General features: G+C 42.0%; 2 protein-coding genes and 1 pseudogene across 6 annotated transcripts; 1 reads left to right on the plus strand and 2 right to left on the minus strand.

Annotated features, from left to right (window-relative positions):
- Positions 1 to 2,062: 2,062 nt before the first annotated feature.
- Positions 2,063 to 58,804, minus strand: LOC132884729 (endonuclease V-like). 5 transcript variants are annotated; one of them, XM_060918623.1, is made up of 9 exons: positions 58,719 to 58,804; positions 56,011 to 56,182; positions 55,491 to 55,625; positions 55,006 to 55,045; positions 54,812 to 54,924; positions 54,411 to 54,479; positions 54,171 to 54,299; positions 42,693 to 42,758; positions 2,063 to 4,715 (listed from the first exon to the last, which is right to left on the minus strand). In XM_060918623.1, the coding sequence occupies exons 1-8, from the start codon at positions 58,760 to 58,762 to the stop codon at positions 42,705 to 42,707; spliced, it is 756 nt and encodes a 251-aa protein (XP_060774606.1). In that variant the 5' UTR covers positions 58,763 to 58,804; the 3' UTR covers positions 2,063 to 4,715; positions 42,693 to 42,704. The 5 variants fall into 5 exon arrangements, with proteins under 5 accessions (XP_060774606.1, XP_060774603.1, XP_060774605.1 ...); XM_060918620.1 differs by having other exon boundaries at positions 54,994 to 55,045; XM_060918622.1 differs by having other exon boundaries at positions 54,994 to 55,045; positions 58,728 to 58,799.
- On the plus strand, positions 29,677 to 30,676 carry LOC132884209 (general transcription factor II-I repeat domain-containing protein 2-like; annotated as a pseudogene).
- A 3,074-nt stretch (positions 58,805 to 61,878) lies between the features above and the next one.
- Positions 61,879 to 116,753, minus strand: si:dkey-237i9.1 (SEC14-like protein 1). The gene is made up of 16 exons (XM_060918625.1): positions 116,552 to 116,753; positions 109,573 to 109,658; positions 89,130 to 89,279; positions 88,591 to 88,722; positions 85,127 to 85,255; positions 84,429 to 84,672; positions 79,897 to 80,006; positions 79,421 to 79,610; positions 78,563 to 78,651; positions 76,487 to 76,557; positions 75,863 to 76,039; positions 74,440 to 74,569; positions 70,480 to 70,614; positions 70,146 to 70,397; positions 69,516 to 69,694; positions 61,879 to 65,965 (listed from the first exon to the last, which is right to left on the minus strand). Exons 2-16 carry the CDS (start codon positions 109,633 to 109,635, stop codon positions 65,860 to 65,862), a joined length of 2,157 nt encoding a protein of 718 aa, XP_060774608.1. The 5' UTR covers positions 109,636 to 109,658; positions 116,552 to 116,753; the 3' UTR covers positions 61,879 to 65,859.
- Positions 116,754 to 124,470: the final 7,717 nt, after the last annotated feature.

Below are 124,470 nucleotides of genomic sequence, written 5' to 3' on the forward strand. Positions count from 1 at the left end.
TGATATATTTTTTACCATATTAACATGCCATTGTTGTGTGTTATGCCTGATGTAAAGACTCTCGTCTCTGCGAGCCTACCACACAGATTTAATACTTGTCATTTTTAGGGCATACCTAACAACATGTTTTCTTTCTCTCTCCCCCCCAATCTGTCCCTCTGAGTTACATGTTGATCCTGGGATTGAGATGCTGGCCTCTTCTGCCCCTCGGACCTGCTTGATCCATCCTGGTGCCCTGTGTCTGGTCGGAGTTTTATCGCACCGCTCCTGTGAAGGACGGCCCCATGAGGACAGTTGAGGGTTATACCTGTTAAAGCTGTTAATATTATAGTCAGGCTGTCTGTTGTTGCCCAAATGAGGATGGGTTCCCTTTTGAGTCTGGTTCCTCTCGAGGTTTCTTCCTCATGTCGTCTGAGAGAGTTTTTCCTTGCCACCATCGCCACAGGCTTGCTCATTGGGGATAGATTAGGGATAAAATTAGCTCATGTTTTAAGTCGCTCAAATTCTGTAAAGCTGCTTTGCGACAATGTTTATTGTTAAAAGCGCTATACAAATAAACTTGATTTGATTCAGTTACAGGTTGCCAGGTCTGTATAAGACACCCATAACCTACACACTAAACAATAATTTTAAGCTCAAACATTATCCTGTCTGTCATGACACAGCATGTTTTTTTTTTTAAACCTAGAGGTGGATGATATAACAAAAAAAAAAAAAAAAAAAAAAAAAAAAATATATATATATATATATATCTATATATATATCTCAATATTCTCAAAACACAGTACTGTTTTTGGCACCCTATTGTTTTCTTCACACAAACTTTGTTATAGATTTCTATTTTATGATTTCTACATTATAGAGTAATGAACCTACAGTCTGAGAGAGTTCTAGACAAACACACTGAACTTTACAACAGCTGCGTGCATGTGAAATGGAAATAAATAGACTAAAGCAGGAAAAACTATTTTGGATAAAACTGTTATTGTCCATTACAAGTAAAAAATAACCAATAATCAAACTTAATAATAAACTTACACTGCAAAAAAAATGATCTCTTGTTGAGAGAAAATATCTTTAATATGGGTGAATTTATCTATTATTTCTTATTAGAAGTTTACTAGAACTCAAATATAAGATTATTTAGCTTACTCTGAGACGCTTTTACTAATTTCAAGCCTTAAATTTTCTTATTCTATTGGCAGATAATTTTGCTCATTTTAAGCATTCAATTATAGAAAGAAGCAAAATTATCTGCCAATAGAATAAGAAAATTTAAGGCTTGAAATTAGTAAAAGCGTCTCAAAGTAAGCTAATCTTATATTTGAGTTCTAGTAAACTTCTAATAAGAAATAATAGATAAATTCACCCATATTAAAGATATTTTCTCTCAACAAGAGATCGTTTTTTGCAGTGTAATCAATAACCAAACTTCAACTCAATGTGTGATCTTCATTTTATGTTACAATTCACAACCATTCTATGGTTTTCCAAAAAGTAGTACTCGCAAAAGAGGGGGCAAGTGGAAATTTACCCCCACTTGCTCCTCAGGGCAAGTGGGTTTAAAAAAGTTACACTGCAAAAAAATGGCCTTTCAAAAATAAGAAATAAAAGATTAAAACAAAGCATATTTGCTTGAATCAGGTGAAAAAAATCTGCCAATGGAACTAGTCAAATTTGACTTGGTAAGATTTCTTAAAGTAAGATGAAAAATCTAACCTGTTTTTAGATGAAATAATTCCAAAATAAGATTGGGGAACTTATTATGCGAGATCTGATTAACTCAAAATAATCAAAATAGTTCTTATAACAAGATCGTACTTCTTACATTTAGCCATTCAAGTCATTTTTATTTATTTCATTTTAAGGGTATTTCACTTAAATTCATGACAAAGTCTTAGCATTAAAAACTGAATTTAAGACAAATATACTAATATTAGGATTGTTAAATTCTACAACTAAGCATTGCTAGCTTAAAAGATTCTCCTTTTGTGACCTGTAATTAGTAAAATACTCTAGATATGAGACCAGAGACTATCTTGAATCAAGTTGACGACACGTGTAGCATTGCAACAAGTTTATTTATTTTTTCCCATTTCAACATTCAAACATTAAAACATCTCTTAAGATTCCACTTCCCCAGGACCTCAGGCACCAAAAAAAAAAAAAGTCTATGCATTTTGACTTACAGTGCTTACACAACGCCAAAGCAACAGTGCATTTTGGGGGGCACTGACTATTCATGTGTACGAGGGGTTTACAAGATCAGGCACAAAAAAAAAACAACAACAAAAAAAACCCCACTGAACTTAACTCACAGCATTCCAAAAAGTCCTCACTAAAACGCCTCCACTCACTCAAAGCCTTTTTGAAGGCGCTTGTCTGGTCTAGAGTATATGTTTTGAAATGTATGAATTGTAATGAAAGATTCAAAGATTTCAGTAAAGTTCATTTATTCCCAAAACAAGCATACTTTGGGTTTTTTTCCTGAAACAAGATGAACTGCATTTGACAAATGTCCAAAATGTACTTACTTGTTTTAAATAAAACTTGTTTTATTTTCAAAGGTGCTCCAAATAAGACTTTTTCAAGACATTTTGTCGCTACAAGATTTTCAAGATGGACTGTCTAAAAACTAGCCTCTCGCTAAATGAGGTTTTGCTTGTTGGGCAATTATGTCTTATAATAAAGGTGGCTAGATGTTTTGACTTGAAAATAGACAAATAAACTTCCTAAGATTTTTATTTTTTGCAGTGTAATGTCGAGCCCTGCTTCAGCAACAAATACTTTGAAATTAGTCTTTCCTCGCTTGTCCATCCTCTCCTTGTTTGCGAGTGAGGTGAAGTTCGCGAGACATGTTGTAAAAATCCAAACCGGGCAAACAAACAAACAAACAAACAAACAAACAAAAAAAAGAGTTTGAATCCTGTTTGTGGCTGGAAGTCAAAACAGGGTGGGAGGGGCCTGCTGTCTCTCTCTCTCTCCTGTCGATCGTGTATGTGGAAGACGGTAGACAGCACTTTCCTCTGAGTGTGCTACAGGGCCCAGTGACGCAGTACAAGCAGACAGATGGTTGGCGTCACGTGTTTCAGCTTCCCTTGTAGCTGTTGTATGATTGGTGGAGAGCTGGCTGGTGGGTGGGACCAAGTTTGGCCAAGACCAAAACTATTCTCAATGATTCTTTTCAAAAAGGTTCTCAATTGGAAAAGTTCACAAGTAGAACCTTTAACATCCGAAGAACCCTGAGAGTGTACCAAATGAAACAAGCTTCAAGTCATGACGAAACAAAATCAAAAACCTGGATTGAATTTAAAGGAGGCAAAAATGACATTTCCTTCAGGAGAAGGAAAAAAAAAGTGAGTGTAAGGAAAAGCAGCAGACTAATGGAATCAACCGCGAGGGATCGCTTACGAGCGGATCAGATTACTCCGAGAGAATTAAAGATGAAAAAAAAATCAAAAAGCTGCAAAGAATCATGGGAAAACAGGACAATCAGATATATCTGGAAAAAAAAAATGCACTTGTGATCTGTGGTCCTTTCAGTTCTTGTGTTTTGTTTTTTTTTAATTCAGTGATTTCATCGTTTCCTGTGAAATAAACATTTTACAGACGGACGCAATCAGGATCAGAGCAAAACGATCGGTTCTTATCAAATTATCTGTAATTTCCTGTTATCGTCTCGGATCAAACGAAGGCCTCGGCTTTAAATCCATAGAGAGCCTTCGCTGGTTCCGTAGAGAACCTTATGGCAGTGTTTCCTCTCAGAATCGGCTCCAAAACCCTACAAGGATAAAAACCTTTCATTTTCAGAATGTTCTCTGAATAGTCTACAAAATAAAATGCAGTATAAAATATTCTTCAAATATTCTACAAAATCTTCTCGAAAGAACCCCCCCCAGAACATACTAAATACCAAGACGTTAAATGTTAAGCCCCTGACAGGTTCGAGGTTCTAGCTACAAAGAAAAAATAATGAGGAATAATTTACACTTTGTGCTGAATCCTGACCCGGTTAATACACACACACTGAGATCTGAGGGTTCTTTCATGGGTTTGTTGGATAAGTCGGGGTTCTTAGTTTCCAAAAAAATGGTTCTTTGATGGGTCTTTAATAATTAATGGTCCTTAGTTTCCAAAAACGTTTCATCGAGCTGCAGTGACAGAAATGATGCAGAGGCAACCCGTAATGGGTGTGTCTGTCTGTGTGTGTGTGTGTGTGTGTGTGTGTGTGTCATTGCAGCATACAAAGATTACATAACACACAACCAGGCAGCGAAGATGAGAGAAAAACCCCACACTGAGAGCTGAAATCTGCTTCATTTCACACACACACACACACACACACACACACACACACACACACACACACACACAGCTTTATCCGTCTTTTTACCAAATGAGTCATTTCTAAAGATCTCAGCTGTAATGTTCAATGATTTAAAATGAAAAATTTTTGGTTTGTTTTGTAGACACACTAATTATTGCTCTCTCTCACACACACACACACACACACACACACACACACACACACACACCTTTATCCGTCTTTTTACCAAATGAGTCATTTCTAAAGATCTCAGCTGTAATGTTCAATGATTTAAAATGAAAAATTTTTGGTTTGTTTTGTAGACACACTAATTATTGCTCTCTCTCTCTCTCTCTCTCTCACACACACACACACACATCTTCAAGGCTCTTCTTTCATCCTTCAGCACCTGTAAAGAGAGAAGCAGGGAGATGTAATGAAAGGTGAACAGCGTTAATGATCTTTATCTACAGTGTAAGCGTTGCATTAAACACTCGCTCGGATCAGAACATCACTCAGATGAGACGTGTTAATGAAGTGTGAGACACGTGTGCGTCTGTAGTTTAGCACTGACGTTACGAGGCTAATGTGGCTAACAGACGCAGTATAACGAATTCAGATACAGTAGATTCAGAGCTGCAGGTGCTTTGAAGGTGAAGAGGAAGAGTGTGTACAGGGTGTAAAGCGTGTGCAGTGTATAAATTGTGTAAATTGAATGAAAGGAATAAAGTGTTTACAATGTATACAGCACAGAAATGCAGTGTGTAAAGTCTCAAATGTGTAGTGTTTAGTGTACACAGTGTGTAGTGCAGTCACGTGACCCATCCGTGTTTACTCCGCCGTATTGGACGGCTTCAGGATTGTTTAGCTTGTGCGAGCGTAATGGATCCAGGGAGTAATCCCCAAGAAAATTCGGAAAATACCCCATCTACATCGCGCGATAACTTGTCTAAGTTTGTTCAGCATCTTGAAGGTGACGTGAGGCAGCGTTACGTGGAAAAGTGTTCCAGGTTGAGGATTGCAGATTCGTACAACTTGCCGCAATCCTTGTTCAGGGAAATTCGGAGCTGCGGTGCCGGCGATTTGCCCGATCTGGCCTACCACGACATTTACAATTTTCTCGTTAATCGTGAATCGTGTTACACTGGCAAAGCCCTCAAAGCTTACAAGAGCCTGGAAGCTTATAAATATTTTGTTGTGGGATGGATATCTCAACTATACCTCTGGAAGGTTCCGAAGAAGAATGTCTACTTGATAACCTCACGGGTAAGTGGCATTAAGATGTTTATCATAAAGCGACTATGCAGGACGTTTTATCGTAAGAATGTTCGAAATCTAAACTCAGTTCCAGATAATGACAGGGTTGTAAATATGTATGTTTTTGTCTGAAAAACAGTAAATCAGGAAGCTGCTCACGTTTGCGTGGAAGCTGCGCAAATGTGCGTAGCTTTCTGATTTACTGTTTTCTTCTCATACTTCCTGTTTCATGGACTGTAACGGCATTTGCTCATTTAGTAATTTTAATACAGAATTTACTTTGATGAAATTATTCAGACACTCCAACACCCCCCCAAAAAAAAAAATCGGATCTGCACGATTCAGCCGTGAAAAAGGCGGCATCCGCCAAAAGGCGTGTCGTTTGCATCCCTGATTAAGAACATTAATATTACACGTCCATGTGAAAACCAGTTATATTTCTCTGATCACAGCTTGGTGATAGGTGGTGCAGTAGACTACAATTATACAGCAAGTTCTAACTAATATTTTGAAAAGACCCCAATGGTCCAATAAAGTGTGCAGTGACTAAAAACAGCGTCTCTCCTCGTCTGCGGGGAATCTATAAAATGACACGCCCTCCTTTTGGCCCTGTCTATTGGTACAACCAAATGCTGAACAAGATATAACCATTCTCGAAAGATCTACTCCCACACACTTGATAATTAGAACGGGTTCGTCTAAGTTCTATGCGCGGCCATGCCGTCCAAGATGGCAGATAAACAAATATCACGTGACCTCGTGACGTCACGTACACGCTCTCTATAATTGGACGGTGTGTAAAGTTGTTAGTGTATAAAGTATGTAAGTTTAATTTATTTACCGAGCACTTTTCTCAGACAAAACTCAAACTGCTTCACAAGAGCCATTATAAAACAAAAATACACCAAACTAAAAATACACAATAAATACGTCAAACGCAGGCTGAGTGCGTCCAGCTGATCCAAACGGCCGTGTGAACAGATACGAGTTTAACTGCCTGAGTTTAAAGGAACCCACAGAATCAGCAGCGTGTAGGCAGAACACTTCACAGTGTAGGTGCTACAGCTTCAAAAGGTCGATCACGGCGGGTGTTCAGGCGGGTCGGGGGGGCAGACGGTAAGGTTGCGCCTGTCTGACCCGAGTGAGTGAGCTGATGAGTGAGAGGGTGAGAGAGATCAGCCACGAACGCAGGAGCCTGACTGCGCAATGCTCTGGAAGTCACAATGGGAATAAACAGTCCTAAACGCAGTGAGACAGCGAAGAGGGGCTGAGTAAAGGGGTCATGTGACTCCGTCTATCTGACCTCGCATGTTAACTTACAGCAGCAGCATTCTGACCTTCCTGTAGAGCATCGAGAGTAAACGTACTAAACAAAAACAGTGCATTACAATAAATCAACAGGAGAGGAGGTAAAGGCAGTGGCGGCTCCTGAATTTTTTTTCAGGGGGGGCAATTTTCCCCCCGTTATGTCTACACGGACCATAAATGTCCACAGGACTGAAGTAAATTGACCTGGGTAGCAAGTCAACTGTTCTACAGAATGTTCTGTAAATAGATTTTGTACTTCAAACTCCATGACCAGCAAGACAGACTGTGCAACTTAAGGACAAACAGGAAAGTGCACTTACTGTAACAAAACAGTGTAAATAGTTGGCTAACATAACAATAGCAGTTGAATAAATAGATGAGTGGATCTTTAGATCTTGCAATTACTGGTATTTACCAAGGATATTACCAAAGTGCTAACTCTCAGAGCAAAGTGTGGCAAATATAAAAATGCACATTGAAAACATTAAAAGTGAACGGATTCTGTGACGTGTGTGTGAGAGAGTGGGGGGGGGAGGATTGAAGAGTGGTAGGCTATTACATTGTCTTTGCCTCGTAGAGCTAACTCAAACACTCCACAACATTTCACGCGTTGGGTGAGCCGGTTTAATATGTGCCTGTTCTTGCTCACCTCATCGTTGTGGCGGTGAACTGCTAGCCTGTAGCCCTCATCCGGTTGTGTAGCGATGTTCACTCTCCCAAAAGCCGAAAATTTCCGGCAGCTGCCCATGTGAATCTTTGATGACTCATGTTTTTTTATTTTCTCCAACAAATGACGCATGTCCGAAACTCCAGTGACCGTCCAAGCAGTGTTGTCCGTGGAGCCCCTCCAGGGTGGGAAAGTAAGCAGGGGGAGCAGAAAACCGCTGAGGCGTCCTCGCAGCCAGCTCACCAGGATTTGCGCTGGGACCATGTTGAAGTAAAACCTCGAGTATATGATTCCCCCCCTTGTCGAAATTTATGTTTAGATTTGGTCGAGGGGGTCCAGCTTGTTTTGTTGCCAATTTAGCTCGATTTGATCGCTGACTAAATGGAACTTCTTTTAAGGACCGCACTGAATTGCTTTCCGCATCCATCTCACCTCAGAAACTGAGCGGATCGAACGCAACTTTGCCGCGCTTCGCAGTGACGTAAGCACGTTAGGGCACGCCCCCCCGGAACCCATAGAGACTGCATTGAAGTGTCAGTCAGGAGAAAAAAATATATTAACATGGGACTCTATCAGTGAACTCTTGGGCGATTTTCAGCGTGACTGAAATCGCCCCAAAAGGGGCGGTACTCTAGAAGCAAGACCACCCTGATTGGACAATGATACCCAGAGACAGATTAAAACGGCCTCAAGCAGCGCTGGTGAAAGTTTGTTTTAAAAAAAGAAAAAAAACTTTTTTTTTTTCGTTTTGGCAGTGCGTCGCCCAGTCGCCCTTATGCACCAGCCGCCCTTGGGTAAAGGTGTGTCTAAGCATCTCTAATGCCGCATTTCCAATCACAGAGCATGGCTTATACAGTGTGTACAAGTGTGTAAAGTTTCTAGTGTGTGTGAGGTATTGTAAAATTTGTAAACAGCGTGTAATGTGTAAAGTTTGTACAGTGTGAAAATTATGTACCTTTTGTATAGCGTGTAAAGTTTCTACTGTGTGTAAAGTAGGCAAAGTGAGTACAGTGGTGGGTAAGGTATGTAAAGTGTGTAACATACAGTGTGTAAAGTATGTAAACTTTGTACAGTGTGTAAGCTATATAAAGTCTGTAGTGTGTAAAGTTTGTACAGTGTGGAAGGTATGTACATTTTGTATAGTGTGTAAATTGTGTAAAGTCTGTACAATGTGTAGTGTGCGCAGTGTTTTTAAAGTGTGACTTCCTGTTAAACTATAATGAATTTCCTGGTGACACAATGATACTTTGTGACTCTATGGGACACAGTTATAAAAGCGAGTTATTTATAATCACGCTATCCGTTATCACCCAGATGAGGATGGGGTTCCTTTTTGAGTCTGGTTCCTCTTGAGGTTTCGTCCTCATGCCATCTGAGGAAGTTTTTCCTCACCACCGTCACCTCAGGCTTCATCATCAGGGATAAAATTAGTTTATATGTTTAAAGTCTTAATTTTTCTGTAAAGCTGCTTTGCAACAAGGTCTGACGTTAAACGTGTGATACAAATAAACTGACGTGACTTAAACTGAAGTGTGTAAAGTTTGTACAGTGTTTAAGGTGTGTAAAGTTTCTACAGTGTGTAAAGTTTCTACAGGAAATGGATGCTAAGGATCTGCTAAAAGCTGAAACCAAATCTGTCTCCAGCTTCAACATTTACTGTAATGGCTTTCAAACTTTCCTCTCTCTCTCTCTCTGATGCTCAAAAATGGTTTATTGCGGTTTTAGAAAATTAATCAGCACCTTCTCTTTTGACCAATCAGGATCCAGAATTTGAGAGGAGATAAACTGAAGGAGCTTTTCCTCTTCACTCAGAAAGTGCTAACTCAGCCTCCCTGAAGCCATTTCATCACTGCATTCACACACTCAGCCTCCAGTATGATATAATGGTGATGTATCGCTCCATTAAATAATTTCTTATCATTTCTCTTCTCTTATTTTCTTCTGCTTCATTGCTCCTCATCTTGCCCTTCTTTCGCTTTTCTTCCTGTTTACTTTCTTTTATTTTTGTTCTTCTCTTTTATTATACGTCTTCATTCTGTCTCGTTTCTTACCTTTTTATTCTCACCTACTCATCTCTCTTCTCCTGTTATCAGTTCTTATTACAGTGTCCCAGAACCTTCCTGGCCATCGGCTTCCCTACTCTGTAAATATCGACCCGTATCAGCAGAACGCGACGTGTAAATGCACGGTTCATGGGTGGGGTTTAGCGGCTGTACGTTTTCCTATAATGTGTACGAAATCCCAACATCATCCTCTTCTTGCGTTATAATCCTCCAGCGGTGGTTTTGAGCACATCCAGTTTCACACTCGCAGACGACATGAAGGTCACAGCTGTAAATCCAGACAGCACACGGTATAACGACAAACGGCTCACTCAGCTCGTCTGACTGGCAGTGTAACTGCATCTCAGGCAGCTCACCGTGTGTGTGTGTGTGTGTGTGTGGAGATAACAAGAGATCAGGGATTCATTTCACTGGGAAGCCGTTAAAATAATGTTCTCCAATAAGATTGTCCATTTTTTTTATTTTCATATCATGCAAGTGTGTTTGGAGAGTTAACTGTCTCTTTATGGATCCATGAGGCTCTGATCTAATATTAAAGTTTCACACTAAAGAGCGCACACACACACACTGGAGAACATCCTTCTGCATCCTGTAAAAACACTACTGTAATCTTCATGCTGTTTATGTGTCTGTCAGATAAGGTGTGTGAAATTCTCTGAACATGATGCTTTACGATGATGGTCTCAGGGAAGGAAGACGGATGCAAATGTGGATTACAGAAATTTAATGAACGCAGTGCAAACTAGGGCTGGGCGATTTTACGATTACGATGTTATTCACGAAATAAAATCTCTACGATTAGAAATTAGACACGTACGATATGCCTACGCCTTCAATAAAATTACTTCATCCGAAGTTTTGACAGACACGCGAATAGCCAATCATAACTAAACAGTACCGCACGTAACCAATCAGTTGGAAGAGAGCCACGTCAAGTTAGGTTGCGTGCACACACAAACACGTGTAGCAGCAACGCACAGCATGGCTGTGGTGAAGTTTGCAGGAGCGCGGCATTTCTCCAACAAAGCGTGAAACAAAGCGATTATAAAAATGAGCGAGAAGCCGACTGACCGGAGTTCTGAACAGGAAAGTCAGAGCACTGCCCTGGAGGACATCGTTGAAAAGAAGGGCCAGAGATCTTCGGTTGTGTGGAGGTATTTTGGATATTTAAAATCGGACATACAACAAAGTGTTACACAAAACCTTAAAAACACTGACGTACAGGATTGTACTTTTTTCTCCTTGCAGCATAAGGTTTACACGTCAATATGTCTTTTATGTTTATTTGAAAGCTGCTAGAATTTGCACAAATGATTAACAATGGTATATAGTTTTTATTTTTCAGTTTATTCATTTGAACAAAAAGAACAAAAGAATGTGCATCCAGTTTGTTTTGGTTCTGTGAAACTTGAAGGCTTGTTAAGCTATTTTTGTTAATTAGGAAGGAACTACTAATTTGTAATGTTCATATTTTGAGCAGAAAATTAAAGAAAAAACAAAAATGGTGATTTGATTTATATCGTGATATATATCGTTATCGAAAATTTTGAAAAAAATATATCGTGATATAATTTTTTCTCATATCGCCCAGCCCTAGTGCAAACAAATCCTAAACATGAACAAGAATTCTGATCAAAAGCAAGAAAGGGTCAGGCAATCTGGGACAGGACCTCGGGCCAAATACAGAAGGAGAACAAGATCAAAAAGAAGAACATGAATACATGAAACAAACTGGTGTGTTAAACAAATACCTTGCAAGTCTGGTGACTGTGAACGTGACAGATGCTGCGTTCAAAATAAAAGGTTGCTGGCTTCTTGCCTCACTGCTGTGACAGACAGGCGTCTCATAAGGCAAGACTTTTGACCCAAGGAAGACCGGTGGTTTGACATGCCCCTTTTCCACCAAAGCAGTTCCAGGGCTGGTTCGGGGCCAGTGCTTAGTTTGGAACCGGGTTTTCTGTTTCCACTGACAAAGAACTGGCTCTGGGGCCAGAAAAACCGGTTCCAGGCTAGCACCAACTCTCTGCTGGGCCAGAGGAAAGAACCGCTTACGTCAGCGGGGGGGCGGAGTTGTTAAGACCAACAACAATAACAAGACCGCGAAAGATCGCCATTTTTAAGCGACGAGAAGCAGCAGCTGTACAAACATGAAGTCATCCATTATTATTATTATTGTTGTTGCTGCTGCTTCTTCCGTGTTGTTTTTGCTTCGATATTCACGCCAAGGTTTATGCAAACGTAGCGACGTAACTGACGTATACAGCGACGTAATGACGTATACAGCGACGTAACTGACGTATACAACGATGTAATGATGTGGCTTCCCTTAGCACCGCGAGCTATGGAAAAGCAAACTGGTTCTCAGCTGGCTCGCAAGTTGAATGAGTTGTGAACCAGAACCAGCCCCGAACCAGCCCTGGAACTGATTTGGTGGAAAAGGGGTAACAGAGGAGTAAAAGAAGCCGTCTTCATCAACCTGGAACGACCATCACTTGACAGAGGAGGTGGTCTGAGACAAAACTTATCAGCCACCTACAATGCAGTCCTTGGCACGCTTCCCAGAAAACTGAATACACATCCACACCAAGACTCGGCTGACTTCAACGACCCGCAGATCACCCTAACGACCCTCTAGGCTGCTAACACCGTTCACACTTGGCCTCCAGTGACCCCAACACCTACAGGACAGCTGAGAGGGTCAACAACCCATGTGACCTCAACGACTCTCCTTAGGGTTGCTTTTGGTCCACTAGAGGATAAACACCTGGAACTCCGCACTCGTCAGACAGAACTAAAGAAGCGAAATGTAACATTTACATTAAATGCAAACAGGAGTTTCACGAGTCAGCTGTTCTGTTAGTCCTGAAGTAAAAACCGTTAAACTTTCAACAGAACGGTTTTATGATCGGAAAAGCTCCTGAGCGTACAGCTATCCAACCTGCTCAATCCATGAAAAAGTCCAAAGGTTCCACAGCCAGATGTTCAGCCAAGTTGTTGGTGAGGGCTGATTTGCTGTAGGAGGATTTATAAAATCTCTTTCCATCATCAAGTTCAGCACAAAGATGCCCAATTCTTACTCCTACGGCCTGCATTGCTTTTTCCCCCCTCAGGATGTAAAATAAGTTTCTTTCACTGCATCACCTCCATTTGAGGAAACAGTGGGAACTTTCAGTCGACAGATTCTGATTAGTTACCTTTCTTGGAGGTCATCCAGCTGTAAATCACAGGTTTATATTACGCTGCTCGTTGTAATACCATATATTATCGTTTCTATAGCGATGGCTCGTTCGGACAGCACGGATGGTCTTGTACTTGACGGCCTTGATGCTCCACATAACATTGATTTATTCACGTTGATGGAAGGAGTCTCCGGTGTCAGAGGTGGAGCTGTAATTTTATTTTTTCCGACGTCTTCAGGACAGACGAGTTTACGCTTCTTGGTAACACGACAAGCTGCGTTTCAGCAATAGAGAGAAATAAAGCGAGGCCGGTAAGGGAACGAGTGTTTACAGCTGCTATAACGTATGTGAGAACAGGAAATAACTTGTTTGGCGATCATTATCCGTAACTATAAAAAGGATAAAGAGTTATTAAAAATTGCTGGCAGGTTTGTTGCTGGAATGTAAAAGAATCAAACGCTTCATCAATCAGTACACAGTGCAGTGTTAAGCTGGGCAGACACTGTGCGATTTTTTCAGTCGCGGTATTCAGCTGCTGCTCACACTGTACGAGTGAATCGCGGGGTCAACAGCACGCAGCTTACGATTCCTGTTCTCACACTATACGATCCGATGCTCAGGATTTCAAACAGGTTTGATTTTCATCCGATCGATCGGGAGGAGGTCGTGAGGTGTTAATCACTTGTCGTTACCCCATGTATACTACACGATCCGAGACGCACGACTGAGCCAAAACTCGGCCCGATCTCCAAAATAGTCGCACGAGTGAAAATCGTGTCAAAATCGGGCCAAAAATCGCACAGTGTCTGCCCAGCATTAGGAATGGAGTAAGAGCAGCACAGCTAATGACCTAAACGCTGAACGCTCGCTGCTGCTGGAGAGATTTGTAGATGGCGGAGCTACACATAACGATAACGATGCCATTAGTGAGGAGGTTCTTATCTACGGTATGGATGTTCGCCAAACGACCACAAAACCACATGTGGAGAGAAAACAAGGTCGTCTGAGATGACTGCGAACACGACAGAATAGAGTTGGAAGATGATCTCCAAACACACACACACACACACACACACACTGACAGCTGGCTGACTCCACACACTCTGTATACCTGTACACCACACAGAGGAACCAAATCCGGATAAAACACGCACGTGACCCGAACGCACATGCCAAATCGAGATATCATTTCTTATCCGCATCACAACATGCAGGTTCAGCTCGCTAACAAGACGAGGATATCATTCATATAAACAGCTGCCTTCATGGACCGGTTCTGTCCCGTATCAGCTTTGAAAGTACTTTACATTTGCATGTCCAAGGAATTTATAGGATTAAGGGTACCGATCCATCTAAAAAGCTTCACTTTAGTATAATTTGTCTCTAAAGCTGCTTTTACACGGGTGTTTACACCAGAACAAGTTGCCTCGGCACAACTGCTCGTGTAAACATGATTTCTTCCCAGATAATTTTACACGAGTGCTCGCAACTTGCTCTGGAACATCTTGTTCTAGGTGAAATTTGTTCCCGCTTGCCATCTAAACACAATCGGAGGCAAGTCGGAGGGCTTACACATGCGCGATAACGCTCATCTGGGTCATTTATCATCTGGAAAAGACCGCTTCACGGCAAATTCCTGTTAGAGGAGAGCAGAGAGTAAAGGCCTCTGCATGCTCTTGCGACAAGGCTTTCGCAGATAGCTTTTCGCAGACAGTTGTAATTTATCGTTGAGCGGGGAGTAATAGGCGTGCGCGATGTTATTCACTGCCACAACACAAGGGGGCGTGAAGTCGTGAAATCGCTAGGAGTAGTTGGTGGGTGTGGTTAGTGGAGTGTTTATCCTCCGGTTACTTATAATGACTAGAACTGGAGTCGTATAGATGTACGTACTTCCTCACTTCCTCGATCAACCGCTCTTCGTGCTGCTCCATCTGCGCTCGTGTTTTTAAAAATGGCGGTCGTGAAAACAAACCAAACCGGGAAAGTAGGGAAGCGGAAGTGCGTGTACAGCGGATGCAGAGTGGACCAATCAGAGCACTCTTGTCTGCGAGGCTTCTGCGGTGGTCACAATTTTTGGGAGGTGCGTGCAGAGCGTCTGCGAAGGTGGGGGGGCTATGCAGACACTGTCTGCGACGCTATCTGCGAGGACTGCGTTATCAGCATAAATTGGCCTTGAGCGTGTAACCGTGACGGAAAGTGGGCGCAACTTGTTCCTGGTGCCCGTGTAAAATTAGCATAAGAGGATTAAAGTTGGAAATTTGACCAAACCGTAGCATAAACACAAACTCTGTCACACCTCACACTGTTTTTCAATACTTCGAAAATTTGTTCACCTTGCACCTGCAAGATCGTGACTTCGAATCCTGACGATGCAACGGCCATCACGAGTGTGTCAGGAGGCGTAACTGGCCGTGTCATGATGTCAGGGTGGGAGGGGCATACTCTATCTCTCCCCTGTCAATCACGGCATCACGAGCCAACTGCAGGTGTTTGTGAGTTCATGTATGCAGAAGAGGGCAGACAGCATGTTCCTCTGAGTGTGTCACATGCAGAGGTATTTCAAGTATTTCTCATGCATTCATACCAAAAAATATGATTGCTTTTGAAACAAACTTTATAAAAATGTCTCGATTCTCATGACATGAAACAATGCTTCAGGACTCGTGATGTCACTCAGCACGCTGAGCATTTTTTAGGAAAATAGTCAACTTCAAGATGGAACCAGGACGTTAGACACTGTTTACTACTTAACACAGTGAGGGATATACAGTATATACACAAAACACTCAACAAAGCTCATCTCATCTCATTATCTGTAGCCGCTTTATCCTGTTCTACAGGGTCGCAGGCAAGCTGGAGCCTATCCCAGCTGACTACGGGCGAGAGGCGGGGTTCACCCTGGACAAGTCGCCAGGTCATCACAGGGCTGACACATAGACACAGACAACCATTCACACTCACATTCACACCTACGCTCAATTTAGAGTCACCAGTTAACCTAACCTGCATGTCTTTGGACTGTGGGGGAAACCGGAGCACCCGGAGGAAACCCACGCGGACACGGGGAGAACATGCAAACTCCGCACAGAAAGGCCCTCGCCGGCCACGGGGCTCGAACCCAGACCTTCTTGCTGTGAGGCGACAGCGCTAACCACTACATCACCATGCTGCCCCTCAACAAAGCTAATAAATAATAAAAAATAGGAAATTGTAATCGGTGGCAGAGTGCTGAGGGAGAAGAAGAATAAAGTGCTTCGTGTTTTAGTTTCATGACTGAAAATAGTGTCGGTGGTGATGGATTTATCTCAAGTGGTAAAGCACAGCATGAATGATTTAATGATGTTGGATTTGATAATCACGGTATATCGTTACACTGATTTATCACCACGCCACTGAAGTCAGAAGTTCAGCTTTTGATGTACAGCAGAGGAGCTGAAACGGAAAGATGAGTGTATCGATCAGAGCGGGAAAAGCAGAACAGAGGAGTGTGTTCTCCTGCAGCACAGATCATTATACAGCCTGCCATGGCATTATAGACTATCACCTTAACTCCTCACACACAACATTTCTTTTTATATGTTTTCCCTGAAATAACAAAGAACCCATGTGTTATATATATATATTTCACACGCACCCAGTAACAACACCCATAAAGATACACTGAGGCAGGGAAACACACCCACACACACAAATCACAAACTCACATAAAACTTACCCACACACACACTCTCTCTCTCTCTCTCTCTGCTGTAGTCAGCATTTTGCAGCTCTGGGCTACTTGAGATGCAGGTGGGTTTATTAACACACACACACACACACACACACACACACACACACACACACACACACACACACACAGTCTCCATGGCAATCTCATACTGGAAAAAAACTCCATAAACATTAGAACTCTATTTCTGTTTTGTTTTTTTTACTGCAGCCATGACCTGCTATTCAGTTCTTCAGTCTTAATAACACACACACACACACACACACACACACACACACACACACACACACACACACCTGAATCTGCATAGAGGTGAACATAAAACTAGATGGATGCAAAAATCTGCATCCACAGGGTTTATGGATTAATAACTGATCTTGCTGTCTCTCTCTCTCTCTCTCTCTCTCTCTCTCTCACACACACACACACACACACACACACAAATGAATGTCAACATCATACACACGGATATGACACCAAAAACTAAAAATGCTCTCATACATTTAAAAGTGCTCTCACATTCATGCATTTAACTCTTGCATTCACAAAGATGCTCTCTCTCTCTCTCTCATTCATGTATTTATTCTTGCATTTCGCACAAATGCACTCACATTCACGAAACTACGTCTTGCACTAAGACTCATTCTTTTGCTATAAAATGCTCACAGATTTACCTCATGTCTGCAAAATATAGCCGGCTAAATATTTACTAATTTACCTTCCAGATTCACACAGAACACTCAGGTTTAAGAATTTACTTTTTGCAGTGACATAACATGCTCTCACATTCCCAAATTTCTCTTTCACCGCTTACGAAAAGGTAAAACTGTGAAAGCGAGAGCAATAAACTCTGAATAAGGGCCTAAACCTCTCTCACACACACACACACACCTCAAAGCTCATACAGCTGGAGATTTTAATAAGAGCTCATTGCCTCCAGGCCCCCAGGCTTATCGGAGTATGATGGCTTCCTTCAGCGCTCACCGCTGCACACGGCACTAATTACCATTCATTAACACCGCTAGCAGCAAAACAGGAGCCATTACATCGAGCTTTCACACAGCATGACTGGTCTAATATGAGCCCTCTAATGATTTCACACTGATTTACTATGCACGCACTTACTATGCGAGGGCTGTGAACACACTGTCATTCTCAAGCTCGCTCTCTCTCTCTCTCAATTCATCTCTGAATCCTTCCCTGATTCATTTAATGAAATCAGGGGAATCAATTCAAAAGCACAAACAAATCCAAACACAATGGGTCTGACCTGTAGGGAATCAAAAAGTGATTCAATAAAAGGAGTCATATGAAAGAATCAAATACTGATTCAATTAAAGGAGTAGGTGAGTCTTAAAGAATCAAACAAATTGACTCTTTGATTCATCAAACAACTTTTGTTTAATTTTCTTAATAACCAACAATAATTATTGACCCACATTTGTAAAGCTTGGAGTAAAATATAATCTCCTATTAACTAAAATATTCCCTTTATTAAAAATAAAAAAAATAAATATGACTTTTCTTAAAGGTCGACTGCCTTTCGGATTTCTCAAGTGTAGGTCATAAAAAGAATTTTCCCGACACACAATTATTTTTGTTCAGTGGACCAAAAGCTACTGAATTCGAATGACAGACTTCCAATTTTATTAAGATTTTTGAAATAGAACAATTAATGAATTTAAAGCCACATGGTCCTAAATTCTCCGCTATTTTTTCCTGCTTCACCATGACCCAATACAAGATACTACATCATGCATCCCGTGGTGGGCTTTCCCCGTTCACGCAAGGCATTGTGGGATACAAATTTGAAACAGGAGAGAAAAATGGAGGACGTGAGTGTGCGAATGAAACGTGAAAGAGCGACTACAGTAACGGAAAGAAAGTAAGAAGAAAATATATTATGTTCTATACGAAGGAAAGGAAATGCAGGACCAAACTAATAAATACTGGCGCTCAGCGAGCACCTCGGTGTGATCAGCTGTTCGTTTAGCGACAGAATGATGGAACTGTCAGTGCACGCTCAAAGGGAAACCTGTAGATGGCAGTAATGCAACACTGTGGATGCCAGCTGCTGTAAAACCCAAAAGAAGAAGGTAAACCTGCGCATGCAAGTTATTATTACAGAAATAAACATCTCACAATGACCACATTTCAGAGGGAACTAAATTTCAACGATTTTATGAAATTGAAAGGCCGTCTAGCTTTATTAAACTTTTATGAACGTTTGTACTTCCTCCATTGGCTTCTCTTTATCTTTCAGCCGTCTGTAAAGAGAGAAAGAGAGCTGTGATTTCTTGTTAAATCTATTTGTACACAATCACCCAACAGCTCTTTCACACTTTAGATCCATTTTTGTGTTTGTTTTTTTCCCCTGCAGCATTAGAGCTGCATTACTTCCGCCTATGGTGAAGTCACATGCATTCCAGCTATTTTACATTTATTTCTAAACAGTGCAATTACAGCTTGGAAAAACTAACAGATTTCACAGCCTGATAATAAGCACCAATCAGTTTGTATTTCATTGATTCGAATCTTCAGAAATTTGTATCACAATTTATCATCACATGATATATTGTTACATGCTTAATTAATCAACTTATCCAATAAATCAACTAAATATTACAAATCGACAGCTGTTTCCTAAAATCACATGAAATCGTGAGGAGTTTATGTCTTTCTGCAACTGATAAAACTTTCGCTTTTAATGCAGTAAAAACAATAAACGTGACGCATGCTTTGGGTTCGGTGAGATTTTTCCAAGCGTTATGGAAGCATCAGTTTCCCCAGAAGAACTTCAGGACATGTTTTCAGCATAAATATAAATATTTCAAGTTGAGATGTGCGAGTGGTGCTGCAGTGTTGGCAAACAGTGTGTGGACACATCCAAACTCCAGCCTCAAAAATAAGCCAAGTGTGGGTGGATGAACGTGTCCTGGCTTTCAGTGAGACAGGAGAAAGACACACGTGAACAAAAAGCGTTCCATGTGTGTGTGTGTGTGTGTGTGTGTGTGTGTGTGTGTGTGTGTGTGAGAGAGAGAGAGAGAGCTCATAAAACTCACACTGGCGAGTCCACGTGCTTCACACACTTCAGTAACCGTGAAAGGAAAAACAAGATTAAAAAAAAAAAATTCAGTAAACACAACAAACTGAAAGTGTTTCATCATGAGGATCTTTATTTATGGTATTCGATCGTGATTATATTTAGCTTCAGTATTTAACCATGATAGTGTTTATTATTTGTATTTGACATTGATGACAGTTTTTATATTCATCTTTGCAATTTGATCACGACGATGTTTAGTTTTTCCTATTTGATCTTGTTCATGCTCAGTTTTATTATTTGACTGCAACAGTGTTTATTTACTTTACTTGCTTGTGGTGTGAAATTTTGGTCTTTAGTTGTTGTGATGATTTTTTTTTTTTTGTAAAAATGACCTTGCTCCTTGAATGAAGTAAGACATTACTGCACTATGCTGCTTAAATGTCAAGCACTGAAATATTTATTGATTTATTTTTTGGACTTTCACTCTCTAGAACAACAAGGTCACTTTGATCTCACTGCCACTTCCTGGTGTTAAACCTGACATGCTCACAGTGCATTATGGGGAAAAACAAAAAACCACATAGTTACCAACTCCCAGGAAGTGTTTTGGTGTTTCTTTCTTTGGTGTCTCACATTCAAGCAAAAGATTTCACTAGATAATTAAATTTGTCGAGTTTGGAACCGATCCTGTTTAACGCTGCCGTAAAGCGCATGTCTCCTCAGACCTAACTCACAACCTGACATGACAGATTTGCCTGCAGATTTAACCCAGATGGTTGAGAAATAAATAAATATCCTGGCAACACTTTCCAGTTCCTCCTGGGGGGGATCCCAAGGCGTTCCCAGGCCAGGTGAGATCTATAATCTCTCTCCAGCGTACTCTGGGTCTACCCCGAGGTCTCCTCCCAGTTGGACATGCCCAGAAAACCTCCAAAGGAAGGCACCCAGGTGGCATCCTAATCAGATGCCTGAACCACCTCAGCTGACACCTTTTGACATGAAGGAGCAGCGGCTCGACTCCGAGATCCCTCCGGATGTCTGAGCTCCCCACCCTAAGGGTGAGCCCAGCGACGTTATGGAGAAAGCTCGTTTCAGCCGCCTGTATCTGTGATCTCATGCTTTCAGTCACTATCCAAAGCTCATGACCGTAGGTGAGGGTTGGAACGTAGATTGACTGGTAAAATCAAAAGCTTTGCCTTCCGGCTCAGCTCCCTCACGATGGACTGGTACAACGCCCACATTACCCATCAGCAGTAATAAAGGAATAATAATTAAACAAACACATCATCTCATGCTCTTTGTTATGAAGGAGGAAAAGGAAGATGGAGTCATGAAGGAAATTATGCTTCTGGGTTTACAGTAAGGCCTATTCGAAAAATAATATATTTACATATTTTTAGAAAAGCATATGAACAATGAGATTTTAAAATGATCTGGTTTGTGTAACAGATGGTTTGACAATATGACGACAGATGATAATCTCACACCTGATAATCTGCGTCAAATCTTAAAGGCATAACGGCGGCAAAAGTGCGTGCGTGTCTTTGGTGAGAGATCAAAACTCTCAACAAAAAATAGCCAGATTTCCACTGCAGGTTTATGGAAAATAGACACCTTGGATACGCTTCAAGCTTGACCGCTCAGGCCAAGTGTATCTCATGTCTCCACTGCCAGGGTTGCAGCTATTAACACTCACTACTGATCCACTCCAACAATGAGTTCCTATTTGTTCCAAGGTACCTGGATGTAGGTGGGGTGTCAGGGAATGATCTAAGCCACTCAAGTTCTGTCTTGAACCTCGTCAGGGTCAGGATCGACTTGATGTTTACTGGCACCACACTGTCAAGAGCTGGTGTGACTAATGAGAAGGAGTTGAATAGCATCGTGTTGACAATGCTGGACCATGAGTTACCAAGAGGTCTGATCCATGTCGCTCCTCTTCTAGCAGATTCTCACTGAACTCAATATCGATACAATTGGGTATAAGGTTGTTCTGGATCTTCCAGATCAAGATAATGGCGTATCGTTCACGGCACCTTTGTAAGTAATGGAGGTTGAGAGCCTTAAGTCTGTTCCAGCAATTTATAGTTCGAAGACCATTGAGTTTTGTTGTGAAAATCAACAAAAATTTGTATACTCTCAATCTTGATATCACATTGACGATGTGGCGATCAGACTGGACAGCAATACATGTGACTTGTCTAAGAGCATCATTGTGTCCTTGTCCCGACATGAGAAGGTTCTCAAGACCCAACTGGCTTATTTGCTGGCTTCAGCTACCTTAATATTAATATGGGCTCTCCATAGTCCTGCGTATGACATTAAACTGCAACCGGTGGTGAGTCTCAGGTCCAGGAGGATTTGCGTATTGGGGAAAGTGGAGTTACCCCTTAATCGCCATTGCTCCCAGGTCTGCTCTGACCCGGAGTGGTAGCACCTGCCTGGGTTCCAGCTATGGGTTAAATACTACATCAATAAGGCGCTGGCAGCAGGGCACTTTTCGGTGCAATGTAGCAGGCGAACCCAACAGGGTCAATGGCACACCACCAGATGGCCTGCAGAAGAGCCACTCAAATGACCAACGGATGGCATCACTCGGCAAGTCAGTTGTCACTGTGGGGCAACTTCCATACCCGTCAGATCTTTGGCACTTTTGTGCACCACTTGGCATCAGGTCTGGAGGTCCAGAGAGACAACATGATGAGGGCACGACATTGTTTGTCTTACCTTACTGTGCAAGGTGCTTCAGTAGGAAAGGAGAATAAGTCTGGTGTGCTCTAGTGTGGGCCTTGTGGCCCATCTGCGTTTCTGTGCATCCTAATGAAGCAGTCATCATCACTAGCGATGGACAACCGCCGATAACGATGGGCTCTCCAGCTGAAACTTTGATTAACGTAGACTCCAAGATCTTTAACACACTCCTCACCTGACAGTACCTCTCTCTCCAGATGGTAAAGTGTAAGGGAGTTTAAGATCTTCATTCTTGCCATGTTGGAGTAGTTGGAACTTGGATGGATTTAGCCCCAAGTTATTGAGGGACCACTTCACAACAGCTTCAATATCTTCCTGGAGAACAATGCGGTCAAGAAAGCTTCCAATGAGCTTGTGGAGTATGGAATCATCAGCGAAGACTTTGATGATACTGTGTTTGCCCACGTTGAAAATGCCATTGATGTACAATATAAACAGAAATGGACCTAACACAGTCCCTTGGGGCACACCACTTATGACCTCAATACTTGGTGATCTTACATCAATAACAACATGCTGCTCATGCCCTAAAAAAGATATCCAGTTATAAGCTTTGCCACAAATACCATAGTGATGGAGCTTTTTCAGCAGGATTCTGTGATTGACCTTATCAAAGAAGCAATATTATAAATATTTAGACAAAAACACAACTGCGAATGTTCTGTTTCTCCGTTAAGTGATGTTACGTGATTAAAGCTGGGTTTTCTTCTCTCGTAAAAGCTCTTACAGTTCGCTCTCTTTTCAGAAAACGTAGCATTTCCATTTGCTCTTCATATCATGTGATTTACACACGAAATTTGCATTTCCATTTTGCAAAATACTGCTTTATCAAATCATCTGAAAAACCATCTCATGCGAGCATAAAAATGTTTTCGATATTTGACTTTTTAAAAAATTTCAGTATTTCAAACTGTACATGAAGCAGGTTAACAGAAACACGCCGAGTTCTGTGTTTAATTGCATTACATTCCTGGCTTCAGATTGCAATGAAGACGCCCTTTGAATGACAAAGTCAAGGTAACTTTTCACACGTGTCATAATACTGAAGATGTTTCACCAGCCATCTGAGGTTCTTCCTTGAGTCTCCTGAAAGCTTGACACCTATAAAATCGTCAGACTCCGAATTCCGAATTCCCTTTACTGTCTATCTGCGCATCTCAGAATGACACAGGACAATGGGCGAACTAGATTTTTTTTTTCCCCCCAGCCACGGTACGCCGGAAATCCGGCGCGGCGCCGGAACGCTATCACCCCTGCCAAAGTCAGATGACCCATCCCATCAGCGGATAAGCAAAGGCTTAAACCTCAGACTTCCAGAGGATTCGTTATGATATTTAACGATACCACTGACTCTGATATGAATTTGATTCCAACGGAAATGATTCAATATTTGACGACATCACTTTCAGTCATTACATTTTAAAATCAGTGCCTCAACACATTCCCCTCCCCCCTTTATTCAGAGATGATTTAGTCCAGTTGGACAGGTCAGCACTCATAACAGTCCATCAATCATCAGCATCATCACAGACTTGCTGCAGATTTTAACCCACAAATCTACAGTGTATAAATGAATGATGCAGTGTGTGTGTGTGTGTGTGTGTGTGTGTGTGTACTGTAATTGTCAAACTATGAATCATTTATGATGCACCACAAAAACACTAGCATGTGAAACCAACACATACCAGAGTGTGCCAGGGGTTTATGCCAAGGGGGGGGGGGGGGGGGGGGTGTATAAGCAACCCCCCCCCCCCCCCACACACACACACACTTTTTATCTGCAAAATGTCTCACTGGAAATTGACATACTTCAATTTTAGCTTTCTCATCGAGACAGCAGCTGTGTACAGAATGGTAAACAGCTAATCCTGATCACCTGAGTGTGTGTGTGTGTGTACACTTTCTGTTTTGTATCTTGAGAAATATTCTTTATTCCAAAGCTATTCATCTTTCTCTATTTTAATGTATGCACGTCCAGAAGCTGTAATTAAGTCTTTTGATTTAAATAATCAGACTTTTGTGCATGTGCTCTCTAACCTGTGTAAATAAACGCCTGTACAGGGTAAGTGATGTTCCGGATGCTGGACTGTGACAGGGCACAGCAGATGATGATCAAATAGCAGCTGCAGGGAAATCAATTCCCTTTCTGTTTAACGTGCACGCACGCTCTCTCTCTCTCTCTCTCATGGCCACTGGTCGTATATTTGGCAGCCACTTCAAACAGAAATTGAACACGGCATCTCCTCATTCCAGCCCTGTCACTGTCCTCAATCATTTTATCATATTCATCACACTGATTTCTCTCTCTCTCTCTCTCTCTCTCACATACACACACTACTCTACTGAGAGACAGACAGATCTATCAATAAAGATAAATTTATTCAAGATTTCATTTTTATTTTGACAGACTTACATGCAGACAGACAGACAGGGGAACAGACAGAGGAGCAGACAGACAGACAGACAAGGAACAGACAGATAGATAGAATGTGACAACAGAGGGCCGGTGGTTCTTGCACACAAGCAAGCAAACTATGCTGCCACGGTGGTGCTGAACGGACAGCACCCCAGCCACACTTCAGCAATGGTGCTGAAAGGACAGCTCCACTGTGTGTAAACACCAGCGAGCACATGGCAGAAGAGCAGAGCAAACTAACTTTGCATGGCTGGAGCTCGATAACAGGTGCTCCCATTTGCCTGTGAGCTGATACTCCTCTCCAGCTGGGTCAGAATCCCAAAGGACCTGCTCACCAACCAAGGCACTCCTTTCATGTCCATGTTGATGGTGGACCTACGTCAGCTGGTACAGGTGAAACATCTCTGGACCTCCTTTTACCACCCACAAATGGATGGAATCATCAAGAGGTTTAACCAGGCCCTCAAGAGGATGCTCTGGTGAGTCGCAGACAAGGAGGGCCGAAACGGAGACCTGCTGCTGCTGTATGTGCTCTTCATCATTCAGGGGACTTTCTCAAGCCTCCATAGAATTCACTCCCTTCAAGCTCCTGTTTGGGCAGAGACCTAAGGGAATCCTCATCATAGCCAAGGAAGCTTGGGAGGAACAACCATCCCTCTTCTGGTCAGGTATCAAGTTTGCACAAGACATGCAACAGCAGATATGGTGGGTGGTCCCCATTGTGAATGAGCACATGCAGGCAGCCCAGTGAGAACAGTGGTGATCCTACAACCACCCTGCCTGGCCATGGGAGTTCCAGCCAGTTGACAGTGTGCTCCTGCTGCTCCCCAACACCAGTTACACATTCCTCACCTGCTGGCAAGGACCCTACACCATCAACAAGCGAATAGGCCCAATAAACTACCACCTGCAATAGCCAGGCAAGATATACCCAACCCAGTTATACCATGCCAACCTGTTAAAAACACTGGACTGAACCTGTGCCAGCCCTTTCAGCCTTCTCTGTCCCCTTAGCACACACATGGGCATCATACGACCCGCGGGCCGGATCCGGCCCCATAGTGCTTCAATTCGGCCCCCGCGATGCCCTCAGAATTTGGAGGGAAAAAACAACAACAAAAACGCCCTCTTTATCCAAACCGATCTTGCTATTAAAACCAATCCAACAGATGTCGCTGTGTGAAATTACAGTTTGGTTCATTCTCTTCTTCACTCCTCAAAGTAACAAACTCTAAATGGCCAGGCAGCTGCTAAACAATTTGTCAAGATGAGTAGAGCAAAAAAGAGAAAAGTTGACGCTGAACGTCGAGTATTTAACAAAGAATGGACACCAAAATATTTCGTTACAAACGTCGGCTCAAAGGTGATCTGTTTGATATGTCAGGAAAGTGTCTCGGTCTTCAAAGAATATAATATAGGCCGGCACTTCAATACAAGACATGCTAATTATGCCATAAATTTGTCTGCATGGGAGAGGGAAGAAAAAGCCATGAAATTGTCCTCCAACTTAACAGCCAGGCAGAATATTTTTACAAAGCAGTCTACTATACAGGAGTCATCAACAAAAGTGAGCTACAACCCCGATTCCAAAGAAGTTGGGACAAAGTACAAATTGTAAATAAAAACGGAATGCAAATGATGTGGAAGTTTCAAAATTCCATATTTTATTCAGAATAGAACATAGATGACATATCAAATGTTTAAACTGAGAAAATGTATCATTTAAAGAGAAAAATTAGGTGATTTTAAATTTCATGATAACAACACATCTCAAAAAAGTTGGGACAAGGCCATGTTTCCCACTGTGAGACATCCCCTTTTCTCTTTACAACAGTCTGTAAACGTCTGGGGACTGAGGAGACAAGTTGCTCAAGTTTAGGGAGAGGAATGTTAACCCATTCTTGTCTAATGTAGGATTCTAGTTGCTCAACTGTCAGGTCTTTTTTGTTGTATCTTCCGTTTTATGATGCGCCAAATGTTTTCTATGGGTGAAAGATCTGGACTGCAGGCTGGCCAGTTCAGTACCCGGACCCTTCTTCTACGCAGCCATGATGCTGTAATTGATGCAGTATGTGGTTTGGCATTGTCATGTTGGAAAATGCAAGGTCTTCCCTGAAAGAGACGTCGTCTGGATGGGAGCATATGTTGCTCTAGAACCTGGATATACCTTTCAGCATTGATGGTGTCTTTCCAGATGTGTAAACTGCCCATGCCACACGCACTAATGCAACCCCATACCATCAGAGATGCAGGCTTCTGAACTGAGCGCTGATAACAACTTGGGTCGTCCTTCTCCTCTTTAGTCCGAATGACACGGCGTCCCTGATTTCCATAAAGAACTTCACATTTTGATTCGTCTGACCACAGAACAGTTTTCCACTTTGCCACAGTCCATTTTAAATGAGCCTTGGCCCAGAGAAGACGTCTGCGCTTCTGGATCATGCTTAGATACGGCTTCTTCTTTGAACTATAGAGTTTTAGCTGGCAACGGCGGATGGCACGGTGAATTGTGTTCACAGATAATGTTCTCTGGAAATATTCCTGAGCCCATTTTGTGATTTCCAATACAGAAGCATGCCTGTATGTGATGCAGTGCCATCTAAGGGCCCGAAGATCACGGGCACCCAGTATGGTTTTCCGGCCTTGACCCTTACGCACAGAGATTCTTCCAGATTCTCTGAATCTTTTGATGATATTATGCACTGTAGATGATGATATATTCAAACTCTTTGCAATTTTACACTGTCGAACTCCTTTCTGATATTGCTCCACTATTTGTCGGCGCAGAATTAGGGGGATTGGTGATCCTCTTCCCATCTTTACTTCTGAGAGCCGCTGCCACTCCAAGATGCTCTTTTTATACCCAGTCATGTTAATGACCTATTGCCAATTGACCTAATGAGTTGCAATTTGGTCCTCCAGCTGTTCCTTTTTTGTACCTTTAACTTTTCCAGCCTCTTATTGCCCCTGTCCCAACTTTTTTGAGATGTGTTGCTGTCATGAAATTTCAAATGAGCCAATATTTGGCATGAAATTTCAAAATGTCTCACTTTCGACATTTGATATGTTGTCTATGTTCTATTGTGAATACAATATCAGTTTTTGAGATTTGTAAATTATTGCATTCCGTTTTTATTTACAATTTGTACTTTCAAATCAAATCAAGTTTATTTGTATAGCGCTTTTAACAATAAACATTGTCGCAAAGCAGCTTTACAGAATTTGAATGACTTAAAACATGAGTTAATTTTATCCCTAATCTATCCCCAATGAGCAAGCCTGTGGCTTGTCCCAACTTTTTTGGAATCGGGGTTGTATATGCCAGTGGTTTTCAAAGTGGGCGCCGCAGGCCCCTGGGGGGGCGCCAGGAGGCGCTAGAGGGGCCTCAGAAAGTTGGAGGGACGATAACAAAAAATTGTGAAAAAAAATATTTTTAAAATAATTATTAAATATATTGTAATTAGTTTTTTAATTATTATAAAATATAATTATTAATAATAAATCATATTGAAACGTTGTTTGCCATGCTCATCTCTCCGATTGCCTGTGACGTTGCGGTTTGCGCCATTTATCAAGCTGCTTTGCTCCTCAAGCTAGCGTATTGCTAGCGCAAAATGGACAGGTTTTTGAAGAAGAGACCGAAGGAACAAACCAACAGCCCTGCTGTGGAGGACACTGCTGCGAATAAAACTAAGAAGTCCTGGCCAACTAAAATCCGAAAATATGAGGCAGCATACATTTAGTATGGCTTTACAGCCATACAGAAAAATGGCCATGATTGCCTGAAATGCGTCCTCTGTCTGGAGACCCTGTCAAACGAGTGCTTAAAACCTTCGAAACTTCAGCGTCACTTGGTACAAAAACATCCGATAGATGCTGAAAAAACCGTAGATTTCTTCAGACGCAAAGAAGAACATTTGGTCAGGCAATCTGCTGCATTCACCCAGCAAGCTACTGTCCCCGAGCGGGCCCTGAAGGCATCATTTTTAGCCTCGTACCACATTGCTCGTGCTAAAAAACCTCACTCAATTGGAGAAGATTTGATTTTACCAGCCACCAAAGACGTCCGAGAATTGCTTGGTGAGGATGCTGCCAAAAAAAAAAAATCGCTGCTGTCCCACTCTCTGATAACACCGTGAGCCGACGGATTGGTGACGTGGCTCAAGACGTATCTGCTCAGCTGTTGGAGCAGGTGAGAGCCAGCGAATACTTCGCACTTCAGCTGGATGAGAGCACAGATTTATCCAATGAGGCCCAACTGCTTGTGTACATCAGATTTATTTCACAGGAAAGATTTGTGGAGGAAATACTATTTTGTAAAGCACTTGAAAGAAGAACTACTGGGAAAGACATTTTTCAAGTTTTGGACGATTACATCGAGTCTAACGGATTGGACTGGACCCGTTGTGTGGGGGTGTGTTCGGACGGAGCCGCGGCAATGACTGGGAAGATCAGTGGAGTGACCGCGCTCATTAAGCAGAAGGCCCCGCATGTAGCGGCCACACACTGCACGCTCCATTGTGAGGCACTGGTCGCAAAAAGGATGGATAACGAGTTGAATCAGGTACTACAGGAGGTTATACAAGTAGTGAATTTTATTAAAGCCCATCCCATGAAACACAGACTGTTTACTCTGCTTTGTAATGAGATGGGCGCTCGCTACCTGAAGAACAACTGCAAAACACACACACAATTAAGAGTGGTTTGATTTCTTTTGTGCTGCTCTTATCAACAGTTTGTTGACAAGTTTTTATTGTTCAGTGTGAAAATATTTGTGTTGAAAACATGTTAGTTAATAATATTCTTATGCTAAACAAATGTAACAATTATTGACTATTGAGTAAAAGTAAGAGAAAACATTCTAAAAGTTGTTTCTTTACATATTTTGTAGCATTGCCTGTGGGTTTGCAAAGGGGGTCCCCCGCCAGAAGCTAATGCTGTTTGGGGGGCCTTGGCATGGAAAAGTTTGGGAACCCCTGGTATATGCTGTCACACAAAATCGCCAAACACAGCAAACCATTTTCAGATGCTGAATTTATAAAAGACTGTATGGTTGAGGCAGCTAGCGTACTGTGCCCTGCCAGCAAAAGTCACTTCGAAAATGTGAGCCTGTCTCGCCGTACAGTTACATGTCACATTGAAGTAATTGATGATGAACTGGAACCTGCATTCTTAAAAAGGGCCTCCGATTTCACTTACTTTTCGATAGCGCTGGATGAAAGCACTGACATCAAAGACACTGCCCAGCTGCTTATATTCATCCGAGGAATTACTGACACATTTGAAATAGCGGAGGAGTTTCTTGCGATGGAATCAATGAAAGGCACGACAAGAGGTTCAGACCTCTACGACACGGTGTCAGGATGTACGCAGAGATTAAACCAGCCGTGGACAAAGTTACTGAACATGACTACTGATGACTCACCAAACCTCACTGGCAAGAATTCTGGGCTATTGCGTAGGATACAGGACAAGGTGAGAGAGGATGACCCCAACTCAACTCTGATTTTCTTGCACTGCATCATTCATCAGGAGGTCTTGTCTAAATCGGTGTTAAAAGCTTGACCACGTCACCAAAACTGTGACTAAACTTGTCAATTTCATCAGGGCCCGGGCGCTTAACCACCGCCAGTTTATTCAGTTGTTGGAGGAGTGTGAGACAGAACACACCGATGTGCCATACCACTCGAACGTTCGCTGGCTGAGCCTGAGCAAAGTGCTGCGCCGTGTGTGGGACCCGAGAGGTGAGATAGGGTTGTTTCTCGAGAATGTCGGGAAGGCTAGTGACTTTCTAGAACTTAAAGATCCTGATTGGATGCTTGACTTTGCCTTCGCTGTGGATTTAATGGGCCATTTGAATGACCTCAATCTGAAGCTGCAGGGGAAGGATGTATTCGTGCACGAACTGTATTCCTATGTGCGAGCATTCAGAGCAAAATTGACCCCGTTTTCCTGACAAACGTCAAACAAGAGCTTTACACATTTCCCAACTCTCGCCACAATGAAGGATGTGCCATCTCGACTCACTGTCAAATACACCAGGGGTTCCCAAACTTTTCCATGCCAAGGCCCCCCAAACAGCATTAGCTTCTGGCCGGGGACCCCCTTTGCAAACCCACAGGCAATGCTACAAAATATGTAAAGAAACAACTTTTAGAATGTTTTCTCTTACTTTTACTCAATAGTCAATAATTGTTATATTTGTTTAGCATAAGAATATTATTAACTAACATGTTTTCAACACAAATATTTTCACACTGAACAATAAACTTTTCAACAAACTGTTGATAAGAACAGCACAAAAGAAATCAAATCACTCTTAATTGTGTGCGTGTGTCTGGGAGTGACGGGCTTGGTGGCTCCTACATAGTTTTGTCAACCCTGGGCTTAATCTCTGTCAGTGTCATACGCATGTCATTGTCCACATGTAGACGTGCTCTATGTTTGGTTTTGAGTACCTCATCTCATTATCTCTAGCCGCTTTATCCTGTTCTACAGGGTCGCAAGCGAGCTGGAGCCTATCCCAGCTGACTACGGGTGAAAGGCGGGGTACACCCTGGACAAGTCGCCAGGTCATCACAGGGCTGACACATAGACACAGACAACCATTCACACTCACACCTACGGTCAATTTAGAGTCACCAGTTAACCTAACCTGCATATCTTTGGACTGTGGGGGAAACCGGAGCACCCAGAGGAAACCCACGCGGACACGGGGAGAACATGCAAACTCCGCACAGAAAGGCCCTCGCCGGCCCCGGGGCTCGAACCCGGACCTTCTTGCTGTGAGGCGACAGCGCTAACCACTACACCACCGTGCCGCCCGTTTTGAGTACCTTTAAAGTTGAAAAGCCAGACTCACACAAGTAGGTTGTTGCAAAAGGGAGAAGGCATTTCAATGCCCTGTCAGCCAAGCTGGGATCGTCCTTTCTTACATGTAGCCAGTAGTTAGACAGGGGAAGAGCCTCAAAGTCCATTTTTAAATCCCGAGTTTGTCATCTCAAATCAGCTCCTCCTGTGACTTTCAGTCCAGACTAGAACCGACACCGGGGGGCAAAGGGGTTCCTAACTAGTCTGGCTAACGCAACTTCAAAGCTCTGTGAGCATTTGGTCTGGCAAAGATATTAAGCCGAACCGTTTCCCAAAGTGCCTGGTTGACCCGCCTCCCTGAAATGCCTCAGTTTGCTACTGGTCGAAGCCAGAAAAGGCTGTGACGAAGCTTAAACCAATCACATCACTCTTTCCTCTGACGTATGTGACGCGACGGGGCTAACTGGTAGATTAAACTCTTACCGAAGCCGGTCGGGAGCAAGGCGAAAACGTCCTTCCTTTCAATAAATACCTCCAGGGCTGCTCTTTGCTCCGTTTTCAATGAGAACTTGCTCCATGTTCGTAATGTTTCTAGTGAATGAAGCGCTTCCGGCATAGATTCTGTAAACAATCTATGGCTTCCGGTCGCAGTTCTACTACGTCACTGCCTTGAACACGCCTCTACCCAGGGCCGTTGGAGATGCTCAAAGTTGATTGGCTCCTGATTTTTCGGGAGCTTGGAAGAGCTGTAGATAGCTTGCCTGGCCAGACTAAGCTCACAACAGGCCCTTGCGTTGCGTCACGCTTAGGATGGGCGGGCCCAGGCTAGTTCCTAACCCAGTTTAAATGTGTGTTTTCGAGGTCAGGGAAATAGTCTTTGAAATATCCTTGGAGGTGCTCCAGGTGGGACTGGATCAATGGAGAGACGGAGCCCAAATCATCACATGACAGCAGCTCCTGATGAAGTAGTGGGAACATTTCTGTAACTCCCTCCTGGAGCTTGTTTGACCACAGCACGATCTTTTTGGAAAAAGCACGCACTTTGTCTTGCACCTGGAGTATGTACGTGTCACATCCTTGCATGCTTTGCTTCAGTACATTTAGATACTGGAAAACGTCTGACATGTATGCAAGTTTGCGGATCCAGGTTGCATCGGTGAACCGATCTGCCAGCTGATGCTTTTCAGATGAGAGGAGCTCTGCAACCTCCCTCCGCAGCTCAGACACGGTTCAAAACTGCGCCCCGTGACAGCCAGCGCACGTTCGAGTGAAGCAGCAGCCCCTCAAAACGAGCGCCCATCTCATTACAAAGCAGAGTAAACAGTCTGTGTTTCATGGGACGGGCTTTAATCAAATTCACTACTTGTATAACCTCCTGTAGTACCTGATTCAACTCGTTATCCATCCTTTTTGCGACCAGTGCCTCGCGATGGAGCGTGCAGTGTGTGGCCGCTACATGCGGGGCCTTCTGCGTAATGAGCGCGGTCACTCCACTGATCTTCCCGGTCATTGCCGCGGCTCCGTCCAAACACACCCCCACACAACGGGTCCAGTCCAATCCGTTAGACTCGATGTAATCGTCCAAAACTTGAAAAATGTCTTTCCCAGTAGTTCTTCTTTCAAGTGCTTTACAAAATAGTATTTCCTCCACAAATCTTTCCTGTGAAATAAATCTGATGTACACAAGCAGTTGGGCCTCATTGGATACATCTGTGCTCTCATCCAGCTGAAGTGCGAAGTATTCGCTGGCTCTCACCTGCTCCAACAGCTGAGCAGATACGTCTTGAGCCACGTCACCGATCCGTCGGCTCACGGTGTTATCAGAGAGTGGGACAGCAGCGATTTTTTTGGCAGCATCCTCACCAAGCAATTCTCGGACAATGTCTTTGGTGGCTGGTAAAATCAAATCTTCTCCAATTGAGTGAGGTTTTTTAGCACGAGCAATGTGGTACGAGGCTAAAAATGAGGCCTTTAGGGCCGCTCGGGGACAGTACGGTAGCTTGCTGGGTGAATGCAGCAGATTGCCTGACCAAATGTTCTTCTTTGCGTCTGAAGAAATCTACGGTTTTTTCAGCATCTGTCGGATGTTTTTGTACCAAGTGACGCTGAAGTTTTGAAGGTTTTAAGCACTCGTTTGACAGGGTCTCCAGACAGAGGACGCATTTCGGGCAATCATGGCCATTTTTCTGTAAGGCTGTAAAGCCATACTTAAATGTATGCTGCCTCATATTTTCGAATTTTAGTTGGCCAGGACTTCTTAGTTTTTTTCGCAGCAGTGTCCTCCACAGCAGGGCTGTTGGTTTGTTCCTTCGGTCTCTTCTTCAAAAACCTGTCCATTTTGCGCTAACAATACGCTAGCTTGAGGAGCAAAGCAGCTTGATAAATGACGCAAACCGCAACGTCACAGGCAGTCGGAGAGATGAGCATGGCAAACAACGTTTCGATATGATTTATTATTAATAATTATTTTATAATAATGATTAAAAAACTACAGTGGTGCTTGAAAGTTTGTGAACCCTTTAGAATTTTCTATATTTCTGCATAAATATGACCTAAAACATGATCAGATTTTCACACAAGTCCTAAAAGTAGATAAAGAGAACCCAGTTAAACAAATGAGACAAAAATATTATACTTGGTCATTTATTTATTGAGGAAAATTATCTAATATTACATATCTGTGAGAGGCAAAAGTATGTGAACCTCTAGGATTAGCAGTTAATTTGAAGGTGAAATTAGAGTCAGGTGTTTTCAATCAATGGGATGACAATCAGGTGTGAGTGGGCACCCTGTTTTATTTAAAGAACAGGGATCTATCAAAGTCTGATCTTCACAACACATGTTTGTGGAAGTGTATCATGGCACGAACAAAGGAGATTTCTGAGGACCTTAGAGAAAGCATTGTTGATGCTCATCAGGCTGGAAAAGGTTACAAAACCATCTCTAAAGAGTTTGGACTCCACCAATCCACAGTCAGACAGATTGTGTACAAATGGAGGAAATTCAAGACCATTGTTACCCTCCCCAGGAGTGGTCGACCAACAAAGATCACTCCAAGAGCAAGGCGTGTAATAGTCGGCGAGGTCACAAAGGACCCCAGGGTAACTTCTAAGCAACCAAAGGCCTCTCTTACATTGGTTAATGCTAATGTTCATGAGTCCACCATCAGGAGAACACTGAACAACAATGGTGTGCATGGCAGGGTTGCAAGGAGAAAGCCACTGCTCTCCAAAAAGAACATTGATGCTCATCTGCAGTTTGCTAAAGATCATGTGGACAAGCCAGAAGGCTATTGGAAAAATGTTTTGTGGACGGATGAGACCAAAATAGAACTTTTTGGTTTAAATGAGAAGTGTCATGTTTGGAGAAAGGAAAACACTGCATTCCAGCATAAGAACCTTATCCCATCTGTGAAACATGGTGGTGGTAGTATCATGGTTTGGGCCTGTTTTGCTGCATCTGGGTCAGGATGGCTTGCTATCATTGATGGAACAATGACTTCTGAATTATACCAGTGAATTCTAAAGGAAAATGTCAGGACATCTGTCCATGAACTGAATCTCAAGAGAAGGTGGGTCATGCAGCAAGACAACGACCCTAAGCACACAAGTCGTTCTACCAAAGAATGGTTAAAGAAGAATAAAATTCATGTTTTGGAATGGCCAAGTCAAAGTCCTGACCTTAATCCAATGGAAATGTTGTGGAAGGACCTGAAGCGAGCAGCTCATGTGAGGAAACCCACCAACATCCCAGAGTTGAAGCTGTTCTGTACGGAGGAACGGGCTAAAATTCCTCCAAGCCGGTGTGCAGGACTGATCAACAGTTACCACAAACGTTGGGTTGCAGTTATTGCTGCACAAGGGGGTCACACCAGATACTGAAAGCAAAGGTTCACATACTTTTGCCACTCACAGATATGTAATATTGGATCATTTTCTTCCATAAATAAATGACCAAGTATCATATTTTTGTCTCATTTGTTTAACTGGGTTCTCTTTATCTACTTTTAGGACTTGTGTGAAAATCTGATGATGTTTTAGGTCATATTTATGCAGAAATATAGAAAATTCTAAAGGGTTCACAAACTTTCAAGCACCATTGTAATTACAATAGATTTAATAATAATTATTTTAAAAATATATTTTTTTTTCGCAATTTTTTGTTATCGTCCCTCCAACTTTGAGGCCCCCCTAGCGGCCCCCCAGGGGGCCACAGCCCCCACTTTGAAAACCAGTGAAATACACTGCTACACTCGAGGATCTGCACACTGAATTCAACAGCCGTTTTTCTGACTTCAGCAAGATTGAAAAAGAGATGGAGCTGGTATCCTCCCCCTTTACCTTTGATAGCAACCAAGCGCCTCTGGAGGCTCAGCTTGAGTTAATTGACTTGCAGTGTGATCCCACTCTCAAAGAGAAATTCACTTCATCATCATTGGACAAGTTCTACGGTGCACTGAACGAGGGCCAGTTTTCTAACATGCGGAAGCATGCACAAAGGATGCTAGTTTTATTCGGCTCCACGTATGTATGCGAACAGACTTTCTCTGTGATGAACTATAACAAGTCCCGCTACAGATCACGGCTAACCGACGCACACTTGTCGTCCGTTTTGCGCATCTCAACATCCAACATGACACCAGACTTCGATGGTCTGGTAAAGAGATCAGACCGCCTTAATTGTTCACATTAAGTTACATAACACTGATGAAAAGCTTTTCGTCTCATAGTTGTCTAGGCCGTAATACTGTGTTCTAAAGTAGCCTATCTACACAGATCAGTTCACCTGAATTGAGGATGTTATTTTCTCATCATTGTTCAGTTGTATGTTGGTGTTTTTGTCCCACGTAGAGACAGCTAAATCAAAGTTCCAAATTTTTGAGATGTAGCATATCCCATGTTGCCCTTTTACATCTGTCAAGCTAAGTGTAATGAAGTTGATCTGCACCTTATTTGTGTTCCATTTCATAAAAAGATTAAAATATGTGAAAGAAATGACAAAAACAAAATGAATAATGACAGAAATCAGCTGGATAGGCATGTATTTGTCATTCAGTGATGAAGGTCTCCCTCTGGTAACCTAAATTAAATTTGATAATTCCATGCCAGTCTGCCTGTTGTCTGTATGAATGACAGTTGAACAAGATGCATGATAGTGTAGTAAATGAGTCCTTGAATGTAAATCCAGTTATTGTAACCTTAGAGTAGCCAATGTCAGATAGGCCTCGCAAAAATAAGTGTCAGGCCTTGAAATAGGCTGGCAAAGTTGAGGCAACTGTAAAGTATTCCAATATATAATTTGCATCAAATTAATTTGTACCATTTAATAGTGTAACTATGTTTTATTAGCAATCGTCCAATGTGGCCCTCTTATTACTTTGCCAAAGAGAATGTGGCCCCCAGACTAAAACTGTTGCCCACCCCTGCCCTAGCAGGTGCTATGAGTGTAGAATGGGTCTAAAAAAGAGAGGAGCTCACAACAACCCAGTGACAGGAACTCACAGAACTGTAGGACCAGTTCAGGGACATGTTCTCAGTGAAGACCGGTGGACTCACCTCCTACAGCACAACATTAAAACACCCCTGGAAGTTGTAGTTCGACAGCAGCCTTGCTGGTCCCAGAGGCTTGTCATCAGGCTATTGAGGCAGAAGTAGCCCATATGCTCCAGGATGGCATTATTGAGGAGTCCATCAGCTCCTGGTCTAGCCCCATCATCATTGTACGCAAAGCCAATGGAGGCTTCCACCTACGGAATGACTTCAGGAGGCTGAACCAGGTGTCGGAGTTTGATAGCTACTCCATGCTCCGAGTGGATGACCTCATCGAGCACCAGGGGAGAGCCTGGTTCATCTCCACACTGAACCTCACAAAAGGCTACTGGAAGGTTGCCTTCACCATAGACGCCAGAACCAAAACTGCCTTCACCATCTCTACCACCATGCTGGACAAACTCCACAGAGCAGGCCTAACCCCTACAAGTGCCTCCTGGGGCTAACAGAGGCACAGTCCCTGGGTACTACTGCATCAGTTTGTGACTGCTAAAGCCACAGGAAAGAAGATAGAGGCTGTCACGAGCTATCCCCATCCCACGACCAAGAAGCAGGTACGTGCCTTCTTAGGGCTGGTGGTGTGCTTATTTTATCCTCTGTTGCCTACTCCTTTTTAAACTTAACCAGGAAAGAAGAATCTGACACTGCGTGAACATTCCAGGCTTTCAAAGCTGCCCTCCCCAGCTCCCCATTCTTGAGAAACTGAGACTTCCCTCACTCTTTTTTGGTGCACACGATGCCTCAGAGATAGGCTTGTGTGACACTTCACCCTCTACATGGTCCATAACCCACCTACAGTGGATGGCCAAGACTGAAAATTCAAACAATCGAATAAATCAATGGTTTCTCTCATTGCAGGACTTCTCGTTCCAGGTGCAACATCAGGAAGGGGTCCACCATGGAAATGTGGATGACCTCTCCAGGAGAGACGTGCTCTGGGCCCAATCTTCCCTGGTAGCTGGCTCTCTGTGGGGGGATTTGGGGGAGTACTGTGATAACGGCCAGCCTACAGCCTTTTCACACAAGCAGGCTAGCGCTCCTCACCATGCTGCCACAGTGGTGCCGGAAGGACAGCTCAAGTGCAGCACCACTGTTTGTTAGCACCAGTGAGCACATGGCAGAGGGTCAGGGTGGACTATCTCTGCACGGTTGGAGGCGATAACAGGCCAGAAGTCAAGTGAGCAAGGTGAAGAAGTGCACTCATGCTGCTCTGCTCTTTTGGTCACACCCCAGACTCCACTGCTGACAACTTTCTCACCCACAACAGAGTCCATTCTCCACACTGGAGAGCAGCAGCACCTTTGTGTATTCCAGCCTGCATGACCACACCCAGCCACAGACAGACAGAGAGACAGACCGGGTAGCGGACAGAGAGACAGACCGGGTAGCGGACAGAGAGACAGACCGGGTAGCGGACAGAGAGACAGACCGGGTAGCGGACAGAGAGACAGACCGGGTAGCGGACAGAGAGACAGACCGGGTAGCGGACAGAGAGACAGACCGGGTAGCGGACAGAGAGACAGACCGGGTAGCAGAGAGAGGAGCAGACAGAGAGATAGCTGGGGGAGCAGACAGACAGACAGATAGGTGCAGACAAAGCGATAGGGGAACAGATGGACAGGTAGGCAGAGGAACACACAGACAGATACACAGGGGAACTGACAGACAAGCAGGCAGACGGACAGACAGACACATTATTCTCACTTTGTGGGTGTTTTTATAAATACAATAAAGTCAGAGTTACATGATGAGAAAATTACAAACAGGATGCAGTAAACGGTGTGTGTGTGTGTGTGTGTGTGTGTGTGTGTGTGTGTGTGATTAGATTACTCCTGTCAGAACTGTTTGTGAATGCTGTTGTCTCAGCTGAAAAGTTTTTTGTGCATACTGGCTGCATTTCAGTTTAGATTTAGCAAAGGAGCTTAATTTATAACACACACACGAAAAGAAAAAAGAGAGAGGGACAGAGAGCAACACAGAGAGAGACAGAAAAAGACAGGTGGAGAGAAAGAGACAGACAGACAGACAGACAGACAGACAGAGAGAAAGAGATGAGTGTAGGATGTTGTGTCCCAGTAAGATGATGGTGTTATGATGCGACCCTGCTGTTCAGTTCTGACAGATGCGCGCACACACACACACACACACACACACACACACACACACCTGAAAAGACTTATCGGCTGGATGTGACACAAATCACACACTATGTAGTCATAGTGAATGGGGCGTGGCCTGTGTCAGTCCCAGTGAAGGAGGAGTGTGTGTGCCAGGACAGACAGTACAGAAATGAACAGAACGTGTAATAAAACTCCTCAGTGTTAACAGGTCAGATGAAGGACAAATGTGTAGTGAGAGAGGGAGAGTGTGTGAGTGAATGAGCAGAGACGGCACTACACTTTGATCCCTCAACAAAAGTTGAGTCCACTCACTCTCACACACATACACACACACACACACACACACACACACACACAGAGATGAAGGGAAACCCAAGTGATGGTAATGATCTGCTGTGTGATCTCAGCGTTAGTGCATTCTCATGGGACTGACAGAATCATCACCACACATCCTCTGTCTCTCCAGTAGAGCTACAAAAACTCATGACTGTGTCTGCTGATGGTGTGTGTGCGCACGTTATTCTGCTTCTGATTAATTAACTCTAAACTGTATTACAGTTACACATTTGTTTATAGACTACAGAGAGATGGACTCACACTTGAGATGTTTGTAGTATGTGTGTATATATATACACACACACACACACACACGTTTTATATATATCAGTTTTGTGTGCATGAGGGTAAGTGGTGTCTCACTCCACACAGCAGCGTGTGTGAGAGAGAGAGAGAGATGGATGAACATTGCTACACACTGAGCTGCTTTTCTACTACGGACATGAGCCTTGAGGCTGAGTTATACTTCTGAGTAAAATCTACACTGTAACCTGATGAGAACCTCCCCAGGAACGTAGCTCCACATCACCGTGATACAGACGATGACGACAACAACAACAACGATGTCATCATGGACATGAACATCATGGTAATACTGGGCTTTCAATCAGTGCGTTTACATGCACATCCAAATCGAGCTACTGTCGGTAATCGAGCTAAGGGTCCCAGCAGGGGTGCCAGAGAAATCCAATCCTACATGCACACAAGGAAATCGAGCTATTGTGTGAGGTACATTGTGCACCCGAGCCACAGGTGGCGCTACACGCCCCATCGTGTTGGTACACTTCCGGTTGTCATCATGAAGAAGAGCTATTCAAGAGTATAAACAAAGTTATCACCGCAGTGTTGCCAGATACTGCTGACGTTTTCCAGCCCAAAACATGTTCAAATCCGCCAAAATGAACTTAAAACCGCCCAATCTGGCAACACTGGCAGTTCCGTGTTCACAAGTTCCGTGCTGAAGCTGTTCGGCTTGCTCTAACAGACTGTATGGCTACAAACTGTCCTGCGCAGACCACTGTTTTGTAAGACAACTTATTTTGCACAATTGTATATTTTTCTAAAGTCCATTTTTTGCTTACAAAAAAAAATTTTTTTTTTTGCTTAAAATTTAACTTGTGTCTTAATAAACACACAAAAAAAGTTCAATTGTTTTGTTTTTATTGACATTCTTCAGATGTTGCACATATATATATATACACACACATACACAAATACAATGACTTGTTTATGTACACAATTCACAGCTATGCAACAGCTGTACAGATGTATTTGGTGATACAGTAAGTGAGCTAAATTTTAACAGTGCAAACAATGCCACAAAAAGAAAAGATTCATGCCGTTGTCATGATTCGTTGTCATGCCGACAGAGGCTGTTGTGTTTCCCGCTTGTGGTCTCGTCACTCGTCACTTCCGGAAGGGGCAGTGCTGAAGTAAGTAGCTGGACTACGTAGCTCGATAGGGTTTACATGCACTAAGTAGCTCGGCTACAATCGCATAATCTAGGTCGTGTAGCTCGATTACGAGAAATCAAGTTTCAGTTCGATTTCAGCCGAGCTAAGGTGTTTCCATGGCATTTAGAACTTCGATTTCAGTCGAGCAACGGCAGAAATTCGATTTTCTCTATGTGCATGTAAACGCACTGACTGTTAACTCTGAACTCTTCTTTTTCTGGAGTAGACTGATTGCCCAACAGACATCTTTAATATATTTAAAAAAAGAATTCATAGCACAGGCTTTAATTTATCTTGGATTTGCTGACACAACACAGTCTCAAAAATCTACACACAGCCACTTGGATTATTAATTCAGTGGAGCTGAAAGTCCAAAATGTCTAAAACTCTCCAAGGCCTCTTAACTTCCTGTTAGTGATGACCAGTGATGGGAATAACGGCGTTAGAATAAACGGCGTTACTAACGGCGTTACTTTTTTTAGTAACGAGTAATCTAACTAATTACTTTTTACATCGTTATAACGCCGTTCCCGTTACTTACAATAAAATACTATGCGTTACTTTATTAAAGCTGTTCTCATCTGGCACGCTGCTCGCTCAGCCTTTCTTTACTCTGCTTTAGTGTGGGGCGGGGAGACACGAGACAGCGGCACAGTAAGCCAATCAGAGTAGATTTGGACAACATATGTAGGTAGGCCACGCCTACTGCACTACTGCGCACGCTTTCAATCGGAAGACGCAGCTATGGCGAGCGGTCAGCCCAGCACTGCGCTTTCACACTGGAAATACAGCCATTACTTGAAATAAAAGGCGAGAGTGTTTACGTGCAATGCACATTATGTCGAGGAACAAAGCGTTTGTCCTCGTCAGTGGCCAGTAATTAGTAACATAATTTTAATAACTGCAAAAATATATTACATTTGATAGATGTCTTATCTCACATTGTCCCACAAAAATATTAATCTAGTGTAGATAATGTTACTAACTGGTTCTGTTAAGTGTCCATTTCAGTCATTAAACACATTTAACATTCACTTTTATTATGATTACACTAATTGAATTTGATTTTTTTTTTGGGGGGGGGGGGGGGGGGGAACAAAATGTAACGGAATAATTACTTTCTCTGGTAATTAGTTACTTTTATGACAAAGTAACTCCGTTACTAACTCAGTTACTTTTTGGGAAAAGTAACTAGTAACTATAACTAATTACTTTTTGAAAGTAACGTGCCCAACACTGGTGATGACTGACTGCAGCTGGAAGCTTCTCTGTTCACAACATAAAAAGGGTTTGATTGACACTCATTGCTTTGACCGACACACAGTACAGTGTGAAAGTCCCAGGAGCTCAGTGCAGATCTGAGAAAGAGGATCATAGATTTACACTCAGGAATGTGTCCTGGAGTCGTTTCTAAACAACTGCAGATTCCAACATAATCAGTTTAAACAACGGTTTGCATGTAGAGTAAGCTCAGGTTATTGGGAGGTGAAGCCACTTTACTGGACGAAGATCCAAACTGTCCTCCTTAGCTGAGAGGAACTCGGTTCAGATGGTCAGGAATAATAGTTTTTTGTGCCTCCTAAAGGACACACTCGCCTTACATGCACTTCACCCTGAGTGAGTGTCTACACCGGACCTACAGCGTAGATTCTACACAGAAATATAAACCAGCCTCCAGACAAAACAGATGGTATCACACTCACCTGTGTGTGTGTTTAGCTGGAAGAGGGAAAGTGTGTTCGCAGGTATTCTCTCGAGCGCAGATCCGCCTGGAACACAGAGGCCACACAGTGTAATCATTCTGCCTGATATTATATCCAAACATACACACACACACACACACACACACACACACACACACACACACACACCCTAATAACGGTGATAACATGTATATATTTATTCACGCTGCATATCGAACCTTTAAAGGCCAAACACAAAGTGTTAGTGCTTGATGAGTAAAGTTCACACTTTACAGAAGGGATGATGAAGCTTGTTGGTCTTACATAACACACACACACACACACACACAACTAAACATCACTGAGTGAGTGAGCAGGTTTGGAAAGACGCCTCACGAATCTGTTCAGAGCTTTTCAGCGGGCGTTCGGACAGCTTTTGTCCTGCGAGTTTGACTCAGAGAGAGTGTGTGTGTGTGTGTGTGTGTGTGTGTGTGTGTGTGTGTGTGTGTGTGTGTGTGTGTGTGTGAGAGAGAAAGTCAGAGAGAAGGGGGGAGGTTTGTGACTCAGCCCCATCACACGGTCAGGAAGTGAGCAGAAACATCTTTAATTCACACTTATGCTTCATATTAAATCTCCTCTATTCATGTTTATTTACTGATGTAATAATAATAATAATAATAATAATAATAATAATGCACCTCTATACGAAAGGACAGACAGACATAGACCAACAGATAGACAGATTTCTCTCTTTCTAACCAAGATGGAATTAAGTTAAACATATTGATGATAAGAAATAGAACAACAAGATGAAGTCAAACACATTTGAAAATCACTGTTACAAGAAAACAGAAGACAGAAAACATGAGGGACTGAAAGTATGGAGGACTGTCGCCTCATCTGAGAAATCTTATTTTGACAATTTAATTTAAAACAAAAACTTTATATTATGGTACACTGACTGTGTGTGTGTGTGTAGATGAGCACCATGAGTGTGTGAGTGTCTTTGTGCCAATAAGCATTTCTATGAGGGTTTGTGTCTTTGTGTAGATCGTGTGTGTGTGTGTGTGTGAGAGAGAGTGTGTGTGAGAGAGACAGCAGTGTCCACAGGAAACCGTCCCACAGCCAAACTATGACTAATAACACCAGCATGCTCTGAAAATTAGGCACCACCTGTCGCACTGTTCTCCTTTTAAACCTGTCCCCCACCACCCAATCTCTCTGTCTCACACACACACAGCAACTCAGGAAGGAAAAGAAAGGCAGTGTGGCGCTAAAGAAAGCTGAGCGCGTGGGTATAAAAGTTAAGGGATAAAAAATCTTAGAAAACAATCCGAGATGCACTTTGTGTGTGTGTGTTTGTCCATAGCCTGCCTCTCAGAGGTTGGTGTGGGAGGGAATGAGAGGAGAGGAAAGAGAAGATGAAGAAAATGAAGAGAGAGAGTGGGAGAGAGCGAGAGAAGAGACAGCAGAGAGGTAGTTGAGAAACGTGGTTTGTGTTAAAACGTGGCGTGATGTTTGTCGCTTGTTTCCATCACAGCGTGAACTCTTCATCACGAGGCTCGGTGAAAGCCTTTTAACGGAGACAAGCGTCCTAAAACAAAGCCAGACACAATTCCAAGTGCAAACTTTGTGAAACACAAGAAAAATACAAAGAGTTGCTTCAACTGTGTGCCTGAATTTCACATCTTACCCTATTAGAGGCACACAGTGTTGAGGGAGGGCTTTAGGGTGTTTTGAGAGCTTTATGGTGTGGGGAGGGTGTTTTATGGAGACATTAGGGTGGGTCTGATGGCTTTAGGATGTTTTATGGAGACATTAGGGTGGGCATGATGGCTTTAGGATGTTTTATGGAGATATTAGGGTGGGTCTGATGGCTTTAGGATGTTTTATGGAGATATTAGGGTGGGTCTGATGGCTATAGGATGTTTTATGGAGACATTAGGGTGGGCATGATGGCTTTAGGATGTTTTATGGAGACATTAGGGTGGGCATGATGGCTTTAGGATGTTTTATGGAGACATTAGGGTGGGCATGATGGCTTTAGGATGTTTTATGGAGACATTAGGGTGGGTCTGATGGCTTTAGGATGTTTTATGGAGACATTAGGGTGGGTCTGATGGCTTTAGGATGTTTTATGGAGACATTAGTGTGGGTCTGATGGCTATAGGATGTTTTATGGAGACATTAGGGTGGGTCTGATGGCTTTAGGATGTTTTATGGAGACATTAGGGTGGGTCTGATGGCTATAGGATGTTTTATGGAGACATTAGGGTGGGTCTGATGGCTTTAGGATGTTTTATGGAGACATTAGGGTGGGTATAATGGCTTTAGGATGTTTTATGGAGACATTAGGGTGGGCATGATGGCTTTAGGATGTTTTATGGAGACATTAGGGTGGGTATAATGGCTTTAGGATGTTTTATGGAGACATTAGGGTGGGCATGATGGCTTTAGGATGTTTTATGGAGACATTAGGGTGGGCATGATGGCTTTAGGATGTTTTATGGAGACATTAGGGTGGGCATGATGGCTTTAGGATGTTTATGGAGACATTAGGGTGGGCATGATGGCTTTAGGATGTTTTATGGAGACATTAGGGTGGGCATGATGGCTTTAGGATGTTTTATGGAGACATTAGGGTGGGCATGATGGCTTTAGGATGTTTTATGGAGACATTAGGGTGGGTATGATGGCTTTAGGATGTTTTATGGAGACATTAGGGTGGGTCTGATGGCTATAGGATGTTTTATGGAGACATTAGGGTGGGTCTGATGGCTTTAGGATGTTTTATGGAGACATTAGGGTGGGTATAATGGCTTTAGGATGTTTTATGGAGACATTAGGGTGGGCATGATGGCTTTAGGATGTTTTATGGAGACATTAGGGTGGGTATAATGGCTTTAGGATGTTTTATGGAGACATTAGGGTGGGCATGATGGCTTTAGGATGTTTTATGGAGACATTAGGGTGGGCATGATGGCTTTAGGATGTTTATGGAGACATTAGGGTGGGCATGATGGCTTTAGGATGTTTTATGGAGACATTAGGGTGGGCATGATGGCTTTAGGATGTTTTATGGAGACATTAGGGTGGGTATGATGGCTTTAGGATGTTTTATGGAGACATTAGGGTGGGCATGATGGCTTTAGGATGTTTTATGGAGACATTAGGGTGGGTATAATGGCTTTAGGATGTTTTATGGAGACATTAGGGTGGGCATGATGGCTTTAGGATGTTTTATGGAGACATTAGGGTGGGCATGATGGCTTTAGGATGTTTTATGGAGACATTAGGGTGGGTCTGATGGCTTTAGGATGTTTTATGGAGACATTAGGGTGGGTATGATGGCTTTAGAATGTTTTATGGAGACATTAGGGTGGGTATGATGGCTTTAGGATGTTTTATGGAAACATTAGGGTGGGCATGATGGCTTTAGGATGTTTTATGGAGACATTAGGGTGGGTCTGATGGCTTTAGGATGTTTTATGGAGACATTAGGGTGGGCATGATGGCTTTAGGATGTTTTATGGAGACATTAGGGTGGGCCTGATGGCTTTAGGATGTTTTATGGAGACATTAGGGTGGGCATGATGGCTTTAGGATGTTTTATGGAGACATTAGGGTGGGTCTGATGGCTTTAGGATGTTTTATGGAGACATTAGGGTGGGCATGATGGCTTTAGGATGTTTTATGGAGACATTAGGGTGGGCATGATGGCTTTAGGATGTTTTATGGAGATATTAGGGTGGGCATGATGGCTTTAGGATGTTTTATGGAGACATTAGGGTGGGTATGATGGCTTTAGGATGTTTCATGGAGACATTAGGGTGGGTATGTTGGCTTTAGGATGTTTTATGGAGACATTAGGGTGGGTATGATGGCTTTAGGATGTTTTATGGAGACATTAGGGTGGGTATGTTGGCTTTAGGATGTTTTATGGAGACATTAGGGTGGGTATGATGGCTTTAGGATGTTTTATGGAGACATTAGGGTGGGTATTATGGCTTTAGGATGTTTTATGGAGACATTAGGGTGGGTCTGATGGCTTTAGGATGTTTTATGGAGACATTAGGGTGGGCATGATGGCTTTAGGATGTTTTATGGAGACATTAGGGTGGGCATGATGGCTTTAGGATGTTTTATGGAGACATTAGGGTGGGTCTGATGGCTTTAGGATGTTTTATGGAGACATTAGGGTGGGTATGATGGCTTTAGAATGTTTTATGGAGACATTAGGGTGGGTATGATGGCTTTAGGATGTTTTATGGAAACATTAGGGTGGGCATGATGGCTTTAGGATGTTTTATGGAGACATTAGGGTGGGTCTGATGGCTTTAGGATGTTTTATGGAGACATTAGGGTGGGCATGATGGCTTTAGGATGTTTTATGGAGACATTAGGGTGGGTCTGATGGCTTTAGGATGTTTTATGGAGACATTAGGGTGGGTCTGATGGCTTTAGGATGTTTTATGGAGACATTAGGGTGGGCATGATGGCTTTAGGATGTTTTATGGAGACATTAGGGTGGGTTTTATGGCTTTAGGGTGTTTTATGAAGGCTTTAAGGTGGTTTAAAGAGGCTTTAGAGTGTTTTATGGACACATTAGGGAGATTTAGTGGGCTTTAGGGTGTTTTGAGAGCTTTATGGTGTGTGAGGGTGTTTTATGGAAACATAAGAGTGGGTATGACGACTTTAAGGTGTTTTATGGAGACATTAGGGTGAGTTTGATAGCTTAAGGGTGTTTTATGGACACAGCAAGCGAGAGGGCTTTAGGGTGTTGAGCAGATTTTTAGATTTCTTTTTGGGTGCTTTGTGGAGTTAGGGAAGGGCTTCAGAACATTTTATGGAGGAAAGTTTCGAGTGTTTTTGAAGGCTTTAGGATTTTTAAGCAAGTTTTGAGGTGTTTATGGAGGCATTAAGGTGTTTTATGGAGTGTTTTATGGTGTTTTTTGGGAGGCTTGAGGGGGTTTATATTGTTTAGGGCTTTAGATTATTTTTATAAGCTTTGGGGTGTTTGTGGGCTTTAGGATGTTGAGGAGGGCTTTATGGTGTTGAGGCGGATTGTAGGCTGTATTTTGGGTACTTTAGGGTGCTGATGAAAGGCTTTAGGATGTTTTTGCCGGTTTTATGGGGCTTTCAGGTGTTTAGAACACTTACTGAGCACAGGAGGAAGCTATAAGATCAGAGAGTGATGGTTTGAATACTCAGCTAACTCCATCTGCAGAATGAAATATACATTACGCTTCCTGTTATTTCCGGCACACACACTCTGGAAGAAGCTTTTAGGATAATAGTGTGCGTGTATGCAGATTAAAAGCAAAGGGTTCTCTCAATGTACCCACAATCCCACTGAGATTCCCACATAAGCACTCCCCTCCTTCTCTTGCTCACTTTGTCTTTCTTCCTCTCTTCTCTTTCCCTCCTACTGTCCCTCCATCTGTCCCCCATCGTCTCTCTCCATTTGTCTTTTTCTGCTTTCCTCATCCTCTATCCCACCATGTATAGTAACTCAGGTCAGATCCTCATCATTGGCATGAGCAGGTTCAGTTACATGGCTCTACATACAGGAAGGGGGAGGAGCCACATGATGGTGTTGTAGTTTATATTTTGTTAAAATCCTAACGCACCAAGTGAGACTTATGGTATATTGTGCATGCAAATTACACTATATTGCCAAGGTATGCGCTCACCTCTGAATGACTGAGTTCAGTTGGTGCTTGAACCACACCTACTGCTTAAAAGGTGCATAAAATCAAACACATAGCGATGCAGTCTCCACAGACAAACTCTGGCAGTAGAACCGATTGTACTGAAGAGCTCAGTGACTTTAAACATGGCATTGTCCCTGGATTCGACCTCAGCTGCACCACATTTGATGAAATGGAAGTATCCAGAAGCAACAACAGTTCAGCCTTGAAGCAGTAGACCCCCCCCACACACACAGAGCGGGGCCACTGAGTGCTGAAGCATGTAGAAATCACCCATTCTCTGTTGGATTCCTTGCTACAGTGCTCCAAACTGCCTCTGGAAGCAACATGAGCGCAGGAACTGTGCAGTAAATGGGTTTCCATGACTGAACATCTGCACACAGATGATCAAGATGACGATGCACAATGCCAAGTGTTGGGTGGAGTGGTGTAATGCACCACTCTGGGTTTGATGGATTCCAGGAGAACACTACCTTCTGGAATGCAGAGTGCCAAGAGTAAAGTATGGCGGAGGAGGGATAATGGTCTGCGGCCCATTGGTTCCAACGAAGGAGAATGGTGAAGCTACAGAAGTTGCATTTTTGGCAATTGTATGCCTCCAACTTCATAGCAACAGTCTGTGGAAGGCCATTTCCTGTTCCATCAAGTGAGGTCCAGAAAGATACAGATTGATAAGACTGGTTTTGAGGAACTCCACAGAGTTCCTGCACAGAGGAACCAGCCTCAACCCCACTGAACTGCTTTAGGATGAATTGGAACATTAGACATGACAGCGAGAGTATAACTCACAGAGTGTGTATAACACACAGACCGACATTATGGAGTTCTGAACCTGGACAAGGTGAATTCATTTAAAGGCAAGAATCAAAAATCAAAATTGATTGAGTGTTAATCCAAAAGCAGTCGTGAAATCGCTGCAGTGCCAGAGCTCTTGGCTGACCTTGACTTCTTGGCCTCAGTTACAGGAGCATCACGGTGCTTTTCTGCTGCAGTGTCCGGCACTCTGAAGTCACTTCTGTGATGAGTCATACCAGGTTGAACACTTTATTGGAGGTGATTTGTTTCCCCAAAGAAGTACGCAGGCAATAGACGTACACACACTACGCAAACACGCACACCTAATGGCTAAACATACAGGACGTGCCTGAAATGTAAAACATGCTGCAGGAAGATGGCACCAAACTAAGACCTTCTAAAGAAAATGTATCTTCCACTATCCTACACAGGACTCGAAATTCATATATTTTCTCACCAGCCAGCTGGACTAGTTCCCTTCCAAAGTAACTCGCCAAAAAGAAAATCAACTCGCCAAAATTTGTTCATGTATGAATTTTACTTCTGTCAAAAATAACACAAAAGAGAGTAGTTACCATGGTTCATGACTAATGTGCATTTATTTCAAGACCCGAGTATTTTGATACTGTTTTTTTTGCACACTTTACAAATTGGCATTTGCTGTTCCACGTCCTCCTCGCGATATCCAAAAAAATGCCAGATGACTGACCCCTTACTAGTTCTTTTAGGAACCAATTCGTCCGCTTCCATTTTTAATTTGTCGCTGAAATTGACAGAGCTTACACGGTAGCCTATGCAACACCAGCGACTGCACAAACTGAGCCAGCGCTGACTAGAAACCAGAAACAGAAACTAGAAAATCTTCCCACAAGCAGTGTTGCCAGATACTGCTGACGTTTTCCAGCCCAAAATATGTTCAAAACCTGCCAAAATGCACTTAAAACCGCCCAATCTGGCAACACTGCCTGCAAGTTCCTTTCAGCACCTCGATGTCGCCCGGGATTGGATGGCGAGTGCGTGATGTTATTGTTTTTTTTACCCTTAGGCAGCCTCTCACGTTACTGCCTGAGGGACAGGGAGAAAACCACCGGAAAAGTTTTAAACAAACACGAAACAAACGCAAGTCAGCAGATGACCATAAAATACTCGATAGTTACGATATAGTAATTATATGTATCTCACACAGAATTTTCGGAGATATATTGAATATATTCAATATATCGCACAGTCCTAGTCTGAATTTTCGATTCATATATTTTTATTTTCAACTAGCCAGCCGGGCTGCCTAGTGACAGGAATTACCAGCCAAATGACAAATTAAGTCACCTCGGGCGACCAGACCACCGCGAATTTCGAGCCCTGCTACACATCCCATAATACTCTGCCTCTTATTTGTAATTGTTTTTAAATTAAGATTGTAAAGTGGTGCTTGAAAGTTTGTGAACCCTTTAGAATTTTCTATATTTCTGCATAAATATGACCTAAAACATCATCAGATTTTCACACAAGTCCTAAAAGTAGATAAAGAGAACCCAGTTAAACAAATGAGACAAAAATATTATACTTGGTCATTTATTTATTGAGGAAAATGATCCAATATTACATATCTGTGAGTGGCAAAAGTATGTGAACCTCTAGGATTAGCAGTTAATTTGAAGGTGAAATTAGAGTCAGGTGTTTTCAATCAATGGGATGACAATCAGGTGTGAGTGGGCACCCTGTTTTATTTAAAGAACAGGGATCTATCAAAGTCTGATCTTCACAACACATGTTTGTGGAAGTGTATCATGGCACGGACAAAGGAGATTTCTGAGGACCTTAGAGAAAGCATTGTTGATGCTCATCAGACTGGAAAAGGTTACAAAACCATCTCTAAAGAGTTTGGACTCCACCAATCCACAGTCAGACAGTTTGTGTACAAATGGAGGAAATTAAAGACCATTGTTACCCTCCCCAGGAGTGGTCGACCAGCAAAGATCACTCCAAGAGCAAGGCATGTAATAGTCGGCGAGGTCACAAAGGACCCCAGGGTAACTTCTAAGCAACTGAAGGCCTCTCTCACATTGGGATGAACACTGTTAATGTTCATGAGTCCACCATCAGGAGAACACTGAACAACAATGGTGTGCATGGCAGGGTTGCAAGGAGAAAGCCACTGCTCTCCAAAAAGAAAATTTGCTGCTCGTCTGCAGTTTGCTAAAGATCACGTGGACAAGCCAGAAGGCTATTGGAAAAATGTTTTGTGGACGGATGAGACCAAAATAGAACTTTTTGGTTTCAATGAGAAGCGTTACGTTTGGAGAAAGGAAAACACTGCATTCCAGCATAAGAACCTTATCCCATCTGTGAAACATGGTGGTGGTAGTATCATGGTTTGGGCCTGTTTTGCTGCATCTGGGCCAGGACGGCTTGCCATCATTGATGGAACAATGAATTCTGAATTATACCAGCGAATTCTAAAGGAAAATGTCAGGACATCTGTCCATGAACTGAATCTCAAGAGAAGGTGGGTCATTCAGCAAGACAACGACCCTAAGCACACAAGTCGTTCTACCAAAGAATGGTTAAAGAAGAATAAAGTTAATGTTTTGGAATGGCCGAGTCAAAGTCCTGACCTTAATCCAATGGAAATGTTGTGGAAGGACCTGAAGCGAGCAGTTCATGTGAGGAAACCCACCAACATCCCAGAGTTGAAGCTGTTCTGTATGGAGGAACGGGCTAAAATTCCTCCAAGCCGGTGTGCAGGACTGATCAACAGTTACCGCAAACGTTTAGTTGCAGTTATTGCTGCACAAGGGGGTCACACCAGATACTGAAAACAAAGGTTCACATACTTTTGCCACTCACAGATATGTAATATTGAATCATTTTCCTCAATAAATAAATGACCAAGTATAATATTTTTGTCTCATTTGTTTAACTGGGTTCTCTTTATCTACTTTTAGGACTTGTGTGAAAATCTGATGATGTTTTAGGTCATATTTATGCAGAAATATAGAAAATTCTAAAGGGTTCACAAACTTTCAAGCACCACTGTAGTTTGATGGAAAATGGCTGCCGTAGTTCGAGAACATCATTCTCTACTCCTCAATGAAACTTATTCCATTTCGACTGTCAGTGTATCAGCTAATGTGAGGAAGCTTTAGGGTGTTGTTGGGAGGCTTTAAGATGGTGGAGAAGAGCTTTAGACTGTTTCTGGAGACTTTAGAGTGTTTTTGGGGGAGTTCTCATGTTGGGGAAGGACTTTAGGGCATAGTGTGAGGGGTTTTGGGTGTTAGAGAATGGCTTTAGGGTGTTTATAAAAGGCTGTAGGATTTTAGGTGTTTCTTGGGGTTTTAGATTGTTGAGAGTGATTTGAGAAGGACTCAAGGGTTCTGAGCAAGGGTTAATGAGTCGAGAGGAGTTAGGATATTGACAAAAGATTTTTGGAGGTGTTGGAGGTGATTTGTTTCCCCAAAGTAGTACACAAACAGGCAACAGACGTACACACACTACACAAACACACACAGTTTAGGGTATTGGAGAAAGGTTTTAGGGTGTTCGGGAAGGGCTTTAAAGTGTTAGAGAAGGGCTTTAGGGTACTGAGGAAGAGCCTTAGACTGTTGGGGAAGGGCCTTAGGGTACCGGGAAAGGGCTTTAGGGTGCTGAGGAAGGGCTTTTGGGCACTGGGGAAGGGCTTTAGAGTGCTAGGGAAGGGCTTCAGGGTACCGAGGAAGGGCTTTAGGGTGCTACGGAAGGGCTTTAGGGTGCTGGGGAAGGGCTTTTGGCACTGAGTAAGGGCTTTAGAGTGCTAGAGAAGGGCTTCAGGGTCCCGAGGAAGGGCTTTAGGGTAATGAAGAAAAGCTTTAGGGTGCCGGGAAAGGGCCTTAGGGTATTGAGGGAAGGATTTTAGGGTGGTGAAGGGGCTATAGAGTGGTGAGGAAGGAGTTTAGGGTGTTGAAGGGGCTTTCGGGTGTTGGGGAAGGAGTTTAAGATGTTGAGGAATGGCTTTAGGGTGTTGGGAAGGAGCTTTAGGGTGTTGGGAAGGAGCTTTAGGGTGTTGGGAAGGAGCTTTAGGGTGTTGGGAAGGGGCTTTAGGGTGTTGAAGGAGTTTAAGATGAGGAATGGCTTTAGGGTGTTGATGAAGGGCTTTAAGTAGTTATTTGGGTCCTTGTTTTCCTCACCTTTTTTTCCTTCCCCCACTCTCTCAATATCTCTCTTTTTTCCTTTTGGTTTTGTGTTCCTCCTACTCTCCGTCTGTTTTTCTTAGTCTTTGTGAATCCCCCCTTTTACCTTCACCTCCTCCTGTGTTTTCCTCTCTCTCTCTCTTTCCCTCATCAAACTCCTATAAATATCCCTCCCTGACCTGAAATATCAACCTGACCAATTTCTCATGCTCTCCCTCCAGCTCACTGTTTCTGTCTCACTTATTCTGTCTCTCCCACGACCTACCTATCCATTCATCTATCTATAACCCTTTCCCATTCTCTCTCTCTCTCTCTCTCTCATGTCCCAGTTGCAGAGGATTTTTATAGTCTTCTTATTAACACTCTGATTAAAGTGTGGTCTGATCTACAGTACAGCCTTTGGGGAGGAAATGGGGTTCAGGTGTGTCTGTGTGAGAGAGAGAGAGAGAGAATGAGAACATGTGTCTTGTGGTTTGAGGAATAAAGAGAGAGAGAGAGAGAGAGAGAGAGAGAGGGGTTCCAGATGAAATGTGCTGCTGCTTTGATACAATTACTGCACACAGGTTGAACACACTCTCCAAGCCTGTGTGTGTGTTAAAGAGAAATCACAACTGCAGTGGTGCAGTTTTATTGGAAGAAGTGTGTGTTTTTGGGAGAGAGAGAGAGAGAGAGAGAGAGAGAGAGAGAGAGAGCGAGCAAGCAAGAGATGTTCATAACAATGTTTCCTGTTCTACAGTAGATTAACAGCTCCCCCTAATGGCTGCACTGCAACTACTCTGTGTGTGTGTGTGTGTGTGTGTGTGTGTGTGTGTGTGTGAGAGAGAGACCTGTCTTGTGGGTTCAGGAACACGGTAGCAGCAGCAGGAACGTGTGAGACGGACGGCTGTGTCCAGGCTAATCCGATGACCTGCTGACACGTACACGGGTTTAGTGCTGCGGTCTGAACTGCGCAGAGCCTGAGAAAACACACACACACACACACACACACACACACACACACACACAGCACTGAAGTTATATTGTCATTATTGTAGTAACAAATAAATATATAAATAAATAAATCTCACTTGTCCAAGTATTTTTCCTGAATCAGTGACCAGTGGGAAAGTATCACCTGCTTTACTCAGAGCACTGATCTGCACTCACACACACAGAGAGAAGCCATCGGCGTAATATACGCTTCAATACTGACGCAACACACTGAAACACACTGAATTGCGTTACACGTGTGTATAATGCAGCAGTGTGTGAACAGATAGTTATAAATATGAAGTGTGAGGTGGAGGTGTGATGTGTCATCTCCCCCTCCCCCCCAAATTGGCTGGAGTGCAGGGGGGGTAATATTTTGTGCAGTGCAGCAGACAGGCTGCAGTCAGTGACCTGCATGAACCTGAGCAGCAGCACTGAACGGAACCAATCAGCTTTCAGTTACTGAACCATGCTCGAACAAAGGGGGCGGGACTCTTACCTGGGACAGGTGCTCATCATTCTTGACTACACCCTGCACTTGGAGCAGGTTCTTAGCCACGCCCACACAAGGCAGGTCCAACAGAACGCCGAGGTGACACGCCAAACCGAACTCTACACACACACACACACTATTAGCTGAGTGGTAATAAATGAAATGCAGTGTGTGTGTGTTGTGCTCACCTCCGCACTGACCTCTGTAGTGAAACAGACCGTTCCCATCCACAAACAGCACCTGCAGAGGGACAGGAACACTGACTGCTCACTACACACACACACCACTCCAAAACGATGATATTATTATTATTATTATTATTATTATTATAATACAGCAAACAGCTGTGATTGAGAGAGGAGCTGGGAGAAGAAAGATTAAGGGCTTTTTATTTTATTTTGTCATTTCAACCGTATACAGTTGGTAAAGTACACAGTGAAAATGAAACCGTGTTTCTCCAGGACCGTGGTGCTACTACAGTAAACATCAGAGAAAAACATTATGCAAATAAAATAATAGCATAAAGTACGGAAAGAGAAAAGAACCAAAACAACTAAGATAAACAGCATCATGAAAAAAGAAAGACAGAAAGAGACGCATCTGATATTTTATGCTACAGGTAGTGCAATTACACACCGTACACATTTTTTTTGTGTGTGTGTGTGTGTGCGTGTGTGTGTAAAACCTGTGGCATTAGCTCAGGCTGCTCTCTCTGCAGTGTGTGGAGAAGCTGCAGCAGTGGTGGAGCCTCTCTGAAGGCCAAAAACCCAGCAACATACGGAGAACTGAGACACACCATCTCACTGACATCATATACCACCTGCAGGGCGGAAGGGGAGAGAGAGAGAGAGAGAGAGAGAGAGAGAGAGAGAGAGAGAAAGGTTTGTTAAATGAGTCAACGCCTCAGATATGATGATTCTTGTGGAAGATATAATCAGTTGAAGGAGCCAACTGGAAGGAAGAAAAAAGAAAAAGAAACAGGGAAGAAAGGAATAAAAGGCAAACGGAAAAATTTAATCAATCAATGAATGGAAACAAGAAAGGAAGGCAGTATGAAGGGAAGGAAATAAGGATAAGAGGAAGGAAGAAATGAAGACAGATTGTTATTATTTACGTTAGGTTAACATAGCACGTTGTAAATTTCGTTGTACATTTTGTGCAGTGACAATAAAGGCATCCTATTCTATTCTATCTATTATTCTGACCTGGAGCTCGGGGTAGTTGAGGATGACAAGTTGAGCGCACGCATTGTGCTCGTCTCCTTTAATAAATGACAGGTCGACTCCCCCGACTCTCTCCAGCCCTCTGAAGTCTGGCTCCTTCTGCCACGCCTCAGTGTCCTCCAACACCAACCGCTGTTTCATACAGTCCTGCTCGCTACACACACACACACACACACACACACAGCCAACATTAACCATACATTACTGTCTATATCCAAGTGTGTCGGAAAAAGCGCTTAGCTCAAAAACCACTCGTACTTGAGCTAATTTGCTCGATCTAGCTAGCGACTGCTATTCAGCAACACTACATATATCCAGGCCATGACACAGTGGGGTGAAGATATGGAGTTCATCTTCGAGTGGTGAATGTGTACATCAGGAAAGAGTGAACCAGATGAGCGAATATTTTCAACACGAGAAGATAAACTTCATATCTTCGCACCACTGTGTAAGGTTCTTTATATTTCTGGACACATCCTCAAAACAAATACACAAGTTAATCAAAAGAATTTTAATTTTGAACCGGTTCACCATTTTGACAACACTGTAGGAAAACACTCGGAGTGACGTCATCTGAGCGAAATATCGGGAATTATCCTCCATACAGGACACTTTTTCCATGGAATAAAAATGTGTTCTATTCCCTTCCAGTGGGTTTACTGATAGCATGCAATATTGTCATCATATCACTTATCCTCCATGTATTATGCCACTCTTCCCAATGGAGAATGAGTGTGCAATATTGTTATAATATTGCGTGTTGTCAAGACAACACAATATCGCACATTGGAGCTCATGCAAGGATCCAATGACAAAACTTTTCTGCTGCGAACGCACACAATCATTTCTTTGTCGGCTGGGAAAGAGGGAAGACGAGGCTAATCCAGTGCTACTGCTAGGTTTAAGCACTAAATAAATAAACTGAAACTAGACACACGCTGAACACCCAAAAGGCTACCAAAACTTCATTAGATATTCTTCACGCATATTTATAAGAGAAAAACATACCAACGGACATCGAAAAACTGGAAAAGAGACACGTCGGAGATGTAAAACTTTCGCACTAGTGAGTGACTGTGACAGTTTGTACACAAACATGACCACCAGGTTTCCTTCATTAAAAGCGGAAGATTTAGAGAGAATTTTGGCTGCCAGGTCGCTTTAGTGTGTGTGGCTGTCAATTTTAAAAGTAACTCAGTAAATTACACAGGGAAAATAATAATAATAATAATAATAATAATAGGCTTGAATGTGCTAGCATTGGCCTTTGGTAACACTACACCAGCTGGAAGGCAACTGGACTGCTTCGCTAACAGCACCGAGTCGCAGGTAAGCTTGCGTTGGCCTTCGAGAATGCTGATATGAAGTGTGTGTATGTATAATAATAATAATAATAATAATAATATTATTATTATTTTTCCGTGGTCTGTCAGATATATTCCATTCAGCTCCTCATCTTCGACTTGTTGAGTATCATGCTCGCTGAACGGAATATATCTGATAGACCACGAAAAAAAAAGCCAGACAATATTATTTAAATCGGTCACTCAGATCTGCGACGAGTTTCATATGAAAAATGTGAGTTTTTCAACATGAGAAGATAAACTTCATATCTTCAAGCCAACGTGTGATTTTCTTTCTATTAAATCAACAAACAAAAAAGTCCCCAAAATTTATCATCGATTTCCTCACAAGTGACACAGAGATTTAGATCAAGGTTTTGGTTCTCCATGTCCCAGATGGAGCTTGGACGAAAAACACCAGTGGCGAATTTCACAGGAAAACACCCGTGTTTATGTAATAATTAGTAATATTAAGTGTAAAATAAGAAACTGAAGTTTATCAGTAAACGATTCCATCACTCTCATACTGCCACAGTTTAACAGCCTCGATACGACAGCAGGCTAAAGCCAGTATCTCACTGGGCTGCGACAGCCTGCGACTAATCGGAGACCCAACAATTGCGATAAAATATGCGAATTAGCGACAAATTTTCACTTGGAAATCACAGTGAATTGATAGTCGCATATTTTACCGCAATTGTCGTGTCTCCAACTAGTCGCAGGCTGTCGCAGCCCGGCTTTCCCTCGGCAGGTGGGAAGTAGAGGAAGCCTCACGGAAACTGACTTGAGAAGGGTTCGCGACGGCTTTGTGACACCAGCACGGCTATTTTGAGAGAAATTCTGTCGCATGAATTTTTTGAACCTGTTCAACATTTCAGCGATGAAGGAGCGACACTTTGCGACTCATGTGAGGAAATTGAGAAGCCCCGCGAATGTTTCAAGACACTTTTGAAACTCTCGCACGAATGACGTTCGCAATTTGTCGCAGCCCAGTGAGATACTGGCCTAACAGAATTCCTAAAATTCTCGGATGGGTTTGGTTGGCCACCCCAGCATTTTCTGTGGCCCCCCCTCTGTAACAGGCGCCCCCTGCTGTTAAAGCCCTCAGCATGGCGCTGCTTGAACAGCTCAGGAACACGCACTCCCTCTCCGAACCCACTCCACTCCACTCCACTCCACTCGGCTCCCAGTCCTGCTGTGTTTTCACTCTGTTTCCTGAACACCAGTCGCTGCGCTGTGATTTCCGCCACACATTTCCGGTTTTCAGACAATAATTAAAGAAAGAAATTAATCTTCTCTAAATACTTTAAATCGTGTTTAAACTCTGTGTGTGTGAGCGAGTCAGACCTTTCCCACCTCCCCACCACCTCCTCCTCCTCCGGAGCGCGCATTCACCTCCGCTTTATTTACTCCGGGGTTCGCTTCACACTTCCGGGTTCTAACGTCACGCAAGTGAAGGGGGCGTGGTTAAAGAGAGCGGAATAAATAAAGCGCGCGTGCCCCACTGCAGGAGGGAGAGTGAGGAGTTCCAGCAGCTCGAGCGCAGAGACAGAGAAACAGAGAGAGAGAGAACTGTAGGGGAGGTTAAAAAAAGGAATAAAAAATAAACGAATCAAAAACAGGAACAAAAAATAAAAATCAAATAGGAATAAAAGTAAAAAGAAATAAAAGAAATAAAAATAAAGGATAAAAAAATAAAGGAATAAAATAAAAATGAATAAAATACTATTCCTTTACTGATCCCCAGGAGGGAAATTCAGGAGTTACAGCAGCAGCTCAAGTACAGAGTCAAACAGAGATAAATGTAGGGGAGGTTAAAAAAAAAAAGGAATAAAAAATAAACGAATCAAAAACAAAAATAGGAACAAAAAATAAAAAACAAACTAAAAACAAGAAATAAAAATAGGAATAAAAAAGAATCAAAAATAAAAAACTAAAAAAGGAATAAAAATATCAAAACAAAAAGGAATAAAAAATTAAAAGAAAAAATTAAAAGGAATAAAAAAGGATAAAAAAAATAAAGGAATAAAATAATAAAAAGGAATGAAATAATATTCCTTTACTGAGCCCCAAGAGGGGAAATTCAGGAGTTACAGCAGCAGCTCAAGTACAGAATGAAATATAGATAAATGTAGGGGAGGTTTTAAAAAAAAAGGAATAAAAAAAAACAAACGAATCAAAAACAAAAATAGAAACAAAAAATAAAAATCAAACCAAAAATAAAAAAACTAAAAAAGGGAATAAAAAAAGGAATATAAATCAAAATAAAAAGGATTAAAAAAAGAAAAAAATTAAAAGGAACAAAAAAAGGAATAAGAATAAATAAAGGATTAAAAAATAAAGGAATAAAATAATAAAAAGGAATGAAATAATATTCCTTTACTGAGCCCCAAGAGGGGAAATTCAGGAGTTACAGCAGCAGCTCAAGTACAGAACGAAATATAGATAAAATGTAGGGGAGGTTTAAAAAAAAAGGAATAAAAAAAACAAACGAATCAAAAATAGAAACAAAAAATAAAAATCTAACTAAAAATAAGAAATAAAAAAGGAATTAAAAAGAATAAAAAATAAAACTAAAAAAGGAATAAAAATAAAGGAATAAAAAATGAAAAGAATAAAATTTAAAAGGAATCAAAACAGAAAAGTATCAAAAAATAAAAAGGAATAAAATCATAAAATAATATTCCTTTATTGATCTGCATGAGGGGAAATTCAAGTGTTGCAGCAGCTCAAGTACAGAGTGAAATATAGATAAATGTATATTAGGTTAAAAAAGGAATAAAACATAACAGAATAAAGACAGATAGAACGTCTACTTCATTTACTTTTTTTGGACTACATAATATTTTGAATATAATAAGGTCAAGACATGGTGTAAGTACTGAAACACATTTTTGGGAATTCTGGCTTACTGTGATTCCAGGAAATTAATTAATATTCCTGTATCTTTATTTGTTGATTGATCAGTGTGCCTTGGCAGAATTGACTGACTATCCTCTGAATGTTTCTTAATTCTGCCTTAAATTCACACAAATTTATCTCTAGAACAAACATTCCTGCATTACACAGAAATCCTGAAAATTCCTGAAAGTGTGACCTGGAGGTGAACCTGACACACCTCCAGTCCATTCTTTATCAGCTCATTCCATCAGATCTAATACTTCACCACAGAGATTTTATAAAACACCCTGAACATCAGTATACTCCTTGCAGTTTTCTTCTTCTCTCCTGGGACATTAGTATTATTGTATATGTGTTGGCACTGTTCAGTGATGAGAAAACTGGAAATTTGTAAACCTTTGTCAGAATTAATTGGAGTCGTCTGTGATCCCAGTGCATTCCGGGGTCTTCTCAAAGTCTTCATGACTTCCTCAGCAGCACAGGTTCATCCCTGCTGCAGCTGCAAAACTCCTCTTCTTTCTCTGTACAATTACTGGAGGCTTTATTTTAACTGTGGGTTTTACTGTTGTCATAAACGTCATATAAATAATCCAACATCTAATCATAATATCTGGTTTCTGTTTAAAAAAAAAATATGCAAAGTCCTTCAAAGATCTGCCTGCCATCTGAAGATAATCCACAAGGGGGCGACGTTGACACGCGTTTACATTTCTCAGTGTTTTGGTGTAGTTGTGTGTGATATTCTGTAGTTTATGAGCTGTGGGACACTAAATGCTTAATTCTTAAAGCGTGTTGGGAAATATGGAAATGTGGACATTTTGGTCAACCGTGTTTCAGATTTGTAGATAAATTGCATCTAAATCAGGCCTCTTAAAAGTTTAATAATAATAATAATGACCTGTCCACCCTGTTTTGAACACAGCAGCGTCTGAAAGTCCATGTAGTTTTAAGCTCCGCCCATTTCACAATAACAGCATGACGCAGGTGAAATACTCATCACATTCATCTATAAAAAGTTATTTACTCCAAAACCAGGTTTTTTTTCCTTGCTTTAAGAGCAAAAAAGAGCTTTCCAGAGGATCTGAATTCATGAAGTTATCCATACTCATCATTCCTCTCAGTCCAGAGAAACTTCCCCAAAATGGTTATGGATTTATAGGAGTTTACACACAATTTATTGAAGAAAAAAATTCTCGAGATAGATATTTTAATGGCAAATATTATCCAAAAGATTGTTTTATAGAAGTACGCAAACATTTAATTCAATCAAATTTAAATAAAAGCAAATTTACCTTCAATGTCAGCTAGAGCTTTTACTTAAAAAAAAAAAAAAAAAAAAATTACCTGGGCTTTAACAGGTCTAATTATGACCATCTCCCTCCCTCCCTTTTTTTTTTTTTTTTTTTTACAAAACATTAACTTCATCTACATCACAAAAATCAAGAACAGTTTGCTTTGTTTCATGAACAAATAAAGCTATAAAATGTCTATGATGCATAAGTGACAAACCCCACAATTATTTTTATACAAAGCAAACAAAAACCATTCCCACCCCACCAGTAAGAAAGATGAGCAAGAAAAAGAGGAAATAAAAAGACTCTGCACATGATCTCTTAATTCAAGTTTAATAATTTCCAAAGAAAAACAAATGTAAAGGTGCTCTCTCGTATATTAATCTCAAAGGTTTATCTTTACACAGTTATTTAAATGAGAGAAAGATATGCAGTGTGCGCGAACGAGGAGCCCAGCGCGTGCGTGGATGAGAAACAGACATTCATGAAAAGAAAAAACAAAAAGACAGTTATATATTATTATATACATAGCCCTCGTATGGTATGGCAAACAGCGAGCAGAGAAAGACGTCCTCACACCACGCTGAGACAGTGAGTGAGCTTTAGAGCAGGAAAACAAAAAACAAAAACCCCAACGATGTCAATGAAGGATCATGAAGTTTCATGGAATTCTGCGTCACCTTTATGACCTGCTGTAAAGAAAATCATGACCATTTCATTAATTCTGTTAATGTAATAAAGATTTCAGTTCTTGTAATTGCTTCAGTTCAAGTTTGTCGAATGTCGCAGGCTGCTTTCACGCCTTCAACCCACAAACACGTGGCGTGCTGGTGAAAAAGTCTCAGTGAGAGAAGAGGAGATGGAAATTAAACGGAAAACATTTGTTGACCAAGCAAAACATTTTTGGGACGTTTGACGATACAATACAATATGATACGTGACGTTTAAAAAAAAAAAAAAAACTCAAATTTTCAAGCCAAATAGTTTATCTGCGTTTCCAATATAAATTAAAGTTATTCCAGAAAGCTCAGCTTGATAAGAGCAGTAGTTAAGCATGTTGCTATGGTTACAGAGTTCACGTCACATGAGCCAGAGTGCAGCAGCTAATAAAAGCTGTGATGCGGATCACGTTCTGAATCTCATTACATGATGAGCCGGATCAAGACGCTCCGATTGGCTGTTTTGAAAACGCACCATGTGACCGTCACTAATCCAGTTCTACGTCTGGATGTAAAAATCACCAACTCCGCAATAACGATAACGGTGTACATAAATCAGGGCAGTACGTTCTGGCCATCACCATTGACCGCAAATGGCAGGCCACGCCCACAAGTTGCTTTTTTGGTTAAGATTTCTTTGACCTGCTACTATGGTGATTTTTTTTTGGGGGGGGGGGGGTACTTGGTACAGAAAATCCATTTCATTGAAAGGACACAGGATGTGAAAGATGCATTTACATCTGGTTGCTCTGAAAATTTACCAAAATCGATTTCAGAGACTGATTTTTAAAAAGTGGGCGGGGCTTTTGGAGTCTTTAATGGGGGGGAGGAGAGCCAAAATGCAATTCCACCACTTTTTGCATGTAGTTGAAAACATGAAACAATGAGCGAATGAGCTTCGTAAATGTTTGTAAACCATAATCCTTGCTGACGTCTGTCTTTTCTGTTGCGAGAGTGATAATAAAAGGGGCGGAGCTACAACGCGATATGGGTGCAGCCCTGTTTCTCTGTTCGCGTTAGCCCTACTTTGCTAGTCACACAAGAACAAACGTGAACATGACGCCAATGCGATGCTGCATTGTGAGGAGATTGTCCAGTCTGTTGCGTCGCTGTAAACTGTTGAGGAAAGAACAGACGTCGTGTGCATCTCAACATCCAGAAAGTGCCTAGCATTTAGCTAACCGATAACCCCCCCCCAAAAAAAATGCACTCAAAAATGGTGGAAATGTGACGACAAACCTGTGCTTTTGTGCATGACATGTAAAATGTAAAAATATAAATATATTTATCATGATCGGAAATGTTTATTAAAAAACCCCACCCTTCACAAGCCTCTCCACCAAGTACACAGTAGAACTCATGTATTTAATCAGAAAACCACACCTTGAATTTTCCAGTTTCTGAGCTGGAACACAGCCTGAAATGTGGAGTGAAAAGAAAAAAAAAAAAAAAGAAAAAAAAATAACCCAAACAAAAAAACCCACCATTATCAACTCAAACACCAACTTGAGTAAATCTGAAATCCACAACACGCATCACATTTTTTCCTCTTTCAAGTCTAAACACTTGGCACGTGAGTGTTCCAGCTCCGATTTGGAACACATCCAGCTGGGGTGTTCATCTCACCTCACCAACCTCATCATCGCTCTGTTCAAAAGCACCAAAGCGTGAAGGTCACAAAAACGGTTGAGTGAGACTTATACTCTCCCTCGCTCTCTGATTTTTTTCCCCTTTAAAAAAAAAAGCCCACCTTTTCCAGTTTTGATTTGGAACAAAGCCAAGATAATTTCACAGATGATCACACGAGACGTACGAATTCACCTTCCAGAGTAAACAGTAGTTTAGAAAAGCTCGTGCCAGTTTGGATTTGAAACACAGCCGTGATTTGCTAAAAGACGGCTTCCTGAAATGTCCTCGCACTCGGTGTCTCAGGTTTAAACCCACGACCTGAATGATGAAAACCCAAGTGTTACAACCTGCTGGACATTTTATATATAAAACAAAACTAGTCTCCCTACCAAGTGTGCACTCCAGTCTTCACTAAATGGTTGAGCGAGCATCACAACGAACCCTCTCTTGTTTTAAATCGTAACTATCGGAAAACATTCAAGATTGAACACTTTGGTTTTGGAACACAGCCATGACCTTTCTCGAAGTAAGGTTCTCCTCAGCTCAGCTCATGACCTCATCACTCACCTGCACAGGTATGTCACGGGTGAGTAAAGTAAACGTTACCTGAGTGACATGCCCTCGTTTATATAATGGAGATGAGTTAAATACTACTACTAGTAATACACACACACACACACACACACACACACACGACCTGCTCACACGCAGTAAAACTGTTACAATTTTGATACTTAATTTGGAAAAAAAAAATAAATAAACTGACCTGAAAAACCACTGCTTGCAATAAATCGACCTCTATATATATATTAAAAAAAAATAATAATAATAATTGCAGGTGTCTAGAAAGGCCATGAATTTTTAAGATATTTAATGCCCCATACAAGTTGTAAAGCTATCGGCTAGCTACAGTGCGTTACGGTTTGCTAGCTAGCATGGGTCATTTCGAGTTTAGATGGGAAGGCCCCCCCCCCCCCAAAAAAAAAAACCTAATGGGGGAGCCCCTAAAACTTGCAGTTTAAAATTCATGCCTTTCATACATTGTTCTTTGCTAGCCTGAGATAGAGAAAGTTTTGTTAAAAACAATAATTCACGGCCTTGCTGGACATCTGGTTCACTTTGAGAAATCTTCTGAACTACTCAGGCTGCCGCATTCGACACTTTTCATGCTATAAAGTTTTATTTATTTATTAAAACACGAGATCTGTTCCATTGCCAACGTTAACCATCTAATTGTAATATGAACATGCAATTTGACACAATTTCTGATTTAAAAACAAAAAAAAAACAAACAAAAAAAACCATCCAGTCCAACCCAAACCACTTTCGTTTTTGACCTATAAAACAAAAATATTGGCATTTTTTCCCCAGGTTTTTCAATGCATAGAAACGGATCAGTTCGTGAGATCATAAACTGGACGAAGGCGTTGAAATCTTTAGGATTAATTAAATTTAACAAAAAATTAGAATAAAAGTAAGCTAATAACTAACAAACCGAGTACGGAGCACCCTTAAACACCACTGAAACACACGACACGCTCGCGATAAACACGAAGAGAAATGTTTATTGCTTTGTGTGGACGCTTTGCCACGTTTACAAACCTGACCTTTGACCTATAAACGCTGAATCCGTCAGCAAACCCCCCCCCCCCCCCCCCCAAAAAAAAAACCCCAAAAAGTGTGTATACAGTATTCCTGTGCTGTGTGTAACAACTCGTCCTGCTTTTACAGATCAGACAGTACTTGTATTGCTTGGCCCATCAGACTGAAAAACAGGAAACAGGAAGTGCTCAGTGACCTGACCAGCAGCTCAGCCGAGCACCATGGCAACGCAGATCTTTAAAGCCCTTTAACGCCACGGCACTTCTCAAATGCGTGTAATTATTTTCCTCTGTCCTCCATCTTGTGACCCCTCCCCCTCCGTCCTCCATCTTGTGTCTCCCGGCTCTACCTGGAGATCATGGAGCTGGATTGTGATTGGCTGGAGGACGTGGTGGCGGCACTGAGCTGAGAGAAGCCGCTGTGACTCGACTCCAGACTCGTCATCGAACCCCTGAGAGGAGGGGGGGAAAAAAAAACCCAGAGAGAGAATAAAAAAAAAGGGAATAACAGAATAATGGGACAATGGAGGGAAGGAAGATTGACAATGCACAAAAAGAGACATGAATGACCGTGAGAGAGTGAGAGAGAGATATCACAGTGAGCTTAAACACAATCCTACAGCAGGACACAGGGACTCTCACACACACACTTCCACCCAAAAAATGCTAACATGCTAAACAAGGCATGAGAGACAAAACAGATCCTTTAGCATGGTTAGCGTTCACCTGCTTTTAGCATTAGCAATATTAGCATGTCTGGGTCAAAATGTTCCTTACAGCTCGCTGTCTGGTTCCGACTTTAAAAAAAAAAAAAAAAAAAATTGTAAAAAAAAAAAAAAGCAAAAACTTTCCCCCCCCCTTGTCATCACTAAACACACCTCAAACCAGGCAAACACACGAGCCTTTAAAAAAAAAAAAAAAACAAGAAAGCCAGAAAAGTCTGTGCATGTGTCTGCCACTGTAAAAAGAAAATTATGCAGACGACATTATGCTAACACGGCTAATAAAAAGCACCTGCTCAAACCAATTAGCCGTATAAAGATTCCTCAAACATCAATGAAATGGTATTAAAATTTAAATAATTTACCTCAGAAATTAGCATTAGCCTTGTTAGCATTTTAAAAAAGATTAGTGATTAAGAAGAAGCCAGAGATGGAGTTAGTCAGACATTGCAATGCTTTTTTTTTTTTTTAAATACAAAAAACAAACAAAAACAAACAAAAAACCCCACCACCCCCTTATCAACTTCCGCTTCATTACAACAAAACGTGCAATTTTTCCCCCCTAAATATTAACATGCTAACTAACTTGAATGTTCCAAAAAGAAAAAAATTTGACTTTCCCGTATTATTTATTTTTCAAAACTGCAATGCCTTCTGGGTAAAAAATTAAGTCTCCAAGAAGTCATGCAATAAACGTCACTTAAGTGCAAAGGGAAGTCAATAAGGGAGTGTCAGAGAAACAGTATTGGAACACAGTCGTGATTTTATTCTTAAATTTTTCAGGGATTCACATTAGCGGGGGGGAATAAATTTATATTAAAAAAAACCCACATCACGCCCTCATAACGTTTTTGTTTTTAAATAAATATACATTTTTAGGATTGTCATCAATTAACATACAAAAAATAAAAATGCAACTAAATACTGAAAATATAAATTAAAAATAACTTCAAGGTCTTTAAAAACTAAAAATATGGCATAAATAAAATGGATATTTAAAAATTACATTTTTAAAAAAGGCAACACTAGAGATATTTGTCCAATTAAGAGGAATAATTATTATAAATTGATTTATTATGACGCTATGAGGACGTTTTGCAAATTTCACTCAGAAGAAGAAAATTCGAAAGTACACACACTTTCTTTTCTTATGTTAAAGGAACACACCGCCATTTTACAACTTTCATTAGAGACTTTATCCACTCTGTCTGTAGCGTTCATATAAAATCAGCCTTCAAAACTTCATGTTTCCCTGCACGGAGAATAAAAACGAAGAAAACAGGTGAAACGCACTGGGAGAAGTTTGAGTCGATGCTGAATTTTGATTATAAAACAAATTCTGTGTCCGTACATCAGACACACTACTACAAATTCTGAACTTTAAGTAGTCCCGGCTCTAGGACACTTTCCTGAAGGTTGTGTCGTATCCATACGCCATCATAGACACACAACTACAAATTCTTGTGTTTAATAAAGTAGCTCCGGTTACTTTATGTTATCCTCAAAAGTTTTGTAGTATCCATATGCCAGGGACCAGTGATGGGAATAACAGCGTTAGAAATAAACGGCGTTACTAACGGCGTTACTTTTTTTAGTAACGAGTAATCTAACTAATTACTTTTTACATCGTTATAACGCCGTTCCCGTTACTTACAATAAAATACTATGCGTTACTTTATTAAAGCTGTTCTCATCTGGCACGCTGCTTGTTCAGCCTTTCTTTACTCTGCTTTCGTGTGGGGCGGGGAGACACGAGACAATGGCACAGTAAGCCAATCAGAGTAGATTTGGACAACATAGATACGTAGGTAGGCCACGCCTACTGCACTACTGCGCGCTGTTTCAATCAGAAGACCCAGCGATGGCGAGCAGTCAGCCCAGCACTGCGCTTTCACACTGGAAATACAGCCATTACTTTTCATTACTTGAAATAAAAGGCAAGAGTGTTTGCGTGCAATGCACATTATATCGAGGAACAAAGTGTTTGTCCTCGTCAGTGGCCAGTAATTAGTAACAATTTTAATAACTACAAAAATATATTAGTACATTTGATAGATGTCTTATCTCACATTGTCCCACAAAAATATTAATAGTGTAGATAACATTACTAATTGGTTCTGTTAAGTGTCCATTTCAGTCATTAAACACATTTAACATTCACTTTTATTATGATTACACTAACTGAATTTGATTTTTTTTGAGGGGGAACAAAATGTAACGGAATAATTACTTTCCCTGGTAATTAGTTACTTTTATAACAAAGTAACTCCGTTACTAACTCAGTTACTTTTTGGGAAAAGTAACTAGTAACTATAACTAATTACTTTTTGAAAGTAACGTGCCCAACACTGCCAGGGACAAGAACTACAAAATTCCTCTCCGTTTTTAAAAAAGTAGTCCCGGCTTTATTTTATATCTTCCTGAAGGTTGTGTTGTATCCATGCACCACCAGAGAGACCCAGAGTACAAAATTCTCCTATTTAATAAAAGTAGATGCAGTTACTTCACACTCACTCTCTCCAAGCCCCCCCCACCATAATCATATGCTGACCGATGCACAAGCTACAAATCCCCCCCCCCCAAAAAAAAAGTCCTGGTTTGATCCATACTCCAGAGATGCAGTACAAAATTCCTCCCTTTAATAAAATAGTTCCGGTTACTTTACATTATCCTGAAAGTTTTGTTGTATCCATACCCCATCGGAGTCACAAACAACAAATTCATACATTTAGAAGAGTAGTTCCTTCTCAAAGAGAGGCTAGTATACAGATTTCAGCTTCAATTGTGAACAATTTAATCCCCCCCCCAAAACATCTGCACCGAGACTTCCATTCAGTGATTTTCAGAGCAAAGTGTGTGTGTACATTCGATTTCCTCATCCATGCTTTCACAACCTGCTAGATTTACAGAACCCCAAGCAGAGCATGAGTTCAGCACAGCGTTAGCATCGTCATTAATGCTAACATGTCAACAGAGCCTCGTTAGCATGGCGCTAAAGCTTAGCTAACGGCAAACAGGATCACTTACAAACTCTGCACATCGCAGCAAGCCGTTCTTTACGGAGGGAGAAACAGAAAAGGAAGGCAGTCGTGAGGAAACGGGCGCGAGAGAGAAAGAGAGAGAGAGGCAGCAGCTTGGACAGAGTTCGACTGGAGGCAGTTACATGGCACTGAGGTGAAGTAAATAAATCATTAATTAAAACTGATTACTTCCAGTTCAAAGAGTGTGTGTAAACATGAAGATTCCAGATGTTTCTGCAATGATCCAGATGTGAAGTTACCTGAAGTCCTCTGAACCCAGGACCTCGGTGTAGTACATGACTTTACATTTGTGGGACGAGACCTGCAGCGTCGCCAGCACGTCGTCCACACGCGGCAGGTTGGTGGTGGCGCATGCAGGCATCGAGTGGAACCGCCACTGCAGGATGTAGAACCCAGGCCAGCGCGTCACATGAGAACCCTGCACACGACAGGGAACGGAATAATAAAATAAAGTCACAACGCTTCTGTAAACGAATAAATACACATGACTACAGGGGAGCATGGGTACATAAACAAGAATGATACAGTAATAAACAAACAAGACAAATAAATTAAAATGCAACTTAAAACCGTAAATAAACAACAAAAGTAAATAAAATAAACACAAAATGGAGATAAACAAATAGCCAGACAGCTGGATGAAAAATAGGATAAAGGAATGAATAAAGAAGACAGAAATGAATAAGCAATTAAAAAAAATGGAGAGATAAATAGATAATACACCATAACACACAAACTCATCCCTGAAACTTCTATCAGGATGTGGTGCGTGACACGTGTCTTTAGTTTTACACCAAAGCTATGATGCGAATCAGGTAGAGCTACCGGTTTAGCATCGGTGTTGATGAGGTCATCAGTGACGTTGTTACCTGTACGCTCTCTCCCTCCTTACAGGTGAGTGGAGACTCCACCATGCTGTAGTCCTGCCCCAGCTGCCACGACTTGTCGATGAGCTGCACATTGTTGCCCCCGGGCGACGTGATGCTGTGAGACGCCAGCGCCTCCTTCCTGGGGGGCTGAGGAGCCCGTTTGGAGTGGTAGATGTTGAAGACCACATCTCCTTTACACACGTCGAAGTCCCAGGTGATCACGGAGGAGGCGTCGATGATCTCGATCAGCAGCTGAATGAGACGCCAGAGGAGATGAAACAAATCCCAAACAAATGCACACAAATTATACACATCACCATACGATGAGCCTGACCTCATGCGGCACTCCTTTAAAGACGCTGGCACTCTGGTAAATGGTCTCCGTCCACAGCTTGATGCCGTCGTTCTCTAGTTCCTCAGGGGTTCTGTACAGAGATTTGGGAACCAGGCCGCCCTCGGGGACCTCGCACTGTAACACAGTGTTCCATAATCATACACTAACCACACTTAATCATGGAGTTGTAAAAGTCCTTCACACTCCTTGAATATTCAAAGCATACATCTGATTTACATTTAGCCACACCCACAACACTGCATAAAAAGGCAAAGCTTTTTTTTTTTTTTTTTGGGCAGGGAGCTGAAAATGACCAACAGTGAAAGAACACCTCCAAAGCAGAGTGTGTGCCAAATCTTCCAGTAATGCAGATCAGCCACTGCATCTCATCAGCTACTGTAAACACACACTAACTCCTCCTCCTTTTAAAGAGGACCATTTACATTTATGCATAAAAGGCAAAGCAGAAAACTAGAAAATGGTGAGTGCGCGTCCAAAATGTGTTGTGCTCTAAATCTTCCAGCAATGTAGCACGTCAACAACCATAAATACTCTAACTCCTCCACTTTTCAGAGAGCAATACTTGCATTTAGTCACACCGACAAAACTCCATAAAAAGGCCAAGTCCCTCTCCCCAGCTACCATAGATGCACAATAACTCCTATAGACCCCTTTCACTGACGTCACCCGAAACTGGAAGTAAACAGACCTTGTGCCATTTTGGAAGACCAACAAACTCGTGATAAGGGGATAATAACGGCAGCGGTATGTGAACCCACGAGAATAAAGTGGAGTGGCAAACGACTTAAACAAACAAATCTGAGCTGTTTTATTTATGATTTATTGGCCCAACAGTAGACTTGAAAGAAACCTGTGTGAGACTTGGCAAAAAACTGTGGATATAATGGATAAGTCTGTGCATGATCTGCGGACACTGAGGTAAGCAAACGCAAGAAATTCAGATTTAAAACATGCTAAAGTGGCCCCAAGTTGATAACTGTATGAGGAGCAAGCCTCCCAGACTTCTACAATTTAATAATAATAACAATAATTTAGGACGGTTTGGGGCTTGCTCGCTGCTGCCAGGTTGGTTGTTGAGTAGCCTGACTTTTTTTTTTTTCCTTGCGTGTGGCATCATTGTTGACGCGAGGTTGTTTTTTGAACATGCCAATAAAGGACACGATTTCCCCTGATGAGTTATGACTTCAGACACTATGCGTGTGTGGAGGTGTGGAGTCCGCGTGATATGTGCGTAAGATAGGCTTCTCATGTGTTTGGAGATCCGCGCTCCGAGACAAGCGCAAGCACCCCCCCCAAGGGAAAAAAAAGGGACCCCCCGAAAATATCGGCATAGTTCGAACACTGAGTGTAGGCACTGGGTGTAAACAACAAATAGTTTACAATGTCTGGGTAGCAAACAGATGGCAGAATTGGTGTCCGGTCCTCCTTATGTTTCCATTCTCCCTTGCCGCGAGTCTTATCATATGGGTCAAACCCATCAATCATAGCCAGTTTCTCCACATACCGTGCCCTTTCTGCAGCTGGTAATGTACTCACATAACCAGAATTATCATCCATCGTGTCACTTTACTCTCGCTCGTACTTTGTTTTATATTGTGAGTGTATGTACTTGGTCTTCCAATATGGCGCCTAACAAAATCTCGCGGCGCGGTGACATCATGTGAAAGGGGTCTATACTTTTAGGGTGCCATTACTTTCCTCCCTCACTGACCAGCTTGTCTTGTGTGTTAGTTTATGGAGGTCTTACTTCACAGGTCATTAATATGAAGAGACTGGAGTTCTATAAAACTGGTGTGGCTGAAATCAATAAGCGATTTATTTAAACTTCATCCATCCATCCATCCATCCCCGTTCAAAAGTTTGGGGTCACCCAGACAATTTAGTGTTTTCCATGAAAAGTCACACTTTTATTTACCACCATAAGTTGTAAAATGAATAGAAAATATAGTCAAGACAATTTTCTGGCCATTTTGAGCATTTAATCGACCCCACAAATGTGATGCTCCAGAAACGCAATCTGCTCAAAGGAAGGTCAGTTTTATAGCTTCTCTAAAGAGCTCAACTGTTTTCAGCTGTGCTAACATGATTGTACAAAGGTTTTCTAATCATCCATTAGCCTTCTGAGGCAATGAGCAAACACATTGGACCATTAGAACACTGGAGTGAGAGTTGCTGGAAATGGGCCTCTATACACCTATGGAGATATTGCACCAAAAACCACACATTTGCAGCTAGAATAGTCATTTACCACATTAGCAATGTATAGAGTGGATTTCTGATTAGTTTAAAGTGAGCTTCATTGAAAAGAACAGTGCTTTTCTTTCAAAAATAAGCACATTTCAAAGGGACCCCAAACAAACAAACAAACAAAAAAAAAATTATATAGCAGTAATGCATTGACAACCATACGATTTGAAGACGGTTAACTGAGGTTCACGTTAGTAAGCAAGTTTATTTGTATTGTGCTTTTAACAGACAGACATTGTTGCAAAGCAGCTTTACAGAAAATTAAAGACTTTAAAGGAACAGTCCACCATACTTCCATAATGAAATATGCTCTTATCTGAATTGAGATGAGCTGCTCCGTACCTCTCCGAGCTTTGCGCGACCTCCCAGTCAGTCAGACGCAGTCAGACGCGCTGTCACTCCTGTTAGCAATGTAGCTAGGCTCAGCATGGCCAATGGTATTTTTTTGGGGCTGTAGTTAGATGCGACCAAACTCTTCCACGTTTTTCCTCTTTACATAGGTTTATATGACCATTGACATGAAACAAGTTCAGTTACACAAATTGAAACGTAGCGATTTTCTATGCTATGGAAAGTGCGCACTATAATGACAGGCGTACTAACACCTTCTGCGCGCTTCGACAGCGCATTGATATCTGAGCTCCGTATCAATGCGCTGCCGAAGCGCGCAGAAGGTGTTAGTACGCCTGTCATTATAGTGCGCACTTTCCATAGCATAGAAAATCGCTACGTTTCAATTTGTGTAACTGAACTTGTTTCATGTCAATGGTCATATAAACCTATGTAAAGAGGAAAAACGTGGAAGAGTTTGGTCGCATCTAACTACAGCCCCAAAAAAATACCATTGGCCATGCTGAGCCTAGCTACATTGCTAACAGGAGTAACAGCGCGTCTGACTGACTGGGAGGTCGCGCAAAGCTCGGAGAGGTACGGAGCAGCTCGTCTCAATTCAGATAAGAGCATATTTCATTATGGAAGTACGGTGGACTGTTCCTTTAAACATGAGTTAATTTTATCCCTAATTTATTTACATAAACGCAGGAGAGAAAATGTAGGATACAAACGCAATTCCAAACTAACTGAACTTTCACGATCATGAGGTTTATGTAAAACACTACTACGAACAATTATGAATTTAAAAAAATAAATAAATAAAAAAACACCCCCCTCATTCGTATCCATTAAGGCTGGGCGATATGATGATAATCATTGATACTGTGATGCGTCATAATATTTGAGATGATTTTTCCTTTTCAGTGTTAATTTCTTTTTATTATTCAAATTTATTAAATTTTTTTATTAATTAACTTAAGATATCAGACTTAAAAAAAGTTAACAAAAAAAAAAACCTCAAGCTCTACTCTATATTGTGATGCACATCTTGCACTGTAGACATGTAAATGTTACATGTACCAAGTCCATAGTAATGTCTGCAATTAAGGAGTCCTTATTTTACTTAACATTAAAGTTAAAAATATTTCCAGATCATGCGGATCAGTCGTGCAATTATTACTTCAATTACACATTAAATGTAGTTAATATTTATATGCACTTTGTCACATGATAAATATGCAACAATTAAACACACCAAAGGAGGACACTGTAAAAGTTTAACTTGTACAACACACTGCTGGATGCGTAATGAAGCTTGTTTATCCCATTAAACACACTTAACTCCACCCACACACTCACCATACACTCTCCACCCAGGAAGTCGGGGATGACTTCCTTATCGATGTAATCCACCAGACCGCCAGGGCCCTGATAGTCGTTTCCGGCGTAGATCAGGAACTTCTTACGCGTGTTCTCGTCGATGAACGGACTCACCTGAGGGCCAGGGGGTGGGGTGGGGGAATAATAAAAACAAAAATGCACATCACACAAAAACATACACTGCTCTGTTTTCATACACACCATCTCCTTAATAAGGATACTCGTACACTTATAATTTAATTGATTGAGCTACATTTTAAATCCTTAAAGAGAAATTAAAAAGAAAAAAACCACAAGGAGACAGAAAAACTGAGAAAATAAAGCTAACAATTAACAACCATAAAATCAACAGCTAAGCATTTAAAAAACAGGGTGCAATAAGGATTAAACCCCCCCCCCCAAAGACGGTGTAAAATGATTAAAGCCAGTATCTCACTGGGCTGCGACAGCCTGCAACTAGTTGGACACACAACAATTGCGATAAAATATGCGAATTAATGACAATTCACTTGGAATCACAGTGAATTGATACTCATCTTATCGCAATTGTTGTGTCTCCACCTAGTCACAGGCCGGCGCAGCCCAGTGAGATATTGGCTGAAGAACTCGCACTTCCTGTCTCACGGAAACGGACTTGAGAAGGGTTTGCGACGGCTTTGCGACACCAGCGACACGTTTGCAGCCATTTTGAGAGAAATTTTGTTGCACGAATTTTTGAACATGTTCAAAATTTAAGCGATGAAGGAGTGACACTTTGCGACTCGTGAGGAAATTGAGAAGCCCCGCGAATGTTTCAAGACACTTTTGAAACTCGCTCGCGAATGACGTTTGCAATTTGTCGCAACCCAGTGAGATACTACCCTAACAAAAAGGATGAACCTCCTGCCAGTCATTTTTATACACATTCTAAATACTACCGTCAATCCTTTTTTTTCCCCTTGGGGTGGGGAGCTTCATCAAAACCGGCAGATACGGCAGGCGTGTGTTCAAAAAAAACAAACAAACAAAAACAACCACCCAAAAATGTTTGTTATATAGCATTTTGTCCTTGTGATACAGTTGTGTGCTGCTAGATCACCAGCAGGGGGCAGTAGCAATACTGCGTCTTCATGCTCAGATTGAAATGCTGCAGTGTGAGACCGCATAACATCATCTGAAATAAACATTACGGCTATTTTTATCACTAATAAAATAATAAAATGCTCATTTACCATTTCAAGACCTTGTACAGAATCATCTCAGGGTTCATACACTACTGTAGATGAGTAAATATTTGCATACATTTGTAGACATTTGCATATTTATTAAACATGCAGCCCTCTGTCCAAACCTTAAGGTTCTTTATTAAAAAAAAAAAAAAAAAAACCCTTCCTGCCGAGTGTGTAAACAGGAAGTATGGAACCTCACCAGAGTCCAGAGCACAGGAAAGACCCGGGGGGCACGCAGGATGAGGAGACGCCCGAGGGTTTCTGGGTAATTTGCCTCCACCACCTCGATGATGCGCAGCAGAGCTTTAACACCCGGACGCCACAAATGCCTCATGTTCAAACCTTCCAGATCCACCAGACACGTCCAACAACTGCACACATCGTCATCATCATCATGGCTTCTTTGTTTTACAGATTGTGAGCTGTGTGCATTTCTGTATGCTTCTAGAATAAGGAAGGTTTTTAGGCTAAGGTCATACAAGACATGTTCCCTTCGGTGTGACCGGGGGGAGCAAATGTGTTGGAGAGAGATAAAAATAGTGAGAGAAAAAAAAAAAAAGAGAACAGAAAGGTTCAGCTGGTTGAAGTGAAAAATTAAATAAAACTTTTTAGAACAGACACACGAAATCAGGATTTTGAGCTCAAATTAAACCTTTACTTTACCAAAGGCATGCTGATTTATTTTTTGCTCCACTAGAATGTAAAAAAAAAAAAAAAGCAGAAGACAGTGGAGAAGGGTGAATGACAAACAGAAGGATGAGAAATATAACCAGGAGTAAGAGGAGAAGAAACAAGAGGATTTTGTTCTAATAAAGCACCTGATTGGGCGTCCAAAGACCTTGGTGTTCTCTTCACACCTCCTCAATCCCTCTTCATTTATGGACAAAACCTAGCCAACACACACAAAGTAGCATCTCCATTACCACTCAAAAGTTTGTACACCCCTACTCTACTCATTCATAGGCATTTCTGTATTGTGACTGTTCTCTACACCGTAGAACAAAATTGAAAACTTCAAAACTATGAAATAATGTTATCTTGGCATTATCTTAACCAGCTTCATAAGGGAGTCACCTGGAATGCTTTTCCATTAACAGGTGTGCCTCGTCAAAAGGTAATTAGTGGACAAGTTTCTTACCTTTTTAGAGATCAAACAGTAAATTGTAAATAATAAACAGACTATAAATCAATAGCCCTATTCAACACCACAGCTGTAGTAATCCATACAGTGTTATACCCAGAGCCGGCCCGTGGCATAGGCAGTATAGGCAAATGCTAAGGGCGCTGCGTCCATCCAGGGGCGCAGAAACGGGGGGAGAAAAATTATGACTTCCACTATTCTGAAAACGAGTCAGCATTATAATGTCTTAGCCTAATTTAATTGTACAGCAAAGCATATAGTCAGGGTGCGATTTGTCAAAAAAAGCGGGGTGGGGTGGGGTGTGGTGGTGGTTGTTAATCATGAAACAATAAGCGCTCAACAGTGGTTCGCCCTGTCTATAGTGTGTCTTCGGGCGCGCAAGTGCGCATCTGCGGCTATTCTCTGTTTTGGCCATGTAATCAGCGCCGGCGATTGTGATAAGCAACCTAGGCAATTGCCTAGAGCGCAAAGTGTGCCCAGGGCGACCAAAACCCCACCAAAAAGGAGGGATGGAGTTATTGAATGGAGATGTTACCAAGTGCATCAGTGGTGTACAGTGTTTTCAACCACTGTGCTGCCGAACTCTAGTACCGCGGAACACTAGTGTGCCGTGAGAGATCACCAAGTGTACCGTGGAAAATTATAGAATGACTGTATATTGTAAATATTGGCAACAGCGTTTTAGTTTCAGTCAACATTTTCTATTGGTGATGTGCCTTGAGATTTTTTCATTGAAAAAAAGTGCACCCTGGCTCAAAAAGGTTGAAAAACAAGTGTAGCCTACGCAGTAGTGGTCGGTGATTTCCTTATGCCTACTAAAAATGCACAATGATAGGTGTTGGGGGGGGGGGGGGGGGGAAGCGGTGCTCATCGGGGAATGAGAATGGCTATCCACTGCAAAAAGTAGCCCAGACTACAAGTGCTTAAATGAAGAAATCCAAACTCTCAGGTGCGCAAGGGCGCAAACGAAGGCTACAGGAAGAAACAAATAGAGCCAAGTATACAGGTAAGTCTGATCTAATCTCTCATATCAACCATTATAGTGGCAAATTAATATTTTAGACGCCTGAATCAATGTCTGCCTAGCTAACTAGATGCAAACAGCAACAGACTTCAATAACAAAGTACCCATAATAGCACTTTTGTTTGAAAATACAGCCCATTGATGTCCTAACAGGGTGCCTAAGTTTGCACAATTTAGAATTGTAGAATTTTTTATTCATTTAATTTGTTAATTCTTCAGAGATGACTTAACTTTTAATAGCAAAAAAGAAACTAAAAATAATTTCTTGTTTATTGTCCATGCACTACACTTTGAACAGGGTGCGGAAGAGTTTTTGCCCATTATATGGAGATATGTATTGAATTTGTGTGGTCATTTTACTTTGTGACACTATGTTAATAATAACAACAATAATAATAATGAAAAAGATAAAAATGACTTCTTGTTTATTGTCCATGCACCATACATTGTTTAATAGTAATAGAATAGAGTGACTAAAGTGTTATTTAGATGTTATTAGAGGGGTTTTTTCCTGGGGGGGCGCCAAAACTCAATCTCGCCTAGGGCAGCCAAAGACCTAGAGCCGGCCCTGGTTATACCAAGAACTGAACAACTAAGTAAAGAGAAATGACATTCATCGTTACTTTAAGACCAGGTGTTGTCAAAACTTAACTGGTACTGTATAAATAAGGATGTCCTGTCATCACTTAATATTTTGAAGCAAAGCATGCTGGGAAAGCCAGAGCTTACATGTCTGAGCAGGGACTCCTCCCCCAGAGCTCGAACCAGACCTTTAGTGTCCATCTGTCCCAGACGCAGGATATAGAGAGGACGGCCATCTACACACACACACACCTTTATTTTCTCTGAGAGGAAGCTGCTGTTTAGACAACTTAAAATTTCCTTTTTTCTTAACCATGTTTTTGACAATACACATGCACACACGCACGCGTCAAGGTGAAACCGTGACAGTGCAAAGAGACACAAGGACAAATACAGACACAAGCAACTACAATCAAGGATAAACTATAGGAAAAAAAAAAATGGAACAAATAAGGAAAAGAAAACTAAATAAGGGGAAAGAAAAAAAAATAAAATGGAAAAAATTAGTGATCAAAAGGAAAATGAAAAATTGAAAGTTATTTAAAAAGTATAAGGGAATAAAGGAAAAGGAACAAAGAAAAAGCAAGAAAAAAAAGGACAGAATGAAAAATGAATAAAATGAGCACAAATTGTCTGCATGCGTCATCAACACAAAAAAAGTGACGCAGCACCGTATGTGCATTTACACACACAATCGCAGATGGCACACTCGTTCAGACACACACACACACACACACACACACACACAGTGTGACGTCCAATCACCCACTGACACTCTTCCACTGTGTACACTTGATTAATCATCCATAATTTAACTACGCTTTGCTTCATATTGAGGGTACACACACACACACACACACACACACACACACACACACACACACGACTGTGACGCTGCAGATGATAGAACTGAGGAGGCAAAAAGACGGAAAGACGCAGATAATGGATAAAAAGTGAGAAAAAGAAAAGGGTGAGAGAAGAGAGAGTGTGTGTGTGTGCACTCACCGCGGTCGTGATGGTGCCAGCCCCCAGTGTAGAAGTCATGGAGGACCTGCGGTGAGCTCCAGGTGTCCAGCAGGTAATCCACCTGGTGTTGCTTCCTCCAGGTGAGAGACTGACACAGGATCTCTCGCGCTTTGTCCATGTTGAAGTCTCGCGCTCGCAGGAAGCGCAGGATGTGCTGGTCCTTTGGGATCTATAATGCCATACATCACACACCCCTTAACAAGTCAATATTATTACTGCAGATCTAACTCACAACAGATGCATTGAGTCCATTTCCTCAACCTGGAGGAAGGTTTAGTCCCCACAAAGACAGGAAGACCTGAGTGTTATCGGACCTTGCGGGGAGACCAGCCAGATGTCCATGATCACCAACTCGTTTTTAAATTCTTTATTCCTTTTGATGTTTTGGTGAAGGACTGGGTTTTAGGTGTAGCACAGTAAGGAGTGTGTGTGTGTGTGTGTGTGTGTGGACTAACCTTGCCCTTGTGCGTTTCCTGCAGCCAGCTGCGGAGGCGTATGAGGCAGCTTTCCTGCAGAGGTGTGAGGTCACCCAGGTAACGGTTGATGTAATCAGCATCCAGTTTATCTAACATGAGAACGCACGTGCGCACACAGAGGGGACCATTAGATATTAAATAAATACAAAACAAACAGGGTGTTGTATAATATACAGTACTGATGAGTTGTTAGGACTCCAAAGTCACTCAAACCGGCTGCTTATAGAAGGAGCATTAAATTATTATTATTGTTCGTAGCAGTACTGTTAGTAAATAAAGATAGTATGATTACGTTATTAGATCTAGTTTTATTAGTCATTATTACTGTTTTATTAGTAATATTTGTAGTAGTGCCGTTACTGTTAGTCGTAGTAATTTTAGTACTACAGGTAGTATTGGTCATATTTTTATTAATTATCCACAACTTTCCTGAACTCTGACCTTTCCCACGACTCATTACTGCATCATAGTGGACTAAAGATGGTTACACGGGTCTGATTTTCTGACATGCTCTGGGGATAAACACGATCAAAGTGCCCTAAAGCACCCTCATGGAACGGATAGACGACATGAAGTTGTGGCCTGACGTCAGCTACGTTGACATTGTTAATTATTTTATTCTTAGTGAAGGTGTTGGTGAGGAGCTAAAGAACTATAAAAGCTTGGCAGCATACAATCATCTACACTAATAAAACTAAAAATTGTGTGTAGAGGGCAAGTTTGAGGCTTAAAAGGCTGAGGTTGAGCCAAGCCAGAGCTAAAAAGGGGGGAGCAAAAAAAAAAAAAAAAAAAGTAAATTCTGCAGTCATGCAGCAGCTCTCATCTGGAAGGTAGGCCATGTCAGAGTAGAGTGAGTGTATTATTGTATTGGTTTATTCATGTCATGTTGTAAGTTGCTTTGGACAGAAGCGTCTGCTCAAGAAACAAAAAGCTCAGTCAGAGAAGCACAGGCGAACCATTTTAACACAGATGCAAATGCTATCAAACTCTGGAAACAATAAACATACCACACTTAAATAATTCTGTGTCTATGTATTTGCCCAAGCTTCAACTTCTTAACCCCGCTGATCATTCCAGATATTGGATGGTATTTGTAGGCCGTTTACACTTGTACTTCAGCACTGGTCACTCTTGGCTACCGAAGCTACATGCACTTATTGTTCGTCGCTTTGAATAAAAAGATCAGCTAAATGACTAATGTACAATATCCAAACGACAATTACATAGCATTAATGCTGTTTATTCAGGTCCAAAATGCAGTATTTAGTGGAAAGACAGGAATCGTATATACAGATGAGCAGTGTATGGTGCTGCACAACATGTCCTGCGAGTCAGCTTGTGCTCAAAATAGACCCTGTTCACAAAATCTTCAAGCTCTCATGAGCCGTTTGTGCACCCGATGATGGCACACGCTGAACCAGAAAACGCCGTTATCCTCTGACTAAAACATGGTTGTCGCAGCTAGCTCTGTTCGGATAAGCTCCGCTCCCCCAACTATAGCTGCTTGGATAAACCAGAAAAATCAAAGGCCGGTACCCGGGAGAGAGGAGAGACATGGCGACCCCCGTTGTCTCCCTCAGGAAAGCCACGGATTGTTACCGTTAGTAGGAGTAGTAATGTTAGTACAGTTATGGTTACTAGTAGGTTGTTGTTTATTATTATTATTATTTTTTAGTACTAACTAATGTTAGTCCCATTATTGTTCCTGTTATTAGTAGTAGTATAATTATCAGAAGTATTACTGTTATTTATGGCAGTCATAGACTTAGTAGCATGTTATATTTTAAGTGTAATATTAAATTTATGAAAGTTATATAATTAACTACACAAGTTTTTTTAATATAAACAGCACAATTTGATTTGAGGACAACACCTTCTGTAATTTCGTTACGTTGGCACAAAAGTTCTTGATCATTCTTAGTACTAATAAGATTAATAATGGCATTAAGCATACGCATTATTAGCGGAGCACCATACCCAAGAAAAAAAATGGTAAACCCATCGAGTCGATTTTTTGTGGTTTGTCCGTGTACATGTACCACCACTCATACGCGCCGCCTAGTGGCCAGTCTTAGTAATTACCAGTCATATGCGCCGCCTAGTGGCCAGTCTTAGTAATTACCAGTCATACACACCACCTAGTGGCCAGTGTTCGCCAGTAAAGAAATATATATTTAAAAAAAAAAAAGACTGGCTAGGATACAAGAAGATTCTACAACCCAGAAACAGATGGGAGCTCCGCTTTTAGGCAGTGCCTAAATCTATATATTAAAGTGCATATTCTGGACCAATTTCTTTTTATACGAAAGTATGTCCCTTTAGGGCGGCACGGTGGTGTAGTGGTTAGCGCTGTCGCCTCACAGCAAGAAGGTCCGGGTTCGATCCCCGTGGCCGGCGAGGGCCTTTCTGTGCGGAGTTTGCATGTTCTCCGTGTCCGTGTGGGTTTCCTCCGGGTGCTCCGGTTTCCCCCACAGTCCAAAGACATGCAGGTTAGGTTAACTGGTGACTCTAAATTGACCGTAGGTGTGAATGTGAGTGTGAATGGTTGTCTGTGTCTATGTGTCAGCCCTGTGATGACCTGGCGGCTTGTCCAGGGTGAACCCCGCCTTTCGCCCGTAGTCAGCTGGGATAGGCTCCAGCTTGCCTGCGACCCTGTAGAAGGATAAAGCGGCTACAGATAATGAGATGAGAATGTCCCTTTACACACTCATCCAGAAGGGTAATTTTGTACAAGGCCATCGGTCTACAGCAGAAGAAGGAAAGAAAAAAAAAAAAAGTCTGGAAAAATCCCAAGGGAGTCTGGAGCCAGATCCGTGACGTTACCTGCGGAAGCGCCAGCAGGCTGTGCGAGCTTTGCACGGTTTCAGTGCACAGCCTGTGTAGACCAAGCGCTCCCATTTCTCTCTCATTGTCCGGTCTTTTGGGAAACGATGAGTACTAATCCCATCAAGATTGGTGTTGCTACACCCTCCTACGATACATCTGTTAACCATTTTAATAATTACACGATAACGTTGAAGAAATTTGCAGAAAACCACCAGGTTGTTTTCTCATAAACAAACCAGCGCTGAATAGGATTCAGAAGGAGGCGTCCCGCACGCGACGTCACGAAAATCAATGTTTGCTGGGAAATCCAAATGCCAAGTTTTTTCAGAGACGGACCAATTCGCCTCAAATGGCTTGATTTCAACTGAATTTTTCTGGTATTGCACAAGGTAAAAAAATTGCACAAAAAGCAGAATGTTACAGATATTTGACCAAAGTTTAATATAAAACAGGAGAATTACATTGATCTTGCTCCTGAATTTACCCGTGATATGCACTTTAAGTAGTAGCGAGGGAGCGAGGCATTGTTTTCAGTCAGGTTTCTTTGTAAACAATATTATTGGGGGGGGGGGAAAGACAGCTGGACCAATCTTCATGAAACTTTCAGGATAGAAGGGCATTGGTCGCAAATAGAATCTCAAACATTTTGAGGGTCGTCCAGTTAAGGTCAAGGATGTTGTGGCTACTGCCTCATATACAGCGTCATCGTGCTGCAAGAATGTAGCAGTCGCACACTGTGCATGCGCATCACCAGAATGGTGAATTGTGATCTTGTGATACAAACAGCTGATCTTGCATCATCGTGTCGTAAGAACGAGTGTAACAATAGTACACAAGAACGAGTACAAGAACGAAAGTTCCCTGTGTCCCAAATCACTCCCTACTTACTACATAGTGGACTATATAGTCAGGTCACCATTTTGTAGTGCTGTCCGAATGTATGGTGAGTGTTATTACACCCTATATAGTGCACTCAAAGTATCTCTCAACGCATCATGAAAAGTAGCGCTGCGGCAAAGACGACGTTTTATCATTTAATCAATGAGCTCACTATATAGTCCTCGATATAGAAATTCCCTATATAGTGAGTAGGGCGTAGTGAACGAGTGAGTGATTTAGGACACAGCATTTGTAACCAATCAGCACTATCCTGATCAAGGTCGATTACCCGTTTATTTCTTGATAAACTCCGGAACTAATAACGAAATAAGAGAAACCTCGCTATAACCTCATAGTATTGGAAGATAAACGAAATTCAACTTGTGGTTCGCCAAGGCTACTGATCTGATATCAAGTAAGTGGTGTTTATTTTAAGAAAATTTACCTTAATTAAAAATTTATTAACAAGTCAATTTTATTTATAAGCAGTAGCCACACGTACCCATAGGGTACCTATTCTTTTCGTGATCTCCCTTCAGATTCATCCTAAGTGCTTCTGAGGGAAGTTTGTTTTGCCTGGCAACACTCGTTAGTAGTATTGTATAATTATTAAGTAGCTGTAGTATTGTTCCCATTCTTATTTAGCAATAAACAATTGTGTACTTTTTTTTGAGTGTGCATTATAAACTGATAATTACAGCACCATCTATGATTATCGCACCGTAAACAGAACTCTTAAAAAAATGCACATTAACAATTTTATTATTATCTCTTTTTTTTTTTAAAATCAAAATGCTAATGATCACCATCAGGAGTGGCGGCGAGTGGCTCGTTGGCGCTGCCTACTGGACTGCTGCCTTCTTTACATGCCACCACATCTTTGCTGGTCTCAGCAGGAGCAGTGATTGCGATGGGGGCAGTAGTAGGAGGAGCCGGGGGTGTGATCGAGATGACCGGCTGAATGAGGGTGGTACTAGGGCTCCATCGGGGCACGTGGGTAATGCCCTCCTCCTCCAGCTCACGCAGGTAGTACTCGATGATCTCTTTACCCTGTACAAGAGAGAGACAGAGAATGTAAAGTGTGAATTTAGAATACAAAGTTATCAACTGCATTGCTCTACATCAGCGTTTCTCAACCTTTTTTCAGTCACGGCACCCTTCAGAAGTACGCAAATTCTCAAGGCACCCCCATATAAAACATGCGCAGTCACGCTGACCCCGGCAGTGATGTTGTGACATGGGAAAGGGGGCCGCGAGACAAATTTTGATGATGCATGAGGTGGCAATGATCTGCATTAGTGTAACTATTGTTTTTTGGAATTTTAATTCATTTTATTTATTTCAATGTTAGAATATATAATTTGACGGCACCCCTAACGAAGCCAGACGGCACCCCGGTTGAGAGAGGCTGTTCTACACCACGTTATAGCACAGGTCCTTTGGAGAAGAAAGAAATATTTTATATTTTCAATGATTATTTCCCTCTCATCATTGTCATGGTTACCTTTTTGATGCTGTTAGCATATTGCTTCATGGCAATTTTCTCCACAGTGCTCTCGAACCCGAAGAAGGATTTGATATCCAGGCTGGCCGACTGCTCGAAACACGTCCAGTCCTCATTCTCGGGGTGAACCTGACACATGAAAACGCACACAAACTCAAATTATTAAATAAATACAGAGTGCTCGTTTGGGCCAGTTACAATAAAATCAATTAAAAATAGCTCAGAAATTAGGGCTTGGTGATACAATGACTATCAACATCACAAATTACGCCACAATACTCTTAGATATTGGTAACTTTTTATTAATATTTTTAGTGTTTAGGTTGTTCTCGTCTTGCTCGCTCTTATAAAATGATTGTCTGAAAAATAAATTATTCAACAGTGGTGGTGGTGGTGTACAGTCTTGGTTTAGTTTAACAAACCAGGAAATAAAACAAAACATTCACAACGCATCAAGTGGCAATATTTATTACGTTAGGTCACATGGGCGGGGTGGGGTGATGGAGCAAAAAAAAAAAAACAAACCCCGCAAAATTAAAATAAGTAAAAATTATAAACTGATAAAAGTGTCACACTGAAAAGGGGAAATTTTTAATCTCACACACACACACACACACACACTTCTGTTTAGCTGGTAATTGTTAAATTTTTTTTTCCCCCTTAAAGAAAAAGATAAAATCACAATACCAAAGATGTCTCAGAAATGCATACCATGACAATTTACCACAATATCAATACCGTCACATCAAGCCCTATGGCATATTTTATGCAGAATCCCTCAAATAACTTATCAGCATCATCTATATACTGTAGAATTGTGCCATGAACTACATACAGAATGAAAACAGCAGCTTTAAAAAGTGAGAGGCAGGAGCACAGATGGCTAATAATCCCCCCAAAAAAAAGCTTAAAGAAAAGAAGTGAGGGATCAGCAGAACAAGAGATGACAAAACTGTGCAAAACTGCAGAGTCAGCAGAATTTCTGCTGCAACAATAAAAAAAAGAAACTTCTGGAAAGTGTTAGACACCGACCTCGTTAATTCTGTCTCTAGCATTTCAGAACACACACACACACACACACACACACGAGATAAATACAGTAATGCTGCACCCCATTAACTCCTCTGAACCTCTGTAGGAAAAGAATCAGCTCTAGGGTGGTGTGGTGAGGTGAAGGAGTTAGAGCCTCTGCATGCTCTTGCGACAAGGCTTTCGCAGACAGTTGTAATTTATTGTTGAGCGGGGAGTAATAGGCGTGCGCGATGTTATTCACCGCCACAACGCAAGGGGGTGCGAAGTCGCAAAATCGCTAGGAGTAGTTGGTGGGTGTGGTTAGTGGAGTGTTTATCCTCCGGTTACTTATAATGACTAGAACTGGAGTCGTATAGATGTACGTACTTCCTCACTTCCTCGATCAACCGCTCTTCGTGCTGCTCCATCTTCGCTCGTGTTTTTAAAAATGGCGGTCGTGAAAACAAACCAAACCGGGAAAGTAGGGAAGCGGAAGTGCGTGTACAGCGGATGTAGAGTGGACCGATCAGAGCCCTCTTGTCTGCGACGCTGTCTGCGAGGCTTCTGCGGTGGTCACAATTTTTGGGAGGTGCGCGCAGAGCATCTGCGAAGGTGGGGGGGCTACGCAGACGCTGTCTGCGACGCCATCTGCGAGGACTGCGTTGTCAGCATAAATTGGCCTTTACTGTTACCACCCAGATGTTGATAATTTTCCTCAAACAGCATGCAATGGAGGTGTTCTGTTCCTCCTACACCACAATTCCCCAATGATAATCCATATTTATTAAAAGATGACCACATCATTCATTTTATCAGTTTATAGTTACATTTAAAGTTTCTGTATATCATGTTAGATCCTGTTCCACTTACGTTACAGCAGCATAAACTCCTGTCCATAAACGCTAAATAAAATGGCTCATTACTTCAAGAAGCTTTTGCAGAAACATCAGATTTTTAAAAACGTGTTTATTATTGGAGCATCTCTATGAACGAGCCATTACTATAGAAACGATAACGCATAAGGAATAAGATGAACAAAAATAATGAACACTAGGGGTGGTGTGATGCGTCACAGCATGCAGTGCATCACTTCCCCTCCGATCCCAAGTGGAGCTTGCTATTCCACCGATACCACACCGATTCGTCAATTACGTTTCGTTTATTACTGAACGAAAAACATTGCACAATTTATCACTTTATGCTCACCATGTAATGATTCAGTTCACGATATTGGAGTCAAAATTTAATTCACAATTTAAAAAAAAAAAAAAAAAAAACCCAAACTATTTCTTTTGTTAACTTAGATTTTCTTCATTTCCTTAAATAACCAACAATATTTTCCCACATTTGTAAAGGTTGGCGTAAAATATAATGGCTGAATAACTAAAATATTCCTTTTACCAAAAAAAAGTTAACAAATATTCCTTTTCATAAGGAACATTTGAACTTCCTCCATTTTCTTCATTTTTCAGCAGTCTGTAAAAAGAATGAGAGTTCCCATTTTTTGGTAAATCTATTTGTACACAACCACACAGCAGCTCTTTTGCACTTTAGAGCTGTGTTACTTCCACCTACGGTGAAGTCACATGTATTCCCGATTGCTATTGTACATTATTGCACCCTCTGCTGTCTAACACTACAATTATAGCATGGGGAAAAAAGGAAAGGATATTACACATCCTAATAATAATAAATTTGTACCATGATTTATTGTCGTAGGATATCATTACACGCCTACACCTCCCTACTTGAAAGTCAGATTTAATGTTGCGGAACATCATCCGAGAGACGAGTTACTGCCTGCTCTCACTGATGTTCTAGCTGTGATAACTGTTCTCACCAGCATCTCATACTCCCTGACCAATCAGATTCACGGATATAACCGTGCTGTGGGGTAAACAAATATAACTAATTCACAATGATATACAGTCAGTCGTTCGCCTGCCATTATTCATTTAACGATGTCAACTTAGAGGGACTCAAAGAATGATGGTATGCGTTTTGTATTGTTCCTTTAATAACAGAAAGCTCTAGAAGTGCGAGTGTGTGGGTGAAGCTGTGCAGCTTCACGTTGTTCACATTCCATCATCTCGCCCTGAATCTGTCCCACGTACACTGTGACTAAATCACACACACACACACAGTGAGGTGCTGACAGCTACCACGTGCCTCAGACACACGGAGAGTTTTGTTAACCCAATTCCTCCCCTCCCTCTTTGTGAACATTGGGAGCTTGTTACTCTTTAAAGCAGAATTCCAGCTGGGCGGAGTCACAGCCTGGATCAAAATCAAGGGCTGGGTTTTTTTTTGTAAAAAAAACAAAACAAAAAACACCCGCCTGTTTTTAGTCATCAATTCCGTGACATGCATTTTGAAAACATAACCCTTTAACAGATGGTTTAAATCCTCAAAAAGAAATAAATGTGCATTCCTGAGGAGTGTGCGCGTCTCACCGAGTAGCAGCAGAGCTCGTGGATGATGACGCGGTTGGAGAAGGTCTCGTTGTGCGACTCAATATGCAGCGTCCTCTCTCGGCAGTTCAGTGTGTTCTTCTGGATGAAGTAAACATAGTCCACACCTGCGATCTGGACACACCCACAGTGTTAATAACGTACAGATGTGATCAAGCAAATAAAGTCTGCGCTCGCATCATTTACACCACAGCACTGAGGAGATCGCTCAGAAGGCGTTGATTCGTTTCCAATGACGTTTTAATAGCGTACGCCCTCGTTTCTATAGTAATGCTTCGCTCTCAGGGACTTGTACGCTGCACACTACACTAATAATCATGTTTGTGTGACATTGACAGAAGGAGTCTCCAGTGTTCGAGGTACACATGAGAACTTGTTTTGTGGGGGGAGGGAATAATTTAAAATCGTCGGTAAACTGCTGTGGTGTAAAAGCAATAAAAAGACGTCAGGACACTTTGGAAGAAAGGATGAAACTTAAAATGAGTAAATACTTTAATGAGAAACATTCATTGTTATTTTACCCTTTTCAGGAGTCGAGGGGCGTCGACATCCAGCTTGCACCGCCTCTCAATTTTGTGCATGGAGTTGTCCTCACTTGTTTCCTCGCTGAGGACGTCGCTGGCCACAAACATGGGGATGAGGTGACACGTGGGGAACCTCCTCTCGTACGCCTGGGGGGGGGGTTAAATCAATTTTAAATCTTTGATGTAACCATGACAATTGTAGATACATAGGTTTAGGATAGGAAAGCTGTAACCATAGCAACAGTGTAGAATTGTAGCCACATACACCCCCCACACACGATTTTGTTTCAAGTAGCCATATAGCAAGGAAAAATAAAAAAATAAATAAATATTGGGCAGAACCAAACACCACTAAACCATTTTGGCACTCGACTAGTGCGCGCGTGCGTGTGTGTGTGTGTATTTTAGGACAAATCTTTGCAGGCATCTTGAGCACCAGGTCAACAGATGGAAAAGAAACTAGGATATGTGCATGCATGCGCATGCGTGTGTGTGAGCCTCCTGCTGTTTTCAACAATACATGAAACCCTGTTGCACAGATCAGGTTGCACTCGTTTCACTGAACAAACAAAAACAATGAGAAGAAAAGCAGGAAGAGGGGGCAGAGACGGAGAAATGTGACACAGAATCTCCATATCCATGCAAAGAGGAAATACCACATCGGAATTTCTGCATGTGAACTCTCACTAGGACCCTTTCGCACAACACACACACCAGACTGAATTAAAATATCAGATCTGATCTCACATGAACACAAACTGCTTTTCTCTCTCTCACACACACACACAGTCTAGTGTACAAAACAGTTCCGAGTGCAGAAATCATCATACAACAGGGTTCATGTTTGAATCTCTCCAATCACAGTGCAAGATTGAGCAGACTTACATCCATGTAGCAGCTGAAAACCATCTTCATTTAAATAAACACACCCCTTAATATGCTCAGTGTAGAGGCCACATTCCCAGACTTTACAACATGGAACAGGCCAAGAAGAGAAATGTCTCCACCTTCAAAATAATCACCACTACAAGTCCAACTGAACAAATTTCTACACATTTCTGCTTGGTTGCATCATCAGAAGTCAGAAAACCCCAGCAGGGAAAGAAAAAAAAAACTGCTGTGGTCAACCACACAGTCATCAACAATCAAACTCTAGCTGATGTTTGAATATTTAATTGGTACATCTGTGATATGAAGTCACACACACTGTATAAACTAATTTTAATGATGTCTCAGATCAGTCAGGCAGACTAGTGGGGATCAGTCTTCAGCAAAACAAACTGGTCTGGAGGCCCTGGAGCTGAGAAAAAGAGCAAGTGAGTGACTGTGTCCTCCGCCCTCAGCGCTGCCACACCACCAGCCTAGAAGCAGTAGCCTAGATTTTACAAGTAGGCTCTCTCAAAATGAAAAGGAAATTAATCTCAATCTTTCTCACCCACTCTGCCTTTCAGTCAGCTCTTACTCCCCCTGTGCACACACTTCCCACAATGAAAAACACTGGAGTACATTTCTACAATATGGATCACAACACACATGTATAAGGCTATCACTTCATGTCTTAAAGTAACAATAGATCTCGTTTCTCTTTACTTAGTTGTTCGGTTATTGATATAATATGGATTACTACAGTTGTGGTGTGAAATAGGGCTATTTATCATTTGTATGTTTATTTCATTTTTATGTCTTCAGTTTTGTTCTGCAGTGTAGAGAACAGTCACAATACAGAAACACCTATGAATGAGTAGAGCAGGGGTGTACAAACTTTATTGGTCACATTTCTAAAATCAGGGCACACAGCCTCAATTATATATTAATTAAAATTTTACCATCCAAATTGTGTACACACACACACACACACACACACACACACACACACAGCTGCTTTAATGTTGGTCCTCTGGCTTTAATTCAGATCCTGTGTAAGTGTGTGTTTAAGAGCCGGTTTGATACAGGATATACCACACACACACACACACACACACACAGCAGAGGTGTTTCAGAGAATCTCACATTACAGGCATTGATTGTTTAGATTTTGTTTTACAATTTGAGACTGAACTGTCTGTGTGTTCATTCTTGTTCAACAGCACAAAAAACACCCCACAAGCACTCGATTCAAGTTCAACTCTTTCATTGTGTTTGGATGGACAGAAGGATTTGTGTAGGCCACACACACAAGGGAGGAAAACAATTATTTGGACATGATGGGGGAGGGGAAAATACATTTTAAAAGGACAAAAAAAATGGAAAGAAAAGAAACCTGATGAAAGTTAAAAAAAAAAAAATACATAAAATTCTCAACCAGATACAATATTTTGTTTAGCTGATAATGACATTTAAATAAATTAAGTACATTTTTGATTGTCTAGTTGCAAGGTCAGTCTCACACTGCAACTGGTTGAACACAGCTACTACCACCACGACTACTAATAATAAAGAGAAGGGGTGAAGCTTAAATCACATCTTGCATTAAATAAAACATGTAGTCTAATCTTTTTATAAAAATCATCAATAACCAGGAAAAACAGCTGGTTTTATAAAGACAACTGAAGAGTTTAAAATATTAAAAGGAGAGGAAAAAAAAAAAGAGGGAGGGAAAGAAATATTTTTTCTTTCCTCAAACAGGACAACATGCGATGCCCGCTATGTTCGGCTTTTTGTAAACTGTGCGTTACACGAACAATGTTGATGCCTCAATTAAATTGTTTGTCTGCAAACTTCCGCAATGTTCAGAATCTTTGTGGATTAAAAGCCTGGAGGCATGTGCATGCACATGCGAGATTTAACAATATTCCACTGTGGATTTTCCAGCGAAATAAAACAAAACGCCTGGATTTCTGAGAAAAACAAGTGTAATCCACAGAGCTACTTAGGCTACGTTTACATTACGTCGAATAAGCGGATCATCAGATTAACGTTCTTAAAACGATTCGCGTTTACATTAAAACCGTTAGCCGTGCACACAGCAACACCAATACACGGATACGCTCGGCTCCACAGGCATCCTGCGCTCCAAATCACTCCGCCCTGAACAGCGAGTGCCCTCTGGAGGGTGCGCACTCCGGCCCTGCGCAGCTCACACAGCGCGCGAGTGAAGTGCACAAGCCATGATTCGGGACTGAGCCGCTGTGTGTGAGATCCCAGCGCATATCACTTACTACTTGCAAGTGGAAGGATGGCAAGCCTAAAGACAATCATAACTACACAATGGGCAGTATTTGCATCAGTATTTGCAGTATTTTCATACTTTTATACTCTTTAATGAAAGGTGATACAAGGCGGAAGTCCGCGCCGTTTTTCAGCAGTCGCGTCACATGACCAATGCCAGCGAATCAGGAAGGTGGATGTCACAGTGACGTTGTCCAATGAGGACACCAGCTAGAGCTCAGCACAGCGTATTCGCGCATCTCAATGTTTACACAGCACCGGACCAGATACGATCTAGATTGAATACATGGACACTGGTGGATTCCCGTTTCCCGGCTTTTCCAGGTGGTTTAATGTAAATGGACAGTGCATCCGCGAAGAAAACGAGACAGATACGGTCTAATGTAAACGTAGCCTTAGGCTAGTGAACTGGGAAGAGCGTTGCTATGGTTACAACTAATACACAATCAGCCTGACACTGAAAGGGGGGGGGGGAACCCTAATCTAGAATAAGAGAAAAATGTAGCTACTGATAACAGAAATCCTTTCTAATAAACTGAATAACGAGTGTGACTCATTTACACACACAAACTACGTGACAGGATTATTCCTGAGAGTCAGAGTTTGGTGTAGGAAGCTTTTGTAAACTCTGTGCTGTAATCGGATCAGAAAGTAAAGTAGGTCAAGGAGCGAACACGCTCCGAGTGCAAAGGTTAGGAAGATCGGAAATCCGATTTGCTGACGTTCACTGGCTGCTGTGTGTAAATGTATTCCATACATACACACTTCTGGGATTTGTACATAACGCTAAAAACACAACCTCACGTTTTAACATTTAATGTAACAAAACAATGGATTACCGATTCATTTAAGGGCATGGCCTGATCAGCTTTTTTTTTTTTTTTTTAATTCTGATAAACAGCATGAACCATACATCACTTCTAAAGTGAACTCGTTCAACAGAACCTGCTCGCTTCATTCTCGGATCAAAAACTAACTTCATGAGCGACATAACACTCTTCATACTAACACGCACCAACTACCAGGACTTCCTTCCGAGCTTCATTTTTCTTCATAACGTCTCTGTACAACATAAAAGGATGAGATGAAACCACGGTGATAAGTTCCTCCAAACAGTAACAGGGAAGTAACTGCATGTACTGTAGAGCAGAGAACCAAAGAAAACTCGGACCACAAGTGCTGTAGGTTCGGTCTGAGGAACCGCCCGAGATGATCATTTGGATTTTCCATACGATCCGGAACGTGCATGGAACTGAGAAACTGCAGCACTGTACGTAAACAGGAAACTAAAACAAATCGCGATTAACCGTTCTATTGCTTGCGTGAACGGAGAGTTAGCTGTAAATAAATCGCAGCTACAAATTGTGTACATTTGTAGAAAATTAACTGCTTGAACACGGAGTTAGCTGTAGCTAGAAAAATGCGATCAAATGTTCTCCATCCTGTCTAATTGCTTCATCACCGCAACAGCCTGTTTGGATATAATCCAAATTCTCTCTTTTTTTTTTAAAGGAGACACATTTTTGATGTTTGAGATGAAAACTGACAAATGTTGCTTCTCAACCCCCCCCCCACACACACGTGTTTAGGTAGAAAAATGCAAAAAAAAAAAAAAACCCACACACACCAATCAGTGCTGTGAAACACAAAATCCACCACAGGAAGTGAGGTCATGTCGATAATTTCTGACTGCATGCGATAAATAACAGTCCTATCTGCAATTTTAAGGCACTTTTGTTTGTTAAAACACAATCGCGTGTTAGAGAGCAAACACAGAACTTTCACTCTCGCTCCCGGATGCGGACAATGTGCGGGTTGTTTGGAGGTTGATTGCGGGTTGGTGCTGTAAAATGGGAGACGTGCGCCCAGAGGTTGTGTAATTTCAGCTATCAGGGTTTTAATGTGGGGTTATCGTGTGTCGAAGTGGCGCATGAACGTCTAATTAACACGTCTGGCCTCGTGAAACGTTAGACTCGATCCCTGATCAGTGCTGTGCAAACATGCTACTTAGGGGACCGTGCATGCATGTGTGTATCACTGATGTCAGGGGTTGTTTAGTTCCCATTTATCGTGTAGCGTTTAGCTGTAATGAGAGCCAATGTGACTGCTTGGACCCTACAAAAAGAGAGTATGAGAAAAGTGCATCAGCAGCGAGTTATTTTTCCCCCCGAGCTGGTCATGATGCAGCAGAAGTACATGAGCTTTAGAGACAGCAGATGGCAACTAAAGTGCGCTTACAAATCTCTTCTCAGAAGGATTTAAAAACACAAATGGAGAAAGAGGAATTGCGAGTGGTGATGTAATCATATTTCAGCCACTCAACTATTCTTATTCTCAACAATATTTTACAAAATTCGTTCCATTTCTCTGCAACGAATCTCACACACTCTGGATTGTGCAGTTATATAAAAACAATAAGTGAACCACACTCCGAAGTGTGTGCCAATGTTTATTAGCACGCGTGAGACAGGCGAGAGAGCGAGCAAGTGACATCTTGTTAGTCATTAAGTAAGTCATTCCATCAGCAGCCTCGCAGCCAGAACCAGAACTTTCAAAATGTACATGAACACAAATCAAGCAATCCAATTATCAAGATCAAAACAGGAGCCAATCACTTTTTTTTTTTTAAATAAAAACTGTGGGGGTTGGGGGCAATCTCACACGCCCTCTCTCTCACGAGAACATGTTGCACTCAACACCAGGTGATCTGCACATGCAGTGATTGAGGTTGGATTAAAGGCCACGAAGAGTGCTGTGCAAAGACGCTCAAGGTCACACTGTCAGTTTCAAGTGTGTGTTGCAATACACTCACTCAGAGCACAGAGGGGGAGCGTGCACACAATTATCTGCTGTACATTACTGCACTGCGTATACATCACCCCCACTACCAACTGCACACACAGAGAGAGAGAGACAGACACACGGCATGAAAACGGGCCAGGGTGAAAAGGGTGTGCGAGTGGTGACGTGGCCTCTGGTGTCATTTTGTTTGGGGGTCCTCCCCCAGAATAAATATTATAGCCTCCTTACTAAGTATACTGTATTGACATTTGCACAAGGACATACAGTACAAGTAGTTATAGTGAAATTATGCTCTGGAAAAAAAATGCGAATAATAGAACGAAGAAAGTGGAGAACACACAAGGAATAGCGATCTTTTTTTCTTTTTATTTGCCTGGACCACCAGTGTCTCCATGGCCCGCTTTCGCTGAGTTGCCACATGTTTCAGCCTTGCCTGCTTCTCTCCTTCAGCAGTCTGTTTCTTGGCCTGCTGAGCACTGCAAGTTGCTTGAGAGCCATACTTGCTCTGCTGCTGCTGCTTTTCCTCCTTGTTCACCCTCTGCTGGTGTTTGTATGTGGCTGCTGCAGAGTTAATGTTCTTGCACAATGTTCTGTCCACTTCCCCAAACTTCACGTCCTCCCTTCTAAAGAGCTGCATAGCTGTCTTCCCCCCGGACATCAGCGTGTACTTGACCGTCTGTATTGCATTAAATATTTCCACGTTCATGTTGCCACTCCTTTGATCAATTACATCATTCATCAGACTAAATGAGGACTCGACTCTAGGTCCATGAAAGATGGAGAGGCAACACTTAACCAGTGCACCCAGGGAGGGGTACTTGTCTGGTTTGTCAAAGACATGACCCCACCACTCCACGATGCTCTCTCCCTCCTTGAAGCTGGGGATGGTCAGGTCAACACTGAACCGCACAAGTTCCCTCTGGATATCCTGGTCTGCTGGCAAGAGGTGCCCCAGCATACCACTCAGCCTGCCAAGATATGGAAGTACCTGCAGCTTTCAGTTCTTTTTAAATCAAGGCTGAATACTTTCTTCTTTGCTGCTGTCTTTTATTAATCAAATTTGAGACTTTTAATTTGATTTCTTTCAGCACGGACAGCACTACAAAATGGCATCTCCACTATACAGTGCCCTATATAGTGAGTAGCGAGCAATTTCAGACACGGATTGTCAAAAGACGCGCGCGCCCTCTTTAATCAAGCCGGAAGTTGTGTTTGTTTTGATAGCGATCAGGAAAGTTTGAAAAAAGTAGGAAATTCAGTCCGATGACTCCATCCAGCTTCCAGTGGTCTGGTCTGCACTCTGACAGATGTGTGCACGCTCTGGCCAGCAGGAGAAGAGGTGCGAAATGATGCTGCTTGCCCTTCACAGCGAGATGTACTCGTCGCTATGGCGTCAATATCAAAGCAGGAGGAGGAGGCGCAAACCAGCACGAACTGTCTATGGGTGCGACGCGACCTCCTTGCCCTTTGGGTCAATATCAAACACCCCCCCCCACACACACACAATTTTTTTTTCTCATCGGATCCACACGATTCACGTAGGTCACCCATTTTGGTTTCAAAACAGCGAATTTCGCCAAAAAGTGAGGGATTTTCATGTATGACACACACACAATGCATGTGAGAAAGATAGACAGAAGAGACACAGACAGAGGTATAGACACAGACTGCATGCAAGGAGAGAGGTTTTTTTTTTTTTTTGGGGTGGGGGTTGTTTCGTCTTCAGCATGCTTCCAGAACATTCTGTCACACTTCCGAGTCCAAAACACTACAGCAGCCTGATTGATAGCTTGTGAAAACACCACCTTATAACGAAGATCTGATGTCTGGGATACGAGTTTTTAATTAGGCCACTCTTATTTTTAGGTTCACGGATTCGCTGACGTGAGATAAAAACTACCGCTGAAAAAATAAAAAAAGTCTGTGTACTTTTATTTGAACCGCCGAAACTTGCAATTAGTAGAATAATGATTTTTTTGACAACGTAATAGCTTCCTTGTAACCAGTGTTGCCAGATACTGCTGACGTTTTCCAGCCCAAAATATGTTCAAAACCCACCAAAATGCACTTAAAATCGCCCAATCTGGCAACACTGCTTGTAACAGCATTATATACCCAGTACTAATAGATCTACTGCATTCGGTGGGAAAATTCCCACTGGTAATACGAGTATACATTTGCGTTCGGTACATATCCTACCATGGTCATGGTGTGCAACAATCTAACCGCAGATGACTTGCAAAGGGTCAAGGTTGGTATCGGAAAAAAAGCCTTTCCCAGTTAACACTGGGGAATAACATGTTGTAAACACTGTTCATTGTAAATTTCCGACTGGGATACTGGCAATTACCATTGGGAAGTTGCTTATCGAATTCACCATCCTATCTGTCAAGGTAAATCGTAAATGCAAACGACTGACAGCGTACTTATGTTGACTTTCAACCACAGTTGAATGATTCAGCCAATATGGAAACCTTTTACGACATTGCGTGTGGAGAAAACGCGGTGATTTGCGACCACTTTACGTCAACATAAACCACGTGTGAATCCAGCGTGATGGCAAAATGGCTTCAGTCAGTTCTGATCATTATGTCAGCATTTCATGCGGAGATCGCAAATCGTTTCATCGAGTGGATTTGTTAAGTGGACAGAACGTCGGTGAATACATATCGCAAGAATTAAATGTAAGCAAAGAAATGATAAAATGTGTGTACGCTTCCACGAAGGAGGGTAGATCCGATACCGGTACTAGAGCAGTGCTCGACATGCCAGTGGTAACCTTAGTCAGAGACTTTGACTGCTCCTATATTACATTACTGTTGAGCTTGAAGACGACGGAGACAGCACAGGCGCTATCGAATGTGAACTGGACGTCAGACATCCGTCAGCACTCGATGTGCTCATGGCAGCATCACGCTCATACGACCACTTGCCTTCACAGAAGTAAGTACTGCCTGGGAATACTAATCAGTGATCAAAACCATTCATTCACTATATATCTATAACTTAGTACAAGCATTATATTTTTCTAATACAAATTAGACCTAGATGGTCTAAATATGAAAGCGTGGCAATAATTCAACGTATTATCGCTCAGTAAATATTGTAATGTTTAATATATTATAGCAGGGCAAATGCCCCAGACCGGCCAGGATAGGCCGTCGTAAGGGGACATTATGTCCAACTTTTTATTTTCTGAATAGAATTTAGAAATACCCCCATCCGGTTTCTCCCAAATCTGCAGGTGATTTCATCTAATTAAAAATGCCTTGAGTCCATACTGCTAAATCAGTTTTATATTTAAAATAAAACACATTAAATCTTCAATATAACTCCGGTAAAATATTTGATATTATTCATGATTTTAATATGAAATATTGATATTTAGGAAAACAATTTGGATAACATAAGGTAAATATACAGGTATAGTAGGTTTTTTTTTTCTTGTATTGGTGATGGTAGCAATCCTATCTAGTGCTGGTTTTAAACACAAGCTTGCATGTAGTACTAGTCTGTAGATGGAATGACTGTCATATTATATAAATAAACACATATATACAATATACATACATACACTGATTCTATGAAATACATGTATTTACATATCAAATTGATAGCTCATGTACACTGCTATTGAATATCACTGTAAATGTTGATATTCATTAGTCTTTAAATATTTGTAAAATATCAGTTTTTAACATTTTACAATTATAATACATTTAGCTGAATGGTGTAATGTAATGTAATATTTATATATATATATATATATATATATATATATATATATATATATATATATATATATATATATATATATATATATATAAAATTTCATTTATTATTTTATATTTATCATACAAATATAACAGGCCTTGTGGCAGGAAAGGAAATTGTCTACAAGAATGCTGTTAAAGTAGTCAAAAAGAAAAGGATGGGAGTCCAGTTTTGGACATGAACTGACTTTTGCAGATGTTGGGAACAATAGACTATTTATGTGTCTCGAACCTGCTCATCAGTAATTAGTGACCGTTCATAATGTTTTCTTGAACTTTAATGAAACATTTAAATTTTTGCATTTTCTGAATTCTACCTTCTGTTGATACAACTTGTTTCCAATGAAACCTGGTCATAAAGCTTTCTGTCTGAACTTTTAAGAATTAAAAGTTGAAATTCATTTTTCATATTTTTGATATTTGTTTTAGGTATAACTGTAGTGACTGTGTATTTTATTTTCTAATCCCAACATTGAAAATTTGCCATTTGAAAAAAAAAGAAAAACAGACATTGACATTTATTTTTATTTCAACCGACATACTCTAAAATGTGTTGAAAAAAATCCGTGAACCTAACAAAAAGAGTGGCCTTAGGGGCCGAGCACCGAAAGTGAACACGCACACGCCTCTCTGTAAAAATCATATTATTCATCCATGGTGGGAGTCTCCAGCAGACCACAGAACTCTCCATACGTTTTGTTTTCCTCTAAAATCCAGCACAGTGATGGAGCACAGTCTTGGCTCCCGAGAGAAAAATCAGGGCTCCATGTAGCTTTGCGGTGGTTTTTTTAATTTTTGGATCAAGCTGTTAGAGGTGTGAAATTGAGAAATGCAAATATAATTACTGCACAAGTCTCGTCAAGCAATTCTTCGTCAGGACTTGGACAGATCGGATTCTTTCCCTCACCTTTGCACGCACCACAAGGATTTTGGCATGGCTGATCTATCCCGCCTCCAACACTCGGCATTACTGATTGATCTTAGCCTTCGTTCTTCATCTTTACCTTCTATAACCCACCCACAATCCATCTCCTGCACATGAACCGGAGCGGATGTTCTGATCTGTTCTCATCTTTTAAGCTTTAATCCCGCGGCATGGATTTTACCAGCACGTGGTGTTGAGGATGATCTTGAGCACAAGTTTGTGTATAATGCCATCACTACATTGAGTGACACTCAACAAGACGAGGAGGGAATCTTATAGCATTTTTTAATTCCTCATTTATATTTAAAAAAATAAATTAAATAAATAAATAAGTTCTTCACTTCTCCTTTCGCTTTCATCTAACAACCACCACCTCCACGACCATCACTTCCTCCATGATGAAAGACTGCATCTGTTTTCAACTCGACTTCCTTCCTCTGTTGCACAGCTTCTGCAAAACAATCTGCTTTTTGCGTTTTCAAATCAGCGAGCCGCAGCTCTTTAACTGGTTTAAATGCAGTTGTTTATCCAGATGTTTGGTACTTCAGGGGGCCATCCAGAACATCCTGTTCTTGAGGGAATTAACCCAACGTCAGAACTGTCTCAATGATAAATGTGTGATAAATGCTAATGATGCCATCCTCAGAAACTAATTCAGAAGTTATAAAAACATTTCTCTGGATAAATTCCTAGCCTTTAGATTGTTTCTATAGCAACGGACTTGTGCAGCAGAGGATGTGCGGATTTAATGTTTATGGAAGGAGTCTCCGGTGTCAGAGGTCACGCTGTAACTCATACTACAGTCATTACGACACAGGAGACAATGCATTACGGTTTCTGAGTAACAAGTATTTCACGCAACATTTAAAATTTAAAAAAAAAAAAAAAAAAAGTACAACATGATGTTCCTTTAATAAAGGAAACGCTGTAATTGTTGGAAAGCTGCTGTTGTTGTGTAAGAGGAATAACACTTCCGGGATGTGCTTTTATAGGAAAATGATCCATGTTGCTATGGTAACAGTAACTCTGCATCATCACACCATTGCACTGTTGGTTATTTTTCTATTACAGCACCAAACAGAGGGGGTTTAATGCCCCGCCCTGAAAATACAGCCATGTGAGGGAGACCTCAGTGGAATGAAAACATGCAAGCTGCTTGTTTAGTTACACTAACTTAAAAAAAAAAAAAACCCACACACACACACACACACACCAGGGAGCAGAAATCTCCTGGGTTCTGCTCCCTGGGGCAGCCACATTCACCCTCGGTTGCTGTTTTTCCCATTAGTATTACTGCACAGTGAAAGCTCTGATAATTTGTGCTACAAATGAATACTTTTTCCTTTTTTTAAGAGAAGAATCTCCACAAAGAGTCCATGATACTGCAGAAAGAAAATTCTGTTTGCACATTAAATTCTCCCTGGCAGGTATTTTGGGAAATGGTGGAACGTTCCACCTGGACGTTTACACAACACTGCAGAAACGGAGAGAAGGAAAATCACGAAGCAGAAACAAAACGACGTTTCAGGTTTCCACGTCAGACGCCTCATCCAAGTTTATATTCAACTTACCTTATTAAAACTGCTTTAACGTAACGATAAAAGTCTCGGAACTTTAATCATTATTCAGACAAATCGTGTCTGGATCGATGATGCATTTATGTTGACTTCTCAGCTCACGTTTTTTTTTCCCCCCATAGTCAGAACACAAACGCACAACTTTAGCACCGCTAGCAAAACTCGCACTGGAGCCGTTTTCATTCCTGAGACAAAGCTTCGCCGAGCAGCGATGTTACAGTATCGTGATTAAACGGTAATAAATTCGTACGAGATTTAAAAGCCTGTCGAACGGTTTTGCTGTTAAGATTAGTGAAAGATCAACAAGGGTCTGGTATTTTTATTTAAAATAAATACGTGTTATGGTTTTGATGTTCTATTACCAGAACACACAATCAGATTAGCTCAAGAGAAGATCAGTATAGGACAAGACAATGAATTTTAGTTTTTCCTCCATGCTTTTCAGTAGAGGAGCCACAGAATCAGAGAAAAGTGCAATGGAGTTTATGATGTTGCGCTGTGAAATTATTGTACACCCGTCTGAATTTGTCCTGTTGGTGGCGCTAGAGCACTTTCATTAAAAGCATAGTGTTTAATGAGCCTTAGATTCTCATGTGGAAGAAGAAGAAACAATTCAAAACAGAGCGCTGACGCATGTTCAGTGCTTAGACCCCAAATATTTGTTACAGCCATTCAGTGGTTCCGTTATGGCCCTTTTCCACTACCCTTTTTCAGCTCACTTCAGCTCGCTTCAGCTCACTTCAGCCCGACACGGCTCGCGTTTCGACTACCAAAAACCAGCACGACTCAGCTCGTTTCAGCCCTGCTTAGCCCCTAAAACTCGCACCGTTTTGGGGTAGGGCTGAAGCGAGCCAAACCGTGCTGACTGAGGCTGGGGGCGTGAGCAGACACTCCCCTGTGCACTGATTGGTGAGGAGGAGTGTCCTCACATGCCCACACACGCCCCGTGAGCGCGCTGGGATCTGTAAACACCGCAAACCCGGAAGAAGAAGAATAACGAATTACGAGAATTTCTGAAGCCTTATGCGCCTCGCCTCATCTATACGCTCTTGCCAGTATCTGTTGGCGTTGTCAAGCCACAGCACCAAGACCAGCAACACTAACGACTCCATGTCCTCCATGTTTATTGTTTACTATTCGGGTCGTGAGACTACTGCTTAAAAGATCACTGAATCAGTGACATACAGAGCATCGTGGACGAGTTCGCGGAGCGCAAGGCTCGTCGTATGCCCTTCAAATAATGCGCGCATTAGGCTATTGATGTTTTATTATGAGCCATGTACAGTATGTCGCCTAATGTTTTTTTGTTTCTGAGTTACATGCTCGTTTGAAGGACTTAATGTACAAAATAACATAGTTGCACCCCGTAGTGTTGAAATTGGTAAACACAGTGCATTCAGGTTTGCACCGCCCTCCTTTTATTTCTGACTCTTCCTGTCACTGCTGCAACCTCTGAGCGCTCATTCGTATGCCCTTCAAATAATGTGCGCAGTATAGGCTATTGATGTTTTATTATGAGCCATGTACAGTATCCTAATGTTTTTTGTTTCTGAGTTACATGTTCGTTTGAAGGACTTGATGTACTAAATAACATAGTTGCACCCGGTAGTGTTGAAATTGGTAAACACCGCAGTTGCGGACATTTTGTAGCCTAAAATGATGTTATGATAAGCTTTAATAAAGGGTCCGGTCATTTGCCCCGCCCCCGGCCCGGCTCTGACTTGTTCCGCCACTGTCACTGATGTCACTGTTTGCGCTGCTTAACGACATCACATGACGTCCACCCACTTTCGCTAACTCCACCCAATGTGTCCACCCACTTCCAGCCAGCACGGTTCAGCGCGGTTGTAGTCGAAATGCAACTCCAACAGCCCCGCTCAGCCCGACTCGGCACGGCACAGCCGCGTTTGTAGTGGAAAAGCGGCATTAGACTTTTTCATTGTCCGTCATTTTGACAGGGTCGTAAAAATTCCGTCATTGTCCATTATTATCTGTCATTTTATTTTAACTTTTAAATGACAATGTATATAGGCTATAAATGCTATATATTTAATAACTTGTGCTTTCATGGACTCTTTCATTTAAAAATTAATTCACAGAACAAGCTTGTATTATTTAATCATTTATTTATGTATTTATGATGCAAAAAGATGAACAGAGATTCTGACGTTCGGTCACTTGTGAACCCATTTTCCCTCCGCTAAAAACATTGCGGCTGTTGTGCCTTAATGGGCATATGAACAATCATTTTACAACGTAGCAAGACAATTGCAGTTAAAATATGAACAGTCCACTACAACGATTTAAGTGACAATCTAATTTGACCTGTTTGCGTGAGCTCAAACCTTTCTTCTGGCCCGCATGGATTTAAATTGGGAGCTCGCTTGTGCATAATCAAAGTCGTCAATGGAGACTGCTGCCGAGGCAATTGTCATTAAATTTTGCGTCTTTGCCTCGGACAGACGACTTCTCATTGACGTTTTAATTTTATTCTGAAGGCTGAACCCGCGCTCTGCTGCGACACTGGAGACTGGAATAACCAGCGCCACTTCAGCCAAAGTTCTGAAGTCGGGAAACATTTCTCCCAGGGAAGTGATCAGAAGCCAGCAAGAGCCTCTGAAAGTTGGATTTCCCAACCCTGCTAGTACTCTCTTGATAGGGAGGAAATCCTGCAGCATGCGGTCTTTCTGCACCAGTGGTGCAGCTGCACCCCGCGTCTCGGCTCGGCGGAGCCTGGAACCTGACACGGAAGGTCTTAAATAAAACGAAGTTATGTTTAAATGTTAGTTTGTCTACCCGTGCTCTCATTAAAATGATAGTTTAGCAGATATTCGAGCAGTGATGCTCCTAAGCTTCCTAAGCTTGCTGGGGAAGAATACAATAAATCGACATTTGTTTCATTTTAAAAACAAGAAAACAACTAGCCTAAATGAGCGCTATTGTACAGGCAGGGAAACGACACAGAACCCAATGCATCTTTTTTTAATAGCAAAAATGACATGTCTTCTGCAGAGAAGGGAAACATTAATCCATCTCACTGTGCTAGTGGTTAGAAAAGTCAGAGCGCGGTCAGGAGCGCGATGGGGGGAACAGCCTTGCGCAGTGGCTACAGTGTATACATGAGCAGCCTATGCACTGAACATCAAGACTGCCGCAACGTCGGCTCAGATTGAAAGTGACGGCAGTGAAGACTATGTATACTGTATGTAAGAAAACTCCGCCACAACTTGCCAATCATTTCAATTGTGTGTTTCATTATGTTTTATTATTGTTATTATTAGGCTATTATTGTTATTGGTAATGGTAAACATCCGTCAAAATGACCGACGGCCTTCAGATATTTCCGTCATAGCTAAAAAAAATCCGTCAATGACTGACAATTGTCGGTTAACGCGACCTATGCAGCCATTACACGCCGCCCACATTTAAGCCAAATAATTGGTCGGTTAATTTACACAACTATTAAAATATTTGTTTTTGCAGCCCCAGACTGCAAAAACAAATATTCTGAGGTCACACCTCAGAACTCCTCCGTTAGTCTGAACTACAGAGCGGCTATATTAAAAAAAACAAACAAACAAAAAAAAAACCTACATTCATTATGCTAGCAACAAGCTAGCCAGCTAACTGCGAGGAGTAATGTACGCTTGATTTAAAGCTAAAAAAGAAAAAACACACTAACTCAGTTAACAGTAAGAGGTGTTCATGCTCTGAGCAGCCATTTTGATTTGACGTCACTTGCTGAACTCTGGGATTGAGGAGACCATCCCGGGTTCAAGTGAACAGCATTTTGTTGTACCCCCCCCGAGAAAAGCAGTTTGGTTGGAGTCGGGTACTTCCCTGTTCCTGAGAACACAATCAGCAAGTTAACAGGGAAAGGAAGTGTGTGTACATGTGCGCAAGAATGCTGCAGCAAGGGAGGGAAGGAAAGAAAAACACTTCTCCGAAACTCCTCTGACACGCAGCCAGCTGGCGCAGCTCGTGACACGAACGTTAAACTCTTACACGCCCGAGAGACGAGAGGAACGATTATCTCCACAGAAACCGTTTTCTCCAGAAACACTTCAGATACCACAAAGTCATTCTTCTACTTTTTACTAAAAGGCCCCCCAAACAACAACACGGAGGCAAACCATCGCAACAATAACATGGAGTAAACAACCACCACCAGTGCATTTCATTCGCCTGCACAGCAACAATCCAATTGGGATCATTATCAGATCTGGAGGATTAGTTGTAGCTTAGTACAAATTTATGATCTCACACACCTTAATTAAAAAAAAAAAGTTGATATGGAGACGTTTTCTGAAACATTTTATGGAAGGAGTCTCCAGTGCCAGAAGTACAGCTGTAAGTTTACAGAAGAGTCACAATGATTATTATTCATAGCTGCTCTAATGCAAGCAATCACAGAAACTAACTTTAATTATAAACGGATTTAAAAAAAAAAAAAAAAAAAAGTACAAAGTGTATTTTAACGAATTAAAAAAAAAAAAAATCCTACTGTGATGCAAGAAGAATAACACTTCAGGAGAGGTGCGTGCATGCTAAAGGATATAAATTCTACAATACAGAAAATAAGGATGAATAAATAATTCTGGAAATAATTATTCATGAAAAAGAGGAATAATTAAATTCTGTATAAAACTAACACTTAAAAATTGTGACTATTCACTCCCCCCCCCCAAAAAGGGGATGATGTCAACTTGACCTCGAGTCAAACGTAAATAATGTGGGACAGCGCTACAGGATGAGCCGGAACATGCCTGATGTTCTGGAACATTCTGAGATGAACGAGGCTTGGAGCTACGCTAACATTTCACTGTCGGAGTTTCAGGAGCTTTATTTCCTTCACAGGAGGAGTGTATTGATATAAAAATAAACAAACATGCACAGTAAGCAACACAGGGGAAAAAAAAAAAAAAAAGGGGAAATAGGTTTGTGGTTAAAAACTAGACGAGAAAGAGGCAAATCAGCAGAATTGAAACAGGGGGGGGCAAAAACACTGAGGCTGAAAATACATGACTTTATCGCAGGAAACCGGAAGCAGGCGTTGTTTATCTAATGCACCACAGTGCTCAGTTTACCTCAGATCACATCAATGATGCTGCAGTCTGAACACACACACACGAAAAAAATTTTAAAAAACCTCAAACTACAAACAACCACGACGCAAGATAATGCAAAGTCTTCGGTCAGTAATTGAAAAATAAATAAAAGGATAGCAATAAGCATCAATTTGCGACGCAGTAAATATCCAAAGCATCTTTTTAAAATGCTGCAGCTACGTTGTGGATGCTTTTATTTATTTTTATTTTTTTAAACATTCCCTTGGCATCCTGGAGCCAGAAATTTCTTCTAGAAATCTTACATTTTTACAACCAATACATGAAAGAATAAACTCCTGCAGGTATTGATGGATGGTAGAGAAAATAATCCCATCAGAACAGGGTGCAATCCTTAAAGAACCGCATTACGATCTTGTGCGGACATGCCGACGAATAAAAACCTGACAGGTTCACCTCAGGTTGCAGAAATGCAGTGTGAGACCGGTGCGGTTTTCACAAATACGAATAAATTTGTATGAAGTGCAACAAAGGAGTGAAAAAGCCTGCTGATTTGTACAGTTTCTCAATTTAATTAAACTCAAATTATTAATAAAAAAGTTAATATCCAAATCACTTCTAACGTAGGGCGGCACGGTGGTGTAGTGGTTAGCGCTGTCGCCTCACAGCAAGAAGGTCCGGGTTCGAGCCCCGTGGCTGGCGAGGGCCTTTCTGTGTGGAGTTTGCATGTTCTCCCCGTGTCCGCGTGGGTTTCCTCCGGGTGCTCCGGTTTCCCCCACAGTCCAAAGACATGCAGGTTAGGTTAACTGGTGACTCTAAATTGACCGTAGGTGTGAATGTGAGTGTGAATGGCTGTGTGTCTGTGTCAGCCCTGTGATGACCTGGCGACTTGTCCAGGGTGTACCCCGCCTCTCGCCCGTAGTCAGCTGGGATAGGCTCCAGCTTGCCTGCGACCCTGTAGAGCAGGATAAAGCAGCTAGAGATAATGAGAGATGAGACTTCTAATGTAGAACTCCGCCTTCTAACTAAGCCTAGGGCTCGACATTAAGGACTGCCCGATTGCCCGGGGCAAGTGAAACATGCATTTGGGTAAGTGGGATATGTCCCCAACCAGGCAAGTTGGAATGAGCATACATTACGAACTAGTACAGGTACCACAAAAATTAGGCTTTTTGAGCCTTTATTTCAGTTCCTAAAAGCTTCCCTCACTACATATCCACCATTATGCCTTGGCTGTTTTCTTAGTCTTGATTTCATTTACCGCTTTGTAAGTTATTTTATATCGCCCCCACTGGTGTAGTATGGGACACGTACTGTTTATAGACCTCTTGCGCATGACGTCACGCATCACGTGATAATTACAGCTGGGGTCAGACAGACACCATCTTTCATGCAAGCAGCTTAATCGGTCTTCAATATGGTTCATTTTTGCGCTCCTTTTGCTTGCTCAAACAGATAAAAGGCATTACCGTCTCCCCGCTTTCAAGAAAAATGTTAATAAATAGAAGCAAGTGTTTCAAGAACGAGGAAATGAGTGGTTAGAGAATGCAAGGAGAGGAGCTCAGCCTGAAAACTCCAGAGAAATTCATGATTGTATTTAAAATGTATTTTACAAAAACAAAGTCAGAAGTGAGTATGAAAAGATTCTTAAGCAAATTCTTTTTTTTTTTCCTCTTTCTTTTCTACTCGCATTCGAGTTAGTGCCTTCATGAAAAAGCATTTGATTTTCTTACAGGTGAAGCCGTTTCCTTATTCCACACAGAAAACCCAGATCGCTTTCAAACAATTCGGGCTTAAAAAAAAAAAAAAAAACCCTCAACAAGGAGATACATGTGTGATAAATCCTGAAAGAACAGAACAGATTCAGAGCAGAGAAGGCTGGAGCTTTGTTTCTGTTATCAGAGGAACACAGTCCTGGGCAAAATGTCTCCATGGAGTCAGAGTGTAGAAATGAACCTACGGTCAGAGAGAGTTCTACACACACAACTTTACAACTGCTGCACGCATGTGAAACGGAAATAAATCGACTAAAGCAGGAAAAACTATTTTGGATAAAATTGTTATTGTCTGTTACACACTGATCAACCTGTGTGACTCAGTTGTGCCTTTTGAATCGAGAATAAATGAAGAGGGAACTGAACATTAGCCATTTATTGAAATTATTTTTACAAGAGTGATTATAGTTACTGTACGACTACAGCTACAACTGGAATGTGCCGATTCTGTTGGCGTTTGTAATTATTGTACCATCTACTATTAGATAAAATTAAAATACAATCTTACTACGTTGTCTGAAAGTCGAGAGCAAGATATTATTTTACAAATAACACTTCAGATATTTTAACAATAATAAGCATCACTGTATAAACAACAGTGCAAACAGCTGTGTGATTAGAGGTCCATGGAGTTGCTGAGACATGGAGGGGTGGGGATACCATCCAGCCCACAGTTCAGGTCAGAGTCCTTTCAGAGTAAATGCTTTGGCTTTCACAGCATTCTGTTCCCAAAAGCTGATGTCAGGAAAAAGTCTACACAAAGGTGGTTTTCTTGCTTTTGTAGTTTTTTTTTTTTTTTTAAGCTCTGTGTCGGGACTCTTCGGGGGGAAAAAGGTATATTCAACATGTAGCTAATGCTAGGCCACAAATCGACACCATCACTCTAGTCATGTTGAGGAATTTTGTACAGATCATAACCGCTAATAAACTAATTTCCGTGTACATCTATCCTTCGCTTCTTTCAGACTAAGATTGTCCAAGTAATCCGGTAGTAAAGCTTTTTTTAGCTGTAGTTTTCTTCAGACGTCTTCACTTGGCTCCAGTGTCTGAACAAAGTTTGCTAGTGATAATATTGGGGGGGGCCGCAAGTGGAAATTAACCCCCACTTGCCACCCCAGGGCAAGTGGGTTTAAAAGCTAATGTCGAGCCCTAAAGCCACACCCCCTATCTGAGTCAGTCTTATGTTGACAAAAAGTGATTTTCCTTCAGGATTCTGTGACTTCGTTCTTTTTGTCCAGGTGTGTAGACAATGGCGGGTCACGCAGCATCAGAACTCACATCAACAATGCACTAAATGCTTTCATTGCACGTTAGCATTGTAGACAAACATGAAAACGTGTGAACGTGTACTCACCGCCATGACCAGCTCAAAGGGGTGCTTATAGACACGGACGGGGGATTGATACTGCTGCACCATCGTGGGTTTGATCTCACACCGTCCTGAAAACAAAGAAAAAAAGTTTAATTTACGGGGTGGGGGACAGACACAAAAATTCACGTTTACGCATTGTGTTACAAATGACAGCTACACAAGCATTTATATTTCCAACACACACACACGAAAACAGAAATGGGCGGAAATAGAAGAAAAAAAAAACTTGTTAGTTTGATAAAACATTAATAAAGTCTTATCAAACTATGATTCATTCTGTTTTACAGCCCAGCACACACAAATGCTCAAACCCAACTGGTCATAAGGTGCGTGTTGTTTCTGTAGAATGGTGTCCCGGCTGTAACAAGTAAAGGGTTTATATTAACGAGCTTGCTCTAATACGTTACGGTTGCTATATTCACATGGATGTGTTCAGACACTCAACATAAATTAATTAAAAAAAAAAAAAGGGGGAGTTTAAGTTTTACAGGTTCTCTGGAAGATAACAAGCTGCATATGAGAGAGAGAGAGAGAGAGAGAGAGAGAGAGAGAGAGAGAGAGAGAGAGAGAAAACAGAGCATGAGAAAGCACACCAAAAAATGAGACAGAACAAAAAGAGTGTGAGAAAGTAAAAAAGAAAATACCAGAGACAGAGAGAAACAAAGCGTGAGAAAGACAGGAAAAAAGCGAGAGAAAGCATATGAAAGAAAATGCAAGAGAGAAAAAGAGGGCGTGACCAAGAGAAAGTAAAAAAGAAAATGCGAGACAGACGCAAATGGATTACGAGACAGGAGGAAAAAAAAAGTGAGAAAGCACACAAAAGAAAATGCAAGAGAGAACACAGAAAAACGAAAGAGCATGAGAAAGTAAAGAAAATGTGAGAGAAAAACAGCATGAGAGAGGAAAAGTGAGAGAAAAACACAAAAGGAAATGAGGGAGAACAGAGATCGAGAAAAACAAAAATGAGCAGAGAGAAAGAAAATCCAAGAACAGAGCGAGAAAAATATGGTGAAAGCAGGTACGAGTGTGTGAGAGAGAAGACTGTTTATCGCAGCTATAACGCAAGTAATAACAGGAAGTAACTCGTTAAAAAAAAAAAAAAATGCCCCTAACATTAAATCTAATAAAAGTGCAACATGTCTGATTAATTGATTCATGAATTAACAAATCACTGTGATTTGATCAACATTGTTGAATAACACTCCAGATCCTGCAGGAAATAATCCGCTTCACACCACCAAGGCGTGGATTAAAGGATATGGGACATGGATTTTTACCTGGGCATAATTATGTATAAAGGACATAAGAAATGCCATCTAAATCACTGCAGGGCGTCAAAAATGTGAAAACCACCACATTATTCAAGTTTTTTTATACATCAGCGTAAAACAAAGATTCGTTAATGAGCTAGGTGGTCACGTGACCCGTGACGCAACAAAAACTTTCCAAGGAGCCAGCGCTTGGGAATCTAATGTAAACAGGTTACTGAAATGGACACCATCGACAGTGACATTCCCGATGTTTCACAGAGATGTGAAGTTAGACCCTATCAATTCGAACCAATAGCTGGAAATTCACATGAACATAGATCTTGTCTTTACTCTGACGGGTCAGATGATTCTGAGAGTGAGAGTTCATTCAGCCCTCATGAAACTGAAAGCGGTCGGCTCGATAACACTTCCTGGTAAGTTAAAAACAATTCTGCTCAAAGGCTAATGATCTGTTGAAAGAAGTATTATTTTTGTATCATACATTGAAAGTTCATCATAGATCTAGCTAAAGTCCGTTGCAAGCTAGTTTTTTCTCTCGTCTCTCGTCTTCTTCCACTTATCCGGGACCGGGTCGCGGAGGCAGCAGTCTAAGCATGGAAGCCCAAACTTCCCTTTCCCCAGACACCTTGGCCAGCTCCTCGGGAAGAACGCCGAGGCGTTCCCAGGCCAGCCGAGAGACATAGTCCCTCCAGCGTGTTCTGGGTCTTCCCCGGGGCCTCCTCCCGGGGGGACATGCCTGGAACACCTCCCCAGGGAGGCGTCCAGGAGGCATCCGAAAAAGATGCCCGAGCCACCTCAGCTGGTTCCCCTCCTAGAACTGCCACCTTATTGTGGTGGAGGGGTTTGTGTGCTTGAATGATCCTAGGAGCTATGTTGTCCGGGGCATTATGCCCCTGGTAGGGTTTCCCAAGGCAGACAGGTCCTAGGTGACAGGCCAGACCAAGAGCAGTTCACCAAAAACCCCCTATGGAGAAAAAAATCCAGGACCGTGACGTCGCCCGGTAGGACGCAGCCGGGGCCCCACCCTGGAGCCAGGCCCGGGGTTGGGGCTCGTATGCGAGCGCTTGGTGGCCGGGCCTTTGCCCATGGGGCCCGGCCGGGCTCAGCCCGAAGAGGTGACGTGGGCCCAACCTCCTGTGGGTTCACCACCCACAGAGGTAGCAGTAGGGGTTTGGTGCAATGTGGATTGGGTGGCAGTCGAAGGCAGGGGCCTCGACGACCTGATCCCCGGACACAGCGGCTGGCTGTTGGGACATGGAATGTCACTAGTTTTTTTTTTTGCTGATATTTTTCGATATTGATTGAGATACAATGCTTCCAGAGTCCGAGATGAAAACATTCAAAATGGCGAAACGAGTCAGAATTATGATAATCAATAATCGATACACCCAAAATTATAATACTAATCCTGACCTCGGCTTTCAGTCGCTTAGCGCAGAGGTCTTCAACGGGGGGGGTCGCGAAATCGCACCGGATCACTCATATCAACAAAAACATTCCTGCCCTGTCCCCTGGCCTCCGTGCAGGGATGCAAACAGCACGCCTTTCGGTGGATGCTGCCTTTTTCACGGCTGAATCGTGCAGATCCGATTTAAAAAAAATAGCGATATTAATTCATGAAACAAAGTATAAGGATGAGAAAAAAAAGTTTAAATTGGGAAGCTGCGCACATTTGTGCAGCCTGGCACAAATGTGCGCAGCTTCCCGATTTAAACTTTTTTTTTCCCCCTCATCCTTATACTTCCTGTTTCATGAATTAATATCGCTCAGTACCTGAGTATTAATGTTGAAAGAATCCTCAGTGAAATGGTCCGAACACAGTTTGTGGGAAACAGTAGGTGCAAAGTTTTTTCAACAGGTGTTCTGTAAAGTTATCCTACCTCTTGGATTTGTCCTACCAAGCCTACTGCGCATGCGCGAAGCCTACTGCGCATGCGCAGGTGAGCCCACACTTTCCTCAGCTTCGGGTCCTTGGGGAATGAAAAAAAAAAAAAAAAAACCACTTACTCCAGGGCATTTCCCATTGGAATTATTGCGACCATAAGCAGCACAATACACCATGATGTCCAATGTATGATGTCCAATGTACTTTAAAGACTATAAAAACAATTTTCTTGTCATCCACTTCTCCATTCATCTACCCACTTGTGCTGTGCCCAAAAGTTTTTGTGACGCATGATCACATGACAGCGGCTCTTCCGGTTGCAAAAAAAAATGCATATCGGAAGTCGAGCAGAAATGCCATATAATCATCACGAATATAACAATTTTGCTGAATTTAATAGATGATTTTGTATTTGTTGATGCAATTAATTCATATTTTTAATGGAAAGAAACCGATATAGCGTGCTTTTATGTTTCATGTCCCATATCCTTTAATTTCCTAAAACAGCATAGTGTGGAGTGTGTTACTCCTCACACATCACCTGTCCTGAAGCTCCCATCCCCTCTCCCCCTCTCACAATTCTACTGAAGGAAGGAATAAATAAATAAATAAATAAATGAGAGAGAGCAGAGTGTGAATCAGCAGTGGGCAGAAGAGGATGTGATGCGAAACAGTAAAGGGCAGCACTGGAGCTTTTACAGGCGATTAAAATCCCTCTCGGGTTCATCAATCCCAGGGTCTGGCACATCGCCCAGGCACTGAAATACTGCAGAGAGAGACTCATTGATAAATACACCACTGCTTTACGATCGATTGACAGTATTTATATTAAAAAAAAAAAAAAAAGTGAATGAGTGTGCAGACGAGACACTCATTCATTACACTCAATTCTTTCTTCAGCGGTCTGCATTTCTTTCTCTCTAAACAACAGTCACATTTCTGAGAAATCCCAAGGCGTAAACTTCCTGAAAACCTCACACTCACAACTCCGTCCATAAAACGCCTCCTTCAAGGCATCAAGAAAACGGCAAAACTTCAAACGTTGATTTTTAAAAGTGCGAGTCCCTGTTGCTATAGTAACAATGTACAAGAACACTAAATTAATCAATTTGTGTTAATTCTATGCGATGAAACCATATCGATTTCGTGCCCAACGATGTCACGATATGCTTCTTTAATATAAATACGTTTCCATGTTTTCCCTTATACGGTAATATTTCAGGACACACTTTAGGGTGGGGTGATGTGATGTGATGTAATGTTATAAATCCATTACTGTGGTACGTTATGCCACAAGACTCGTCTCTGAGACGTCACGGCTGGTGCAGGATTTCTTTATACTTTATTTTTAAATAATAATTATGATTTCTCAAACCCACTGATGCGAGTTATGCTCACCTGCTTTACTGTTTATATAACACAAAGCGTTTTTAAAATTTCCTTCAATAACATCTCTGTTGTACTGAAAACTTCAAAAGGGGAAAGTATGCTTTTAAATTTAAATTAAACTTTTCACAGTTATTCTTAAATCAAAGAGGAGAAAGAAAACAACTAGAAATAAAGGAAAAGTTCGTGTGGAGTTGAGAAGAACATTCCAGGAATTCGGCTCCTCTTAGCACTCGGAGAACACACACACACACACACCCCTCACCATCCTTGTGAGGACTTTACACTGACAATTACGAAGGCAAGTCAAAAAGTTCTAAGACAAATGAAAAAAATATTTATGAAAATAAAGCTATTTCTCTACAAACCCTCCATTCAAGTCAAAACACTTCTGCAAACAGTGTTTCCATCAAATAATTCCTTCTTTGAATTCCTTTTGAAATTATAACATCTGTCTTAGAACTTTCTGACTTACTCTTGTATTATTGCAGTTAATTAATTAACACTGAGCCTAAACCCAACCCTGAACAATGAATAGGAAACTTGTGGCTTTTTTTTTTTTTTTTAAACCAAAACAAAACAAATAAAAACCCCAGCAATTTCCTCATGGTGACCATCCAAATGTTCCCACAAGATTGAACTTCTCAGACTTTACCATCCTTGTGGGGACATCTGGTCCTCAGTGGCATATAAAAACACACACACGGAGGTATAGTTGAGGAAGGAATGCATGGGAGATGGATAGATTGACAAAAGAGACACAGACGGGGGAAGAGACAGGCAGGCCGAGAGAGGGGCCAGAAGAGACAGACAGACAGAGAAGGAGAGACACACACACACACACAGGCCAGGAGAGAGAGACAGACCAGAAGAGACAGCCACAGGCAAAGGAGAGACAGAGAGAAAGAGACAGACAGGCCAGGGAGGATAGGGAAAGAGACAGACAGACAGAATGAGGCCAAGAGAGACAGACAGGCCAGGGGGGAGAGGGACAGAGACAGGGAGGAAGGAGGGAGAGACACAGACAGGCCAGGGAGGAGAGAGAGAGAGAGAGAGAGAGAGAGAGAGAGAGGCCAGGAGAGACAGAGAGACCGGGGGGAGAGGGACAGAATGAGGCCAAGAGAGACAGACAGGCCAGGGGGGAGAGGGAGAGACACACACCAAGGGGGAGGAAGAGGGAGACAGACAGGCCAGGAGAGACAGACAGAGAGACGCCAAAAGACAGACAGGCCGAGAAAAAGAGAGAGAGACACACACACACACACACAGGGAGACAAAAAGTTTCCTGATGCGTAAATTCGAGTTACAACAAAACCCAAAACAGCGCGGAGACAGACACACACACACTCCAGCGTAAACACACGGAGAATTAAGTCGTTTCCAAACTAATTCCAGCTCCTGATTAAAACAATAACAGCAGCAGCAGCCCGGTGATGTGACTGAGCTGCTAACTCGGCTAATAAACACCCAGCTGGTTCTGTTGGCGCTGTTTGAGCTAAAACGCAATAAAACACCGAGTGAGTACCTCAGGAACGCTTCACTGCGTGTCCGGCTCCGTTAGCACTGCGGCTAATAAACACCGAGTGAGTACCTCAGGAACGCTTCACTGCGTGTCCGGCTCCGTTAGCACCGCGGCTAATAAACACCGAGTGAGTACCTCAGGAACGCTTCACTGCGTGTCCGGCTCCGTTAGCGCCGCGGCTAATAAACACCGAGTGAGTACCTCAGGAACGCTTCACTGCGTGTCCGGCTCCGTTAGCACCGCGGCTAATAAACACCGAGTGAGTACCTCAGGAACGCTTCACTGCGTGTCCGGCTCCGTTAGCGCCGCGGCTAATAAACACCGAGTGAGTACCTCAGGAACGCTTCACTGCGTGTCCGGCTCCGTTAGCACCGCGGCTAATAAACACCGAGGGAGTACCTCAGGAACGCTTCACTGCGTGTCCGGCTCCGTTAGCACCGCGGCTAATAAACACCGAGTGAGTACCTCAGGAACGCTTCACTGCGTGTCCGGCTCCGTTAGCACTGCGGCTAATAAACACCGAGTGAGTACCTCAGGAACGCTTCACTGCGTGTCCGGCTCCGTTAGCGCCGCGGCTAATAAACACCGAGTGAGTACCTCAGGAACGCTTCACTGCGTGTCCGGCTCCGTTAGCACCGCGGCTAATAAACACCGAGTGAGTACCTCAGGAACGCTTCACTGCGTGTCCGGCTCCGTTAGCACCGCGGCTAATAAACACCGAGTGAGTACCTCAGGAACGCTTCACTGCGTGTCCGGCTCCAGCAGCGGGCGGAGAGCCGTTAGCACTGCGGCTAATAAACACCGCGCGCGGGTCACACCGGCTAGTCAGCGGGGCAGCAGAGCGCGCGCGCAGCTAGCACAAGCAGCTAACCGCTCCGCTGAGGGGAAACTACTCACCGGGGAAAGGGGTTTATATCGGGTTACAGGTCCGCGAGGGGTGCGTGAGAAACTCTGAGACAGGCTGAACGAGAAATCCTCCGCTAAATATCTCCTCCATCCAGCTGCAGCTCCTCTCCCCGCTCAGGAACCATCTCCGACCGCACTGAGAGCTCTCTCTGCGCCCTGCACACTCAACTGACAGACCGAGGGCGCGTCTCAAAGCAACACTCCATCACTAAGTAGCGAGCGAACCAGGATTAAACCATTTTCACAAATCCACAGGGGGAGTTTCGGGTAGACACGGAACCCATTCTGTACAGAGACAGGGTCGCACAAAATGGCGGATCGGCATTCGATAAAATATTCAAGTGTTCAGACAGAAAGGGAGAGGGAGGTTGTTACAGCTTCCCAGCGTCACTTAATGAGTAAGAACAGTGTACATTTTGCGCTATGACCTAATAAGTCACTCTGGCTCCCTCCGTGTTGAATTGGGACGCGCCCCCTCGTGTTTTCCAGCGCTGTGGTGAGGTCAGTGTTTTTCCAGCCTCTCCTGCGCTTTACATTCAGAGCAGATCCGGAACCCGCAGCAGGAGCAGCAGCACAGGAAACTGCAGTGACGGTCACGAACAGAGAGATGTGATTAAATACCTGAAGTGGTGCCGTTTATTATTATCCAGTGGGATGAAACTGGAACGAAAATCAGTCTTCAATCATTTATACAGAGAAATAAAATCCCATAATGTTCCGAGTTCACTCTGATTCACACCAGAATCAGATGTTCAATCCGAATCAGAATCAGAATCAGACATGAATTACTGTAGATACGTTTTAATAATTGTAAAATAATTCCTAATATATAAACATACCTATTAGGAATTAAATTAATTCCTAAGTTCTTGTTTTAAATTAATGTAATGTTAATTAAAAACATATAAATAATTTTGTTTTTTAAATAATTAGTCTATTGTATTCCAATATGTAATAAATATCAATCTTGTGTGCATCATAAAACATCTTAAATAAATCTGAGTGTTTTATTGAGATTTGTCCTGATCGATGTATTTAAAAACATTATTATTATTATTATTATTATTATTATTATTATTATAAGTTTACAGCTCATATGATATTTCTGGAACATCATTTCTGGATCACAGTGTTATAAATTTGGAATTCGTCGCCTTCTCTGCACACAATAGTGAAATGCCGCCACCTGCTGGACGTTAATTGAAAATTAAACGAGACTTACCTGTAAGTTGAAGTTCGATGATAATTCTACCAAATCCGCAGTGGTCAAGTCAAAATCAAAGTCCTTCCCACGCCCAGTACCTGGTATTCCTAGGCAGTCTCCCACTCAAGTACTAACCAGGCCCAACTCTGATATGGCGCATCGGGCGGCGCCGATCTCCGTTTCCGTAGCCCTCGGCCTCTCGCCTATTACATAGCTAGGGTTACAGTGGGGGGCTAGTCCTCTGGTAACCACGAGAGTTTGACTCCCCACTCACATCTGTATTGCAGCGTGCCTTGCCAGATGGTAGTAGGTACCATTTTTATGATGGTCTTTGGTATGACCCGACCGTGAATAGAACTCACGGAGGTGGACACGCTACCACTAGGCCACTAGCCGGTCCCAAATCCGCAGTGGTACTGAGGGTTAACATGAGATGCACATGCACGCCGCCGTGAGTCAGACTTCAAAGGTTGTGGACATAATAAATAGGGTTGAGTGAATTAAGGGAGAGCATGTTAACCCTCAGTACCACTGCGGATTTGGTAGAATTATCATCGAACTTCAACTTACAGGTAAGTCTCGTTTAATTTTCAATTCTACCAAATCGCAGTGACATACTTCCGGTTAACATGAGATTTTAAAGCACAATTATGGACACAACCATTCTTGCAAGAAAACAATTTTTTATTCCAGGACAGCATTTTGGAAAGCACCATTCGTTACAACAGGTTTGTCATAGAATTTGCGGAACGTTGACTCTGCAGACCAGCCTACATGTTTCAAAATAGTATCTACTGGAACCGTTTGACTAGCTTTACTTACGCTAGCAGAACGAGTGCTGTGCGCCTTAAAGTTAGCAGTGTTTATGCCACTTAAGTCAAGAAGTGTTTTAATCCATCGACCTACTGTGTTGGTTCCAACTGGTGAAAAGGGCTTAACATACGAAAGCAACAGTTTTGTGTGTCCAGGCTGACGATGTAACAAAGTTCGCTGAAGATAATGTTCTAGTGTCGTATAAACACACAATTCCTGTTCCTGGTATTTTATTACGTAGAAGGAATCAAACATATTTCCTGGTCTACTCTGCTTCATGTGCTCCGTTAGTTGGAATAAATAATAATTCTGTGTTTTCTTCATGCATTCAATATCCAAATGAACTAAAGTTTGACATCTCTGTCCTGAGGTAAGGGCAAGAAGGCCCACTAACTTTAACGTAAGTTCTTTTAATGAAAGCTTGTCCAAAGGGTATAATAACTTCATATAATCTAACACAACGTCAACATCCCATGTTTCAGAGTACCTGGGTAAAGGTTTTCGACAATTGAAAACACCCTTGAAATAACGAACAATAAATGGATGATTGGCCACAGTATAACGAGTTCCAGATAAGGGTGTGCCCATTAAATAATTAGATAAAGCCGAACGCGCTGTGTTCATAGTGGAATAGGCTAAGCCCTTCTTGTACAAATCGTGGAGAAACTCGAGCACATCATTCACAGTGGGCTGCATGGAATCCACTTTCCTTTGTAAACAAAACTGGGTCCATTTGTGCAGGTAGACGTTATATTGCTTCTGTGTTCCGTCTCGCCAGGCACATACGAGGACCTCGATAATTTCTGAAGGTATGTTGTGCTTAGAGAACTCCTTCCTGATATTCTGCATACCAGAAGATGGAGTTTGGGACTCAGTGGATGGACCTTGCCATGCAGTGGGTTTGAGAGGATTCCCTTGGTCACTCGGACAACTCGGGGATGATCGATCAACAGACTTAGTAAATTGGTGAACCATGCTTGCATTTTCCACATTGGGACAACAATGATCAAGGTGGTTTGCTCTAGGGTGACCTTCTGTAGGCACCTGCCAATTAGACAAAACGGGGGAAAAGCATAGGCATTAGCAAATTCTCCCCAATTTAACGAGAAAGCATCTATATATGTTGAGTGTGGGTCAGGCTTCCATGACACATACTAGGACTTAACCTTGTGGTTCAGTCTACTTGCAAACAAGTCAATATCAGGAACACCAAAACAGTGCGTAAGCTTCCTGAATATATTAGGACTCAGTTCCCATTCCACCTCAGGGTTCAACTGGTGTGATAAATGATCTGCAGTGGTATTTCGAATCCCAGCTACATGCGCTGCGGACAGCCAGTTCTCACGTTCTACCGCCCATGACCAAATATCTTTTGCAATGGTGTCACAAGCTGGAGCCCTACAACCTCCCATGGCATTAATGTAGGTCACTGTCGTGGTATTGTCTGAAGTTATACGGATGTGTTGATTTCGAGTTTGATCAAGAAGAGCTCTTAAGCCAAATTTGACAGCCAATAATTCTAAAACATTGATATGGTAAGAAGCCTCCTCAGGCGACCACAGACCCTGAGTAGAACAACTGCCCGAAGTAGCACCCCGTCCCCTTCCAGAGGCATCTGTGTTAAAAGGACAACCTCCGGTAACCCATGGTCAATGATTCGAGAACTGTGAGGGATGGAGCATTTCCACCAGTTCAACTCTACTCGGCTTTCTTTCGATAAGGACATGCATTCATCAAAACTGCCCAAAGCTCTACGTAGAGCAATGTCTTTATCTCACTCTAAGGATCTATAATGTAGCGGTCCCAACTCAACTCCAGGGAATGTGGAGACAAGAGTTCCAATAAGCGAAGCTACCTCGAGAATGGTGAAAAGTTTGTCCCGCAGAAAATTCTGGCACAAACTCACAATTTTGGATGCTTTTCTCTCTGGAATAGTGACTCTCATATGGCCAGAACCTAAAACGAATCCCAGAAACTCCAAAGACTGACAGGGATGAAAAACAGACTTGGTGGGATGTACAACAAAACCAAGTTTAGTGAATAACTGGGCCACATGCAAGGTGGCTTCTTGACATAGAGCAAGTGTATCTGCAGTATAAAATGAATCATCGATATATCCCAGACACGAGTGTCCAAACTGGAATCGCAAGGTGGCAAATACCGGTTTCAAAATCTTGGTAAATATTCGAGGGCTGCTGGATAAACCCATGGGCAGTGCCGTATATTGGAACAATCTACCCCTCCAGACAAACTTGAGGTACTTCCTAAACTGGGGCTCGATGGGGACTGAATAATAAGCATCACGTAAATCTATAGATGACATGTAGCATCCTTGTTTCATTAATTTGATAGCTGATTCAACAGTATCCATTTTAAACTTGTGGTAGGTAACCGCGTCATTCAGAGATTGAAGGTTGAATATAACCCTGAACGTTCCTGGTTCTTTTTTGGGGGTAACAAAAATGGGTGAAATAACTTCTTCTGGTTCTGGGACTGTAGGCTCAATAATATGCTTGTTCAAAAATGTCTCCATTTCATTGTCAATGGCCTCTTGTTGAGTAGGGGAGAATTTATGTTCATAGTTAGTGACATTTTGGATACAGGAGGGATCATAGTCAAATTCAATGGGACAGTTGCTTACACATTGCAAAATGTAAGGATCCGTAGTGATCTTTCTCCATTCCTTCAAATAATGGCTTATTTGCCCAGCTATAAAAGGCTGTTGTGACCCAAGTAGTATATTTATCAAGTTATCATAGCCAACCTGTTGTGGAGGAGTTAATTCTGAGTGCTCTTGTTGTAGGATGCGGACTTCGCCGACGTCCTCCTGTGGTCGGCGTATCTTTCCCCTAAAAAAGGCCTGTTGAATCCTCGGCCACCATAACGACCCCTTGCTGAGCCAAAGCGATCTGAAGACCTTCCCTGGCCATAGGGCTGAAAGCGTGAACCACGACTCTTCCTAGGGGGTATAAGCTTTTTTCTCAACTTGTTTACTTTAGCCACTGCATCAATTTCTTTCACCACGTCATCACCAAACAACTCTGTTGTAATAGGAGTTGAGGCATTGCATAAAGCATTGTATTGGGCATTGAGATCTGGCCTTAGCAGCTCTCTTCTATTCAGATTGATTTCTCTGTTGCCAGACAGGATAAGCACCAAAGCATGGACTAGTTTGGTTTTCATTTCTCCAGATACTGTTTTTGAGGCATCAAGGATAGCATAAGCTGCACTCAAAAACATCCGTTGACATCTCTGCATTCCAGTATCTGCTTTCTTGGTGTTGTCTTTAAGCTGAGTCCACACAGTCCTGTTCGTCTTAGGAGCCAGTAAGAGCTTACTATTTTCCGGTCTGGCATATTTGTCAGTAAGCTCGTCGAGTTTTGCTTTGGGTAGTTTGTCATTGATGAGACCATCTATGATCTTCACCAGATCGTCATCGATTGGTGGGCTTGTTTTCTCACTTGTGGCAAACTCCTGGGCGAGTTCCAGGACCTCGCCCAGGAGTTTGCCACAAGTGAGAAAACAAGCCCGCCAATCGATGACGATCTGGTGAAGATCATAGATGGTATCATCAATGACAAACTACCCAAAGCAAAACTCGACGAACTTACTGACAAATATGCCAGACCAGCATATTCCCTGGAGTTGAGTTGGGACCGCTACATTATAGATCCTTAGAGTGAGATAAAGACATTGCTCTACGTAGAGCTTTGGGCAGTTTTGATGAATGCATGTCCTTATCGAAAGAAAGCCGAGTAGAGTTGAACTGGTGGATATGCTCCATCCCTCACAGTTCTCGAATCATTGACCATGGGGTACCGGAGGTTGTCCTTAACACAGATGCCTCTGGAAGGGGACGGGGTGCTACCTTGGGCAGTTGTTCTACTCAGGGTCTGTGGTCGCCTGAGGAGGCTTCTTACCATATCAATGTTTTAGAATTATTGGCTGTCAAATTTGGCTTAAGAGCTCTTCTTGATCAAACTCGAAATCAACACATCCGTATAACTTCAGACAATACCACGACAGTGACCTACATTAATGCCATGGGAGGTTGTAGGGCTCCAGCTTGTGACACCATTGCAAAAGATATTTGGTCATGGGCGGTAGAACGTGAGAACTGGCTGTCCGCAGCGCATGTAGCTGGGATTCGAAATACCACTGCAGATCATTTATCACACCAGTTGAACCCTGAGGTGGAATGGGAACTGAGTCCTAATATATTCAGGAAGCTTACGCACTGTTTTGGTGTTCCTGATATTGACTTGTTTGCAAGTAGACTGAACCACAAGGTTAAGTCCTAGTATGTGTCATGGAAGCCTGACCCACACTCAACATATATAGATGCTTTCTCGTTAAATTGGGGAGAATTTGCTAATGCCTATGCTTTTCCCCCGTTTTGTCTAATTGGCAGGTGCCTACAGAAGGTCACCCTAGAGCAAGCCACCTTGATCATTGTTGTCCCAATGTGGAAAATGCAAGCATGGTTCACCAATTTACTAAGTCTGTTGATCGATCATCCCCGAGTTGTCCGAGTGACCAAGGGAATCCTCTCAAACCCACTGCATGGCAAGGTCCATCCACTGAGTCCCAAACTCCATCTTCTGGTATGCAGAGTATCAGGAAGGAGTTCTCTAAGCACAACATACCTTCAGAAATTATCGAGGTCCTCGTATGTGCCTGGCGAGACGGAACACAGAAGCAATATAACGTCTACCTGCACAAATGGACCCAGTTTTGTTTACAAAGGAAAGTGGATTCCATGCAGCCCACTGTGAATGATGTGCTCGAGTTTCTCCACGATTTGTACAAGAAGGGCTTAGCCTATCCCACTATGAACACAGCGCGTTCGGCTTTATCTAATTATTTAATGGGCACACCCTTATCTGGAACTCGTTATACTGTGGCCAATCATCCATTTATTGTTCGTTATTTCAGGGGTGTTTTCAATTGTCGAAAACCTTTACCCAGGTACTCTGAAACATGGGATGTTGACGTTGTGTTAGATTATATGAAGTTATTATACCCTTTGGACAAGCTTTCATTAAAAGAACTTACGTTAAAGTTAGTGGGCCTTCTTGCCCTTACCTCAGGACAGAGATGTCAAACTTTAGTTCATTTGGATATTGAATGCATGAAGAAAACACAGAATTATTATTTATTCCAACTAACGGAGCACATGAAGCAGAGTAGACCAGGAAATATGTTTGATTCCTTCTACGTAATAAAATACCAGGAACAGGAATTGTGTGTTTATACGACACTAGAACATTATCTTCAGCGAACTTTGTTACATCGTCAGCCTGGACACACAAAACTGTTGCTTTCGTATGTTAAGCCCTTTTCACCAGTTGGAACCAACACAGTAGGTCGATGGATTAAAACACTTCTTGACTTAAGTGGCATAAACACTGCTAACTTTAAGGTGCACAGCACTCGTTCCGCTAGCGAAAGTAAAGCTAGTCAAACGGTTCCAGTAGATACTATTTTGAAACATGTAGGCTGGTCTGCAGAGTCAACGTTCCGCAAATTCTATGACAAACCTGTTGTAACGAATGGTGCTTTCCAAAATGCTGTCCTGGAATAAAAAATTGTTTTCTTGCAAGAATGGTTGTGTCCATAATTGTGCTTTAAAATCTCATGTTAACCGGAAGTATGTCACTGCGATTTGGTAGAATAATAATTATAATACATGGGGCCAAATTACTCAATTCTGATTGGTCAACCAAGGAGGGCTTTTTTTCTGAACACGTGGCCGTATTTCTGAAATGCTATTGCAGGGGTGTCCAAACTGATCCATAAAGGGCCGTGTGGCTGCAGGTTTTCATTCCAGCCATGCAGCAGCACACCTGATTTGGCTTATTCAATCAACTGACACACCCACCCTTTAATCAAG

Source organism: Neoarius graeffei, chromosome 4 (assembly GCF_027579695.1).
Source record: "Neoarius graeffei isolate fNeoGra1 chromosome 4, fNeoGra1.pri, whole genome shotgun sequence".
Taxonomy (NCBI): Eukaryota; Metazoa; Chordata; class Actinopteri; order Siluriformes; family Ariidae; genus Neoarius; species Neoarius graeffei.

Bases quoted from the DNA above. Each gene is read 5' to 3' on its own strand.
- LOC132884729 (XM_060918620.1), bottom strand. From the start codon at position 58,762: ATGCGCGCTCCGGAGGAGGAGGAGGTGGTGGGGAGGTGGGAAAG. The intron at 55,626-56,010 runs GTCAGAATAATA...TCCGCCCTGCAG, and splicing joins TCAACTACCCCGAGCTCCAG to GTGGTATATGATGTCAGTGA. The intron at 54,925-54,993 runs GTGAGCACAACA...GTGTGTGTGTAG, and splicing joins CTACAGAGGTCAGTGCGGAG to AGTTCGGTTTGGCGTGTCAC.
- si:dkey-237i9.1 (XM_060918625.1), bottom strand. From the start codon at position 109,635: ATGGTGCAGCAGTATCAATCCCCCGTCCGTGTCTATAAGCACCCCTTT. The intron at 80,007-84,428 runs GTGATCATTAGC...TTCTCATGTTAG, and splicing joins ACTCGCCGCCACTCCTGATG to ATAAACTGGATGCTGATTAC. The intron at 78,652-79,420 runs GTGAGTGCACAC...GTGTGTGTGTAG, and splicing joins CTGGCACCATCACGACCGCG to ATGGCCGTCCTCTCTATATC.